The sequence below is a fragment of the Elephas maximus genome, chromosome 4 (assembly GCF_024166365.1).
Source record: "Elephas maximus indicus isolate mEleMax1 chromosome 4, mEleMax1 primary haplotype, whole genome shotgun sequence".
In the NCBI taxonomy this organism is placed as follows: domain Eukaryota; kingdom Metazoa; phylum Chordata; class Mammalia; order Proboscidea; family Elephantidae; genus Elephas; species Elephas maximus.
Genome location: NC_064822.1, coordinates 53,864,538 through 54,008,716, shown reverse-complemented (window position 1 = coordinate 54,008,716; position 144,179 = coordinate 53,864,538). Strand labels below are relative to the sequence as shown.

Sequence of the window (144,179 nt, the reverse complement as noted above, 5' to 3'; positions counted from 1 at the left end):
GATTCTTTTGTTGCTCACTTTGTATTTGTTCAAGTTGTAGGGACAGTTCTCTGATTTTGGCTCTTTCTTCTTTTTGTATGTGTGCATTTATCGATATAAATTGGCCTCTGAGCACTGCTTTTGCTGTGTCCCAGAGGTTTTGATAGGGAGTATTTTCATTCTCGTTGCTTTCTAAGAATTTCCTTTTTCCCTCCTTGATGTCTTCTATAACCCAGTCTTTTTTTCAGGAGGGTATTGTTCATTTTCCAAGTATTTGATTTCTTTTCCCTAGTTTTTCTGTTATTGATTTCTAGTTTTATTGCCTTGTGGTCTGAGAAGATGCTTTGTAATATTTCGATGTTTTGGACTCTGCAAAGGTTTGTTTTATGACCTAATATGTGGTCTATTCTAGAGAATGTTCCATGTGTGCTAGAAAAAAAAGTATACTTTGCAGCAGTGGGGTGGAGAGTTCTGTATAAGTCAATGAGGTCAAGTTGGTTGATTGTTGTAATTAGATCTTCCGTGTCTCTATTGAGCTTCTTACTGGATGTCCTGTCCTTCTCCGAAAGTGGTGTGTTGAAGTCTCCTATTATAATTGTGGAGGTATCTATCTCACTTTTCAATTCTGTTAAAATTTGATTTATGTATCTTGCAGCCCTGTCATTGGGTGCATAAATATTTAATATGGTTATGTCTTCCTGATCAATTGTCCCTTTTATCATTATGTAGTGTCCTTCTTTATCCTTTGTGGTGGATTTAAGTCTAAAGTCTATTTTGTCAGAAATTAATATTGCTACTCCTCTTCTTTTTTGCTTATTGTTTGCCTGATATATTTTTTTCCATCCTTTGAGTTTTAGTTTGTTTGTGTCTCTAAGTCTAAGGTGTGTCTCTTGTAGGCAGCATATAGATGGATCGTGTTTCTTTATCCAGTCTGTGACTCTCTGTCTCTTTATTGGTGCATTTAGTCCATTTACATTCAGCGTAATTATAGATAAATAAGTTTTTAGTGCTGTCATTTTGATGTCTTTTTATGTGTGTTGTTGACAGTTTCATTTTTCCACATACTTTTTTGTGCTGAGGCATTTTTCTTAGTAAATTGTGAGATCCTCATTTTCATAGTGTTTGACTTTATGTTAGTTGAGTCGTTACGTTTTTCTTGGTTTTTATCTTGAGTTATAGAGTTGTTATACCTTTTTGTGGTTACCTTATTATTTACCCCTATTTTTCTAAGTAAAAACCTTGTATTGTTCTATATCGCCTTGTATCACTCTCCATCTGGCAGTTCAATGCTTCCTGTATTTAGTCCCTCTTTTTGATTATTGTGATCTTTTACCTATTGACTTCCGTGATTCCCTGTTACGTGTATTTTTTTTTAATTAATCTTAATTTGTTTGTTTTTGTGATTTCCCTATTTGAGTTGATATCAGGACATTCTGTTTTGTGACCTTGTGTTGTGCTGATATCTGATATTATTGGTTCTCTGACCAAACAATATCCTTTAGTATTTCTTGTAGCTTTGGTTTGGTTTTTGCAAATTCTCTAAACTTGTGTTTATCTGTAAATATCTTAATTTCGCCTTTATATTTCAGAGAGAGTTTTGCTGGATATATGATCCTTGGCTGGCAGTTTTTCTCCTTCAGTGTTCTGTATATGTCGTCCCATTCCCTTCTTGCCTGCATGGTTTCTGCTGAGTAGTCTGAACTTATTCTTATTGATTCTCCCTTGAAGGAAACCTTTCTTTTCTCCCTGGCTGCTTTTAAAATTTTCTGTTTATCTTTGGTTTTGGCGAGTTTGATGATAATATGTCTTGGTGTTTTTCTTTTTGGATCAATCTTAAATGGGGTTCGATGAGCATCTTGGATAGATATCCTTTCGTCTTTCATGATGTCAGGGAAGTTTTCTGTCAGGAGTTCTTCAACTATTTTCTCTGTGTTTTCTGTCCCCTCTCCCTGTTCTGGGACTCCAATCACCCGCAGGTTATCCTTCTTGATAGAGTCCCACATGATTCTTAGGGTTTCTTCATTTTTTTTAATTCTTTTATCTGATTTTTTTTCAGCTATGTTCGTGTTGATTCCCTGGTCCTCCAGATGTCCCAGTCTGCATTCTAATTGCTCGAGTCTGCTCCTCTGACTTCCTATTGCGTTGTCTAATTCTGTAGTTTTATTGTTAATCTTTTGGATTTCTACATGCTGTCTCTCTATGGATTCTTGCAACTTATTAATTTTTCCACTATGTTCTTGAATAATCTTTTTGAGTTCTTCAACAGTTTTATCAGTGTGTTCCTTGGCTTTTTCTGCAGTTTGCCTTATTTCATTTGTGATGTCTTGAAGCATTCTGTAAACTAGTTTTTTATATTCTGTATCTGATAATTCCAGGACTGTATCTTCATTTGGGAAAGATTTTGATTCTTTTGTTTGGGGGGTTGGAGAAGCTGTCATGGTCTGCTTCTTTAAGTGGTTTGATATGGATTGTTGTCTCCGAGCCATCACTGGGAAACTAGTTTTTCCAGAAAATCTGCTAAAAAAAAATGCAGTCAGATCCCTATCAGAGTTCTCCCTCTGGCTCAGGCTATTCGGATGTTAATGAAGCCGCCTGGGGAGGGTGGGGGAGGGATCAGAGAGATAGGAGAGTAGCACCTCAGAATATAGCCAGAGTTGCTTGTCTTGCTTGGAATGACTATTATATCTGAGATTTCCGCCGGGCGCATCGCCTATATGTGCTGGCTGTGTGGAGATTGTCCCTGGGGGTCTGGCCCACTGGAGTCAAGGTTAGATCCTCCGCTTCCAGCCCCACGACCAGTGTCAAGGCTCCCCTACTGGGACGGTGCACTCTCGACTCCAAAATCAGTCACTGCCTCCCGGGGACTTCTCGTCCCTCCAGCCGCGTTGCCGTGCCGCCCTCGCGAACCAGTTGGGCCACCTCCTGGGGTTAGTTCAGGTGGGTGAAGCAGCTCCCCGTGCTTGTGCCGTGACCAAGTGTCCCGGCTGGGACGCTGTGCTCCCCGCTCCAATACCAGTCGCTGCCTCCCGGGGACTTCTCCTACCAGCTGAGTCCCACGCCGCCCGCACGACCCAACTGGGCCCCCTCCTGGGGTTAGTTCAGGGGGGTGGAGCAGCTCTCCGTGTTTATGCCGTACCTGCGTCCAGTCCAAATCCCAGCGGGATGGTTCCCTGGCTGGGATGCTGCTCTCCCCGTTCCAAGACCAGTCACTGCCTCCCGGGGACTTCTCCTACCGGCTGCGTCCCACGCCGCCTGCGGATCCGGCTGGTCCCCCTCCCGGGGTTAGTTCAGGGGGGTGGAGCAGCTCTCTGTGCTTGTGCCGTACCTGACTGGTACGCTAGCTCCAGGCTCTGAAAACAATCGCTGCTCCCCCGTATTAGTTTGTTCTCCGTCTCTAAATCTGTGTTTGTTGTTCAGGGTTTGTAGATTGTTATGTATGTGATCGATTCACTTGTTTTTCCGTGTCTTTGTTGTAAGAGGGATCCGAGGTAGCGTCTGCCTAGTCCGCCATCTTGGCTCCGCCTCCCCGCACATGACATTTTAATGAATCTGATAAACCAGCTGAAATGGCTTGGACCTCTGGGACTCTCTTTGCTCCTCTTGGACTATATTAACCTTGATGCTGCCCAATTTTTTTTTTAAACACACAGTACACGCTGTATAAGCTGCGTGTTCCTGTATTTGTGAATCATTGTTGGAAGAATACATCTGTAATATCATTTTTAACTTTGTTTGCATTCTCAGAAATCCTTTTACATTGATTAGCTATAATGAGACATACAATGTAAAAGCATTGGGCTGGGTAATGGGATTATAAAGAAGTATTTCTGCAGTATTTCTCCCCCATTTATCCAAGCAATTGGAGTTAACACCAGGAAATAGGATACAGCATGAATAAAAATGTTTCTTCAATAATGGTGTTTTGAATAAATTCCCCATTGTCCTCATTATCGGTTTTTATCTCGGGAAGATCTCAGAGCACTGTAGGCAACCAGAACGATCTCTTTGGACTTGCAGAAATCTAGCAGTTTGCTCTGGTTGAGATAAGCATGACATTCCAAGGCAGAAATGGGTCAGATCACATGAAAATGTGATACTAAAATATAAAGGACATGATAAAATTCAAAGAAGCTAGATAAAAACTGTAAAGTGGTATTTGAACTAGAAATACCAATACGAACTAATGATTGAAAACATATTTTTTCTCTGTCACTGACAGGGTCAAAAACAATGATCTTGCATAGAAGAAGTAACTCTATTGCCCAGTTCTTGGCTATTAAATACCATTACCTGACACAAGGAGAGAAGGGTAACTCTTCACCTGGAGGAGAGAAACAACTTTTCAGCTCTGGACATCAATTGTGCCAGAAAGCATGAAAGTACTCAAAGACTTATAAGTATATGTTCAAAGGGTAAACAGTTTGTTGGGTAGATTTGAGCATAAAAAAGGAATAAGGACTAATATAATTTCTAACACATTGAATAAATAAAAATCTTTAAATCCATATGAATGAGAGGCAGAGAGATAGAACAATTTGTCCCTATTGAAGATGATTATTGTAGTAATTGCTTTCTCTGAATATTGGTAGGAAACCCTGGTGGCATAGTGGTTAAGAGCTATAGCTGCCAACAAAAAGTCAGCAGTGCAAATCCACCATGTACTCCTTGGAAAATCTATGGGGCAGTTCTACTCTGTCCTATAGGGTTGCTATAAGTTGGAATCAACTTGATGGCAACGAGTTTTTTTTTTTTTTGGAATATTGATAATTAAAGGGTAAGAATTATGTATTTATTCTGTCTTATGAGAAATAATTGTAGTTTATCCTGGGTTGATAGTTAATATTCTAGTTTTATAGAAAAAAGTCAGGTAAGAAAAGTATAAAGAATGAGAAAAATAGAAAAGAATAATTTACAAATCCCATCAAAATAACTGATTTAGGCCAAAATCACCCATGGATACTAAACCATTAAGCATAAATTGTTGAAGAACATGATTTTCTTTGATACGAATAAATCAACCAGCCTATTATGAGCTAATTGCAAAAGAGAAAATATATGATTACACAGAACAGATCTGGCTACTACCTGCTTAGCCAAGTGCTGAAATCAAACATCACTGGTGGTGGGACCATCTGTCAATACGTGTTTCCTAAACCCATGTCCACGGAGCCAATTTCTACACATAGTGACCCTATAGGGCAGAGTAGAAATGCCCTTAGGGTTTCCAAAGAGTGACTGGTTAATTTGAACTGCTGACTTTTTTGGTTAGCAGCAGAGCTTTTAACCACTGTGCCACCAGGGCTCCATGTGCTTCCTAAAAACAAACAAAATCCATTGCTGTAGAGTTGATTTGGCTCATAGCTACCCTATAGGACAGAGTAGAACTGCTCCATTGGGTTTCCAAGGAGCGGCTGGTGGATTTCAACTGCTGACCTTTTGGTTAACGATCAAATGCTTAAATCACAGCTCCACCAGTGCTCCAACAACTTTATAAAATTTTCTTGACAAATGTGTTTAGCCTGAATCTAATAAAGCCTTCCCTCATGTGTCTGTCAGTTTGTCCTGCCATGGTGGTTTGAGTGTTGCTATGATGCTGCAACCTATGCCACTGGTATTTCAAAAACCAGCAGCGTCACCCATGGTGGGCAGGTTTTGATGGAGCTTCTAGACTAAGACAGACTAGGAAGAATGACCTGGAGGTCTACTTCTGAAAAAATTAGCCAGTGAAAGCCTTATGAATGCCAGTGAAACATTGTCTGGTATAATGCAGAAAGAAGAGCCCATCAGGTTTGAAGGCACTCAGACTACAAATGCGGAAGACTTGCCTACTCAAGGTAGAGCTGGCCTTTGGACAGAGTAGAGTTTTCAGGACCTCCATTTGCTAAGTGGGAAGCACATTTCAAATTGAGAACAAATAGCTGCAAAGATCCATTAATAATTGAAACATGGAATATATGAAATATGAATCTAGGAAAATTGTAAGTCATAAAAATGAAATGGACCACATAAAGATCAATACCCTAGGCATTAGTGAGCTGAAATGGACTGGTATTGGCCACTTTGAATTGGACAATCATATGGTCAACTATGCCAAGAATGACAAATTGAAGAGATATGGAGAAAATCCAAGAGTATGAACCCCGAACACCCTTCTAACTCAGCACTGAAGTCACTCCTGAGGTTCACCCTTCAGCCAAAGATTATACAGGTTTATAAAACAAACAACAATAAATGTGGCTTAACCACGTATATGGGACTAAATGGGCATACCAGCCCAGGGGCAAGGACAAGAAGGCAGGAGGAGTCAGAAAAGCTGGACAAATGGAAACAGAGACCCCAAGGTCAAGACAGGGAGAGTGTGGACACAATCATGGCATTGGCAACCAATGTCACAAAGCAATATGTGTATTAACTAATTGTTTCATGAGAAACTAATTTGTTCTGTAAACCTTTATCTAAAGCACTATATAAAAAAAAGGAAGTAAAATGTCATTAAAGAGACAGGAAAGAAAGAAAAGGCTCTGAAATCTGCTCTTCAACATAGAGTAGCTAAAGCAAACAGAAGAAATGATGAAGTAAAAGAGCTGAACAGAAGATTTCAAAGTGCAGCTTGAAAAGACAAAGTGAAGTATTACAATGAAATGTACAAAGAGTTAGAGTTAGAAAACCAAATCAGAAGGACACGCTTGGCATTTCTCAAGCTGAAAGAACTGAAGACAAAGTTTAAGAATTGAATTGCAATATTGAAGGTTTCTATGGAGAAAATATTGAATGAAGCTAGAAGAATCAAAAGAAGATGGAGGAGGAGGGGCCAAGATGGTGGACTAGGTGGACGCTACCGCGGATCCCTCTTGCAACAAAGACTCGGAAAAACAAGTGAATCGATCACATACATAACAATCTACTAACCCTGAACAATAAACACAGATTTAGAGATGGAGAACGAACAAATATGGGGAGGCAGGGATTGTTTTCAGAGCCTGGAGCCAGCGTACCAGTCAGGTGACCTTCGGCGTCCGATGTGGGGCAGAGCCCAGGGGGGCAGACGGCACAAACAAGGGGCCCAGCCCTGGCCCCCGAACTCATTCCGGGAGGAGGCCCAGCCGGTTCGCGTCGGCGGCGTGGCGGCGCAGCCAGTGGGAGAAGTCCCCAGGAGGCAGTGACTGGTCTTGGAGTGGGGAGAGCAGCGTCCCAGCCGGGGAACCATCCCGCCGGGATTTTGGCGGGTCGCAGGTATGGCATAAGCACGGGAAGCAGCTCCACCCCCCTGAACTAACCCCGGGAGGGGGACCAGCTGGTTCGCGCGGGCGGCGTAGAGACGCAGCCGGTGGGAGAAGTCCCCGGGAGGCAGTGACTTGTCTTGGAGCGGGGAGAGCAGCGTCCCAGCCGGGGAACTGTCCTGCCTGGATTTTGGCGGGGTGCGGGTATGGCATAAGCGGGAAGCAGTTCCATCCCCCTGAACTAGCCCCGGGGGGGGCCCATCCAGTTCGCGTGGGCGGCGTGGTGACGTGGCCGGTGGGGGAGGTCCCCAGGGGGCAGCGACTGGTCTTGGAGCGGGGAGCACAGCATCCCAGCCGGGACGCGCGGTCACGGCGCAGGCACAGGGAGCTGCTCCGCTCGCCTGAGCTGACCCCAGGGGGGAGCCCAGCCAGTTCGCGGAGGCGGTGCAGCGACGCGGTAGGCGGGACGGGGAGTCCCCGGGAGGCAGCAACTGATTTTGGAGTCAGGAGTGCCCCGTCCCAGTAGGGGAACCTTGACGCTGGACTTGGGGCTGGCAGCGGAGGATCTGACCGTGACTCCAGCAGGCCAGACCCCCCGGGTGCAATCTCCACACAGCCAGCATACATAGGCGACGCGCCCCGCGGAAATCTCAGATATAATAGTCATTCCAAGCAAGACAAGCAACTCTGGCTATATTCTGAGGTGCTACTCTCCTATCTCTCTGATCCCTCCCCCACCCTCCCCAGGCGGCTTCATTAACATCCGAATAGCCTGAGCCAGAGGGAGAACTCTGATAGGGATCTGACTGCATTTTTTTTTAGCGGATTTTCTGGAAAAACTAGTTTCCCAGTGATGGCTCGGAGACAGCAATCCATATCAAACCACATAAAGAAGCAGACCATGACAGCTTCTCCAACCCCCCAAACAAAAGAATCAAAATCTTTCCCAAATGAAGATACAATCCTGGAATTATCAGATACAGAATATAAAAAACTAGTTTACAGAATGCTTCAAGACATCACAAATGAAATAAGGCAAACTGCAGAAAAAGCCAAGGAACACACTGATAAAACTGTTGAAGAACTCAAAAAGATTATTCAAGAACATAGTGGAAAAATTAATAAGTTGCAAGAATCCATAGAGAGACAGCATGTAGAAATCCAAAAGATTAACAATAAAACTACAGAATTAGACAACGCAATAGGAAGTCAGAGGAGCAGACTCGAGCAATTAGAATGCAGACTGGGACATCTGGAGGACCAGGGAATCAACACGAACATAGCTGAAAAAAAATCAGATAAAAGAATTAAAAAAAATGAAGAAACCCTAAGAATCATGTGGGACTCTATCAAGAAGGATAACATGCGGGTGACTGGAGTCCCAGAACAGGGAGGGGGGACAGAAAACACAGAGAAAATAGTTGAAGAACTCCTGACACAAAACTTTCCTGACATCATGAAAGACGAAAGGATATCTATCCAAGATGCTCATCGAACCCCATTTAAGATTGATCCAAAAAGAAAAACACCAAGACATATTATCATCAAACTCGCCAAAACCAAAGATAAACAGAAAATTTTAAAAGCAGCCAGGGAGAAAAGAAAGGTTTCCTTCAAGGGAGAATCAATAAGAATAAGTTCAGACTACTCAGCAGAAACCATGCAGGCAAGATGGGAATGGGACTACATATACAGAGCACTGAAGGAGAAAAACTGCCAGCCAAGGATCATATATCCAGCAAAACTCTCTCTGAAATATAAAGGCGAAATTAAGATATTTACAGATAAACACAAGTTTAGAGAATTTGCAAAAACCAAACCAAAGCTACAAGAAATACTAAAGGATATTGTTTGGTCAGAAAACCAATAATATCAGATACCAGCACAATACAAGGTCACAAAACAGAATGTCCTGATATCAACACAAATAGGGAAATCACAAAAACAAACAAATTAAGATTAATTAAAAAAAAATACACATAACAGGGAATCATGGAAGTCAATAGGTATAAGATCACAATAGTCAAAAAGAGGGACTAAATACAGGAGGCATTGAACTGCCAGATGGAGAGTGATACAAGGCGATATAGAACGATACAAGTTAGGTTTTTACTTAGAAAAATAGGGGTAAATAATAAGGTAACCACAAAAAGGTATAACAACTCTATAACTCAAGATAAAAGCCAAGAAAAACGTAACGACTCAACTAGCATAAAGTCAAACACTATGAAAATGAGGATCTCACAATTTACTAAGAAAAACGTCTCAGCACAAAAAAGTATGTGGAAAAATGAAATTGTCAACAACACACATGAAAAGGCATCAAAATGACAACACTAAACACTTATTTATCTATAATTACGCTGAATGTAAATGGACTAAATACACCAATAAAGAGACAGAGAGTCACGGACTGGGTAAAGAAACACGATCCATCTATATGCTGTCTACAAGAGACACACCTTAGACTTAGAGACACAAACAAACTAAAACTCAAAGGATGGAAAAAAATATATCAGGCAAACAATAAGCAAAAAAGAAGAGGAGTAGCAATATTAATTTCTGACAAAATAGACTTTAGACTTAAATCCACCACAAAGGATAAAGAAGGATACTATATAATGATAAAAGGGACAATTGATCAGGAAGACATAACCATATTTAATATTTATGCACCCAATGACAGGGCTGCAAGATACATAAATCAAATTTTAACAGAATTGAAAAGTGAGATAGACACCTCCACAATTATAATAGGAGACTTCAACACACCACTTTCGGAGAAGGACAGGACATCCAGTAAGAAGCTCAATACAGACACGAAGACCTACTTACAACAATCAACCAACTTGACCTCATTGACTTATACAGAACTCTCCACCCCACTGTTGCAAAGTATACTTTTTTTTCTAGCACACATGGAACATTCTCTAGAATAGACCACATATTAGGTCATAAAACAAACCTTTGCAGAGTCCAAAACACCGAAATATTACAAAGCATCTTCTCAGACCACAAGGCAATAAAACTAGAGATCAATAACAGAAAAACTAGGGAAAAGAAATCAAATACTTGGAAAATGAACAATACCCTCCTGAAAAAAAGACTGGGTTATAGAAGACATCAAGGAGGGAAAAAGGAAATTCTTAGAAAGCAACGAGAATGAAAATACTCCCTATCAAAACCTCTGGGACACAGCAAAAGCAGTGCTCAGAGGCCAATTTATATCGATAAATGCACACATACAAAAAGAAGAAAGAGCCAAAATCAGAGAACTGTCCCTACAACTTGAACAAGTACAAAGTGAGCAACAAAAGAACCCATCAGGCACCAGAAGAAAACAAATAATAAAAATTAGAGCTGAACTAAATGAATTAGAGAACAGAAAAACAATTGAAAGAATTAACAAAGCCAAAAGCTGGTTCTTTGAAAAACTTAACAAAATTGATAAATCATTGGCTAGACTGACTAAAGAAATACAGGAAAGGAAACAAATAACCCGAATAAGAAACGAGAAGGACCACATCACAATAGAACCAAATGAAATTAAAAGAATCATTTCAGATTACCACGAAAAATTGTACTCTAACAAATTTGAAACCTTAGAAGAAATGGATGAATTCCTGGAAAAACACTACCTACCTAAACTAACACATTCAGAAGTAGAACAACAAAATAGACCCATAACAAAAAAAGAGATTGAAACGGTAATCAAAAAACTTCCAACAAAAAAATGCCCTGGCCCGGACGGCTTCACTGCAGAGTTCTACCAAACTTTCAGAGAAGAGTTAACACCACTACTACTGAAGGTATTTCAAAGCATAGAAAATGACGGAATACTACCCAACTCATTCTATGAAGCCACCATCTCCCTGATACCAAAACCAGGTAAAGACATTACAAAAAAAGAAAATTATAGACCTATATCCCTCATGAACATAGATGCAAAAATCCTCAACAAAATTCTAGCCAATAGAATCCAACAACACATCAAAAAAATAATTCACCATGATCAAGTAGGATTTATACCAGGTATGCAAGGCTGGTTTAATATCAGAAAAACCATTAATGTAATCCATCACATAAATAAAACAAAAGATAAAAACCACATGATCTTATCAATTGATGCAGAAAAGGCATTTGACAAAGTCCAACACCCATTTATGATAAAAACTCTTACCAAAATAGGAATTGAAGGAAAATTCCTCAACATAATAAAGGGCATCTATGCAAAGCCAACAGCCAATATCACTCTAAATGGAGAGAACCTGAAAGCATTTCCCTTGAGAACGGGAACCAGCCAAGGATGCCCTTTATCACCACTCTTATTCAACATCGTACTTGAAGTCCTAGCCAGGGCAATTAGGCTAGACAAAGAAGTAAAGGGTATCCGGATTGGCAAGAAGGAAGTAAAGCTATCACTATTTGCAGATGACATGATTATATACACAGAAAACCCTAAGGAATCCTCCAGAAAACTACTGAAACTAATAGAAGAGTTTGGCAGAGTCTCAGGTTATAAAATAAACATACAAAAATCACTTGGATTCCTCTACATCAACAAAAAGAACACCGAAGAGGAAATAACCAAATCAATACCATTCACAGTAGCCCCCAAGAAGATAAGATACTTAGGAATAAATCTTACCAAGGATGTAAAAGACCTATACAAGGAAAACTACAAAGCTCTACTACAAGAAATTCAAAAGGACATGCTTAAGTGGAAAAACATACCTTGCTCATGGATAGGAAGACTTAACATAGTAAAAATGTCTATTCTACCAAAAGCCATCTATACATCTAACGCACTTCCGATCCAAATTCCAATGTCATATTTTAAGGGGATAGAGAAACAAATCACCAATTTCATATGGAACGGAAAGAAGCCCCGGATAAGCAAAGCATTACTGAAAAAGAAGAAGAAAGTGGGAGGCCTCACTCCACCTGATTTCAGAACCTATTATACAGCCACAGTAGTCAAAACAGCCTGGTACTGGTACAACAACAGGCACATAGACCAATGGAACAGAATTGAGAACCCAGATATAAATCCATCCACGTATGAGCAGCTGATATTTGACAAAGGACCAGTGTCAGTTAATTGGGGAAATAATAGTCTTTTTAACAAATGGTGCTGGCATAACTGGATATCCATTTGCAAAAGAATGAAACAGGACCCATACCTCACACCATGCACAAAAACTAACTCCAAGTGGATGAAAGACCTAAGCATAAAGACTAAAATGATAAAGATCATGGAAGAAAAAATAGGGACAACCCTAGGAGCCCTAATACAAGGCATAAACAGAATACAAAACATTACCAAAAATGATGAAGAAAAACCCGATAACTGGGAGCTCCTAAAAATCAAACACCTATGCTCATCTAAAGACTTCACCAAAAGAGTAAAAAGACCACCTACAGACTGGGAAAGAATTTTCAGCTATGACATCTCCGACCAGCGCCTGATCTCTAAAATCTACATGATTCTGTCAAAACTCAACCACAAAAAGACAAACAACCCAATCAAGAAGTGGGCAAAGAATATGAACACACATTTCACTAAAGAAGATATTCAGGCAGCTAACCGATACATGAGAAAATGCTCTCGATCATTAGCCATTAGAGAAATGCAAATTAAAACTACGATGAGATTCCATCTCACACCAACAAGGCTGGCATTAATCCAAAAAACACAAAATAATAAATGTTAGAGAGGCTGTGGAGAGATTGGAACTCTTATACACTGCTGGTGGGATTGTAAAATGGTACAACCACTTTGGAAATCTATCTGGCGTTATCTTAAACAGTTAGAAATAGAACTACCATACAACCCAGAAATCCCACTCCTCGGAATATACCCTAGAGATACAAGAGTCTTCATACAAACAGATATATGCACACCCATGTTTATTGCAGTTCTGTTTACAATAGCAAAAAGCTAGAAGCAACCAAGGTGTCCATCAACGGATGAATGGGTAAATAAATTGTGGTATATTCACACAATGGAATACTACGCATCGATAAAGAACAGTGACGAATCTGTGAAACATTTCATAACATGGAGGATCCTGGAAGGCATTATCCTGAGCGAAATTAGTCAGAGGCAAAAGGACAAATATTGTATAAGACCACTATTATAAGATCTTGAGAAATAGTAAAAACTGAGAAGAACACATACTTTTGTGGTTACGAAGAGGGGAGGGAGGGAGGGAGGGAGGGAGAGGGTTTTTTATTGATTAATCAGTAGATAAGAACTGCTTTAGGTGAAGGGAAAGACAACACTCAATACATGGAAGGTCAGCTCAATTGGACTGGACCAAAAGCAAAGAAGTTTCCGGGATAAAATGAAGGCTTCAAAGGTCAGCGGAGCAGGGGTGGGGGTCTGGGGAACATGGTTTGCGGGGACTTCTAAGTTAATTGGCAAAATAATTCTATTATTAAAACATTCTGCATCCCACTTTGAAATGTGGCGTCTGGGGTCTTAAATGCTAACAAGTGGCCATCTAAGATGCATCAATTGGTCTCAACCCACCTGGAACAAAGGAAAATGAAGAACACCAAGGTCACACGACAACTAAGAGCCCAAGAGACAGAAAGGACCACATGAACCAGAGACCTACATCATCCTGAGACCAGAAGAACTAGTTGGTGCCCGGCCACAATTGATGACTGCCCTGATAGGGAGCACAACAGACAACTCCTGAGGGAGCAGGAGATCAGTGGGATGCAGACCCCAAATTCTCATAAAAAGACCATACTTAATGGTCTGACTGAGACTAGAGGAATCCCGGCGGCCATGCTCCCCAGACCTTCTGTCGGCACAGGACAGGAACCATCCCCAAAGACAACTCATCAGACATGAAAGGGACTGGTCAGCAGGTGGGAGAGAGATGCTGATGAAGAGTGAGCTAATTATATCAGGTGGACACTTGAGAGTGTGTTGGCAACTCTTGTCTGGAGGGGGCATGGGAGGATAGAGAGAGAGGGAAGCTGGCAAAATTGTCACGAAAGGAGAGACTGAAAGGGCTGACTCAATAGGGGAAGAGCAAGTGGGAGTATGGAGTAAGATGTATGTAAACTTATATGTGACAGACTGGATTTGTAAACGTTCACTTGAAGCTTAATAAAAGTTAATAAAAAAAAAAAAAAGAAGAAGATGGAATGAATACACAGAGTCACTACACCAAAAGGAATTGGAGGAAGTTCAACCAATTTCTGGAGGTAGCATATGATCAAGAGCTGATGGTACTGAAGGAAGAAGTCCAAACTGTGCTGAAGGTATTGGTGAAAAACAAAGCTCCAGAAATTGACGGTGTACCAGTTGAGAAGTTTCAACAAATGGCTGCAGCACTGACAGTCTATGTCAAGTAATTTGGAAGACAGCTTAAGGCCAACTGATCAGAAGAGATCGATATTTGTGCTCATTCCAAAGAACGGTGATCCAAAAGAATGCAGAAATCATGGAACAATATCATTGCTATCACATAAGTAAAATTTTGCTGAAGATCATTCAAAAAAGTTGCAGCAGTACTTCAACAAGGAACTGCCAGAAGTTCAAGCCAGGGTCAGAATAGGACATGGAATGTAGGATAACATTGCTGATTTTGGGTGGATCTTGGCTGAAGGTGGAGAATACCAGAAAGATGTTTACCTACCTGTGTTTTGGTGGCTCTGCAAAGGCATTCGACTGTGTGAATCATTACAAATTATAGATAAAATTACAAAGAATGGGAATTCCAGAACACTTAATTGAGCTCATGAAGAACCTGTACATAGAAAAAGGGACAGCCATTCAAATAGAACAAGGGATTACTGCACGAGTCAGCGTGAAAGTCAACAAAGGTGTGAGTCAGGGTTGTATTCTTTCACCATACTTATTTAATCTGTATGCTAAGCAAATGATCCAAGAAGCTAGCCTATATGAAGAAGAATGTGGCATCAGGTTTGGAGGAAGACTCATTAACAACCTGCATTATGCAGATGAAACAACCCTGCTTGCCGAAAGTGAAGAGGACTTGAAGCACTTACTGATGAAGATCAAAGACTACAGCCTTCAGCATGGATTGCACCTCAACATAAAGAAAACAAAAATCTTCACAACTGGACCAATAAGCAACATCACAATAAATGGAGAAAATTTTGAAGCTGTCAAGGATTTCATTTTATTTGGATCCACAATCAACACCGACAGAAGCATCAGTCAAGGACTCAAATGATGTATTGCATTGCGCAAATCTACTGCAAAAGACCTCTTTAAAGTGCTAAAAAGCAAAGATGTCGCTTTGAGGAGTAAGATGCACCTGAACCAATCATGGTATATTCACTTGCCTCATATGCATCGAAAATCTGAACAATGAATATGGAAGACAGAAGAAGAATTGACGCCTTGGAATTATGATGTTGATGAAGAATAATGAATATACCATGGACTGCCGGAAGAATCTGACTTGGAAGAAGTACAGCTAGAAGGCTCCTTAGGAGCAAGGATGGGGAGACTTTGTCTCATGTACTTTGGATATGTTATCAGGAGGGACCAGTCCCTGGAGAAGTACATCATGCTTAGTAGAGTAAGGGGTCAGTGAAAACGAGGAAGACCCTCAATGAGATGGATTGACTGAGTGGCTGCAACAATGAGATCAAAAATATTAATGATCATGGAGGTGGTGCAGGACTGAGCAATGTTTCATTCTGTTGTACACACAGTCTCTATGAGTTGGAACTGACTCACTGACACCTAACAACAAAAGCAATAAAGTTTTCAAATCTAACTTCTAGTTTACAGAAACTGGAACTAGAGAAACAAATTATCTAATTCACAAGACAATAATCTGATAAATCCAGAATATTTGATAATAACCTGTTTGGATATTATGGGATACAAAACAGCTGAGAGATCATTGCAGATTAAAAGAGCTTAAAAATATAACAAAAAGTAATACAAGCCACAATTGGATCCCAGTTAAAACAAAAGATGTATAAATTTTATGGGGATAAAATGTGGAAATTTGAATATGGACTGGATATTAGATGTTAGAAAATTATCATTAACTTGCTTAGATATAGTAATTTTTCTTTGAGAATATCTTCATCCTTATAAGATACATGCTGAGGTACTGTTATGGATTGAATTGTCTCCCCCTAAAATAAATGTTGGGATGCTAAAGGTTGTACTTGCAAATATGACCTTGTTTAGAAATAAGGGTTACCTTTTGTTATGTTAATGAGGCAGTAACAGTATAGGGAGGATCCTAAACCTAATCATTCCTGAGCTATAAAAAGTTAAAATAGACATAGACACACAAAGGGGGAAGAGGAAGGCAGATATCAGAGACAGATGTATCTACAGGACGAGGAACTTCAAGATTTACAGCATGGTGGCTTAGTGGTTAAGTGCTATGGCTGCTAACCATAAAGGTTGGCAGTTTGAATCCACCAGGTGCTCCTTGGAAACTCTGTGGGGCAGTTCTACTCTGTCCTGCAGGGTCACTATGAGTCAGAATCGACTCGACGGCAACAGGTACTAGAAGCTGAAATAGACAAGGAAGTACCTCCCCCTAGAGGCATGACCTGAATTTCCACCTCCAGCCTCCTGAACCGTGAGAAAATAAGTGGTCTTTATGGTTACTCACTTGTGATATTTCTGTTATAGCAGCACTAGGCAGCAAAGACAAGTATGTAAGTGACAAGTATAATACCTACAACTCATTTTGAAAATGTTTGGCAAAAAAGAAATATTTAAGCAAAAAATTTCAGGGTAGACGTCAAGGAGAACAAAACCAAGATTTAGTCAGTCTCTAACTCTACCCCCACAGATTGCTAAATGTCCCTTAGGGTTGACTTCCTCTACCTTTATCATCATTATAAACTAGTAACTTCATCCCTTTAACCTGGAGGACTTCAATAGTCTCTGGTTATTGTTTGTGCATGTGTGCTTAATAGGTCAAGAACACCTGAACAGAGATATCAAAAAAAAAAAGAATTCAGGCATGCAAACCACACACAAACCTTAACACCCATCTTCTCCTTTCAATGCCTTTCTAGACAGAGGCTCTATTGTTGTTAGGTGCCGTCGAGTTGGTTCCAATTCGATGAGGCTCTATGTACAAAGAACGAAATACTGCCCAGTCCTGCTCCATCCTCATGATAATTACAATGCTAGAGCCCATTGTTGCAGCCACTGTGTCAATCTATCTCACTGAGGGTCTTCTTCTCTTCCCATAATGTCCTGCTCCAATGACTGACTCTAGAGAGATTCTACACTCTAGAAACTTCTAGTTCAAAAATGTAAGCTGAATAGGAGGGGAAGATATCAGACATAATCACACACAAAAAAAAAAAAGAATGTGAAGAACAGAAAGCAGAAGCAGACCTGGTGGAATGAGGGCCTCACCTGGTTGCAGACAGGCTTGTGCTTGAGCCCTGGCTTGTTTAGGATCATCTCTAGCTGCCTGCAGTTAAAGTTGAACACTCCAATGGACTTGGCCAACCCTGCATCCTTACACTTCTCGAGGGCCTGGGGAGAAAGGGGTTGTGAGGAAGAATTTGGGTGATTTGGCCATAGAACAAATGGGAGATAGAGCCTTGCTAACAGAAACAAGTTTCTAGAAATGACCATGAAACTGATTGGCACTGATCGTCATGAAAAGCAAAAGTAATATAGAGAAGATTGGAAGAAGATGGTGATAACAAAAATAGAATTAGTGTATCATACTTAGGAAAACAGATGACAGTATGGCACACTGTCCTCAATTTTCTCTTCTCTTTCTCTGTGTCGTATTCCACTAAGGCTGTCCTCCAGGCTAATCTATCAAAAGACCCCAAGTCCAGGTCATGAACTTCTAAAGCCAATTGGGCATATTCCCTTTGGCGCAGCAGCAACCTTAGACGCAGTGGATTGATTTTCCCATGAGACACTTTTTTCACAGGGCTTTTAAACACTGATCTTTCTTGAGTCTCCTCTTAATTCCCAGGTTGCTTCTTTTGCTAGAGTCCCAACTTCCGGCCTTTAATATTAAAGAGTTCCAGTGTTGAGGCCTCAGACCTCACTGCTTTTTTATCTCATCTCATTCTCAAGTGATCTATTTATGTTCATGATTTTAAATACTCTCTACATGACTAAGTCTCACAAATTGATATCTCTACCCTAGACTACCCCATATATAAATAGACTTCCAGATTCAACTGCTTACTCATCATCTTTATAGATGTCCGGTTAGGCATCGCAAACTAAACATGCCAAAAACTGAGCTTCTGGTCCCCCTCTCAACCTGCTTCTCCTGCAGTCTCTGTCTCGGTCGAAGCAAACAACACCAGCAAGTTGTTCAGGACAAGGAACTCGGACTCTAACTAGTGTTCTCTTAGTTTCACATACCTCATCCAGTCTATCAAAGCATCATGTCACCTCTCCTCTCAGAACAGATCCAGAATCCACCCATTTCTTATAACCTTCACACTTTTATCCCATAATTTCTCATATGGATTATTTCATGAACCTCCTCTCGAGCCTTTCTAACTAACCACTCTAGTTTATCATCCACACAGCATTTGGATACATGTAGTCCAGTAGAGCTTCCTGTGATGACAGAAATAGTGCATAGCTACACTGTACCATAGGGTGACCACTAGCCACGTGTAGCTATCAAAATATGTGACTGAGGAACTGAATTTTAAATTTTACTGATTTTTCATTAATTTAAAATTAAACACTCATACTTGGCTACTACTCAGCCTATTAGTGCAAATATAGAGTGGTCTTTCTATAAAGTAAATCAGATAAAACTCCTCTAATGGCTTTCAAGCTCATGCTGAGTCAAAGCCAAGGTCATTCTTATAAGGCCTGCCATAATCTAATCTCCTTTGTCCTCTGAGCTCACCTCTTCCCACTCTTTTCTCTTCCAGCTTTAGGAGAGACCTTGGTGTTCCTTGGACACAAAAGCACTCTACCTCATGAATGGCTTTTCACTTGCTGTCCTCTCTGCCCAGATACTCTTCCCCTGGAAATCCTATGGCTCACACCTTACTATAGACTGCAGTTCATTTTTTCTCTTATCAATGAAGCTTTCCCTTAGAAGCCTTTATTACCTAAATACTCACACCCAACCACTTCCCCCAGAACACTGCTGTATTTTTTTCCATGGACTTAGCACCATCGGACAATTATACAGTTACGTTTTTACTTTTTTATCTTTTGGTGGTTACCTACTTTTGTCTCCACTTACTTAGGTATAACATCTATGAGGGCAGGTACTTTTGCTTCCCTAGGACACACCCCCCCACCACAATAGTTTATTCATACACTCTTTATTAATAGATGAATATCGTAACCCTAAGTCTATATAAAAAAATATAGCAAGTTAGTCACAATGTCTCCAGCTGGATTCCAGAAGGAAGTAGGGTGAGAAATGGTAAACCATAAATTAATTTATCATACAACTCACGAAACTGAAGTTGGGCACCAGGCAGGGAGTCAGAGCAATGAGGAAACCTGTGGGGAAGAGCTCTGATTTCCTGTCATGACAGATGTGGAAAGTCATTTGTCAGATGCAGAGCATGGGGCACTAGAGGGAGAGTAAGGTATTGGGAGTTACTGAGTTAACACCACACGCTGTTCTGGTTGAGGAAGCTTATTAATGAAAGTCATGCCAGAGGTGATGCTGCTGCCTAGTTTATGGTAATAGATATCGCACGATTCACATGTGTTAAGCAAAACAAGATATTTTAGAAAAATTTATTTTCAGGCCCTCAAAGCCTGTAAGAAAGGTCATGAAATTTACACATATCTTACTCTCCTTTCCTGGGGAGCTTTAGGGTGGAGATGGAACTGTACTTGATGTTTCAAATATCTACACTCTTCTAAAAATTTTTCCCATCAGTCTTGGGAACACATGGTTAGAAAAAACTGTTTGTATCAATATAACTTCAAATTTATCATTCAATTTCCTATACCCTTCTAGACCAGATAGAAAAATTTTCCCCTTTCATTCTCCAAGAGTAGCTTTATTGACTTACCAAGGCAATAGCCTTGGTATTGTGTCAACTTCCTTTCAGAAGGAAGGTCACACTCTGGTATGACCAGGAAAACGCTAATTAAGGAATAAAGTTCCAAGAGAACTTTGAGATCATTTGCCCAATTCCTGATGTTAAAGAGGAGAAAAGTGAGGTCAAGGACTACACATGTACTTTCTTAACACAGGTGCAAGATGTGAACCAGGTTCCCCCTCTCCTGGCTTCCTCACTGTCAGGGGTGGAATTGTGTCCCCCCAAAATATCTGTCAACTTAGCTGGACCATAATACTGAGTATTGTGTGATTGTCCACGATTTCACCTGATTTTCCTATGTGCTGTAAATCCTATCACTATGATGTAATAAAATGGGTTAGCTGAAATTATATTGATGAGGTCTACAAGATTAGGTAGTGTCTTAAGCCAATCTCTTTTGAGATATAAAAGAGAAAGGCTAGTGCCCAGGCACAACCGATGACTGCCCTGACAGGGAGCACAACAGAGAACCCCTGAGGGAGCAGGAGATCAGTGGGATGCAGACCCCAAATTCTCATAAAAAGAGCAGACTTAATGGTCTGACTGAGACTAGAAGAATCTCGGCAGTCATGGTCCCCAAACCTTCTGTTGGCCCAGGACAGGAACCATTCCCAAAGACAACTCATCAGACATAGAAGGGACTGGGCAATGGGTTGGAGAGAGAAGCTGATGAAGAGTGAGCTACTTGTATCAGGTGGACACTTGAGACTGTGTTGGCATCTCCTGTCTGGAGGGGAGATACAAGGGTAGAGAGGGTTAGAAACTGGCAAAATTGTCACGAAAGGAGAGACTGGAAGGGCTGACTCATTAGGGGGAGAGTAAGTGGGAGTGTGGAGTAAGGTGTATATAAGCTTATATGTGACAGACTGACTTGATTTGTAAACGTTCACTTAAAGCTCAATAAAAATTATTTAAAAAAAAAGGAAAGGGAAGCTGGCAGAGAGTGGGGACCTCATACCACCAAGAAAGAAGCACAGGGAGCAGAGTGCATCCCTTGGACCTGAGGTTCCTGTGCTGAGCTGCTCCCAGACCAAGGGAAGACTGATATATCACAAGGACCTTCCTCCAGAATCGACAGAGAGAGAAAGCCTTCCTCTGGAGCCGGTGCCCTGAATTTGGACTTCTAGCCTACTGAACTGTGAGAGAATAAACTTCTCATTGTTAAAAAAGAGAAAAGGCGAGCAGAGAGACTTGGGGACCTCATACCAGCAAGGAAGCAGTGTTAGGACAGAGTGCATCCTTTGGACCTGAGATCCCTGTGCTGAGATGCTCCCAGTCCAAGGGAAGACTGATGCATCAAAAAGACCTTCCAGCAGAGCAGATAGAAAGAGAAAGACTTCCCCTGGAGGTGGTGCCCTGAATTCAGACTTTTAGCCTACTGGACTGTGAGAGAATAAACTTCTTTTTTTTAAAGCCATCCACTTGTGGTACTTCTGTTATAGCAGCATTAGATGACTAAGACACTCATATTTGCTTTCTCCTCTAAGCACTCATCTTCCATGTGACACAGAGATCCACTGTGTTGAACATTACTTTTCCATGTTCATTTGTTGGTGGTACCTCCTCCCCAGGCTGGAATAAAAGTAGTCATTAGAGTGATATCACAAAATGCTGCCTGCATGTTAGCCATGCTGTGTGGTACATCTAGGACTGGGACACTAAGTCTCCATGAGGTAGGTACAGCATATCTCCAGATGCTAATATTTGCAAAATGTTTTGTGCATAGAGTTGTAAGGAATGCCTTTTAAAAGCCAAGCTTCCCATAATCTATTATCTACTATACATCTATTATATGTCACTTTCTTATGTATTAATGGGGACTCATATTTGAATTATGTTACTTTTGTCTGCCCAGCGTATTTTGTTTTTGATCAAATTATTCTCTTTCACCTGGAAAGGCAATAAATAACATGTCCTTCATTTTCATAACAATGGATTACAACATAAATCCAGACTGAGCTGTAACCGTACAATCAGAGTTCCTTATCCTTCTAAACACACAATGGCCCAAAGGTAGGCACATGAACCAAACAGGGTGAATAAGGAATCATGAACTATTATTTTGGATCCTTCCCCAGTATAATAATCCATTTGCTCTCCTAAGAAAAACTGAATTCAACCATCCATGCAAGATGATGTTCATACTGACAGTGAAGGTGACATAGGTTTAATTACGCAAATTTATTAACTTTAGAGCTACTGGGAAATGGATAATGTAGAGATCAGCATAGTCCAGCTGAAGCTTTTTCAGTGACTTTTCCAAGGCTGGCCGAACCAACTCTGGTCGAAGGAAAGTGGCCCAAAGCTGCAGTAATCAAGAAAGAAGGCGTGTTTGATTAATACTTTAGGCAATTTAATGAAGAGATGTAGAAACAGGTGACACATGGATTGTGTTCGGCATATCCAAAGCTGAAATTTGTTTGTCAACATCATTGATATTAAACTAAACCTGGGTCACTAATGTAGACAGAACAAATGTGAACCTGGACTGTAATCAGTAAGAGTAGATGTAATCTTTAGGTTTTATTCAGGCTCTTATTTATTGTGATACTTTAAAACGTGTGGGTTTCATTATGAAATGTAATAGAGAAAGATGATCAATATATCTAAAAGAAATAGAAACCCTGCCCTATGAAAGCAGCTTTAAAGGAATGGGATTTCCTGCATGTATTGTATACAGAGGAGGACACTGAAAAACAGCTGTGCTGGGAGAGTCCCATTACAGGTAATAGACAAAGAGAGGATCTCTACCAGTTTTTGCAACATTTTGTTTAATGTTTATCTCCTGGGAAGTTACTGTCTTGCTTCTCCTAATATTTACTTTTCTACTGGTTGAAAACTAGATGATCACATGTGTGAAAACTCTTTGTTTTTGGGTTTCCCTTTTTTCTGATCTACTCACATAAACACTATTATTAGTTTGAATATATTGTCAGTACATCTACTGAGCAGTAGAAGGAAATGCCTCAAGAGATAATAATCATTATCAAGAAACAATTATGCCAATCAATTCAATTATGTTTAGTAGAGAACACAAAACAATTTCACACTTTGTCTAATTCTATCCTCAATTCAACCCTATGATGGAAGAATTAATATCCCTTTCATGTAGATAACTGAAGGAAAAAATGTGTTGCACATGCTAATATGTGCTGGGCACAATTCAAGAAATGTTAGCTATCAGGCAGTCCCCAGGTTACAAAAGTCTGACTTGGGGACAACTCATACTTGCCCTTTAATGTTAGGTAAATTTGTCTTCACTTTGAAACAACAGAACCAACCCCTACTAGCAACATATTCTTCAACACAATCACTTCACTTGTTGCATGTGCAGTTTTTAAATCATTGTAAAGGCTTTGAACCTTTTCTTGCACTAACGTAAGTCTACATAAGTACCGTATGTACATGTCCTGACTGCCTACAAATTCTTAATACCACCTTCAGGAATGCACCTCATTAGCAGCCTAGGGATTGCCTATATCTTGTTTAATACTGCAATAGCCTTCTTATAGTGTTCTCTGTGTGGACACAGGTGAGGCCTGAAATTCAAAATATTAAGAAATTTTACAGGTCGCACTGATAATAAGAAAAGCTGTAATTTGATTATAGATCTGTGTGACTCTATCATTTCTGCAAAGTCACAGTGCTTTAGGCTGAGGCTCAGAAAATAAAATACTTTAAAGTCATAAAATTAATCATAGCAATGATTAGAAAGCTACCACTTCTCTCTTCTTTTGATACTAGTTTTATTAGGTAAATATGTGTGAATAAAAGATGTAGAAATAAGCATAACTCACTAAACCACTCAACCAATTTCCATACACAATCACTTCATAAATATGCACACACACACACACCATATACATAGCACCTTTGAAGTGTAGAATATGTCTTCTCTCCTCACAACGCCATCAGCACTCTTGCTTCGGATGGCTTATGCAACTTCTCCCTCATTTTGGTACACATAAGCTGAGTCAATATGACAAAGCCAGCATCAATAGCTAATTTGGTTGCCTCCTCAGCTGCACTCTTAGGTACCTAAGGAGAAAGCAAAAGATTCAGGTATCTACTAGATTGAGAGGTAGTTGGTGCCACAGCGCTGACCTTCACCAGAATGAACCATTCCTTCATGTCTTGTGTTAGTTCTGGATGTAAGGTACCCACTGGTCTGCTTGGAACTTTTCCAATTTTAGAAATGAAGTTGGGCATCCCAGGAAACCCTTCATTTCAAGGAAACTGGGGTAGTTTTTCACAGGCATTGAAAGTCTCTAGGTCACGGTTTCACTAAATAACTAGAGTAAATGGCTGTTTTCATAGGTATGATTTATTGGAGTGAAGTAACACAAAGCAAAATCAGCAAAGAGAAAGGGTACATGGCAGGAATTACAGAGGAAACCATACACGAGCTTCAGGTGTTTCTAGTGGAGTCACACGGCATGCAGTTGGTTCCTCAGGGGTTGAATTTTGACAACACGTAGGGAATGTTCTCTGGTGGGAAGCTCATTAGAGATGCAATGCCCAAGCTTTTTACTGGGGGCTGGTCACATAGGCACTGTCTCTCTAGCACATACCAAAAAGCCAGACACCCACAAGTAAAGCAGTTATTCATGCTAAACCTCATTGTTTATGCAAGCAGTTTAGACATAAACACTCTTACCAAGCATAGAATGATGGGATCCCTCCTGAAACCCTATTTCTGAATGTCACTCAGGGCCAACCTTGAAAACAAAACTTTCTATGGATGGTAGTCTACTGTTAATACTTTTGTAAGAGTCACTTACAAAAGGATTGTATACCCAAACCCCAAAAAACCCATTACCTTTGAGGCTATTCTGACTCATATCTATTTGTATACAAGAGCTAACTAGTAGGTGTAAAATCGGTAGCCTAGAGACGGGGTCAAAATGATGGAATAGTCAGATGTTTACTGTCATCCTTCTTACAACAAAGACCATAAGAATCAATTATATATGACAACCTAGGAGCCCTGATCATCAAACACAAAGCTGAAGAGTCGGACTGAGCAGCAGAGGGTAGGAGAGACAATTCAAAGCAGCAAAAAAGTGCGAATCCCTAAGGCTGCTAGCACCCTGCTGGCTGGGTCAGCTGGCACATGTGGGCTGAGGTGAGCAATAACATTTAGGAGGCATCTCACCACACTGGGTGAGGCTGGGCAGCCGCAAGTGTGCTTGAGCCTCCAGACAGAGCTCGGTGGAAGCAGTGGTGGAGGAGCAAAAGTTAAGTGCAATCCTATAACCTACTGTGGGGGGTCAAAGTAACCCCTATTCCTATGGGAGTTTCATAGAGGAGAAGTTCCTTTTTCCCCTCACCATCTCCCACCCCACTCTGCTGACACCCCTTAAGCCAGAAGCCGGGCTACCTATGCTGAAACCAGTCTCACGGCTTAAAAAAAAAAAACACCATGCTCTACCTGTGAGCAGGTAATATTTGACAAAGGCCCAAAGTTCATTAAATGGGGAAAAGCTAACATCTTTAACAAATGGTGCTGGCGTAACTGGATATCCATTTGCAAAAAAAAAAGAACAAGACTCATACCTTGCACCATGCACAAAAACTAACTCAAAATGGATGAAAGATCTAAATATAAAATCTAAAATGATAAGGATCATGGAAGAAAAAAATAGGGACAATGTTAGAAGCCCTAATACATGGCATAAAAAGAATACAAAACATAACTAACAATGCCCAAACACCAGAAGAGAATCTAGATAACTGGGAATTCCTAAAAATCAAACACTTATGCTCATCCAAAAACTTCACCAAGAGAGTAAAAAGACAACCTACAAACTGAGAAAAAAAAATTGGCTGCAACATATCTGATCAGGGTCTGATCTCTAAAATCTACAAGATACAGCAAAACTACAACCACAAAAAAACAAATACCCAATTAAAAATGGGCAAAGGATATGAACAGACACTTTACCAAAGAAGACATTAAAGGGGCTAACAGGTACATGGGGAGATGCTTATGATCATTAGCCATTAGAGAAGGGCAAATCAAAACTACAATGACATACCATCTCACCCCAACAAAAAAGACTAGCATTAATCCAAAAAACACAAAATAATGTTAGAGAGGTTGCGGAGAGACTGGAAAACTCATGCCCTCTGCTGGTGGGAACGTAAAATGGTACAACCACTGTGGAAAACAATTTGGTGCTTCCTTAAGATGCTGGAAATAGAAGTACCAGAGGATCCAGCAATCCCACTCCTAGGAATATGTCCTAGAGAAATAAGAGCCATCACACAGACGTATGCACACCCATGTTCATTGCAGCATTGTTCACGATACCAAAAAGATGGAAACAACCTAGGTGCCCATCAACAGATAAGAGGATAAAGAAATTATGGTGCATACACATAATGGAATACTATGCAATGATAAAGAACAATGATGAATCCTCAAAACATCTCACAACATGGATGAATCTGGAGGGCATTATGCTGACTGAAATTAGTCTGTCACAAAAGGACAAATATTGTACCTGACCACTGTTATAAGAACTCAAGAAAAGGTTTAAACAGAGAAAAATGTATTCTTTGTTGGTTATGAGGATGGGGAGGAAAGAAGGAAGTTCTCTAAGTAGATAGTAGACAAGGATCAACTTCGGTGAAGGGAAGGACAACACACAATGCAGGGGAAGTCAGCACAAATGAACCAAAGCAAAAGCTAAGAAGTTTCCTGAACACATCCAAACACTTTGAGAGACTGAGTAGCTGGGGCTGGGGCCTGGAGGCCATAGTTTTGAGGGACATCTAGGTCAATTGGCATTAGAAAGTTTATTAAGAAAATGTTCTGCATCCCCTTTGGGGAGTGGCATCTGGGGTCTTAAAAGCTTGCAAGTGGCCATCTAAAATGCATCAATTGTTTCCATCCCACTTGGAGCAAAGGAGAATGAAGAAAACCAAAGACACAAGAAAAATGTCAGCCTAAGAGACTAAAGGACCACATAAACCAGAGACTCCACCAGCCTGAGAGCAGAAGAATTGGATGGTGCCTGGGTACTACCACTGACTGCCCTGACAGGGAACACAATAGAGAGCCCTGAATGGAGTGAGAGAAAAGTGTGGAGCAGAACTCCAATTCACATAAGAAGGCCAGACTTTATGGTCTGACAGCGGTTGGAGAAACTCCCCAAACTATGGCCTCTAGATGCTCTGTAAACTCAGAACTGAAACCTTTGTCCCTCAGACAAAGATTAGACAGGACTATAAAACAAAAAATAATACACATGATGAGTGTGCTTCTTAGTTCAATCAGATACATGAGACCAAAAGGGTGGCTCTTGTCCAGAGGCAGGTTGAGAGGGAAGGAAGGGACAGGAACTGGTTGAATGGACACAGGGAACCCACGTTGGAAAGGGGGAGTAGGCTGTCATATTGTGGGGACTGTCACAAAACAATATATGTATAAATTTTTGTATGAGAAATTAACTTGAGCTGTAAACTTTCACCTAAAGCACAATTAAAAAAAAAAAGTGTGTAGTCTCGAATATAGATCCATTCATAAGACGGAAGCTGTAGACTTAAGGGATTAGTAAAGTGGGTGTCTGGCCTGAAAACCAAGGCCAATTAAATTAGGGAAGATGTGATAATAGTGAAATGTAAAATCATTGGTTTGTCTACTGAAAATTGAACACCAATATTAGAGTGCCTGTGATAAAGGACAAAAAGAAAAATGAAACAAAGTGTTTTTGATGTCTTTTTAAGTATTTCAGAAGCTTTGTTTTTCAACCTAATCACTGGGAAGTTGATAGTCCTAGCTGCCCTCTGAAGACCCCCAGCCATGTTCCTTCCTTAGGTGTACCAGCAGGAGAAAGTTACCATGCCTGAAACCTCAGGGCTATCCTTGAACCTTCTCTGTCCCTCATCCTCCTTTGCAGTACTAAGTAGACAATACCTGTCACTTGTCCTTCTCAATGTCTCTTGAATATATCCTTTAATATTACAGAGGAGAAAAATGAAACCCAAAAGTTCAGTCACTAGTCTCTTGTCACACAGCTAAGTGACCTGAAAGACAAATTTGGAATGCAAACTATCTGGCTTCTAGTCTAGTGACTAGTCCCCTTTTCTCCCTCTTCTATGAGGGGACAAACTCTACCTATTTGCTTCAAATCTAATGCACTTTAACAAGAACCAGGAATTGAAGACTTGGTCTTTTAAGATTGTAGCATTTCCCCCCAAAAGGTGTCATCTTTCCTTCCAGGATGAGTTTCCCATCAGTGAGAGACATATAAGGGAAACTGGGCTCCGTCCAGGTGCACCATTTATTGCCTGGTGCTCAGTACAAAACTCAAATTATCTACCACAATTCCTCATGCACCTTCATTTCCAGGACGTTTTACCTCAAAGATTGCTATGCATCATGTCTCCTTGGTAGAAAGAAACAATTCTTGCATTATAGAATTATACATAAAAACCCCTCCCCTTGCGATCAGTCTCAATACATGGCAGCTGGCAGGCAGCGTTCTTGACTGCTAGGTTCATCTCTTCTGACAAGCTGTGACATCTATGGAAACAGGAGGAACAACTAATGCCCAGAATAACCTGTAGGTGACCATATATCAGACCCAGAAGCACTGAGTGAATCCTGTCTACCTTCTCACTTTATCCATGGAAAAGCTATAGCCTGGTGAAACTAAGACCCCAGTGAGTCCCCCAGAGTCACACAAGAACTGGGGATGTAGAAACCCAGGTCAACTCCCACTCATTCCGGAGCAGTTTTCATTTGAGTCTTTAATTCTAATGCCCCTATCCTTACATCTTTTGGGGCAAATGTGCCAAATCCCAGGACAGGAATGAAGTGACCATCCTTTAGGTTCATACACTGACATTTGAGATCCATCTTCTATCACTGTCCTGACTGAGCAGAGCCTGTTTTCTTTTCTCTGCTTTCCCCCAGATATATGAGCAACAGGAAGGCAAGACTCCAAATTTCTTGGTCAACTGTTATTTAAAGGCATGTAGGAGGAGCCAAGATTAAAGCAGTATTCCAACCAGTGAGTCAGAATTGACTCCATGGCAACCCTTTAAACTTTTGTCTCACACTACCTTTTTCACCTGACACAGACCTCACTTGCTGCTCCTCAGCCATAGTTAAACTTCTGATTATTGCCTCTGATTTAATACAAAATTTGAATTTCTCCTGGCATTAACCTGGGCTGGGCTTTCTGGACACTGCCACCATCTTTTTTCTCTCTTGAATTGAGAATTTTTTTTTTGACCACCTTTGGATTGAAGGTTTAAACAGATCCAGATCTTGGTGGCTCCCAACTGGCCTAGCTGGATATACCAGAGTTGGTCAAAGTCTCTGTTGAAATGGTCTGGTCTTAGGACCAGAATTACCTGCTCCCCTACACCACACCTAGAAACTCTGGGGTGTCTCTCAACAGCCTTCAGTAGTGGCCTCTGCTTCTCTACTGATTTCTCTGTGACTCAAATTTACTACAGACTAAGTGTAATGACTCTGTATGTAGGGTGATCCTTAGTTCTATGAGCAGCTGTCATGAAGTGTTGTGGCTATTTCCCCACATTCTGTGTTTCTTCTCTGCCCCCTATTTCAGAGATACAATTCCCTCCTCCATCACTGCCATGATTCCAGGAGAAATGAAATCTTGGAGCAGGAATTATAAACTCTCAGGGCTTAGAGGCCAATTTAGAGCACAGAATAAGTGAAAACATCAGACAACACACAGTGTTATGACAATGACTAAAACCTTTACTGGAAATAGATTTATATTAATCTTTATGGAAAATTTTCAGATTCTCAAAAGAAAAATGCTTAAGGACTCATCTGTGACTAAAATGCATAGCAAACGTCAGTTAGGTATTCATCTAACCTGGGTTTCAGTGAGAGCAATTTCACTATATGATTGTCGTAATCATCCCATTGTGCTACCTCTGATAGCTAGAGATGTTTTCCCTAGATAAATCAAACTAAAAAAAAATCGAACCGCAAATTCAAATGGATAAGAAGTAAGGTAGCATGCCATCAGGAACTGATGGTACTAAAGGAAGAAGCCCTAGCTACACTGAATACATTGATGGAAAACAATTCTCAGGGAACTGACTGAATACCAATTAAGATATTTCACCAAATGGATGCAGAATTGGAGGTGGTCACTCATCAACGCCATGAAATTTGGAAGACAGCTAACTGGCCAATCGACTGAAAGAGATCCATATTTGTGCCCATTCTAAAGAAAAGTGATCCAAAAGAATGCAGAAATTATGGAACAATATCATTAATATCATATTCAATTAAAAATTTGGCTAAAGATGATTCAAAAATGGTTGTAGCAGTACATCTACAGGAAAAGACCAGAATTTAAGCCAGATTCAGAAGAGGAAGTCAGACATGGAATATTATTGCTCATGTCAGATGGTTCTTGGCTGAATGCAGAGAAAACCAGAAAGATGTTTATCTGTGTTGTGTTGCCTATGCAAAGGCATTCGACTGTGTGGATCATAACAAATTATGGATAGCATTGTGAAGAATGGGAATTCCAGAACACTTGATTTTGCTCATGAGACCTTGTACTTAGACCAAGAGGCAGTCATTTGAACAGAACAGAGAATACTGCATGGTTTAAAGTTAAGAAAGATGTGTGTCAGGTCTGCATCCTTTCCCCACACTTAATCTGTATCCTGAGCAAGTAATCCGAGAAGTTGGAGTATGAGAAGAAGACTGGGGCATAAGGAATGGAGGAACACTCATTAACAACCTGAGATATGCAGATGACACAACCTTACTTGCTAAAAGTGAAGAGGACTTGATGCATTTACTGATGAAGATCAAAGAACACAGCCTTTAATATGGATTACACCTCAACATAAAGAAAACAAAAATCCTCACAACTGGACCAGTAAGCAGCATCATGATAAAAGGAGAAAATATTGAAGTTGTAAAGGATTTTTACTCTCATTTATTTTCCTTGGATCCACAATCAACATCCATGGAAGCAGCAGTCAAGAAATCAAACAAAATATTGCATTGTGCAAATGTGCTGCAAGAGACATCTTTATAGTGTTTGGAAAGCAAAGATGTCACTTTACGGACTGAGGTGCACCTGACCATGGTGTTTTCATCGCCTCATGTGCATGTGACAGCCAGATAGTGAATAAGGAAGACTGAAGAACTGATGTTTTTGAATTATTATGTTGGTGAAGAATACTAAATATACTACACATTGCCAGAAGAATGAACAAATCTGTCTTGGAAGAAGTACAGCCAGAACACTCATTAGAAGCAAAGATGGCGAGACTGTGTCTTACATTCTTTCGACATGTTATCAGGAGAGACCGCTCCCTGGATAAGGGCATCCTTGCATCCTGCTTGGTAAATTAGAGGGTGGCAAAAAAGAGAGGAAGACCTTCAACGAATTGGATTGACACAATGGCTGCAACGATGGGCTCAAGCATAACAGTGATTGTGATGATGGCCTACCACTGGGCAGTGTTTCCTTCTGTTGTACATAGGGTCACTCTGGGTCAGAACCAACTGGATGGCACCTAACAAAAACAGTGCTGTTGGAACAAAAAAATTAACACAAGAGGGTGGATTCGAAGAAAAACAAAAAAAATTTGTTGCTATTATGGAGGTTAAATATTCAAATCAGGTTTTCTGTTACATCAGTTCTTTTTCTACGCCTGTTTGCTAGTTTCTTGTGTCTGCATGGGATCTTTGGTGTTCCTTTCCTTGTGCAGTTTTCCTCACATCTTCTCCCTGTGTGTGTCTCTATGTCTATTCGGTTTTTTTGTTTGTTCGTTTTTCTTTGGGGAAAAAACAAGGGTAATGGATTTACTTGTCTATTATTCTTAGATTTTTTCCTCCATTTATATCTTTTTTTATTTTTGTATAATTCATTTTATTGTTATTATTTTGTATATACAGCAAAATATATACCTACCCAACAATTTCTATGTGTAAAATTCAGTGACATTGATTACATTCTTGGAGTTGTGCAACAATTCTCTCCCTCCTTTCCTGAGTTGTTCCTGCCCATTAACACAAACTCATTTCCCCTTTATGGTTCTTATCTAATCTTTCAATTTTCTGTTGTCAGTTTGATCCCACATGCATAGATCTTGGAAGATCATAATGCTTAAGGCAGATATTCTTCACTAGTTAAGCTAAATAGTTGTTTAGTTTTAAGAAGACTTCAAGGGATATTTTTGTTTAAGGTTTAATATACTCAGGGCAATAATTTCAGGGTTTCATCCAGCCTCCATGGCTCCATAAAGACTGGATTTCCATGAGAATTTGAAAATCTATTCTGCTTTCCCTGCCCCCCACTTCTGATCAGGATTCTTCCGTAGAATTTTTTGTCAAAGTGTTCAGTAATGATAGCCAAGAGCCATCCAATTCTTCTGGTCTCATGGCAAAGGAGGCAGTTGTTCATGGAGGCAGTTAGCAACACATTTTATTTCTTCCTCCTGTTTCTGAAATCTTTCCAGACAAATAGAGACCAATTGTTATGCCTTGGATAGCCTCCTACGAGGTTTTAAGACCTCAAGCACTATGAAATGAACTAGGAGGTAGAACAGAATCCCTAAACATGCTATTAGGACAATTGACTCTGATGTCCCTTGATACCATGACCTGAAACCTCCAAACCAAGGAACCAAATTCCCTAAGGTGTATGGTTGTACATAGCAGCCTCAGTAGCTACTCTGTTTTTATTTTTTTGTCCTTGTAAATATATCTATCACACAACTTTTTGCAGGTGTACAACTTATTGATGCCAATTAATCAGCTGTGCAAACCTACCCTTAAGCAACGTGATTTTACCATCACCGTAATCTGAAACTCACTGCTACATATGCAATAACCGCATTTTTCCCTCCCACCGACCCCTAGAAACACCCAATAAACTTGGGCCTCTATACATTTGCCTGTTCTTGTCTTTTGATACGTGAAGGCTATTAATCAGTTTTTTGAGGAACTGTGGCCCTGTTTCCCAAAATGGCTGTACCATTTTGCATTCCCACCAGCACTGGTTAAGGATTCCAATTTCCTCACATCCTCGCTAACATTTTTTTATATTCTCTCTTGTTAATTTTAGCAATCCAGTGCTAGTTCAATGGTATCTTATTGTGGTTTTGATTTGCATCTAACTGATGTTTAATGAAATCGAGCATCTTTTTGTGAGTTTGGTGGCCGTTTGAATGTTCTCTTTGGTGAAGTGTCTATTCCAGCCTTTTGCCTATTTCAGGATTGGGTTATTTGTCTTTTTTGTTGTTAAGTTGTTGAAGTTTTATATATGTTTTGGTTATTAGGTTCTTATTGGGTATATGGTTTCCAAGATATACTCTCTTTTCATACCTTGTCTTTTCACTTTTTTTGTAAAGTCTTTTCATGAACAAAAAGTTTTAAATTTTATGAGGTTCCACTTATGTTTTTTTCTTCTCATCTTTTGTTCTTTGTGTGTGTGTGTGTGTGTGTGTGTGTGCGTTTTTAATTATATTAGATAACTCATTGTTAAAAGCTAGGCCTAATCATCTTGCCTCTGCATTTTCTTCTAATAATTTTACGGTTTAAGTTCATACATTTAGGTCCTTAATCCATTTTGAATTTATTTTTGTATGTGGCATGAGGCATGGGCGCTGTTTTATTTTACTGTACCTGAAAATCCAATTTTCCCAACACCCGTTTTGAAAAGACTCTACTTTCTCATTGAATGGACTCAGCACCCTCCTCAAAATCATTTGACTATGGTTTTGTAGGTTCATATTTGGACTCTGAATTCTATTCCATTGGTCTATGTGCCTATTGTTAACCAGTACCAGGCTGTTTGATTACTGTAGCTGTATAATATGTTTTCAAATCAGGAACAGTGAGTCCTTCTACCTTGTATTTCTTTTTCAATATTGCTTTAACTATTTGGAGTCTTAAAATTCCATATACAGTTGAAGATTGGATTTTCCCATTTCTGTAAAAAAGGCTGATGGAATTTTGATTGACATTGCATTGAATCTATAGATTACATTGAATAGTATTAACATCTTAACAATAGTAAATCTTCCAATCCTTGAGCATGGAACATCTTTCCATTTATTTAAGTCTTCTTTAATCTCTTTCAGCAGTGTTTTATAATTTTCCTTGTATACGTCCATCATATCTCTGGCTATATTTATTCCTAAGTATTTTATTCTCTTAGATGTTATTGTAAGTGGACTCATTTCCTTAATTTCCTTTTCAGATATGTCATTGCTAGTGTATAGAAACCCAACTAATTTTTGTTTGTTGACCTTGTACCCTGCAACTTTATAAAATTCCTCTATTGTTGTTGTGGTCGTTAGGTTCCATCAAGTCAGTTCCAACTTCTAGCAAAACTATGCACAACAGAATGAAACACTGCCTGGTCCTGCCATCCTCACAATTGTTGCTATGCTTGAGCCCATTGTTGTAGTCACTGTGTCAGTCTATTTTATTGAGGGTCTTCCTTTTTTGCTGACCATCTACTAAGCATGGTGTCCTCCTCCATGGACTGATACCTTCTGATAATATGTCCAAAGTATGTGAGACAAAGTCTCACCATCCTTGGTTCTAAGGATCATCCTGTTGTACTTATTTCAAGACAAATTTGTTTGTTCTTTTGCCAGTCCATGGTGTATTTTCAATATTCTTTGCCAACACCAAAATTCAAGGGCATCAATTCTTCTTTGGTCTTCCTTATTCATTGTTCAGTTTTCGCATGCATATGAGGTGATTGAAAATACCATGGATTGGGTCAGGCGAATCTTAGTCTTCAAGGTGACATCTTTGATTTTCAACATTTTAAAGAAGTCTTTTGCAGCCAACTTGCCCAATGTAATGTATCCTTTGATTTCTTTCTTTTTTTATTTATAATGCTTTAAGTGAAAGTTTATAAATTGTCAGCCTCTCCTATGAAAACTTATACACACCTTGCTATGTACCCCTAGCTGCTCTCCCCCTAATGTTATACTCCTCTTCTCCATCCAGTATTTTTCTGTGCTGTTCAACCAGCTCATATTCCCCTCTGCCTTCTCATCTGGCCTCCACAAAGGAACTGCCCACATAGTCTCATGTGTCTACTTGAACCAAGAAGCTCGCTCCTCACAGGCATAATTTTCTCTCTTATAGTCCAGTCCAATCCCTGTCTGAATAGTTGGCTTTGGGAGTGGTTCCAGTCTTGGGCTAACAGAGGGTCTGGGGCCCATGACTTCTGGAGTCCATGACTTCTGGGGTCCCTCCAGTCTCAGTCAGACTATTAAGTCTGGTCTTCATATGAGAATATGAGGTCTGCATCCCACTGTTTTCCAGCTCCATCAGGGATTCTCTGTTGTGTTTCCTGTCAGGGCAATCATTGGTGGTAGGCGGGCACCATCTGGTTCTTCCAGTTTGAGGCTGATGGAGTCTCTGGTTTATGTGGCCTTTTCTGTCTCTTGGGCTCATATTAATCTTGTTCCTTTGGTGTTCTTCATTCTCCTTCGCTCCAGGTGGGGTGAGAACAATTGATGCATCTTAGATGGCCACTCACAAGCATTTAAGACCTCATATGTCCCTCATCAAAGTGGGATGCAGAACATTTTCCTAATACATCTTGTTATGCCAATTGACCTAGATATCCCCTGAAACCATGGTCCCCAGACCCCCTTCGAAGTGCTTGGTTGTATTCAGGAAACATCTTTGCTTCTGATTTAGTCCAGTTGTGCTGAACTCCCCTGTATTGTGTGTTGTCTTTCCCTTCACCTTAAATAGTTCTTGTCTACTATACAATTAATGAATACCTCTTACCCTCCCTTCTTACCCTCATAACCATCAAAGAATATTTTCTTCTGTGTTTAAATTTTTTCTTGAGTTCTTATAATAGTGGTGTCATACAATATTTGTCCTTTTACAACTGACTAATTTCACTCAGCATAATGCCTTCCAGATTACTCCATGGTGAGATGTTTCACAGATTGATCGTTGTTCTTTATCCTTGTGTAGTATTCCATTAAGTCAATATACCATAATTTATTTATCCATTCATCTGTTGATGGGCACTTTGGTGGCTTCCATCTTTATGCTATTGTAAACAATGCTGCAATGACCATGGGTGTGCATATATCTGTTCGCGTGAGGGCTCTTATTTCTCTAGGTTATATTCCAAGGAGTGGGATTGCGGGATCCTATGGCAGTTCTACTTCTAGCTTTTTAAGGAAGCACAAATCTATTTCCAAAGTGCTTTTGCCATTTTATATTCCCACCATCAGTGTATAAGTGTTCCAGTCTCTCCACATCTTCTCCAACATTTATTATTTTGTGTTTTTGGATTAATGCCACCTTTGCTGGGATGATATGCTATCTCACTGCAGTTTTGATATGCATTTCTCTAATGGCTAATGATCGTGAGCATTTTCACATGTATCTGTTAACCACCTGAATGTCTTCTTTGGTGAAGTGCCTATTCATAACTTTTGCCCATTTTTTAACCGGGGTATGTCTCAGTTATCTAGTACTGCTATAACAGAAATACCACAAGTGGGTGCATTAACAAAGAGAACTTTATTTGCTAACAGTAAAGTAGGCTAAAAGTCCAAATTCAGGGAGTCAGCTTCAGGGGAAGGCTTTCTCTCTGTGTGGCCTCTGGGGAAAGGTCCTTGTCCTCAATCTTCCCCTGGTCAAGGAGCTTCTCAGGTGCAATGACCCTGCCCGAGTCCAGAGGATACACTCTGCTTCTGGTGCTGCTTTCTTGGGGCTATGTGGTCCCCCATCTCTCTGCTCAATTCTTTCTTTTATATCTAAAGAGATTGTCTCGAGACACAATCCAGTCTTGTAGGTTGAGTCCTGCCTCACCAATACAACTGCCATCCACCCTCCCTCATTAACATCATAGAGGCAGTATTTGCAACATATACAAGAATCACAAAATACCGGGAATCATGGCCAAGCCCAAATGATACACACATTTTGTGGGGGACATAATTCAATCCATGACGGTTATTTGTCTTTTTGTTGTTGAGTTTTTGCAGTATTATGTAGATTTTAGAGCTCAACGCTGATCTGACTTTTTGTAGCCAAAATTCTTTCCCCATCTGTATGTAGGTAGTCTTTTTACTCTTTTGGTGAAATCTTTGGATGAGCATAAGTGTTCGATTTTTAGCAGGTCCCGGTTATCTAGTTTCTCTTCTGGTGTTTGTGTATCGTTGGTAATGTTTTCTATACTGTTTATGCCATGTATTAGGGCTCCTAGCATTGTCCTTTTTCTTTCTTTCATGGTCTTTATCATTTTAGATTTTGTATTTAGATCTTTGATCCACTTTGAGTTAGTTTTTGTGCATGGTATGAAGTATGGGTCTTGTTTCATTTTTTTACAGATGGACATCAAGTTATGCCAGCACCACTTGTTAAAGGGACTGTCTTTTCCCCATTTAACTGACTTTGGACCTTTGTCAAATAGCTGCTCATATGTGGATGGATTTGTCTGGATTCTCAATTCTGTTTCTTTGGTCTCTCTCTCTGTTGTACCATTACCAGGTTGTTTTGACTACTGTGGCGGTATACTAGTTTCCAAAATCAGATTGTGTGAGGCCTCCCACTTTGTTCTTTTTCAGCACTGCTTTACTTATCCGGTGCCCCTTCCCCTTCCTTATGAAGTTGGTGATTTGTTTCTCCATCTCATTAAAAAATGTTGTTGAAATTTGGATCGGGTTGTGTTGTATTTACACATCACTTTGGATATAATAGACATTTTTACAACGTTGAGGCTTCCTATCTATTAGCAAGGTGTGTTTTTCCACTTATGTAGGTCTCTTGTTTTCTCACAGTAGTGTTTTGTAGTTTTCTTTGTATATGTCTTTTACATCTCTGGTTTTTTATCTTCTTGGGGGCTATTGTAAATGGTATTGATTTGGTGATTTCTTCTTAGATGTTTTCTTTGTTGCTGTAGAGGAATCCAACTGATTTTTGTGTGTTTATTTTGTTTCCTGATACTCTGCTGAACTATTAGTTTCTATATTTTCTTGTGGGTTTTCTTTGGGATTTTCTGTGTATAAGATCATGTCGTCTGCAAATAGAGTTACTTTTACTTCTTCCTTACCAATTTGAAAGCTCTTTATTTCTTTATCTAGCCTCATTGCTCTGGCTAGGACCTCAAACACAATGTTGAATAAGAGTAGTGATAAAGGGCATCCTTGTCTGGTTCCCATTCTCCAGGGGAATGCTTTCTGACTCTCTCCATTTGGGATGATGTTGGCTGTTGACTTTGTATAAATGCCATTTATCATGTTGAGGATTTTCCCTTCTATTCTTATTTTGCTGAGAGTTTTTGTCATGAATTGGTGTTGGACTTTGTCAAATCCCTTTTTTGCATCAACTGATAAGATCATGTGGTTCTTGTTTTTTGTTTTATTTATATGATGGATTACATTAACTGTTTTTCTAATGTTAAACCATCTCAACATACCCGGTGTAAATTCCACTTGGTCACGGTGAATTATTTTTTTGATATGTTGTTCAATTCTGTTGGTTAGGATTTTGTTGAGGATTTTTGCATCTAAGTTCATGAGGGATATAGCTCTGCAATTTTCTTTTTTTGTGGTCTCTTTACCTGGTTTTGGTATCAGGGATATGCTGGCTTCATAGAATGAGTTTGGGAGTATTCCATCCTTTTCTATGCTCTGAAATACCTTTAGTAGTAGTGGTGTTAAGTCTTCTCTAAAAGTTTGGTTGAATTCTCCACTGAAGTCATCAGGGGCAGGGCTTTTTCTTGTTGAAAGTTTCTTAATTACCTTTTCAATCTCTTCTTTTGTTATGGGTTTATTTAGCTGTTCTACCTCTGTTTTTGTTAGTTTAGGTAGGTAGTGTGTTTCTAGAAATTTGTCCATTTCCTCTAGGTTTTCCAATTTGTTAGAGTACAATTTTTCATAGTAATCTGATATGATTCTTTTAATTTCAGTTGGGTCTGTTGTGGTACCACCAATCTCATTTCTTATTTGGGTTATCTGCTATCTATACTTTTTTTCTTTTGTCAGTTTGGCCAGTGGTTTATTGATTTCGTTGATCTTTTCAAAGAATCATCTTTTGGTTTTGTTAAGTCTTTCAATTGTTTTTCTGCATTCTATTTCCTTTAATTCTGCTCTAATTTTTGTTGTTTTCTTTTTTCTTGTGCCCAAGGATTTCTCTTGTTGCTCTCTTTCTACGAGTTCAAGTTAAGGGATAATTCTTTGATTTTGGCCCTCTCTTCTTTTTGGGTGTGTGCATTTATTGCTATAAATTGACCTCTGAGCACTGCTTTAGCTATGTCCCAAAGGTTCTGATAGGAAGTGTTTTCATTCTCATTGGATTCTATGAATTTCTTTATTCTCTCCTTATTTTCTTCTGTAACTGAGTAGCTTTTGAGCAAGGTGTTGTTCAGTTACCAAGTGTTTGATATCTTTTCCACGCTTTGTCTGTTATTGCTTTCTACTTTTATGGCTTTATGGTCAGAGAAGATGCTTTGTAATATTTTGATGTTTTGGATTCTGTTAAGGCTTGCTTTATGACCTAATATGTGTTAGATTCTGGAGAATGTTTCATGTGCATTGGTAAGGAAAGTATACTTGTTTGCTATTGGGTGGAATATTCTATATGTCTATGAAGTCAAGTTGGTTGATTGTGGCATTTAGATTTTCCATGTTTTTATTGAGCTTCTTTCTGATGTTCTGCCCTTCACCAAAAATGGCATGTTGAGGTCTCCTGCTGTTATTGTGGAGCTGTGTGTCTTGCTTTTCAATGCTCTTAGAGTTTGTTTTATATGTTTTGAAGCCCTGTCATTTTTTCCTAAAAAATTTATTATGGTTATGTCCTCCTGTTATATTGACCCTGTAATCATTAATAGTGTCCTTCCTTATCCTTTGTGGTGGATTTAAATTTAAAGTCTATTTTGTCAGAAATTAATATTGCGACTCCTGGTCTTTTTTGATTTTTGTTTGCTTGATATATTTTTCCATCCTTTAAATTTTAGTTTGTGTCTTAAGTCTAAGGTATGTCTCTCGTAGACAGCATATAGACGGATCATTTTTTTTATCCATTGTGCCACTCTGTCTCTCAATTGGTGCATTTAGTCCATTTACATTCAGCATAATTATGGATAGGTATGAAAAAAAAATTTTTTTTTATGAGTTTAGTGCTATCATTTTGATGTCTTTTTGTGTGTGTTGTTGACAGTTTCTTTTTTCCACTTAATTTTTTGTGCTTTCTTTCTACATATATTGTCTTTTCCTCTTTTTATTGTCTTTGATTTTGTTTTTGCTGAGTCTTTGTATTTTTCTTGTATTTTATTTTGATATCTAGGATTGTTAGTCCTTTGCGGTAACCTTAATATTCACCCTAGTTTTCTAAGTTAAAATGAAACTTTTATCTCTTTACATCACCTTCACTTCCTCTCCATATGAAAAATCTATGCCTACATTTTTTAGTCCCTCTTTATTGATTTAATGTTGTCATCTTTTACATAATGACATCTCTGTTTCCCTGTTCTGAGTTTTTTTTTTTTTTTTTATCTCTATTTTCCCTATCTGGGTTGATGTCTTTTTTTTTTTTTTTAATAATTTTTATTGTGCTTTAAGTGAAAGTTTACAAATCAAGTCAGTCTGTCACATATAAGCTTATATGCACCTTACTACATACTCCCATTTACTCTCCCCCTAATGAGTCAGCCCGCTGCCTCCTTCCAATCTCTCCTTTCGTGACCACTTTGCCAGTTTCTAAGCCTCTCTACCCTCCCATCTCCCCTCCAGACAGGAGATGCCAACACAGTCTCAAGTGTCCACCTGATACAAGTAGCTCATTCTTCATCAGCATCTCTCTCCAACCCATTGCCCAGTCCCTTCTATGTCTGATGAGTTGTCTTCGGGAATGGTTCCTGTCCTGGGCCAACAGAAGGTTTGGGGACCATGACCGCTAGGATTCTTCTAGTCTCAGTCATACCGTTAAGTCTGCTCTTTTTATGAGAATTTGGGGTCTGCATCCCACTGTTCTCCTGCTCCCTCAGGGGTTCTCTGTTGTGCTCCCTGTCAGGGCAGTCATCATTTGTGGCTGGGCACTGGGTTAATATCTTGTTGCTCTGTCCTTTGTTCTAGTCTTGGGTTGTTATCTGATGTTATTGATTTTCTAACTGGAGGACTCCCTTTAGTATTTCTTGTAGTTTTGGTTTGGTTTTTGCAAATTCCCTAAACTTCTGTGTATCTCTAAATGTCCAACTTTTGCCATCATACTTGAGAGAAAGTTTTGCGGGATATGTAATTCTTGGCTGGCAATTATTTTCTTCAAGGCTTTATATATGTCATCCCATTGCCTTCTTTCCTGTGTGGTTGCTGCTGAATAGCTCAAGCTTAGTCTTACTGACTCTCCTTTGTCAGTGATTTTTCATTTATCCCTAGCCACTCTTTAAATTCTCTCTTCATCTTTAGTTTTGACAAGTTTAATTATAGTATGTCTTGGTGACTTTCTTTTGAGATATACCTTATATGGGGTTTGATGAGTGACTTGGATAAATATTTACTCATCTTTCATGATATTAGGGAAGTTTTCTGCCAAAAATCTTTAACATTTCTCTCTGTAATTTCTGTTCTCCTTCCCTGCTCTGATATTCCTATCACTCATAGGCTATTTCTCTTGATAGAATCCCACATGATTCTTGGGTTTCTTCATTTTTAAAAATTATTTTATCTGATTTTTTCTTTGAATATATTGGTGCCAAGTGTTTTATCTTCAATATCTTTATGTGATTCGATATTGACTGTTGTCTCCAAGCCATCAATAAGTTATTGTATTAATTTATTTTATGTTTGCTTACAGTGTCCTAGCTTCTTGCTTTCTTTTGTTTTGATGTGCCCAAATAGGCTGCTAGGGTGAGCTAGTTTGATTATTGTGGCTTTTGAAGCTCTATTGTCCTATCTTCAGATGGCTTGAGCTGTTACCAGGTGTATGATCCCAGAAGCCCATTAACATTTCTTGTATGGATTCAGCTCAGGTGTCCATGTAGTCTGTCATCAAGTGTGTAGTGCGAGCTCTCACCTACAGTTTTAGAGGAGAAGGGGTGATTGGTGTAGGCATAGATATCTGGCTGCAGCAGGGGATCATGCTCTGAGCAAGGCAGGGGGCTGACAACTGTCCCCCAAGAGTCTGTGAGGAAAGTGTGTCCCTGTTTCCTAGAGTGTACAGGAGGGTGGGTCCGTAGCCAGACGATGAGTACCCAGTGCTTTTAATTGTAAGGACTGAGAGGCACCACTTATCCTTGTCGCAGATGGCTAGGTGGTGTGCATAGAGCCACCAGTCCTCAGGCCCCTGATGTGGGTAGGTGAAGACCCTGCTTAAAAGGCGAGTGGTGTCAAACATCAAAAACCCACTTCTTCACCACACAGCTGAAACAGTTGAACTCAGACCATGGCACTGGGCCAATGAGGCCCTAAGCTCCTTAAATGGGCCCAGACAGGTCCATGTAGGGGTGAAAGGCATTCATACTTGGTGGACTGCTTTTCCCTGTGCCCATGCAAAGAAGCTGATTCTGCCCTGAGTTTCCAGCTTAGGGGAACTAGCAGATTATTTTTCCTCATTTGTTAATTTTTCCTTCTCCAAGGCAGGGAGAATGGCTCAGAGTGAAAAGGACCTACCTCAGACCCAGGGAAAATGACCACCACTGAAGCCGGCTGTGCTGGAGCAGAGGGAGGAGGGAACAGATAAATGGGAGAGAGTTCTTTTGGAAGGGGTACTTTTTGGTAACTGCAGCAGATTAGATGCAAGTACTTATCTTTTGCCGAGAATGTTGTTCTTCGCTGATTCCAGAGGTGTAGATAGACTCAATGTATCTCACTCTCTGACGTGAAAAACGAGTCTGGAATGCTACCTATAGCCCCACCGCAGTGGCATCAGAGGATCAGTTCTGAGGGGCGCTGGTTACTGCCGAGTCAGTTCCAGCAAATCCTTGCTGCTTCTTAACCTTCTCTCCACATTCTGAACACTATCACCAGCCCTGCCTCCCTGCTGCTGGTCCAGTTGTTTGTGCCTGAGGGGTGCCGGTTCCCTCCAAGTCAGGTCAGGCAACTCCTTTCTGCTTCTGAATCATCTCTCCCTCCACCTGTTGCTCAATCTGATTTCTTAACTTTGCCTTTGATGTTAGGGATCCTAGCTTGTCATATATATAATTGACTTACTAGTATTTTCAAATCTTTGTTTTAAGAAGGACTACCGGAAGCACCTGACTACACTCCCAACTTGACCTCCCTCCCCCAAACCATGCTTTCTTGACTGCTACTTCCATGGGTGTGTACTGGGGATACAACTAAAAGGAAATCCTTGACAACCTCAATATTTTCTCCGTTTATCATAGTGTTGCTATGAGGATGTTTGTTTTCTTTATGCTGAGGCATAATTCATAATGAAGGCTGTGATCTTTGATCTTCATCAGTAAGTGCTTCAAGTGCACTTCACTTTCAGCAAGCAAGGTTGTGTCGTCTGCATATCTCAGGTTGTTAAAGAATCTTCTTCCAATCCTCGATGCCACTTTCTTCTTCATGTAGTCCAACTTCTCAGATTATTTGCTCAGCACACAGATTGAATAGGTATGGTGAAAGGATACAACCCTGATGCACATCCTTCCTGACTGTAAACCACGCAGTATTCCCTTGTTCTGTTCAAACAACTGCATCTTGATCCATGTACAGATTCCTCAGAAGCACAATTAAGTGTTCTGAAATTTCCATTCTCCCCAATGTTACCCATAATTTGTTCTGATCCACACAGTTGAATGTCTCAGCATAGTCAATAAAACACAGTGAAACTTCTTCCTGATATTCTCTGTTTCCATTCAGGATCCATCTGACATCAGCAATGATATCCTCTTCTAAACCAGCTTGAATTTCTGGCAGTTTCCTTTCGATATACCACTATAGCCACTTTTGAATGATCTTCACAAAATGTTGCTTGCATGTGATATTAATGACTTTGTTCAATAACTTTCTCATTCAGTTTGATCGCCTTTCTTGGGAATAGGCATAAATATGGATCTCTTCCAGTCAATTGGCCAGGTAGCTGCCTTCCAAATTTCTTAACATAGACAAGTGAGCAATTCCAGCACTGCATTCATTTGTTGTAACATCTCGATTGGTATTTGGTATTGGTATTCCATCAATTCCCGGAGCCTTGTTTTTCACAAATGCCTTCGGTGAACCTTGGACTTCTTCCTTCAGGACCATCACTTCCTGATCATATGTTACCTCCTGAAATGGTTGAACATTGACCAATTCTTTTTGGTATAGTGACTCTATATATTCTTTCCATCTTCTGTTGATGTTTCCTGTGTTATATTTTACCCATAGAATCCTTCAATATTGCAACTCAATGCTTGAAGTTTTTCTTCAGTTCTTTCAGCTTAAGAAATGCTGAGTGTGTTCTTCCCTTTAGTTTTCTACCTCCAGGTATTTGCACATGTCATCATAATACTTTGTCTTCTAGAGCCACCCGTTGAAATCTGTTCAGCTCTTTTACTTCATCATTTTCTTCTTTTGCTTTAGCTACTTGATGTTCAAGAGCAAGTTTCAAAGTCTCTTCTGACACCCATTTAGGTCTTTTCGTTTTCTTTTTTTTTAATTTTTGTTGTGCTTTAAGTGAAAGTTTTCAAATCAAGTCAGTCTCTCACACAAAAACTTATACACACCTTGCTACGTACTCGCAATTGCTCTGTCTAAATGACACAACCCGCTCCCTCCCTCCACTCTCTAATTTCATGTCCATTTCACCACCTTCTAACCTCTCATCTCCCCTCCAGGCAGGAGATGCCAACATAGACTCAAGTGTCCACCTGATCCAAGAAGCTCACTCCACACCAGCATCCCTCCATCCCATTGTCCAGTTTAATCCCTGTCTGGAGAGTTGGCTTTGGGAATCATTCACATCCTGGGCCAACAGAAGGTCTGCAGACTGTGACCACTAGAGTCCTTCTAGTCTCAATCAGACCATTAAGTCTGGTTATTTTTTTTTTTTTTACAAGAATTTGGGGTCTGCATCCCACTGCTCTCCTGCTCCCTCAGGGGTTCTCTGTTGTGTTCCCTGTCAGGGCAGTCATCGGTTGTAGCCAGGCACCATCTAGTTCTTCTGGTCTCAGGCTGATGTAGTCTCTGGTTTATGTGGCCCTTTCTGTCTCTTGGGCTCATAATTACCTTGTGTCCTTGGTGTTCTTCATTATCCTTTGGTCCAGGTGGGATGAGACCAATTCATGCATCTTAGATGGCCACTTGCTAACGTTTAAGACTCCAGACACCACTCTCCAAATGGGATGCAGAATGTATTCTTAATAGATTTTATTATGCCAATTGACTTAGATGTCCCCTGAAACCATGGTCCCCAAAACCCCACCCCTGCTACACTGGCTTTCGGTTTATTCAAGAAACCTCTTTGCTGTTGGTTTACTCCAGTCGTGCTGACCTCGCATGTATTGTGTGTTGTCTTTCCCATCACCTAAAGTAGTTCTTATCTACTATCTAATTAGTGAATGCCCCTCTCCCACCCTAACTCCCTCCCCTCCATAACCATCAAAGAATATTTTTTTCTCTGTTTAAACTATTTCTCCAGTTCTTGTAATAGTGGTCTTATACAATATTTGTCCTTTTGCAACTGACTAATTTCACTCAGCATAATGCCTTCCAGATTTCTCCACATTATGAAATGTTCCACACATTCACCACTGTTCTTTATCAATGCGTAGTATTCCATTGTGTGAATATACTATAATTTATCCATTCTTCCGTTGACGACACCTTGGTTGCTTCCATCTTTTTCCTATTGTAAACAGTGCTGCAATGAAAATGGATGTGCATATATCTGTTCATGTAAAGGCTCTTATTTCTCTAGGATATATTCCAAGGAGTGGGATTGGTGGATCATATGGTAGTTCTATTTCTAGATTTTTAAGAAAGCACCAAATCTATTTCCAAAATGGTCGTATCATTTTACATTCCCACCAGCAGTGTATAAGTGTTCCAATCTCTCCACAGCCTCTCCAACATTTATGGTTTTGTGTTTTTTAGATTAACGCCATCCTTGTTGGAGTTAGATGAAATCTCCTGTAGTTTTGATTTGCATTTCTCTAATGGCTAATGATAGTGAGCATTTCCTCATGTATCTGTTAGCTACCCAAATGTCTTCTTTAGTGAAGTTTCTGTTTATATCTTTGTCCCTTTTTTTAATTGGGTTATTTATCTTTTTGTAGTTGAGTTTTTGCAGTATCATGTAGATTTTAGAGATCAGGCACTGATCGGAAATGTCATAGCTAAAAACTTCTTCCCAGTCTGTAGGTAATCTTTTTACTTTTTTGGTGAAGTCTTTGGATGAGCATAGGTGTTTGATTTTTAAGAGCTCCCAGTTATCTAGTTTTTCTTCTGCATTGTTATTAGTATTTTGTATACTGTTTATGCCAGGTATTAGGGCTCCTAGTGTTGTCCTTATTCTTTCTTCCATGATCTTTACCATTTTAGATTTTATATTTAGGTCTTTGATCCATTTTGAGCTCGTTTTTGTGCATGGTGTGAGGTATGGGTCTTGTTTCTTCTTTGTTGCAGATGGATATCCAGTTATGCCAGCATCATTTGTTAAAAAAACTGTCTTTTCCCCATTTAACTGTTTTGGGGCCTTTGTCAAATATCAACTGCTCATATGTGGCTGGATTTATGTCTGGATTCTCAATTCTGTTCTATTGGTCTATGTATCTGTTGTTGTACCAGTACCAAGTTGTTTTGACTACTATGGCAGTATAATAGGTTCTAAAATCAGGTAGAGTGGGGCCTCCCACTTTGTTCTTTTCGAGTAATGATTTACTTATCCGGTGTCTCTTGCCCTTCCACATGAAGTCGATGATTTGTTTCTCCATCTCATTAAAAAATGTCATTGGAATTTGGATCAGATAGCTTTTGGTAGGATAGACATTTTTATAATGTTAAGTCTTCCTATCCACAAGCAAGGTATGTTTTTCCACTTAGGTAAGTCTCTTTTGGTTTCTTGCAGAAGCGTTTTGTAGTTTCCTTTGTATAAGTCTTTTATATCTCTGGTAAGATTTATTCCTAAGTATTTTATCTTCTTGGGGGATACTGTAAATCATATTGATTTGGTGGTTTCCTCTTCAATGTACTTTTTGTTGGTGTAGAGGAATCCAATTGATTTTTGTATGTTTATCTTCTACCCTGATACACTGCTGAACTCTTCTATTAGTTTCAGTAGTTTTCTTGAGGATTCCTTAGGGTTTTCTGTGTATAAGACCATGTCATCTGCAAATAGAGTTACTTTTACTTCTTCCTTACCATCTGGATGCCCTTTATTTCTTTCTCTACCCTAATTGCTCTGGCTAGGACTTCCAGCACAATGTTGAATAACAGTGGTAATAAAGAGCATCCTTGTCTGGTTCCCCATCTCAAGGGGAATGCTTTCAGGCTCTCTCCATTTGGGATGATGTTGGCTCTTGGCATTGTATAAATGCCCTTTATTATGCTGAGGAATTTTCCTTCTATTCCTATTTTGCTGAGAGTTTTTATCATGAATGGGTGTTGAACTTTGTCTCATGTCTTTTCTGCATCAATTGATAAAATCATGTGATTCTTGTCTTTTGTTTCATTTATATGATGGATTACATTAATTGTTTTTCTAATGTTGAACCATCCCTGCATACCTGGTATGAATCCCACTTGGTCATGGTGATTATTTTTTTGATAAGTTGTTGAATTCTACTGGCTAGAATTTTGTTGAGGATTTTTGCATCTAAGTTCATGAGGGACATAGGCATGTAATTTTCTTTTTTTGTGGTGTCTTTACCTGATTTTGGTATCAGGGATATGCTGGCTTCATAGAATGAGTTTGGGAGTATTCCATCCTTTTCTACGCTCTGAAATACCTTTCTTGTAGTGGTGTTAACTCTTCTCTGAAAGTTTGGTTGAACTCTGCAGTGATGCCGCCTGGGCCAGGGCTTTTTTTTTGGGGGGGGGGGAGATTTTTGATTACCTTTTCAATCTCTTCTTTTGTTATGGGTCTATTTAGTTGTTCTACCTCTGTTTGTGTTAGTTTAGGTAGGTAGTCTGTTTCTAGGAATTCATCCATTTCTTCTAGGTTTTCAAATTTGTTAGAGTACAATTTTTCATAGTAATCTGATATGAATCTTTTAGTTTCAGTTGAGTCTGTTGTAGTATCACCCATCTCATTTCTTATTTGGGTTATTTGCTTCCCCTCTTTTTCTCTTTTGTCAGTTTGGCCAATGGTTTATCAATTTTGTTGATTTTTTCAAAGAAGCAGCTTTGGGTCTTATTAATTCCCTCAATTGTTTTTCTGTTTTCTATTTCATTTAGTCCTGCTCTAATTTTTATTATTTGCTTTCTTCTGGTACCTGGGGATTTCTTTTGTTGTTCTCTTTCTATTTGTTCAAGTTGTAGGGGTAATTCTTTGATTTTGGCCTTTTCTTCTTTTTTGCTTGTGTGCATTTTTTTATATAAACCTCTGAGCACAGGTTTCAATGTGTCCCAAAGATTACGATAGGAAGTGTTTTCATTCTCATTAGATTCTATGAATTTCTTTATTCTATCCTTAATTTCTTTTATAACCCAGCCATTTTTTAGCAGGGTGTTGTTCATTTTCCAAGTGTTTGATTTCTTTTCCCTGCTTTTCCTGTTATTGATTTTCATTTTTACGGCCTTATGGGAAGAGAAGATGCTTTGTAATATTTCAGTGTTTTGGATCCTGCTAAGACTTGCTTTATGACCTAATATGTGGTCTTTCTAGATAATGTTCTATGTGCACTAGAAAAGAAAGTATACTTGGTTGCTGTTGGGTGGAGTGTTCTGTATATGTCTATGAGGTCAAGTTGGTTGATCGTGATGTTTAGATATTTCATGTCTTTATTGAACTTATTTCTGGATGTCCTGTCCTTCACCAAAAGTGGTGTTTTGAAGTCTCCTACTATTATTATTATTTTTTTTTACTATTATACTGGAGCTGTCTATCTCACTTTTCATTGCTGATAGAGTTTGTTTTATGTATCTTGCAGCCCTGTCATTGGGTGCTTAAATATTTAATATGGTTATATTTTCTTGGTATACTGTCCCCTTAACCATTATATAGTGTTCTTCCTTATCCTTTATGATAGATTTAACTTTAAAGTCTATTTTGTTAGAAGTTAATATTTCCGCTCCTGCTCTGTTTTAATTGTTGTTTGCTTGATATACTTTTTTCTGTCTTTTGAGTTTCAGCTTGTTTGTGTCTCTAAGTCTAAGGTGTGTCTCTTGTAGGCAGCATATAGATGGATCGTGTTTTTTAATCCATTCTGCCACTCTGTCTCTTTATTGGTGCATTTAGCCCATTTTCAGCGTAATTATGTATAGGTATGAATTTAGTGCTATCATTTTGATGTCTTTTTTTGTGTTTTGTTGACAGGTTGTTTTCCCACTTAATTTTATGTGCTGAGTAGATTATATATTGTCCTTTCCTCATATTTGTTGTTTATTTTGTTTCTGCCGAGTCTCTGTTTTTTTCTTGTATCTTATTTGGATGTGTTGGATAGTTTGTCATCTTTGTGGTTAACTTATTACTTACCCCATTTTTCTAAGTTTAAATGCAAATTTTCTTTATATTGCCGTGTCTTCCTCTCCATATGGAAGGCCTATGACTACATTTCTTAGTCCCTTTTTATTGTATTAATGTTGTCTTCTTTTACATAATAACATTGCTGTTTCCCTGTTTTGAGCATTTTTTTAATCTTGAATTACTTTGTGATTTCCCTGTCTGGGTTGACTTCTGATTACTCTGCCCAGTGTCCTAGTCTTGGGTTGATACCTGATATTATTGATTTTCTAAGCAAAGAACTCCCTTTAGCGTTTCTTGTAGTTTTGGTTTGGTTTTTACAAAATCCCTAAACTTCTCTTTATCTGGAAATGTCCTAATTCCACCTTCATATTTGAGAGACAGTTTTGCTGGGTATAAGATTCTCGACCGCCAATTTTTTTCTTCAATATTTTATGTAAGTCATCCCTTTGCCTTCTTGCCTGCATTGGTTTCTGCCGAATAGTCCAAGCTTATTTTCATTACCTCCTTTTTAGGTGACTTTTCATTTATCCCTAGCTGCTCTTAAAATTCTCTCTTTATCTTTGGTTTTGGCAAGTTTGATTATAATATGTCTTGTTGACTTTCTTTTAAATATCTACCTCATGTGGAGTTTGATGAGCATCTTGGATAGATATCTTCTCATCTTTCATTACATCAGGGAAGTTTTCTGCCAATAAATCTTTAAAAATTCTCTCTGTATTTTCTGTTATCTCTCCCTGTTCTGGTACTCCAGTCACTTGTAGGTTATTTCTTTTGATAGAGTCCCACACGATTCTTAAGATTTCTTCATTTTTTTAATTCTTTTATCTGATTTTTCTTCAAATATGTTAGTGCCAAGTGCTTTATCTTCAACTCAGAAATTCTGTCTTCCACGTTCTTGATTCTGCTCCTCTGACTTTGTATTGCGTCTTCTGCCTCTGTAATTTTATTGTTAATCTTCTGAATTTCTGATTGCTGTCTGTGGATTTTTCCAGCTTGTTTAATTTTTCTTTATGTTCCTGAATAATCTTTTCGATTTTCAATTGCTTTATCTGTGTGTTCCTTGGCTTGTTCTTTTTGTTGCCTCAGTTCCTTCTTAATGTCTTGACGGGTTCTGTATATTAATCATTCGTATTCTGCCTCTGGTAGTTCCAAGAAGGCACTTTCATCTAGAGGATCCCTTGATTCTTTGTTTTGAGAGCTTGTTGAGGTGATCATGGTCTGTTTCCTTATGTGACTTGTTATTGACTGTTGTATCTGATCCATCTATAAGTTATTGTATTAGTTTATTTTATGTTTGCTTACTGTGTTGTAGCTTCCTGCTTTGTTTTGTTTTGATATGTCCAAATGGGTTGCTTGAGTGAGCTAGCTTGATTATTTTAGCCTTTGGAGTTCTGATGTCCTGTCCCCAGATGGCTAGAGCTGTTATCAGGTATATCATACTAGGAGTCCATTCATTTTTCTTGTATGAATTCAGCTCAGGCATCCAGGTAGCTGATCATCAAGTGTGTGGTACAGGCTATGTCCTACAGTTTTAGAGAGGCAGGGATGATTTGTGTAGCTACTGATACCTTGTTGCAGCAGAGGGTCACACTGTGAACAAGGCAGGGGGCTAAGAATCATCCCCCACTTGTCTCTGAGGAAAGTGTGCCCCTGTTCCCTACATTGTACAGGTGGGTGGGTTCCGTAGGCAGACCATGGGCACCCAATGTTTTTTGTTGTAAGGACTGGAGGTACTAGTTATCCTTGGACCCCTGTAGTAGGTGGCTGGGTGACCTGAGTGGAGCTACCAGACTTTAGGCCCCTGATGTGGGTAGGTGAGGACCCTGTCTAATATGCAAGGCAATGTCAAACATCAAACACCCACCTCTCTGCCACACAGCTGAAATGGCTGGAGTCTGCCATCAAGGGTCTATTCTCCTGAAATAGGCCCGCACAAGTCCATGGCGAAGGGATAGGCACTCAAAGTCATGGACTGTTTATGCCTGGATATGAGCTGTTTCTGATCTGAGCTCCCCTGGTTAGTGGAGCTAGCAAATTATCTTTTCTCCCAATTGCAAGTTTATTCCTTCTCCAAGGCCAGGAGGATGGCTCTAGGCTCTCAACAGGGCATATCTCAGGCCCACAGAAATCAGCCACTGAAGCCAGCTTGGGAGTGGGGTGGGGCAGAGTAAAATATACGCAAGTACTGAGCTTTTGCCAAGAATGCCATTCTTCTCTGATTCCAGAAGTGTGAGTAGGCTGTGTGGCTGGCTTTTTCTCCCTGAGGAAACTGCAGCCAAATGCTAGTACCAGTTCACCACCACTCCCATAAATGGTGCCTGAGCGCTCCTGCAATTCAGGTCCAGTAACTTCTCTCTGCTTCTGAACCATCTCTTATCCCTGCCCCTCAGTTCATTTTTTAAGCTTGCCTTTGATGTTCAGGGCTCCAAGCTTATCATAAATATACTTATTTCACTTTTTTTTTTTAGGTCTTTGTTGTAAGAGGGCTTGCCGGAAGCATTTGTCTATTCCACCACCTTGGCTCCATCTCTCTTTTCTTTTTCTTGTGTCTTTTCAATGACATCTTGCTTACTTCATGTATGATGTTCTTGATGTCATTCCACAAGTTGTCTGGTTTTGGTCATTAATGTTCAATGTGTCAAATCTGTCTTTAAGATGGTCTCTAAATCCAGGTGGGATATATTCAAGGACATACATTGGCTCTCGTAGACTTGCTCTAATTTTCTTCAATTTCAACTTAACTTGCATATGAGTAATTGATGGCCTGTAGTTTCTTTGCATCCTGTGTATTCCATCTAGCATGGTCCATGTATATGGTACTGTTTATGTTGGTGAAAAGGGGTATTTTCTATGAAGAAGTCGTTGATCTTGCAAAATTCAGTCATGAGATCACCAAGATCAAATCTATCACCAAGGCCATATTTTCCATCTATCAAGCCTTCTTCTTTGTTTCCAACTTTCACATTCAAATCACAAGTAATTATCTGTACATCCTGATTTCAACTTCAATCAATTTCAGGATGCAGAATGTGGTAAAAATCTTCAATTTCTTTATCTTTGGCCTTAGTGGCCGGTGCATAAATTTGAATAATGGTCTTAATAACTGGTCTTCCTTGTAGGCATATAGATATTATCTTCTCACTGACCTCAAAGACTGTTGTGCATAATGTCTCCTTGATGGGAGGAAAGATTTCTTGCTTTATAGAACTATACAGAGAAACCTCTCCCATTGCAATCACTCTCAACACAAGGCAGCTGGAACATAGTGTACCTGATTGCTGAGGTTCATCTCTTCTGTCACGGTGTGACATTGATGGAAACAGGAAGAAAATCTAATGCCCAAAATAATCTGTAGCTGACAATGCATCAGACCCAGAAACACTGAGTGAAGACTGTCCACCTTCTCACTTTATCCATGAATAGCTCTAGCCTGGTGGAACTGAGACACCAGTGAGTCCCCCAGAGTCACACAGGAAAAGGGGATGTGATGACCCAGGTAGGCTCCTACTCACCCTGGGGCTATTCTCCTTTGAATCTTCAACTCCAAGACCATTATCCTTACCTCTGGTGATGCATAGGTGCCAAATCCCAGGATAGGAATGAAGTGGCCATCATTTAGTTTCACACAATGACATTTGATATCCATCTTCTGTCAATGTTCTGACTAAGCAGAGCTTGTTTTCCTTCCTCTGCTTTCCCTGAGATATGAGCAACAGAAAAGCAACTCTCCAACTGTCCCGGTCAACTCCTATCTAATGGCATGTAAGAGTAGCCAAGGTTAAAGCAGTATTCCATGGAGTACAAACAGAATTGTCCCTGCTTAACTAATTTTATTTTCAAAGATAATTCGTAATTGTTCTATAATGATAAATTATTATTTGTTCTAAACCAGAAAAAACAAACCCACTGCCATCGAGTTAATTCTGACTCCTAGTGAACGTATAGGACAGAGTAGAACTGCCCCACAGGGTTTCCAAAGAGTGCCTGGCAGATTCGAACTGCTGACCTTTTGGTTAGCAGCTGGAGCACTTAACCAGTATGCCACCAGGGTTTCCTTAATTGTTCTACAATGATTAATGTCTTGGGGTAGTACATTTTCTCTTCAGATCTACCACATATTACCCTAAATTATTAGAAGATATTAGTGGAATACGTACTGAACATTTTGTTAGATTACAAGCCTCTTTACAGTAACTCTCTTTTTTTTTTGTCTGATGATGAATCACCTTCTTGATCATGTACCATTTGAAACATTTCAATGTCTTAGACCACAGACACACACCAGTACAAGCTCATGCAAACAGTTTAAACAAATGGTCCATGAGCTATTTTCAAGACATTGACTCTCAATAAAGTATCAAAAGCAGAAATTAAAAGAAAAATTATCATTTTAATTTTCCCATCTACAAAGTTATACTTCTATCTCCTTTCTTTATTCAGCAATAAGAATATCCAGTGTTAACAAGGCTTCAACAACAACAAAAAAAGGAAGTCTAGTATGGTGCTTTCTGAATTATAAATGATTAACATCATTTTGCAATATGCAACCAGAGCCCTAGAGTTTTTTTTATCTTTCACCCAGTTACATAGCTTCTAGAAAAGTATTATAAAGTAGCCAAAAATGAAGGCTAATATTGTATAGAACTTATGGTCTTGCTCTGCAGTATTCACAAAAGAAAAAACTAGAATCAACTGAAATTGCTATGAATTTGGGGGAATGCTAGGATGCACTGATATAAGGGAATATCATGAAGCCATTAAAAAATGAAAAATGTAAATATTACATTTAGGAAAAATTTGGATGTATAGAACAATAGGATATTAATGTGTTGATTAGAAAAGCAAAGCATGGGCTGGAGGTGGGGCCAAGATGGTGGTGTAGCCAGATGCTTCCAGTGATCCGTCTTACAACAAAGACACGAAAAAAAAGTGAAATGAGTATATATATGACAAGCAACATCAAAGGCAAAGTTAGGAAATCAGACAGAGGGGCAGGGGAGGGAGAGATAATTCAGAAGCAGCGAGGAGTTGCCTGACCTGACTTCGCGGGAACTGGCACCCCTCTGGCACAAACCACGGGAGCAACAGTGGGAGAGGGCTGGTGGTAGTGTTCAGGATGCAGCTTCCTGAGGGAGAGACAGTGAGTGGCATGGTCTATTCACACCTCTGAATCCAGAGAATAACAGTGTTCTGAGCAAAAGCTAAGTACTTGTGTCTATTTTACTGTGCCCCCAGGCCTCATGCTGGCTTCAGTGGCTGTTGATTTTCCTGGGCATGAGATAGGTACTGCTCTGCACTCTGAGTCATTCTCCTGGCCTTGGAGAAGGAATAAATTAACATTGGGGGAAACGATAATCTGTCAGCTCCACTAAGCTGGGGAGCTCAAGACAGAAGTGACTTCCATCCAGGCAAATATGGTCAGTGGACTTTGAATACCTTTCACTCCTGCATGGACCTGTAAGAGACCATTTCAGGAGATTAGGCCCTTATTGGCAGACTGCAACTGTGTTTGTGTTTAAGATCTGACTTCAACTATTTCAACTATGTGGTGGAGAGGTGGGTTTTTGAAGTTTGACACTGTTTTGCCTAGTAAACAGGGTCCTCACCTACCCACATAAGTGGTCTGAGGACTAGTGGTTCTCCAACATCATCTAGCCACCCGGGACAGGAGTTCAAGGATAAATGGTGCCTCCCAGTCATTACGCCCAAAGGCATTGGGTGCCCATGGTCCAGCTGCAGAACACACCCATCTGTGTGCTGTAAGAAACAGGGATGCACTTTCCTCACAGACACTTGGGAGACAGTTGTCAGACCCCTGCCTTGTTCAGAGTGTGACCCCTTGCTGCAACCAGATACCTATGCCTATACCAATCACCCACACCCCTCTAAGACTGTAAGACACATCCTGTACCACACATTTGATGACCAACTACATGGACACCTCAGCTGAATCCACACAAGAAAAGTGAATGAATTCCTAGACTCATATCTGGTAACAGCTCTAGCCATCTGGTGACAGGACATTAGAGCTTCAAAGGTGAAAATAATCAAGCTAGCTCACTCAAGCAGCCTATGTGGACATATCAAAACAAAACAAAGCAAAAAGCTAGGATACAGTAAACAAACATAAAATAAAATAATACGGTAACTTATAGATGGCTTGGAGAAAACAGTCAACAACAAATCATATAAAGAAGCAGACCACAATTGCTTCAACAAGCTCTCAAAAAAAGAATCAAGAAATCTTTTGGGTAAAGGTGTCTTCCTGGAATTACCAGATGTATATTACAAAAGATTAATACGCAGAACTCTTCAAGAGATCAGGAAGGAGATGCAAAATGCACAAAAAGCCAAGGAACACATGGATAAAGTAGATGAAGAAATTAAAATGGTTACTAAAGAATATAATGAAAAATTTAATAAGCTGCAAGAATCCGTAGAGGGGCAGCAATCAGAAATTCATAAAATTAAAAATAAAATTATAGAATTAGACAACTCAACAGAAAGTCAGAGGAGTATCATTTAGGAAATGGAAGGCAGAATTAATGAGGTTGAAAATAAAACACTTGGCACCAATATATTCAAAGAAAAATCAGATAAAAGAATTTTTAAAAATGAAGAAACCCTAAGAATTATGTGGGACTCTATCAAGAGAAATAATCTATGAATGATTGAATTACCAGAACAGGGAGGGTTAACAGAAAATACAGAGTGAATTGTTGAAGATCTGTTGGCAAAAACCTTCCCTGATACCATGAAAGGTGAGAAGATATCTCCCCAAGATGCTCACTGAACCCCACATAAGGTAGATTTCAAAAGGAAGTCACCAAGACATCTTATAATCAAACTTGCCAAAACCAAAGATAAAGACAGAATTTTAAGAGAGGCTAGGGATAAATGAAAAGTCAACTACGAAGGATAGTACATAAGAATAAGCTTGGACTACCTGGAAGAAACCACGCAGGCAAGAAGAAAATGGGACTTATATAAATCATCGAAGGAAAAAAAAATGCCAGACAAGAATCATATACCCAGCAAAACTGTCTCACAAATATGAAGGTGAAACTAGGACATTTCCAGATAAATAGAAGTTAAGGGAATTTGTAAAAACCAAACCAAAACTACAAGAAAAACTAAAGGGAGTTCTTTGGTTAGAAAATCAATAATATCAGATATCAACCCAAGAATAGAACACTGAACAGAGCAATCAGATATCAAACAGGTAAGGAAATCACAAAAATAAATCAAGATAAAAAATGCTCAAAACGGGGAAACAGAAATGTCATTATATAAAAAATGACAACATTAAAACAATAAAGAGGTACTAAGAAATGTAGTCATAGATCTTTCATACGGAGAAGTCAAGGCGATATAAAGAAATAATAGAATTGTTTAAACAAAGAAAAATAAAGGCAAATATTAAGGTAACCACAAAGGAGCATAAAAATCCTACACATCAAAATAAAATACAAAAAAAACATAAAGACTCAGCAAAAACAAAATAAACAACAATGAATAAGAGGAAAAGAATATGTAAAGAAAAAACTCAGCACAAAAAATTAAATGGAAAAAAGAAACCGTCAACAGCACACACAAAAAAAAGACATCAAAATGACAGCACTAAACTCATACCTATCCATAATTATGCTGAATGTAAATGGACTAAATACACCAATAAAGAGACTGAAAGTGGCAGAATGGATAAAAATACATGATCCGTACATATGCTGCCTACAAGAGACACACCTTAGACTTAAAGACAATAACAAAATAAGTCTAAGGATGGAAAAAAAATATACCAAGGAAACAACAATCAAAAAAGAGCAGGAGTGGAAATATTAATTTCTGACAAATTAGACTTTAAATTAAAAACATGCAAATGATAAGGAAGGACACTATATAATGATAAAAGGGACAATACAACTAGATGATATAACCATATTAAATATTTACGCACTCAATGACAGAGCTTCAAGATACATTAAAAAATTCTAACAGCATTGAAAAGTGAGATAAACAGCTCCATGATAATAGTAGGAAACTTCAACACACAATTTTTGGTGGACAGAACATCCAGAAGAAGCTCAATAAAGATGTGGAAGATCTAAATGCCACAATCAATCAACTTGACCTCATAGACATATAAAGAACACCTACCCAACAGCAGCCAAGTAAAGTTTCTTTTCCAATGTACGTGGAATATTCTCTAGAATAGACCACGTATTAGGTCATAAAGCAAGCCTTAACAGAATCCAAAACATAGAAATATTACAAAGCATCTTCTCTGACCATAAAGCCATAAAACTAGAAATCAATAACAGAAAAAGCAGGGAAAAGAAATCAAACACTTGGAAACTGAACAACACCCTGCTAAAAAATGGCTGGGTTATAAAAGAAATTAAGGACAGAATAAAGAAATTCATAGAATCTAATGAGAATGAAAACACTTCCTATCGTAATCTTTGGGAAACACTGAAAGCAGTGCTCAGAGGCCAATTTATATCAATAAATGCACACAAACAAAAAAGAAGAAAGGGCCAAAATTGAAGAATTATCCCTACAACTTGAACAAATAGAAAGAGAGCAACAAAAGAAACCCTTAGGCACAGGAAGAAAGCAAATAATATAAATTAGAGCAGAATTAAATGGAGAACAGAAAAAACAATTGAAAGAGTTAACAAGACCAAAAACTGCTTCTTTGAAAAAATTAACAAAATTGATAAACCATTCGCCAAACCAACACAAGAAAAACAGGATAGGAAGCAAATAACCCAAATAAGAAATGGGATGGGCAATATTACAACAAACCCAAATGAAATAAAAGAATCATATCAGATTACTATAAAAAATTGTACTCTAACAAATTTGAAAACCTAGGAAAAATGCGTAAATTTCTTGAAACACACTACCTACCTGAACTTACACAAACAGAGGTAGAACAACTAAATAAACCCATAACAAAAGAAGAGATTGAAAAGGTAATTTAAAAAATCCCAACAACAACAACAAAACCCTGGCCTTGATGGCTTTGCTGGAGAATTCTATGAAACTTTCAGAGAAGACTTAACACCACTACTAGGAAAGGTATTTCAGAGCATAGAGAAGGATGGAATACTCCCAAACTCATTCTATGAAACCAGCATATCCGTGATACCAAAATCAGGTAAAGACACCAAAAAAAAAAAAAAAAATTTGCAGACCTATATCCCTCATAAACTTAGATGCAAAATTCACAACAAAATTCTAGTCAATCGAAATCAACAACATATCAAAAAAAAAAAAATTCACCATGACCAAGTGTGATTTATACCTGATATGTATGCATGGTTCACATTAGAAAAACAATCAATGTAATCCATCATATAAATAAAACAAAAGACAAAAACTACATGATCTTATCAATTGATGCAGAAAAGGCATTTGACAAAGTTCAACACCCATTTGTGATAAAAACTCTCAGCAAAATAGGAGTAGAAGGAAAATTCCTCAACATAATAAAGGGCATTTATACAAAAGCCAAGAAACCCTGGTGGTATAGTGGTTAAGTGCTACGGCTGCTAACCAAAAGGTCAGCAGTTTGAATCCGCCAGGTGCTCCGTGGAAATTTTATGGGGCAGTTCTACTCTATCCTATAGGGTCGCTATGAGTTAAAATCAATTTGACGGCAGTGGGTTTGGTTTTTGGCTTTATAAAAAAGCCAAGAGCCAACATCATCCTCAATGGAGAGAGTCTGAAAGCATTCCCCTTGAGAACAGGAACCAGACAAGTATGCCCTTTATCACCACTCTTATTCAACATTGTGCTGGAGGTCCTAGCAAGATAGAGTAGGCTAGATAAAGAGATAAAGGGCACCCAGATCGGTAAGGAAGACTTACAAGTATCTCCAATTGCAGATGACATGATTTTATACAGAGAAAAACCTCAAGAATCCTCAAGAAAACTCCTGAAACTAATAGAAGAGTTCAGCAGTGTATCAGGATACCAGATAAACATGCAAAAATCAGTTGGATTCCTCTACACCAACAAAGAGAACATCGAAGATGAAATCACCAAATCAATACTTTTAAAGTAGCCCTCAGGAAGATAAAATGCTTTGGAATAAATCTAACCAGAGAGGTAAAAAAACCTATACAAAGAAACCTACAAAACACAGTTGCAAGAAACAAAAAGAGACCTACATAAGTGGAAAAACATACCTTGCTCATGGATAGGAAGACTCAACATTAAAAAAATGCCTATTCTACCGAAAGCGATCTATAGATACAACGCAATTCCAATCCAAATTCCAATGACATTTTTTAATGAGATGGAGAAACAAATCACCAACTTCATATAGATGCAAAGAGGCCCCAGATAAGTAAAGCATTACTGAGAAAGGAGAACAAAGTGAGAGGCTTCACACTATCTGATTTTGGTATCTATTATACAGCCACAATAGTCAAAATAGCCTGGTACTGGTACAACAACAGGTACATAGACCAATGGAGCAGAATTGAGAATCCAGACATAAATCCATCCATATAAGAGCAGCTGATATTTGTGGAAAATGACAAAGGCCCAAAGTCATTTAAATGCAGAAAAGACAGTCTTTTTAACAAATGGTGCTGGCATAACTGGATATCCACCTCCAAAACTATGAAACAAGACTCATACCTCACACCATGCACAAAAACTAACTCAAAATGGACCAAAGACCTAAATATAAAACCTAAAATGATAAAGATCATGGAAATAAAAATATGGACAACTCGAGGAACCACAGTACATAGCATAAATGGTATATAAAACATTACTAAGAATGCACAAACATCAGAAGAGAAACTAGATAACTGGGAGCCTCTAAAAATCAAACTCCTATGCTCATCCAAAGACTTCACCAAAAGAGTAAAAAGACTACCTACAGGCTGGGAAAAAGTTTTTAGCTATGACATTTCCAATCAGCGTCTGATCTCTGAATCTATATGATACCATAAAAACAACAACAAAAAGACAAATAACCCAATTTAAAAAATGGGCAAAGGATATGAACAGGCACTTCACAAAAGAAGACATTCAGGCAGCTGACAGATACATGAGGAAATGCTCATGATCATTAGCCGTTAGAGAAATGCAAATCAAGACAGCAATTAGATACAGTCTCACTCCAACAAGACTGGCATTAATTCAAAAAACACAAAATAATAAATGCTGGAGAGGTTGTGGAAAGACTGGAACACTTATACAGTGCTGACTGGAATGTAAAATGGCACAACCACTTTGGAAATTGATTTGGCACTTCCTTAAAAAGCTAGAAATAGAACTACCATACTATCCAGCAATCCCACTCCTCGGAATATATCCTAGAGAAATAAGTGCCTTTACACTAACAGGTATAGGCACACCCATGTTCACTGCAGCACTGTTTACAATAGCAAAAAGATGGAAGCAACCAAGGTGCCCATCAACAGATGAATGGATAAATTATGTTATATTCACACAATGGAATACTACTCATCAATAAAGAACAATGATGAATCCGTGAAACATTTCATAACATGGAGAATTCTGGAAGGCATTATGGTGAGTGAAATTAGTCAGTTTCAAAAGGACAAATATTGTTTGAGATCACTATTATAAGAAATCAATAAATAGTTTAAACAGAGAAGAAAATATTTTTTGATGGTTACAAGAGTGGGGAGGGAGGGAGAGGTGTATTCACTAATTAGATAGTAGACAAGAACTATTTTAGGTGAAGGGAAAGACCATACACAATTCAGGAGAGGTCAGCACAACTGGACTAAACCAAAATTGAAGAAGTTTTGTGAATAAAGTGAATGCTTTGAAGGCTACAGTAGCAGAGGTGGGGGTCTGGGGACCATGGTTTCAAGGGACATATAGGTCAATTGGCATAATAAAATCTATTAAGAAAATATTCTGCATCCCACTTTAGTGAGTGCGTCTGGGATCTTAAACACTAGCAAGTGGCCATCTAAGATGCATCAGTTGGTCTCAACCCACTTGGAGCAAAGAAGAATGAAGAGCACCAATGTCAAAAGGTAATTATAAGCCCAAGTGACAGAAAGAGCCACATAAATCAGAGACTACATTATCCTGAGATCAGAAGAACTAGGGGTGCCTGGCTACAACTGATTACTGCCCTGACAGGGAACACAACAGAGAATCCCTGATGGGGCAGGAGAGCAGTGGGATGCACACTTCAAATTCTCCTAAAAGGATCAGACTTAATGGTCTGACTGAGACTAAAAGGATCCTGGAGGTCACGGTCCCCAGACCTTCTGTGAGCCCAAGACTGGAACCATTCCCAAAGCCAACTCTTCAGATGGGAATTGGACTGGACTAGATAGAAAATGACACTGGTGAGGAGTGAGCTTCTTGGATCAAGTAGATACATGAAACTATATGGGCAGCTCCTGTCTGGAGAGGAGATGAAAAGGCAGGGGGGAACAGAAGCTGGCTGAATGGACCCAGGGAATACAGGGAGGAGAAAAGGAGTGTGCTATCTCATTAGCGGGAGAGAACTAGGAGTACATAGCAAGGTGTATATGAATTTTTGTATGACAGACTGACTTGATTTGTAAACTAACACTTAACGCACAATAAAAATAAAAACATTTTAAAAAAAGTAGAGTATGTATTGTACATACAGAGTAATGTCATATGGTAACATCTGTGCCTTAATGGGAGGGCAAGGCCTCAAACTGTTAACAGCAATTTATTTGAATGTAGGACCATGAGGGATTTTTTAGACTCTTATGGGTACTGTCAAAGTTTCCTATAATTATTATGCATCACATTTTTAGTTACAAAAATGTGTTTGCTTGTAAAGAGAGAAATTATCTATCCCAGAACAACTGAATACAAGGGGTTTCCTGGCAGATGTCCAATGCTCTAAGCCTTTATCTCACACAATCTTTGTTCACCTGACACAGACCTCACTTGCTGCTCTTCAGCCATAATTAAACATCTGATTATCACCTCTGATTTAACACAAAATTTGAATTTCAGAATTCTAGAATTGACCAAGGTTGGACTTCCTGGACACTGTCACCATCTCTTTTCTCTGTTGAACTGAGAATTTTTTTTGAAAGCCTATTAATTTAAGGTCTGAACAGACTCCAGATCCTGGTGTCTTCCAACTGGACTAGTTGGATATTCCAGAGTTGGTCAAAATCCCTGCTGAAATGGTTGAGCCTTAGGACAAGAATTACCTGCTCCCCACACCACACCTAGCAATTCTGCGACGTCTCTCGACAACCTTCAGTAGTGGCCTCTGCTTCTCTATTGATTTCTATAAGACTCGAATTTCCTATAGAGTACATCACAAGTAAGTGTAGTGATTCTGTGTGTGCGGGGTGATCCTTAGCTCTATAAGCAGCCGTCAGGAAGTGTCTTGGCTATTTCCCCACTTTCTATGTTTCTCCTCTGCCACCTATTTCAGAGATACAATCCCCTCCTCCATCACTGCCATATTTCCAGGAGAAATGAAATCTGGGAACAGGAATTATAAACTCTCAGGGCTTAGAGGCCAATTTAAAGCAAAGAATAAGTGAAAATATCAGATGACACACATTTTATGACAACGACTAAAACTTTTCCTGGAAATGGATTTATATTAATCTTTTAAGAAAATTCTTAGATTCTCAAAAGATAAATGCTTAAGGATTCACCTGTGACTAAAATGCATAGCAATCAGTTGGATATTCATCTAGCCTGGGTTTCAGTGAGAGCAATTATGCCGTATGATTCTCCTGATCATCCCATTGTGCTACCTCTGATAGCTAGAAATATTTTCCCTAGATAAATCAAAAAAATTCTAACCACAAATTCGGGTGGGTAAGAAGTAAGGTAGCGTATCATCAAGAGCCAAAGGTATTGAAGGAAGAAGCCCTAGTTGCACTGAATACATTGATTAAAAACAATTCTCAGGGAATTGACTGAATACCAAATAAGATATCTCACCAAAGGGATAAAGCACTGGAGGCAGACACTCATCTATGCCATGAAATCTGGAAGACAGCTAACTGGCCAATCAACTGAAAGAGATCCATATTTGTGCCCATTCCAAATAAAAGTGATGCAAAAGAACGCAGAAATTATGGAACAATACCATTAATATCATACTGAATTGAAAATTTGGCTGAAGATGATACAAAAATGGTTGTAGCAGTACACCGACAGGGAAATACCAGAATTCCAGCCAGATTCAGAAGAGAACATCAAACATGGAATATTACTGCTGATGTCAGATGGCTCTGAGTTGAATGCAGAGAAAACGAGAAGGATGTTTACCTGTGTTGTATTGACTATGCAAAGGCATTTGAATGTGTGGATCACAACAAATTATGGATAGCGTTGCGAAGAATGGAAATTCCAGAACACTTGATTGTGCTCATGAGGAATTTGTACTTAGACCAAGAGGCAGTCATTTAAACAGAACAAGGGACTACCTCATGGTTTAAAGTTAAGAAAGGCACATGTCAGGCCTGCATCAGTTCACTACACTTGTTCAATCTGTATCCTGAGCAAGTATTCCATGAAGCTGGAGTATATGAAGACCAGGGCATCAGGATTGGAGGAAGACTCATTAGCAACCTGACATATGTAGATGACACAACCCTGCTTGCTGAAAGTGAAGAGGACTTGAAGTATTTCCCGATGAAGATCAAAGACCACAGCCTTCATTATGGATTACACCTCAACGTAAAGAAAACAAAAATCCTCACAAGTACACCAGTAAGCAACATCACGATAAAAAGAGAAAAGTTTGAGGTTGTAAAGAGTTTTATTTTCCTTGGATCCACAATCAACATCCATGGAAGGAGCAGTCAAGAAATCAAATGACATTTTACATTGGGCAAATGTGCTGCAAGAGATCTCTTTGTGTTGAAAAGCCAAGATGTCACTTTAAGGACTAAGGTGCACCTGACCTAAGCCATGGTGTTTTCACCACCTTATATGCATGTGAAACCTGGACAATGAATAAGGAAGACTGAAGAATGAAGCCTTTGAATTACTATGTTGGTGAAGAATATTGAATATACTATGGACTGCCAGAAGAACGCACAAATCTGTCTTGGAACAAGTACAGCCAGAATGCTCATTAGAAGCAAGGATGGTGAAACTATGTCTTACATAATTTGGACATGTTATCAGAAGGGATCACTCCCTGGATAAGGACATCATGCTTGGTAAAGCAGAGGGTAGTGAAAAAGAGAGGAAGACCCTCAACAAGATAGATTGACACAGTGGCTGGAACAATGGGCTCAAGTATAACAACGATTGTCAGGATGGCCTACCACTGCGCAGTGTTTCCTTCTACTGTGCATAGGGTGGCTCTGGGTCGGAACCAACTGGATGGCATCTAACAACAACAACAGTACTGTTGGAACAAAAAAAAACCCACAAGTGGGTGTCTTCAAAGAACAACAGAAAATTTTTTTTTACTACTTGGAGGTTAAATGTTCAAATCACGGTTTCAGCCATGTTAATTCTTTCCTAGGCCTCTCTGCTAGTTTCCTTGTCTGCAGGGAATGCTCAGGGTTCCTTCACTTGTACGGTCTTCCTCACATGTCTTCTCCCTGTATGCGTCTCTGTGTCTGTTTGGTTTTTTGTTTGTTGTTTGTTTGTTGTATTTCTTTCGGGAGAAAACATGTATAATGGGTTTACCTATCTATTATTCTTAGGATTTTTTTTCTCCATTTGTATCTTTTAAATTTTTTTACCATTTATCTTGCTGCTATTATTTTGTATATACAACCAAATATACACCAGTCCAACAATTCGTACATGTAAAATTCAGTGATATCGATTACATTCTTGGAGTTGTGCAACCTACCCTTAAGCTTTGTGATTTTACCATCACCGTAAACAGAAACTCTGTGCCACATTCTCTCTCTCCTTTCCTGAGTTGTTTCTGCCCCATTAACATAAACTCTTTCCCCCTCATCATTATTATCTAATCTTTCAATCTTCTGTTGTCAGTTTGATCCCACATAGATAGATCTTGGAAGACCATAATGCTCAAGGCAGACATTCTTCACTAGTTAAACTAAACAGTTGTTTAGTTTTAAGAAGAGTTCAAGGGATATTTTTGTTTTAAGGTTTAATACTCTCAGGGTATTAGTTTCAGGGTTTCATCTAGCCTCTATGGCTCCATAAAGACTGAATTCCATGAGAATTTGAAATTCTATTCTTCAATCCGGCCTCCCTTTTGATCAGGATTCTTCCATAGAATTTTTGATTAAAACTTTCAGTACTGATAGCCAAGTACCATCCATTTCTTCTGGTCTCATGGCAAAGAAGGCAGTTGTTCATGGAGGCAGTTAGCAACACATTTTATTTCTTCCTCCTATTTCTGAATCCTTCCTCTGTTGCTCCAGACAAATAGAGACCAATTGTTGGGCCTTGGATGGCCACCTGCAAGCTTTTAAGACCTCAAGCACTATGAAATGAACTTGGAGGTAGAACAGAATCCTTAAATATGTTATTAGGCCAATTAACTCTGATGTCCCAGGAAACCATGACCTGAAACCTCCAAACCCAGAAGCTAAATTCTGTAAGGTGTATGGTTGTACATAGCAGCCTCAGCAGCTACTCTTTTTTTTTTTTTTATCCTTGTAAATATATCAATGTCACAACTTTTTGCAGGTGTACAACTTATTGATGCCAATTAATCAGCTGTGGAAACCTACCCTTAAGCCTTGTGACTTTACCATCACCGTAAACCGAAACAGTGCTACATATGCAATACCTGCATTTTTCCCTCCCTCCGACCCCTAGTAGCCCCTAATAAACTTGGGTCTCTATAAGTTTTCTGTTCTTGTCTTTTTATGTATGAGGTCTATTATTAGTTTTTTGAGGAACTGCCACAATGACTGTACCACTTTGCATTCCCACCAGCAATGGTTAAATTTCCTCACATCCTCGCTAATATTTTTTATTTTCTGTCTTGTTAATTTTAGCGATCCACTGGGAGTGGGATGGTATCTCATTTTGGTTTTGATTTCATCTAACTGATCGCTAATGAAATTGAGCATCTTTTTGTGTGTTTGATGGGCATTTGAATGTTCTCTTTGGTGAAGTGTCTATTCCAGCCCTTTGCCTATTTTATGATAGGGGTTTTTGTCCTTTTCTTGTTAACTTGTTGAAGTTTTATATATATTTTTGTTTTGAGGTTCTTATTGGATATATGGTTACTATTATTGTGGACATGTGTAATCTAGCTTTTCAATGCTGTTAGAGTTTGCTTTATGTGTTTTGACGCCCTGTCACCGAGTGCATAAAAATTTATTATGGTTATGTCCTCCTAGTATATTAACCCTTTAATCACCATACAGTGTCCTTCCTTATTCTTTGCAGTAGATTTAAATTTAAAGTCTAATTTGTCAGAAATTAATATTGCCACTCCTGCTGTTTTTTTATTGTCGTTTGCTTGATATTTTCTCTTTCCATCCTTTGAGTTTTAGTTTGTTTGTGTCTTTAAGTCTAAGGTGTGTCTCTCGTAAGCAGCATAAATATGGATAGTGTTTTTTTATCCGTTCTTTTTTCTCTTTATATCGCCTTGACTTCCTCTCCATATGAAAGGTCTATGACTACATTTTTTAGTCCCTCTTTATTGTTTTAGTGTTGTCATCTTTTACATAGTGATATTGCTGTTTTCCTGTTCTGGGCATTTTCTTATCTTGATTTATTTTTGTGATTTCCCTATCTGGGTTGATATCCGGTTGCTCTGTCCTGGGTTCTAGTCTTGAGTTGGTATCTGATGTTATTGATTTTCTAACGGGAGAGCTCCCTTTAGTATTTCTTGTAGTTTTTGATTTTTTTTTTTTTTCCAAAATCCCTAAACTTCTGTGTAACTGGAAATGCCCTAATTTTGCTATCATATTTGAGAGACACAGTTTTGCTGGATATAATATAATTCTTGGCTGGCAATCTTTTTCTTCAAAGCTTTATATATATCATCCCTTTGCCTTCTTGCCTGCATGGTTGCTGCTGAATAGTCCGAGCTTAGTCTTATTGATTCTCCTTTGTAGGTGATTTTTTTTTAACCCTACCTGATCTTAAAATTCTTTTTTTATTTTGGAAAGTTTGATTAACATCATTTTATATATAACCTTGTAGATGGGAAAATTAAAATGATAATCTTTCTTTTAATTTCTGCTTTTGATTCTTTATTGAGAGTCAGAGTCTTGAAAATAACTCATGAACCATTTGTTTAAATTGTGTGCATGCCTGTGTACTGGTGTGTGTGTGTGTGGTATAAGATATTGAAAAGTTTCGAATGGTGCACCATTAAGATGGTACATCACCATTAGCAAAAAAAAAAAAAAAAGTTAGTATATGGAGGTTTCTAATCTAACAAATGGTCGGTACATATTCAGTGAATATCTTCTAATAATTTAGGATAATGCGTGGTAGATCTGAAGAGAAAACTTACTAACCCAATATATTATGCATTACAGAACAATTAAGAATTTATTATTACAGAACAATTAAGAACTATTTTTAAAAAGAAAATTAGTCAAGCAGGGGCAATTCTCTTTGTACTCCATGGAATACTGTTTAACCTTGGCTACTCCTACATGCCATTAGATAAGAGCTGACTGGGGCAGTTGGAGAGTTGTCTTCCTGTCGCTCATATCTCAGGGAAAGCAGAAGAAAGAAAACAGGCTCTGCTTAGTCAGGACATTAACAGAAGATGGATGTCAACTGTCATTGCATGAAACTAAATGATAGCCACTTCATTCCTATCCTGGGATTTGGCACCTATGCATCAGAGAGGTAAGGAGAGGGGTCTTCGAGTTGAAGATTCAAATGAGAACAGCCCCAGGGTGAGTGGGAGCTGACCTGGTTGTCACATCCCCAGTTCCTGTGTGATTCTGGGGGACTCACTGGGGTCTCAGTTTCACCAGGCTACAGCTATTCCATGGATAAAGTGAGGTGAACAGGCTTCACTCAGTGCTTCTGGGCCTGATGTGTGGTCAGCTACAGATCATTCTGGGGAAATACCCTAAACTTCTGCGCATCTCTAAATGTCCAATTTTTGCCATCATCACTTTCAGTGAAGGACAAAACATCCAGAAAGGAGCTCAATAAAGACATGGAAGATCTAAATGCCACAATCAACCAACTTGACCTCATAGACATATATAAAACACTCCACCCAACAGCAGACAAGTGTACTTTCTTTTACAATGCTCTTGGAACATTCTCCAGAATAGACCACATATCAGGTTATAAAGCAAGGCTTAAGAGAATCTAAAACATTGAAATATTACAAAGTATCTTATCTGACCATAAAGCCATAAAAGTAGAAATCAATAACAGAAAAAGCAGGAAAAAGAAATCAAACACTTGGAAACTGAACAACACTTTGCTCAAAAACTACTGGGTTATAGAAGAAATTAAGGACAGAATTAAGAAATTCAAAGTACCCAGTGAGAATGAAAACACTTCCTATCAGAAACTTTGGGACATAGCTAAGGAAGTCCTCGATTTATAGCAATAAATGCACACATCCAAAAAGAAAGGGCCACAATCAAAGAATTATCCATAAATTTGAACAAGTAGAAAGAGAGCAGCAAAAGAAATCCTCAGGCACCAGAAAAAGGCAAATATAAAAATTAGAGCAGAATTAAATGAGATCCCAGTACCCAGTGCCATCAATTAAATGAGATAGAGTACAGAAAAACAAATCAAAGAGTTAACAATACCAAAAGCTGGTTCTTTGAAAAGATCAACAATATCGATAAACCACTGGCCAAGCTGACAAAAGAAAAAAAGTATAGGAAGTGAATAATCTGAATAAGAGATGAGATGGGTGATATCACGGTATCAATTGTTCTACCAGTGCCATGCTGTTTTGACAACTGCAGCAGTATACACTGGTAGTGTGAGGGCTCCCACTTTGCTCTGTTTTAGTAATGCTTTACTTATTCCTTTCCATATGAAGGTGGCAATTTGTTTCTCCATCTCATTAAAAAATGCCTTTGGAATTAGTATCAGGATTGCATTGTATCTATAGATTACTTTGGGTAAAATAGGCATTTTCACAATGTTGAGTCTTCCTATCCATGACGAATCCAACTGATTTTTGAATGTTTATCTTGTATCCTAATACTCTGCTGAACTCTTCTATTAGTTCCAGTAGTTTTCTCGTGGATTCTTTAGGGTTTTCTGTGATTAAGACCGTATCACCTGCAAATAGAGATACTTTTACTTCATCCTTACCAATTTGGATGCCCTTTATTTCTTTTTGTAGCCTAATTGCTCTGGCTAGGTTATCCAACCCAACGTTGAATAAGAGTGGTGATAAAGAGCATCCTTGTTTGGTTCCCATTGTCAAGGGGAATGCTTTCAGACTCTCTCCATTTGGGATGAAGTTGGCCATTGGCTTTGCATAAATGCCCTTTATTATTTTGAGGAATTTCCCTTCTATTCCTATTTAGCTGAGAGTTTTTATCATGAATAGGTATTGAACTTTGTCAAATGTCTTTTCTTTATCAATTGATAAGATCATGTAGTTCTTGTCCTTCGTTTTATTTATATGATGGATGATATTGATTGTTTTTCTAGTGTTGAACCATCCCTGCATGCCTGGTATGAATCCCACTTGGTCATGGTGAATTATACTTTTTGATATGTTTTTGAATTCCATTGGCTATAATTTTGTTGAGGAGTTTTGTCTCTAAGTTCATGAGGGATATTGGTGTGTGTGTGTGTGTGTGTGTGTGTGTGTGTTTTGTGGTGTCTTTACCTGGTATTGGTTTCAGGGTTACAGTGGCTTCATAGAATGAGTCTGGGAGTATTTCATCCTTTTCTATGTTCTGAAATATCTTTAGTGGTAGTGGTGTTAACTCATCTCTGAAAAGTTTGGTAGAATTCTCCAGTAAAGCTGTCAGGGCCCAGGTTCTTTTCTTGGGTGTTTTTTAATTATCTTTTTCATCTCCTCTTTTGTTATAGCTTAATTTAGTTGTCCTGTCTCTGTTTGTGTTGCTTAGGTAAGTAGTTTGTTTCTAGAAACTTGTCCATTTCCTTTAGGTTTTCAAATTTGTTACATTACAATTCTTTATAGTAATCTGATATTATTCTATTAATTTCATTTGGGTCTGTTGTGATATCTCCCATTTCTTATTTGGGTTGTTTGCTTCCTCTCCTTCTCTTCTGTCTTTTTAATAACCTCTTGGTTTCGTCATGTATGATGTTCTTGACATCATTCCACAAATCATCTGGTCTTTGGTCATTAATGTTCAATGTGTCAACTCTATTCTAAAGATGCTCTCTAAACCCAGGTGGGACATACTCAAGGTCATACACTGGCTCTCGTGGACTTGTTCTAATTTTCTTCAGTTTAAACTTGACTTGCATATGAGTAATTGATGATCTGTAGTTCATTTGATTCCTGTGTATTCCACTTGCTGTGATCCATGAGTATAATCACTGTTTATATTGGTGAAAAAAGGTATTTGCAATGAAGAAGTCCTTGGTCTTGCAAAATTCAGTCATGAGATCTCCAATATTGTTTCTATCACCAAGGCCATATTTTCCAACTACCAATCCTTCTTCTTTGTTTCCAACTTTTGCATTCAAATCACCAGTAGTTATCAGTACATCCTGCCTGCCTATTCTATCAATTACAGAATGCATAATTTGGGAAAAATCTTCAATTTCTTCATTTTTGGCCTTAGTGGTTGGTGCATAAATTTGAATAATGTAATGGTTGTATTAACTGATCTTCCTTCTACACATATGGATATTATCTTCTCACTGGCCTCAAAGATTGCTGTGCATCATGTCTCCTTGATGGGAGGAAAGATTTCTTGCCTTATAGAGCTATACAGAGTAATCCCTCCCATTGCAATCAGTCTCAACACAAGGCACCTGCCAGGTAGTGCGCTTGGCTGCTGAGGTTCATCTCTTCTGACAAGCTATGACATTGATGGAAACAGGAAGAAAATCTAATGCCCAGAGTAATCTGTAACTGACCACACATCAGACCCAGAAGCACTGAGTAAAGCCTGTCTACCTTCTCACTTAATCCATCGAATAGCTGTAGCTGTAGCTGTGAAACTGAGACTCCAGTGAGTCCCCCAGAGTCACACAGGAAATGGAGATGTGACAATCCAGGTTGGCTTCCACTCACCCTGGGGCTATTCTCATTTGACTGTTCGACCCCAAGACCCCTATCCTTACCTCTTTTGGTGCATAGGTGCCAATCCCAGGACAGAAATTTAGTTTCACATAATGACATTGGTCATCCATCTTCTGTCAGTTTCCTGACTAAGCAGAGCCTGTTTTCTTTCCTCTGCTTTCCTTGAGACATGAGCAACATGAAGGCACCTCTCCACCTGCCCCAGTCAGCTGTAATCTGCTGGCTTGTAGGAGTGACCAAGGTTAAAGCAGTATTCCATAGAGTACAAACAGAATTGTCCCATTGCTTGACTAATATTATTTTCAAAAGTAATTCTTAATTGATCTATAATGATATATTCTTAATTGTTCTATAATGATTAATATCTTGGGTTAGTAAGGTTTCTCTTCAGAGCTATCACACAGTATCTTAAATTATTAGAAGACATTTGCTGAATAAGTGTTGACCATTTGTTAGATTAGAGATCTGCTTATAGTAACACTTTTTTTTTTGCTGATGGTGAATCCCTTTATTGATCGTGCATCATTCAAAACGTTTCAATATCTTAGACCACACACACACCAGTACGCACATGCACACCATTTAAACAAATGGTCCAGGAGCTATTTTCAAGACATCAAACCTGTATAAAGAATCAAAAGCAGAAGTTAAAAGAAAATTATCATTTTAATTTTCCCATCTACAAAGTTATATTTCTTTCTGCTTTCTTTATTCTGCAATAAGAATATCCAGTCTTGGTAAACCTTCAACAACAAAAAAAAGGAAGTCTAGCATGGTGCTTTCTGAATTATAAATGATTAATATCATTTTGCATTCTGGAGTATAAGTGATTAACAACATTTGCAATATGCAACCAGAGCCCTAGAGTTTTTTAATCTTTCACCCAGTTACATAGCTTCTAGAAAAGTATCATAAAGTAGCCAAAATGAAGACAAATATTGTGTGTAACTTATGATCTTGCTTTGCAGTATTCACAAAAGAAAAAAACTGGAATCAACTGAAATTACTATGAATTTGGGGGAATGCTCTGATGCACTGATATAAGGGAATATCAAGAAGACAATAAAAATGAAAAACATAAATATTGTATCCAGGAAGAATTTAAAAATATAGAATGAAAAGATATTATTGTGTTGATGAGAAAAACAGAGCATGGGCTGGAGGCAAAGCAAGATGACGCAGTAGTCAGACACTTCCGGTCTTGTAAGGTATCTCAATGGGCCTATACGCTGGTATTTAATAGAATGCATTATGGTTTCATGGGGGAAGCTAAGGCTAAGGACTCTGTCCTTTTGTAGCAGACTATAAGCAAGTCTGTTCCCCTCTCCCGAGTGTGAGCAGTCTCATAGTTGTCACACTATAGTCATTTTGACCCATGTAATCCTTTGTAACTAGCTACAAATATGTCTCAGGGTCAAAGGTTAGGTGTTGAAGTCTAGCACACTCAGCAAAGACATGCTAGGAGCTCTGGGCCGAGGGAAGACTGCCTCTCCCAACATCTCCCCTAGAGCCTACTTTTTGCTTTCAACCAATATCAATTTTTATATCACAATAAGAAAAAATTGATGCCACACTTAATCTGCCACAGAAGATGAGAAGAAAGGGAATTTTGAAATTCCTTCTCTCAAGAAATAATATAGGAAACATTATCTCTTTCAAAAGCTTGAATATATTTCATTTATATCTATCTCAGTTTTGTTAACTTCATGAGAGTTTTGTACTTTTCCTTATATAGACCCTGTACAGTCTGTTTCTAATTCATTCATTTTTTGAATGCTAATTTAGAAGGCATTGTGGTTTTAATTTCAAATTTCAATTGTTCATTGCTAGTAAACAGAAAAACAAGCGACTTCTGTATATTAATCTTTTATCCTGCAACCTTGTTATCATTATTTTGAAGTTCTAGGGATATGTTTGTGAAGTCTTTGGTGTTTTACACGCAGGTAATATATATATTTTTTTAAATCAAGTCATCTGTGAAAAGTTTCATTTCTTGTTTTCCAATTGTATACCTTTCTTAAAAATTATTTAGTTTTAAAAAATTTTATTGTGTAACAAATTTTATTTGTTATATAATAATATAACAAATTTTATTTGTTATATAAAATTTTATTTTATATAACAAATCACTTGCCATCTGAATTTTTTTTCAGTGTACAATTCAGTGACATTAATTCCACTCACCATCTTGTGCAACCGTTACCAGTATCCATTTTTAAATGTTTGTCATCACCCTAAATAGAAACTCAGTACCTTTTAAGTAGTAACTCCCCATTTTCAACTTTCTCCAGGCCATGGTAACCGCTACCGAACTTTAGTCTCTATTTTTTTTTTTTTGCCTCTCTCTTTCTCTCTCTCTCTCTATTTTATGTCGGAAACCCTGGTGGTGTAGTGGTTAAGTGCTACAGCTGTTAACTAAAAGGTCAGCAGTTCGAATCTGTCAGGCGCTCCTTGGAAACTCTACGGGGCAGTTCTACTCTGCCCTATAGGGTTACTATGAGTCAGAATCGACTCGACGGCAGTGGGTCTATATATTTTATACAAGTGGTATCATATAATATTAATCCTTTGGTATCTCACTTATTTCACACAACATAATATTTTCAAGGTTCGTCCATGTCTTAGCCTATATCAGAACTCAATTTCTCTTTGTGGCTGAATAATATTCCATTGTATGTTTATGCTGCCTTTTGTTTATCCATTCATTTGTTGTGGGCATCTAGGTTGTTTCCATCTTTTTGCTATTGTGAACTATGCTGCAATGAACACGGGTGTGCATATGTCTATTCATGTGATGACTCTTATTTCTCTAGGATATATTCCCAGAGGTGGGATTGCTGGATCATATGGTATTTCTATTTCTAGCTTTCAAAGGAAGAGCAATATCGTCTTCCAAAATGGTTGTATCATTTTGCACTCCCACCAGCAGTGCGTAAGAGTTCCGTTCTCCTCACAGCCTCTCTAACATTAGTTATTTCCTGTTTTATTGACTCATGCCAGTAATGCTGGGGTGAGATTGTATCTCACTGTGGTTTTGATTTGCATTTCTCTAAAGCCTTTTTTTAAAGGCTAGTGATCCCAAGCATTTCCTCATGTATCTGTTGGCCACTTGAATGTCTTTTTTGGTGAAGTGTCTGTTCATTTCCTTTGCCCATTCTTTAATTGGATTATTTGTCTTTTTGTTGTAGAGGTGTTGGATTTTCTTATAGATTTTAGAGATTAGACCTCTGTCTGATTTATAACAGCCAATTTTTTTTTTTTTTTCCCAGCCTGTAGGCTCTCTTTTTGGTGAAGTCTTTTGATGAGCATAAGTGTTTAATTTTTAGAAGATTCCAGTTATCTAGCTTATCCTCTGGAGCTTGTGTGTTGTTAGTTGTGGTTTGTATCCTGTTAATGCTGTGTGTTAGGGCCTCTAGTGTTGATCTTATTTTTTCTTCTATGAAATTCATAGTTTTTGGCTTTATATTTGGGTCTTTGATCCATCTTGAATTAGTTTTTGTGTATGGTGTGAGGTATGCATCCTGTTTCATTTTTTTGCAGATGGACATCCAATTTTGCCAGCACCATTTGTTAAAAAGACTGCCTTTTTCCATTTGATGGACTTTGGACTCTTGTCAAAGATCAGGTGACCATAGGTGGATGGATTTACATCTGGGTTCTGTTGCATTGGTCAATGTATCTGTCGTTGCACCAGTACAAGTCTGTTTAGACTATTGTAGCTGTATAATAGATTCTGAGATCAGGTAGTGTGAATCCTCCTACTTACTTCTTCTTCTTAAATAGTTCTTTATTTGGGGCTTCTTCCCTTCCCATATAAATTAATGATAATTTTTTCCATCTCTTTAAAGAATGTTGTTGGTACTTGGAACAGAATTGCATTGTATTTGTACATGACTTTGGATAGATTGTCATTTTCACAATGTTGAGTCTACCTATCCATTAGCATGGTATGTTTTTCCATTTATGTAGATCTCTTTGGGTTTCCTGCAGTAGTGTTCTGTAGTTTTCTTTGTATGGGTCTTTTACATCCCTAGTTAGATTTATTCCAAAGTATTTAATTTTGGGGGGGCTGTTATAAATTGTATTGTTTTCCTGATTTTCTTTTTATCGTTCTCTCTATTTGTGTACAGGAATCCAACTGATTTTTGACTGTTTATATTGTATCCTGTTACTCTGCCAAATACTTCTATTAGTTCCAGTAGTTTTCTCGTGGAGTCTTTTGGGCTTTCTATGTATAGTGTCATATCATTTGCAAATAGGGAGAGTTTAACTTCTTCATTACCAATTTGGATGCCCTTTATTTCTTTTACCTGCATTATTGCTCTAGCTAGGACTTTCTGCACAATGTTAAATAAGAGGGGTGATAAAGGGCATCATTGTCTTGTTCCTGTTCTCAGGAGGAATGTTTTCGGCCCCTCTCCATTAAGAATGATGTTGGCCATTGGTTTTGCATAGATGCCATTTATTATGTTGAGAAATTTTCCTTATATAGCTATTTTATTGAGAGTTTTTATCAGGAATGCATGTTGGACTTTCTCGAATGCCTTTTCTGCATCAATTGAGATGATCATGCAAATCTTTCATTTTATTTATGTGTTGGATTATGTTGAGTGATTTTCTAATGTTCAACCATCCTTGCATACTAGCATGAATCCTACTTGGTTGTGGTTTATTATTTTTTTAATATGATGCTGAATTCTATTGGCTAGGATTTTGTTGAGAATTTTTGCATCTATATTCATGAGAGATGCTGGTCTGTAATTTTCTTTTTTTGTGGTGTCTTTGCATGGTTTTGATATCAGGGTTATGCTGGCTTCATAGAAGGAATTTGGAAGTATCACTTCCTTTTCTGTGTTCTGAAATAGTTTGAGTAGTACTTGCATAAGCTCTTCTCTGAATATTTGGTAGAATTCTCCAGGGGAGCCATCTGGGTCAGGGCTTTTTTTGTTGTTGTTGGAAGTTTTTTTTAATTACTTTTTCAACCTCTTTTCTTGTTATGGATCTGTTCAGATTTTCAACATCATTTTGTGTTAGTTTGGGTAGGTAGTGTGTTTCTAGAAATTTGTCCATTTTCTTTAGCTTTTCAAATTTTTTGGAGTATAGTTTTTCATAATACTGTTATGATCCTTTTTATTTCAGCTGGGTCTGTTGTAATATCCCCCATTTTATTTCTTATTTGCATTATTTGCATCCTCTCCTGTTTTTCTTTTGTCAATTTGGCCAGTGGTTTGTCGATTTTATTGATGCTTTCAAAGAACCAACTTTTGGTTTTGTTGATTCTTTCTATTGTTTTTCTATTCTCTATTTCATTTATTTCTGCTCTGATCTTTATTATTTCCTTTCTTGTGGTGGCTGTCGGCTTCTTTTGCTGTTCCCTATTAGTTCAAGTTGTGTAGTTAATATTTTGATTTTATCCCTTTCTTTGTTGATGTGGGCATCTATTGTTGTAAACTGACCTCTGAGCACTGCCTTTGCTGTATACCAAAGGTTTGGTATGATGTGTTTTCATTCCCATTTGATTCTAGGAATTTATTTTAACTTCTCTGATTTTTTCTATTACCCAGTGGTTTTTAAGCAGGGTGTTGATCAGTTTCCATGTAATTTTTTTTTCTTGCTCTCTTGTTGTTAATTTCTACTTTGATGGCATTGTGGTCAGAGAAGATACTTTGAATTATTTCAGTGTTTTGGATTTTGTTGAGAGTCACCTGTTGTCAAAGATGTGGTCTATTCTGGAGAAAGTCCATGCAGGTTGGAAAGAATGTGTGCTTTCCACCTGTTGGGGGGAGTGTTCTATATATGTCTATGAGGTCAAGTTTGCCAGTTGTGCCCTTTAGCTCTTCTGTATCTTTGTTGACTTTCTTTCTAGATGTTCTGTCCTTCACTGAGTGTGGTGTGTTGACATCTCTTACTACTATTTTGGCACTGTCAATTTCTCTTTTCAGTGCTGTTAGAGTTTATTTTATGTATTTTGGAACCCTGTCATTGGGTGCATAGATGTTTATCATGATTAAGTTTTCATGGTGGATCGTCCCTTTAATCATTATATAGTGCCCTTATTTGTCCTTTGTGGTGGGTTTTGTTTTAAAGTCTATTTTATGTGAGATTAGTGTTGCCACTCCTGCTCTTTTTTGGCAGCTCTTTACTTGATATATTTTTTCCATCCTCTGATTTTTAATAAATTTATCTTTGTTTCTAAGGTGTGTCTCTTGTAGACAGCATATCCATGAATCCTATTTTTTTTTTTTTAATCCATCTGTCACTCTTTGTCTCTTTATGGGTGTGTTTAGGACACTTACATTTAGTGTACAGGAAAAAAATGCCAAAATAAATTCACAACTAAAAATCATAGAAAAACAACAATTAGAAGTTCAAAAGGGAAAGATCCTTCATGTCCTTCCAGTTTCTGTTAGTTCCAAGTGTTCCTTGGCTTGTGCTAGCAAACTCCAATCTCTACCTCCTTCTTCACATGGCCAGTGCCTTTTTTGTGTGTTGTTTCTTTTCTTAAAGGAACACTTGTCATATTGGATTAGGGTCCACTCTACTCCAGTATGAGCTAAGTTAAGTAATTACATCTGCAAAGACCCTATTTCTAAATATGGTGCCCTTCACAGGAACTGAGGGTTAGGATTTCGACAGCATTTGGGGGACACAATTCAGCCCATAATATGAATCAAGGGCATGAAGGGGGAGAAAAGTAAGTTATTTCATTGGTTAATTTTTCATCCCAAGCCTCGAAGAGGAGCAAATCCTCTGAAGAGCCTTCCCATCATGCCCTCATTTTCTCTTTCTTCCCTCCATAAATGTGAAAATGGACTGTGGTAAGTTGGGGTGGGAGGCTTTTTTGGTCCCCCAGGTATTTCAAGACTCTGGCAAAATAAGTAGGGGAATCAGCCTATATAATATATGCCCTTTAAACATTTTAGAAAGGAGATGGCCAGAGCGGTAATTTTCAGTTTTTCCCAACAATATGTCATGCTCATATTTGGCATGGTCAGATTTTGAAGTTCAAGCTGAAGTGCAGACCACATGGTCTACAGGTGCCATGAAAACACTGCTGTGGTGTCATGGATTGAATTATGTTCCCCAAGAAATGTGTGTATCAATTTGGCTGGGGTATGATTCCCAGTATTGTGTGATTGTCCACCATTTTGTCATATGGTGTGATTTTCCTGTGTGTTTTGAATCCTACCTCTATGATGTTAATGATGGGGGATGGGAAGTAGTTGTGTTAGTGAGGCAGGACTCAATCTCCAAGATTTGATTGTATCTTAAGGCAATCTCTTTTGAGATATAAAAGAGAGAAACAAGCAGAGAGACAGGGGGATCTCATAACACCAAGAAAGCAGTGCCAGGATCAGAGCACATCCTTTGGACCCAGAGTCCCTGTGCAAAGAAGTTCCCAGTCCAGGGGAAGATTGATGAGAAGGCCAACAGAGAGAGAGAAGACATTCCCTTGGAGCTGACAGCCTGAATTTGGATTTCTACCCTACTTTACTGTGAGAAAATAAACTTCTCCTTGTTAAAGCCATTTACTTTTGGTATTTCTGTTATACCAGCACTAGATGACTCAGACAGAGGGTAAATATTTTAATTTCAGGAGTCATACCTGAGTCTGAGTGCATTCCTGAATCAGGGGCGTTTAGGATTGTACTCTTAGATATGGTTCTTTTATCCACAAAGGCCATATGAGCTTGAGAAATTAATTGTCTATGACTTAGAACCCTCGCCACATGGATTCCCTAATAATATTTTGAAGAAATGTGGACATCACCAGCTCCCTATTCCCCATTAAAGTATTTAGCCACCTCACTATCCACCTCACCTTTCTTCTGCTTCAAAAGAGGTTTAAAGTCACTTAAGTTTTCAAGTCATTTAGGTCTGTGCCAGGTAGGTGAATGCATGTCTTCCAGATTAAGATGGCATTGTTATTGGTTTTGTTATTATGTGTTGTTGAGTCGATTTCAATTCACAAGGACACCACGAGAGAGGAGTAGAACTACCCTATTGGGTTTTCTAGGTTGTAATTTTTATGGGAGCTGATCACCAAGTCTTTCTCCTGTGGAGCCTCTGGTTGGATTTAGATCATCTGCCTTTCGGTTACCTGCCGAATGCTTAACCATTGCACCGCCAGGCATCCTTAAGATGGCATTAGGCTACTCTATTTGTTTTGGAGCAATTTCCTAACAAATTACTAGAAACTGAGCACTTAAAACAAGAAATTCATTCTCTGACAGTTCTGGAGGCTGGAAATCTGAATTCAGGCTGTTGGCAGGACCATGCTGTCTCTGAAGGCTCTAAGGGCAGTGACTTCCTTGTGTATTGCAGTTTTTGGTAGCCTCAAGTGTTGCTAGGCTTGTGACAGCACCCCACCAAAGTCTGCCTTGCTGTCACATAGCTGTCTTCTCTCTGTGCCTCTGTGTCTGTTTCTCTTCTCTTCCTTTTCTAAGGACACCACTCATAAAGAGATAAGTGCACACCACAGTGACATCACCTGAACTAATTACATCTACAATGACCATATTTCCAAATAATGTCACATCCACTGGTCGTGGAGTTAGGATGTTAACGTATCATTTTTGGGGGAAAAACAATTAACCCAAAACAGTAGCAAACTTTGATAAATACTCCCCGACTCTTCATTTGCACTGTGGTGTTGGCAAAAAGTATTGAATATACCATGGACTTCCAAAGAGTGAAGAGAGGATTTTTAGAATAAATACAATCAGAATGCTTCTTAGAAGCAAGGATGGTGAAACTTTGGCTTACTTACTTTAAACGTATCATCAGAATAGGCCAATCACTAGAAAAGGACATCATGGTTGGCAGAGTGTCAGCAAAAAGGAGAGAATCATCAGTGAGATGGAATGACACAATACTCAAATCAATGGACTCAAATATAGCAACAATCATGAATATGGTACAGGGCTGTGCTACACTGCATTCTGATACTCATAAGGTCACCGTGAATCAGAGCCAGCTTGATGGCACTGTTATAGACGGAATTGTGTCTCCCCAAAATGTGTGTCAATTTGGCTAGGCCATGATTCCCAGTATTGTGTGATTGTCCACCATTTTGCCATCTGCTGTGATTATCCTATGTGTTGTAAAACCTGCCTCTATGATGTTAATGAGGCAGGATTAGAGGCAGTTATATTAATGAGGCAGGACTTAATTTACAGGATTAGGTTGTATTTTTGGTCAACCTCTTCTAAGATACAATAGAAAGAAGCTAGCAGAGAGACAAGGGGACCTCATACCACCAAGAATGAAGAACCAGGAGGGGAACATAACCTTTGGACTGGGATCTCTGTTCTGAGAAGCTCCTAGACTAAGGGAAGATTGATGACAAGGACCTTTGCCCAGAGCCAACAGAGAATGAAAGTCTTCCACTGGAGCTGGCACCCTGAATTTGGACTTCTAGCCTCCTAAACTGTGAGAGAATAAATTTCTGTTTGTTAAAGCCATCCACTTGTGGTATTCCTGTTATAGCAGCACTAAAAACCCAGTGCCGTCAAGTTGATTCTGACTCATAGTGACCCTATAGGACAGAGTAGAACTGCCCCATAGAGTTTCCAAGGAGCAGATTCAAACTGCTGACCCTTTGGTTAGCAGCCATAGCTCTAGCCGCACTAGATAACTAAAAACAGGCACCTAACAACAAGTTTTCATTAGGGAGAATAACGAGTCATGGATAATGGTGATGTTTTATCCTCATGCAACAAACGAAGGTTCATAGCTAATTGTTTAAAAGAATATCAGTGAAATTTTCTCTGGAACAAATATAATTTTACTTGATTAAGAAACAGTCATCTATACATACAGCAACCTTGAAGAGCACAGACATCAGGTTGAGGAGGTGGATGTTCTGTGAAGTTTCCTATAATTCCCAGTGCAATTATATTGGTTGTCTGAGTGGTATCTTTCCTGTTAATGCTCTCTTTATTAGTTTCCTTCTTATTTCTGTCTTACTTCCTTATCCCTTTTCTGGTGTTTTCTGTTATTATCTCTTGAATAAACTACTTCACTTAAATTTTCATCTCTGGGTGTGCTTCTGGGAGAACCCAAACTAAGACAAACATTTTTACAGCAACTGGAGACACTGACAAGAGGACTATAGCCTAGGTGATACTATTGTATTCTTCAGTGTCATAATGGTATTGTGGTTATGTCTTTGCTCTAGGGAGATTCTGAAGCATATAGAGGCAAAGTGTGATTTTGTAACTCATTTTCTGGTGGCTTATCAGGAAAATGGAGAGAAAAAATATAGCAACATATTTACAAGGGTAAATCAAAGCGAAGAGTATATGGCCATTCATATCAGTCTGCTTTCAACGTTCTGAAAAATTTGAAATATTTCAAAATAAAAAGTTGGGAAAAGATGCAAAAGTTTCTGTGGGTATTGAGGTGAACACAAAATTTACTTGTAAGGGGGGAAAAAAAAGAAAAATAGAGCTGGCATCCTGTCCACAGTCACATGGCCAAAAAAAGAGAAAAGCATGGGAAGCAGTGAAGGAGCATGCAGGTACCTCTGCATCTATATATATATTTGGGGGGGAGGGATGGAAATTTCTTGAACATAGCCAATTTTAAGCCTGAAGTGACTCAATTAACTAACTGGGCTGGCTAAGCCTGAATTGGCCTGATTGAGCTTTACACTGTGGAGCAGAAATAGGTGCTCATGAAGAAGGGTAATAGAGGCAGAAGAGCTAAGAGTGACAGCCCTGCACAAAGAAAAGAGACTGAATAGTGAAAACAGTTATATAAGAGTGAATCCTAAATATTTGGGCCTATTTTGTGATCAGTTCTGAATTTGTCTGACAGGATAGCCTCTTGAATCTTACATCTTCTCCTTATCTCTTTTCTGCTTTAATTAGACCTCAACTCATGCATCTGGATCTTTCCCAGGGGAGCAACTAAAGATGGGTTTTAATTGACTAAAACAACGTCCAATGGCCTTAGAAAGCCCAGGTGATGTGACAGACAATTGTGATCATGAGAAGAAGTAACAGTTACAACCTTAAGTATTGAGAAGTATATCCCGGTCCTGAACAAGTGAGTGTCTCTAAGGACATTGTCCCAAGTTTTCAACAAAGTGTCTGACATAAAAATTCAGTTCTTAATGATTAGATGATTAAATTTGCACCCTAAAGTTATGGAAGATAAATGTACATTTTTGTGAAATGTGTTCCTCTTAATAAATTTTGTTAGCATTATGCTATTTTGCATACACTGCTCTTAAAGGATGCTTGAAAATATAAGAGAATTGGATTTACTAACTGTATTAGCTATTTTATTATTCATTTTATGTACAATATTGAAATGCTTAGGACCATTTTGTGTTTTGTATCAGACAGTCAAATATATCAAATTAATAGTATTTCTCACAGCCTAAGATAATTTAAGAAATAACAGTGTTAAATGTTCAGGGAATTCAATCTGTCAGTGGTTTCTTTGTTATCCTGCACTCGTGAGTTCTAACCATCCAAGCTGGCTGGTTCCTTTCTCGCCTCCCTAGCCAACTCTGCGACAGTAATCTCTTGTTCTCAGTTTCCTGGAGCTCTGATCCTCTGCACCACTCAGTGGGAGCCCCTGTGTTGTTGATCGTTATTTTGATATGTGCCTCACCTTTCCAGCTATATGCAGTGAGTTTTCCTGGACCTCAAAGTGTTAACAAAGGAATCACTGACTGACACATACCTGCCCATTATTACTTTTCTAGAAGCTGAAAATTCCTCCCTCAGGACCATCTCAGGAATGTCTATAAAATAGTTTTCAACTTTCTCTCACTGCCTCCAAACCTCTAGGCCAATCAGAGTTTTTGGCCTCAAAGAGACAAGGAAATAAAGTATGTAAGCAATGGAGACCAGAATTGATAAGAATCTTTAGGGGGGAATTTTTTTTTATTCTTTTTTCACAAAAAGACAAGAATTTAGTGCCTTTCCTTGATGAACTACGAACACAACTCTACCTGAGTGTGTATTGCTAAGCAGCGTGGATTCAACCAGAGGTGTGCCTCTCATCCCCAGCAACTGAGACATTTCTTGCATCCTATCCACATGCAGGAGCTTCTGAAAGGAGTCTCTACAAAAGCCTTCTCTTTAATATTCTTCAGAAAATGGATAATTAGGATGGCCAATACCACTAGAATGAAAAAGAAAATATATAACATAGACTGAAAGACTCTTTCAATAACATCAGAGGTTTCTAAGAAGCTGGCATTAGTATGAAAGTTAAACACTTTATTTCCTGGCTGCTTGTAAAGTCTGCCTTTCACACCTTCATAAGCATGACTTTATTGTAAGTGTTTTTAGAAAATAATAAATAATTAAACAATTAAAATTATATTCCCATGCTTGGAACTTAACACACAGATAGAAATCTACAAATATATTGCCCTCCCTTAGCTACACGGGACACTGGTGGTATAGTGGTTAAGAGTTAGGCTGCTAACCAAAAAGTTGGCAGTTCGAATTCACTAGGCACTCTTTGGAAACTCTACGGGGCAGTTATACTCTGTCCTGGAGGGTTGCTATGAGTCAGAATTGACTGGCGGGCAATGGCTTTGGTTTTTGTTTTTTGCTACATAGGGTCACTATGAGTCGGAACTGACTCCGCGGCAGTGGGTTTTTTTTTTAATCAACAAAGAGATGTCCCGTGTGTTTTCGTTTGAATTCTCAGGAAACGCAGAAACTGATTCTCCCTTGTTTGGAACAGGGGTAAGTCCAGGTTTATGCTTAACACTAATAAAAATTTTAGAGCGATACAGATTGTTGATAGCAATTTTACTCTACTTCACTAATTCATTCATTTCCTACCACATGTCACCTATTGCATTATTCAGAAATGGGTACAATGACATATAGAACGTATGGTACCATCTCCAAGGAGCTTCCTACATAGTGAGACCTCTCTGTATAATAACAACAGAAAGTATAAAGTGATAGAAAATGATTAATTATAATTAAAATATTTAATTAATGATTAGAATTACTGATTGCTTCCCACTTTCTTTGGCATTTTTTTCCCCTAATTTTCAGTACCTTAATACAAATAAATATTACGAGTCAAATAAATATTACCAGTCCTAATAATATACCTACTCATTTTTGAGTACTAATGTTGTGTCATTGTGCTAGTCCCTTTTCACACATGATCACATTATTCCTATTATGACTGAAAATCCCTACAACAGAGGGAAACACTCCCTGGCTTTCTCTCATTTGGAGTTAATGCCCTTTCTCAGAGTCCTATAATTTATGGCATGTAGGAACAGTAAAGAATTTTGTTGGCTAAAAATGATCTCCAACATTGAGGTTTTGCTTCCACACTCTTTCTTTGGTTTTAATCTCCGTTCTCTTAACCTTCTTCATCCTTTTCATTGACAGTTCCATATTTCAGAAATCAAAGTCATGGGTTCTTATCCAAAGGCCATTCTTTGAGGACATATGTTTAGGATTTGGGTCCTGAACAAACACTGGGTGAAATGGTGGGCACAAATTTGAAAACTATTAAGACCTAAAATTTACATGGTCTAATGGAGGTGATGGAAACCTCTGGATTGGAACAGAGGGTTTCTGGAGATGCCTTTGATTGAGCAGGCTTGAGGAACTGAGCAGGTTTGGGGAAACAAAACGACAAAAACCGTTTTGGACACATTTCATTAAGTGATATCTCTAATATCTGAAGTTTATGTAAAGTAGTTTGTTGTAGAGGTGAGAGGCATACGAAAAACAAAACAAAAACGAAAACCAGTGCCATAGAGTAGATTCCGACTCATAGCAACCCTATACAACAGAGTAGAACTGCTCCACAGGGTTTCCAAGGAGCACCTGAGATTCAAAGAGCCAAGCTTTTGGTTAGCAGCCATAGCTCATAATCACTACACCACCATGAGCCTACATGGAAGAGGTAAAATCATCAATGATGTTGGGTTTCTGTGGAAAGTATACAGAGTGAAGAGAGCAGAGTGTGGGTGAATGTTCAAGATGTCCTCAAAGCATTTTGCTGATTCAATGAAAGAAACTTTAGAGTAAGCCCAGCCTGAGAGTTTTGGGTAAGCTCATGTCTCCTGAAACTGGCCACTATCTTTCTGGTATTGACGTAAATTTTAACAGCTCTCCTACTTTCCTCAGCTGAAAATTAATTGAAGCAAATATCTTTACCAACAATATTGACTATTCAGGGAACAATACTTACAATTCAGCAGTAACATAGCGAACATTGCGGTTTAGGCCATCGAGGAGTCTCATGTCTTCTGAAGTCAACTGGAATTCAAAAACCTATCAAGAGAGAAAAAAATTTTTAAATTACTTTTAGATTATATAATTCCCAGTCTTGGAAAGTCCAGGTAAATCATCAGTATAACCAACCATATGGCTGGGTACAAAAATCAATGAACTAAAGCCACTGCATTTTCCTAATACTAACAAACACCAGTTAAAAACTAAAAGAGAAGAAAAGATTTCATTTATACTAGCCTAGTGAGAAGAAGTGTCAATGACTCTAGACTTATTGGTAAGATATTTGCATGCTAGATGGTGGGAAATTAATCTGAAAAAATATCAGGTGCCTTCCAACTCAGTGAAATTTCTAGGGGTCCAGTGCTGTGGGGCAAGTCAAGGTACTCCTTCTCAAGTGAAGAATAAGTTGTTACATACAACAGAAAAGGAGGCACAATGCCTGGTGAGTCTCTGCATTTTGGAGACAATTTATCCCTTATTTGGGTGTGCTACTCCAGCCTATTTATCAAGTGATTCAAAAAGCTGCTAATTTTGAGTGGGGCCCTGAAGAACAGAAGGATCTGCCACATGGTCAGGCTGCTATGCAAGGTGCTCTGCCAAGCGGGCCATAGGATCTGGCTGATCCAATAGTTCCTGATGTGTCGGGGCAGTCCCCTATTAGTGAATCACTAATTTTAGAGCAGAGCTCTGCCATCTTCTGCAGATAACTACTCTCCTTTTGAGAAATAGCTTTTGTCTTATTATCATGAATTGTGTCCCCCCAAAAATTGTATGGTTGTCCTTCATTCTGTGATTATAATTTTATGTTAAGAGGATTAGGGTGGGATTGTGACACCACCCTTACTCAGGTCACCTCCCTGATCCAATATAAAGGGAGTTTCTCTGGGGTGTGGCCTGCACCACTTTTATCTCTCAAGAAGTAAAAGGAAAGGGAAGCAAGTAGAGAGTTGGGGACCTCATACCACCAAGAAAGCAGCACCAGGAGCAGAGTGCGGCCTTTGAACCCAGGGTCCCTGCACCTGAGAAGCTCCTCAACCAGGAGAAGATGGAGGACAAGGACCTTCCTCTAGAGCCAAAAGAGAGAGAAAGCCTTCCCCTGGGGCTGACCCCCTGAATTTGGACTCCTGACCGACTAGACTGTGAGAAAATAAATTTCTTTTTGTTAAAGGCATCCACTTGTGGTATTTCTTTTATGGCAGCACTAGATGACTAAGACATCTTGTTCTGAGCCACAGTAGAGACTGAATGCTTAACCATGGACCATCAAGTCACCATGTGGCCTGTCTTAGGCTCGATTCTGTGGAGGAGAAAAAACGGTGAACTGTATATATATGTAACAGAGAGATTTATTTCAAGGAAATGGCTCACACAGTTGTGGAGGCTAGCGAGTCCCAAATATGTGGGTCAGTGGCAGGTTGGAGGCTTCTCATAACTCACAATGCTATAATGGCTGGTAAACCCAAAATCTGCAGATCAGATGGCAGGCTGCTGCCTCAGGTCCCAAGAAATGGAGGCCAGAGAATGATGAGTTGGATGTAGGATCCAGAGAGGGTGAACTTTGCTGGAACATTTATATATATATTGGATGCAGGCACCCCTCTCAAAACTCCCCTTCCAACTCGTTACTTGCTCACAACAGATAACATTACAGATGATGATTACATCATATGGGCAGAATCACTGAGAATCACAGACCAGCCAAGCTGACACATAATCTTAACCATCTACATGACCTGAACTATCCGTCATGAACTAAATGTTGTTTGACCCACAGAGTCATAAAATCTTATGTCCACCTCAGCATTCCATCACTAAATGAGGTAGTATATAGGAGATCAGGCTCAAGCAAGACCTGAAAGCACAAATACGTGGCATGAGGAAGTGGATGAAAGCTTCATCATCTCCAGCCCTGTCATATTACCTTCCTTCTCCCTCTCTGCACCTAAGGCCTCATGAGGAGTTCCTTATGATTAGTTGACTGAGGAAGAGAATTCTTATGCCTGGTTTATAAATGGTTCTGCAAGATACGCAGGCACCACTCAAAAGTGGACAGTGCCAGCTCTGTAGACCCTTCCTTGGGCGTTCCTGAAGGACAGTGGTGAAGGGGAATCCCCCCAGTAGGCAGAACTGCCAGCAGTGTACTTGGTTGTCATTTTGCTTGGAAGGACAGGTAGCCAGATGTGCAATTGTATACTGATTCCTGCGCTGTGGTTTGGCTGGATGGTCATGGACTTGGAAGAAGCATGATTGGGAAATTGTTGACAAGGAGGTGTGGGGAAGAGCCATGTGGATATACCTCTCTGAATGGGGCAAAGAAGTGAAAATGTTTGCGTCTCATGTGAATGTTCACTGTCCTAGTTATCTAGTGCTGCTATAACAGTAACATCGCAAGTGGATGGCTTTAAGGAACAGAAATTTATTTTCTCACAGTCTAGGAGAATAGAAAGTCTAAATTCAGGGTGCTAGCTCCAGGGGAAGACTTTCTCTGTTGGCTCTGGGGGAAGGTCATTGTCATCAATCTCCCCCTGGTCTAGGAGCTCCTCAGCCCAGAGACCCTGAGCCAAAGGACACCCCATTCTCCTGGCTTCCCTCAGGGTTCTTCATTTTTGGCGATAGGAGGTCCACCTGTCTCTCTGCTGGATTCTGTCTTTTATATCTCAAAAGAGATTGACTCAAGATACAACTTAATCTTGTGGTTGAGTTCTGCCTCATTAACATAACTGCCTCTAATCCCACCTCATTAACAGGATAAAGGTAGGATTTACAACATATAAGAAAATCACATCAGATGATGAAATGGTGGACATTCACACAATACTGGGAATCATGGACTAACCAAGGTGACACTCATTTTTGGAGGACACAATTCAATCCATTACACTCACCAAAGAGTAGCCTCAGCAGAGGGGGATTTTATTAATCAAGTGTATAATATGATATATTCTGGGGGTACCAGTCAGCCTCTTCTTCCAGCCAATCTTCTCATTGCCCAATGAGATCATGAAAGAAGTGGTCATGATGGAAGGGATGGAGGTTATGCATGGGGCTCAGTAACATGGACTTCACTCACCAAGGCCAACTGGCTGCAGTCACTACTGAGTGCCCAATCTACCAGCAGCACAGGCCAACACTGAGTCCCTGATATGACACTACTGCTAAAGGCAATCATCCAGCAACCTGGTGGCAGGTTGATTACACTAGATGGCTTCCATCACAGAAAGGGCAGCATTTTGTTCTTACTGGAATAGACATTTACTCTGGATATGGAAACGCCTTTCCTGCATGCAGTGCTTCTGCCAAAATTACCAACTGTGGACTTACAGAATGCCTTATGCCCCACCATCATTCCCACACAGCATTGCTTTGAATCAAGGAACTCACTTCACAGCAAATGAAGTTCAGCAATTGGCCCTTGTTCATGGAATTCACCAGTCTCACTACATTCTCCATTATCCTGAATCAGCTGGTTGGTAGAACAATGTAGTGGTCTTCTAAAGACACAATTACAGGGAGGAGCACACAGAGTGGCCTGGATGGGCATGAAGGCCCCGCTGGTGTGTGGCCACAGCCCAAGTAGCCTGAGGCCTCAGTGGTAGGGTCTCCTCCAGGCTGTCCACTGTGCACTTGATGCCAGTTGGAGCAGTGTGAAGTGGAGTGGAGGCTGGGCCCAGGCTGCCAGTGGGGTGGGAGACCAACAGGCTAGCTAGTCCAAGGCAGTAGCTGCAGCAGTGATGATGAATGTCTTAGAGGAAGAGAGCTCCCTGTTGCCCATTTCTTCTGCCTCTGGTGCAGAATTTGATGCTGTGGTTGGATATTTAGAGGACATTATCATGGATGACGAGTTCTACTTACTACAGAGAAATTTCATGGACAAATACTACCAGGAGTTAGAAGACACAGAAGAGAATAAACTCACCTACATGCCTATTTTTAATGAATATAGTTCTTTGGTAGAAAAGTATATCGAAGAAGAACTGCTGGGGCAGATCCCTGGATTTAACATGTCAGCTTTCACAACAACATTACAGCACCATAAAGAGGAAGTGGCTGGTGACATATTCGACATACTGCTCACATTTATGGATTTTCTGGCTTTTAAAGAAATGTTTCTGGACTAAGAAAGCTGGGGACTAGATTTAAGCAGTGGTTTAGTGGTGACTTTGTTGTTCAAATCATCTTCTAGGCCAGCTTCCCAGAACAACCTGCAGCACTAGTTTGTACTTCCAGGCTATGGGATCCTGGTGGACAACACCAGCCCAAAAGACTGGGAGAGGGTAATGATGACAGGAGAATTTATCTTGGAAAGACTGACTCTGTTGCTGTCTTCTGCTGCTCTTCATTAATGTTAAGTATTGATGGGTCAACAAGAACATTATTTGACCCTCCTGGGACCTTTCTCCTGAAACACCTTTTTATATTCAGTAACCGTACTGCTCCTTCCAGAGTAGACACCTCTCAGGTATTCTGAGTCAGACCCCTCTGGATCAAGACCATGTCCAGTATCCCACCTGGATGCTCCTTTCCTTACAACAGTTGGTGTGTCAACAATGTAAAGCAAACCCATCATCATAAACCCGCTTTGTTCCAGCTAGCTTTGCAGGAATTTGTATACACACAGCTCTCTGACTTGGGTCCATTTTCAGTCCTGCAGCCTCAGTGGACCAGCTCTATGGGTTTTTGACTGTTTGGAAGCTTGTATGTAGGCTGTTATTCAAACCAATTAACTGTCTTGAAATTTCTGAAGCTGGTATTACCACAGCTAGTCTTGGCCTGGGATTGAACTGAGAAACTGTCCTTTACCTAAAGCTACATGTGAAAATCACCTCCCAGTCTTGTATTTGTACTCCTTTTGTCATTCTCTTCTGCTAGTCCTGGTGTAGTCCCACTATCATTTCTAAGCTCCTTTTAAGCATTATTTTGGAAAAATATTTTTGTAGATGAATAATCAGGCTCAATTAGTGGATCTACTCTCGGAGAGTCCATGATTATCCACTTAAGATCAAAGTATTATATGCTATGCTTATTAGCTGTTAGTGCTATGAAGGCAAAAATGGATTCTGCATTGCTGTTCCTATTTTCCTGGGCACCAATGAATGTATGCTATGCAAGAAGTAGACTACATGTATCCTTTTAATATAGCATGTTAAGTCCTGGCCTAGCTCAGCATGAGTGGGAGGTAGCAAATGGCTTTAATGGTCATGTTTGGCTCTGGGTTAGTCCAATGCTTGCTGTAACATTTCCAACCAGAAAACATGTACATCCCATCTCTAGAAAGAAAAAACAGTAGTTTAATATCCAATGTCTACATTTGATTTTTTTTAATAAAAATAAGAATCTGTTTAAAAAAAAAAAAACACCATTTCAGCACCAGATAGGTGGCAATGTCTTGCAGGGTTGGGGCAATGTTCTCCAGGTGGCTGTATATGCTCTAAATCAGTGTCCAATATGTGGTGTTGTTTCTCCTGTAGCCAGGAGTCATGAGTCCAGGGACTAGGGGTTGGAAATGGGAGTGGTACCACGCACTATTATTACCCCTAGTGACCCACTCACAAAATTTTTGCTTTCTGTCTCTGTGACTCTATGCTTCATGGGTCTAGGAGTCTTGCTTCCAAAGGGAGAAATGCTCCCACCTGGAAACACAACACTGATTCCATTGAACTGGAAGTTAAGCATGCCATCTGGCCACTTTAGGCTCCTCATGTTTCTGCATCAACAGGCAAAGAAGGGAGTTAATGTATTGCCTGGTGTGATTGATCCTGATGACCATGGGAAAATCGGATTGATATTACCTAATGGAGGTAATGAAGGATATGTTTGGAATACAGGATATCCCTTAGGACACCTCTTAGTACCGTGCTCTGCGATTAATATCAATGGAAAAATACATTCTGACATGACTACTAAGTGCATAGACTCTTCTGGAATGAATGTTTAGGTCATCCTGCCAGGCAAAGAACCACAACCAACTGAGGTACTTGCTGAGGGCAAAAGAAATATGGAATGGTGGCAAAAGAAATATGGAATGGTGGCAAAAGAAAAAAAAAATTGTTTTAAGAAGGTACTTCTAAATACCAGCTACAACCACATGAGCAGTTAAAGAAACAAGGACTATAATAATTTTTAGTATTTCTTCCTTTTTTTCTTATACTTGTGTGTGTGTGTGTGTGTGTATACACGGAGCCCTGGTGACACAGTGGTTAAGAACTTGGCTGATAACCAAAAGGTTGGCAGTTCGAATCCACCAGCCACTCCTTGAAAACCCTATAGCACAGTTCTACCCTGTCCTATAGGGCCACTCTGTGTCGGAATCGACTCGATGGCAATGGGTAATATACACACACACATATGTCTGTGTGTGTGCATACATACCTATCTATCTCTACCTCTATTTCTATCTTTATCTCTATCTGTATCTTTATCGCTATCTCAGGCTATCTCAGGCTATCATCTAAATCTATCTAAATCTACCTAAAAAATCTGCCTAAAAAATCTACCTATCTATCTGTCTACCTATCTGTCTGTCTATCTATCTATCTATCTATCTATCTATCTATCTATCTATCTATCTATCTATCTATCTATCTATCTATCTATCTATCTATCTATCTATCTATCTATCTATCTATCTATCTATCTATCTATCTATCTATCACTTGGTAATGTAGAGGGTGAGTGAAAAAAAGGAAGACCCTCAAGATGATGGATTGACACAGTGGCTATAACAATGGGCTCAAGCATAGAACAATTGTGAGGATGCCCAGGAATGGGAGGTGTTTTGTTCTATTGCACATAGGGTTCCTATGAGTAGGAACCAATACGACGGCAGCTACCAACAACAACATATCTATGTATATATATTCGTTTAGTTCCCTTCCTTATTCCATTATTTATTATAAGATATAAACAGGGCTAGTGAGTTTCTGGACATATGCATGTTGGTGGTAACATATTAGGCACAAGTATGACTTTATAACTGTCTTGCTTTAGAGATTTTTTAAGGTTTAAGGTGATGTGTACAGGTGCCAAGTTGACAGGTGGGGGGTGTTCACTGTTAATGGTTAAGTTTACTTGTCAACTTGGCTAGGCCATGATTCTCAGTAGTTTGGCAGATTATATAATCACCCTCTATTTTGTGATCTTATTTGAGCAGCCAATCAGTTGAAAGAGGAGTTTCCTTGAGGGTGTGGCCTGCAACCAATATATATAGATTTTCTGGCAAAGCACACTGGATCCTACATCTGACTTACCATCCTCTGACCTCTGGTTCTTGGGACATGAGCCAGAGCCAGCCACCTGATTTTGGATTTACCAGCTCCTGCAGCCCTGTGAGCCAGCAGCCTACCTCCTGACCTGTAGATTTTGGTTCGACAGCCCCTGCGACCACAAGAGTCAGGAGAAGCCTCCAGCCTGCTGTTTATGCAGGATTTGGGACTTGCCAGCCTCCACAACTGCATGAGCTATTTCCTTGAAATGAATTTCTCTCTATGTATTGACATGTATATGCTTCACTGGGTTCCTCTAGAGAACACAGCCTAAGACAGGTGGTGTCTGTAGGAGCCTGACGTAACTCTCTCTGGGTCCTGGAGAATCATACATTCATCTATGGCATCAAAGGGCACCACAAACAAAATTAAGAAGAAAATGAGGAGCTCACAGGTAAAACTAGCTAAACATGTATGGAAATAAGTCATCATAAATGAGAATCTATAAGCAACAGCAAAATAAACCCACTAGGATTATTAATACTGGCATTTGTAGACTGTAAAATAACTGTGATGCTATATTTAAGAAATAGTCACACACAAAACTATATAATGATTAAGAAAATTATTTTTAAAATTATACAAAATTTTTATACATAAAATTTGATATTAAAAACACTAAAGACAGCTTTATTACTATATTAGAAGTGACCTGCAAACTCATAAAAAGAAATTCATAATCATTAACCCTTAGAGAGATTCAAATCAAAACTACAATGAGAAATCATCTCAACCCTGCAAAAATGCCACCATTAAAACAGATAAATAGAACAACAAATGCTGGCAGAGATTTGGGGGACTGAAACCCTTAACCACTGCTGGTTCAATTGTAAAATGACACAATCACTATGGAAAATGGTATGGCTCTTTCTCAAAAAGGTAGAAATAGAAATGCTTTATGATGCAGCAATCCCACTCCTAGGTATATTCTCCAAAGATCTAATAAAAGAGACAAGGACAAACATATGCACACATATGTTCAACACAGCAGTATTCACAATAGCAAAAAGGTGGAAATAACCTAACTGCCCAACAATGGATAAACAAAATGTGGTACATACATACAATGGAATACTACACAGCCATAAAGAATAATGATGCGTCCTCTTATATCTTATATCATAGATGAATATGGAGGACATTATGCTGATTGATATAAGCCAATCACAAAGGCAAATGTGGTATAATTACTTTTTAGAAGAAGTCAAGGATAGATATATATAGAGAGAGAGAAAGAGACCAATGCTCATTGGTGGTTACCAGGGATGAGTGGAGAAGGGGATAACAGGAAGCACTCTCAAGACAGTAGACACTTGTTATTTTTGGTGATGGTAAAGATAGCATCAAATGTGGGTGATGTGCACACAGCTTGACAAAGATAAATGATGTCACTGAAGTGCACAAGAGAAAAGGATGTTTTTGGTAAAGGATATGACAAATATGTTTTTGCAACAACACCAACAACAACCAAAATATATGAGTGTGGTTACACAAATATGTATATAGGCATATACATGTATGAGCGTGAATATGTGAGTGCATATGTATGTGTGCACAGATAGACATATCTATGGGCATATGTAGATACAGGTGTGTGTGCATGAATGTATATTCATGTATATGATAAACTACATAGAGGGCACAGTTATGGATACTCCTTAGATATAACCAAACACTTCATAAAATTAGTTTTCTCAGTTTGAAGCCTTAGGACCATAGTCTCGTGGGTTAGCTTAGTTAATTGGCATAATACAAGTTAGAGAGTGTTTGTTCTACACCCCAACATGGTGAGTATTGTCTTGGGTCTGAAAAGCTAGTAAGCAACCACCTAAGTTACATCTATTGGTCTCTACTTATATGGAACAAAAGAGAAGGAAACTAAAGACTCATAGAAATAACTAGTCTATAGGCCTAATAGCCTGTATAAACCATGGCCTCATCTAAGCTGTGACCAGAAATCGATGTTTGCTGGCTACCACTACCGACAGTTATGATCAGGGCCAGAATAGCAGGATCCTGATAGAAGGGGAGAGAATATGGAAAAGAACTCAAGTTCTTCAAAAGTCCAGACTTACCGGACCAATTGAGACTAAAAGACTCCCCAAGACTATAACCCTGAGATACTCTTTAAATTTTAAACTGAAATTATCCCTTGAGGTCACCTTTTAGCTAAATAACTGGGTTATAAAATAAAGAATACCACCCATAAGTAATGAGCTGTTTTTGAAAATATCTATAGGAGATCACATGGTCAAAAGTTACTTTAAAGCAAAGATGAGAACCATAAGGGGACAGGGAAACTAGAGTACTGGAAATGGTACACCAGAGCAGAATGAATGACAATGACACATTGTGAAAATCTCTCCAATATAAGTGAGTAATCTGTGTAAAAATTGTTAAATGGGAATCTAATTTGCTGTGTATACTTCCACCTTATATACAATAAAATATTATTTAAAAAATAATATATTAGACACAGAGGAAGAGAAGTTAGTCAACTGGAATATAGAGCTGAAGAATTTATCCAAAATATCATAAAAATAAACCAACGGATGGAAAATAAAAGAGGCTCAGAGACATAGAGGGTAGAGTGTAAGGTTCTAGCTCATGTCTATTCAGAATTACAGAAAGTGGAGAGAGATTGAATGGTAGAGAGGAAACATTCCAAAATAACTTTAGACGGTCTATAAGGTATTAAAAACACCCATCAAAATATTCAAGAGCTTAATGAATATAAGGCCAAACAAAATGACAAAAACATTATTAACCATTTCTAGAAACTGCAGAACTATAAAGACAATTAGAAGATCTTAAAAGAAATTGGAGTAGAAACAAAGGAGCTATTATTCAAAGATGATTGGGATATTTATGTAGAGGATGCAGAGGAATCTAGAGGTAATTTTCTTTAAATATACGATATTTTTGTAAATTTAATTGATATGTTTGGATTCCTAATTCCATCAATTAACACTTAGAATATGAAAAAACAGGAAGCAGGGCCAAGACAGGGGAGTAGTCAGATGCTTCTGGTGGTCCTTCTTACAACAAAGACCAGAAAACACAAGTGAAACAATTACATATGACAATTTAGGAGCCCTGAACACCAAAGGCAAAGTTGAGGAACTAGACCGAGCGGCAGGGGGAGGGAGAGATGGTTCAGCAGCAGCAAGGAGTTGCCAGACCTGACCCGGAGTGAACCAGCACCCTGCAGGCCAATTCCACTGGCACAAGCACGGTGAGAAAAGTGGTGGCATTCAGGATGGGTTTTCCACTTCAGGAGAGACTGAGCTGCAGAGAGTTCACTCATGTCTCCAGAATCAGCGAAAAATGGTGCTCTCCACAAAAGGTAAGTACTTGCATCTAATCTACCGCACGGACTAAAAACACCCCTTTGGAAAAAACTCTCTCCCATTTAACTGACCCTGCCCACTCGGACCTGGTCCAGAGCCAGCCTAAGTGATAGCTATTTTCCCTGGGCTGGAAGTAGGACCTCTCAAGTTCTCTGTGCCATTCCCTTAGCCTTGGACAGGGAACAAATTAACAAATGTGGAGAAAATAATCTACTGGCTCCCCTAAGATGGGAACTCAGGAAGAAACAGCTCCTTTGCCTAGGCATAGGAATAAGCGGTACACAGGCTTTGAATGCCTTTCACCTTTGCATAGACCTGTGTGGGCCCATTTTAACAGCTTATGCCCTCATTAGCACAGTACAACAGGGTATATACCTGAAGTCTAACTTCAACTGTTTTAGCTGTATGGTGGAGAGGTAGGTTTGTAACATTTGACACCACTCTGCCTAATTAAGCAGGGTCCTCACCTACCCACATCAGATGCCTGAGGACTGGTGGCTTCACCCACGCCACCTAGCCACCCTCGACAGGGGTCCAAGGATAAGTGGTGCCTCCCAGCCCTTACAGCCAACAGCACTGGGTGCCCATAGTCCGGCTGTAAAACCCAGCCACCAAGGCACTCCAGAGAACATGGATATGGTTTTCTCATGGACACTCACGGGTGATTGTCAGTCCCCTGTCTTGCTCAGTGTATGACCCTCTACTGCAGCCAGATACCTGTGCCTACATCAATCACCACTGTTCATCTAGGTGAGAGCCTGCACCACACACTTGGTGACCAAATGCCTAGACACTTTAGCTGAATCCATACAAGAAAAGTAAACAGACTCATGAGCTCATATACTTAGTAACAGCTCTAACCACCTGGTGACAAGATGTCAAAACTTCAAAGGTATCAATGATCTAACTAGCTCACTTGAGCAGCCTATTTGGGCATATCAAAATAAAACAAAACCAAAGGCTAGGACACAGTAAGCAAACATAAAATAAATAAATACAGCAACTTATTGATGGCTCAGAGACCAAAGTCAATATCAAATCACATAAAGAAGTAGACCATGATGACTTCAGCAAGCGTCCGAAACAAAAAATCAAGAAATATTCCAGATGAAAAGAACTTCCTGGAACTACCAAAGGTAGAATACAAAACATTAATATACAGAACTGTTCAAGGGATCAGGAAGCAGATCGGGCAAAACATAGGAGAAGCCAAGAAATACATAGACATAGCATTACAAGAACTTAAGAAGATTAGAGAAGGGCATAATGACAAATTTAATATGCTGCAAGAATCCATAGAGAGACAGCAAACAGAAATTCAGAAAATTCAATAAATTTTCAGATTAGACAACACAATAGAAAGTTAGAGGAGTAGAACTGAGGCAATGGAAATTAGAATTAGTGAGATTGAAGATAAAGCATTTGACACCAAAATATTTGAGAAAAAGTTAGATAAAAGAATTTTAAAAAATGAAGAAACCCTAAGAATTATGTGGGAGTATATCAATTATATCAAGAGAAATAACCTATGAATGATTGGAGTACCAGAACAGTGGAGGATAACAAAAAACACAGAGAAAATTGTTGGAGGTCGGTTGGCAGAAAACTTCCCTGATATCGTGAAAGATGAGAAGATATCTATCTAATACGCTCATTGAACCCCACACAAGGTAGATTTCAAAAGAAATTCACAAAGATATAATCAAACTTGCCAAAACCAAAGACAGAGAATTTTATCAGCAGCTAGGGATAAACAAAAACTCACCTACAAAGGAGAGTCAATAAGACTAAACTCACACTACTCAGCATTAAACGTGCAGGTAAGAAGACTATGGGATGACATACATACAGCCTTGAAGGAAAAAAATTGCCAGCCAAGAATTATATATCCAGGAAAACTGTCTCTCAAATATGATGGCAAAATTAGGATATTTCCAGAAAAACAGAAGTTTAGGACTTTGCAAAAATCAAACGAAAATTACAAGAAATACTAAAGGAGTCCTCCGGTTAGAAAATCAGTAACATCAGATAACAACCTAAGACTAGAACACAGGACAGACCAACAAGATATCAATCCAGATAAGGAAATCACAAAAATAAACTGAAGCAAAAACACTCAAAACAGGGAAACAGAGACATCATTATATAAAAGATGATAATATTGAATCAAAAAAGAGGGACTAAAACATGTAGCCATAGATCTTTCATATGGAAAGGAAGTAAAGGCGAAATAAAGAAATACAGGTTTGGTTTAAACTTAGAAAAATAGAGGTAAATTTTTAGGTGATCACAAAGGAAACTAACAATCCTACACATAAAAATTAAAAAAACATAAAAACATAATGACTTTGCAAATACAAAAGCAACAACAATGAAAAAGAAGAAAGACAATATAATAAAGAAACACTACTCAGCACTGAAAATTAAGTGGAAAATAGAAACAGTCAACAACACAAAAAAGACATCAAAATGACAGCACTAAACTCATACCTATCAATAATTACACTCAATGTAAATGGACTAAATGCACCAATAAAGAGACAGAGAGTGGTAGAACGGATTAAAAAACATGACTTGTCTATATACTGCCTACAATAGAAACATCTTAGACTTAAAGACACAAACAAACTAAAGCTCAAAGGATGGAAAAAAATACATCAAGCAAACAACAATAAAAAAAGAGCAGGAGTGGCAATATTAATTTCTGACAAAACAGACTTTAAAGAAAAATCCACCACAAAGGATAAAAAAGGACACTATATAATGATTAAAGGATCAATATACCAAGAGAATATAACCATAATAAATATTTACACACCCAATGACAGGGCTCCAAAATACATAAAACAAACTCTAACAGCACTGAAAAGCAAGATAGACAGCTCCACAATAACAGTAGGTGACTTTTGGTAAAGGACAGGACATCCGGAAAAATCTCAACAAAGACACAGAAGATCTGAATGCCACAATCAACCAACTTAAAGTTACAGATATATAGAGAACACACCACCCAACAAAAGCCAAATCTGCTTTCTTTTGCAATGCACATGGAACATTCACTAGAATAGACCACATATTAGATCATAAAGCAAGACTTAACAGAATCCAAAGCATTGAAATATTACAAAGCATCTTTTCAGACCATAAACCCATAAAAGTAGAAATCAATTTCAGAAAAAGCAAGGAAAAAAAATCAATCATATGGAAACTGAACAACACCTTGCTCAAATACTACTTGGTTATAGAAGAAATTAAGGACAGAATAAAGAAATTCATACAATCTAATAAGAATGAAAATGCTTTCTACTAGAACCTTTGAGACACAACAAAAGCAGTGCTCAGAGGTCAATTTATAACAATAACTGCACACCTCCAAAAAGAAGAAAAGGCCAAAATCAAAGAATTATCCCTAAGACTTGAACAAATAGGAAGTGAGCAGCAAAAGAAGCCCTTGGGCACCAGAAAAAAGTAAATAATAAAAATTAGAGAAGAATTAAATGAAGTAGAGAACAGACAAACAATTGAAAGTGTTAAGACCAAAAGCTGATTCTTTGAAAAGATCAATCATTGGCCAAAATGACAAAAAGAAAAACAGGAGAGGAAGCAAATAACCTGAATAAGAAATGAGATGGGCGATATCACAACAGACCCAACTGAAATTAAAAAGCCCTGGCCCTGATGGCTTCACTGAAGAATTCTACCAAATTTCCAGGGAAGAGTTAACACCACTACTACTAAAGCTATCTCAGAGCATAGAAAAGGATGAAATACTCCCGAACTCATTCTATGAAGCCACCATATCCCTGGTACCAAAACCAGGTAAAGGCACAAGAAGAAAAGAAAATTACAGACCTATATCCCTCATGAATTTAGACACAAAAATCATCAACAAGATTCTAGCCAACAGAATTCAACAACATACAAAAAAATACCTCTAACCAAGTGGGATTCATGCCAGGTATGCAGGGGTGGTCTAACATTATAAAAATAATTAATGTAATTTTCATATACATAAAACAAAAGATAAGAACCACGTGATCTTATCAATTCATGCAGAATTCTTGCACCCTTATCAATTCATGCACCCATTCTTGATAAAAACTGTCAGCAAAATAGGAATAGAAAGGAAATTCCTAAACATAAAAAAGGGCATTTATACAAAGTCAACAGCCAATCCTAACCCTAAGACTAATGGAGAGAGTCTGAAAGCATTTCCTTTGAGAACGGGAACCTGACAGGGATGCGCTTTATCACCACTCTTATTCGACATTGTGCTGGAGGTCCTAGCCAGAGCAGTTAGGCTAGAAAAGTAAATCTAGGGAATCCCAATTGGAAAGGAAAAAGTGAAAGTATCTCTATTTACAGATGATATGATCTCACACGCAGAACCGTAAAGAACCCACAAAAAAACACCTCGAACAAATAGAAAAGTTCAGCAAAGTATCAGCAAGATAAACACACAAAAGTCAGTTGGATTCCTCTACACAAACAAAGAGAACTTTGAAGAGGAAATCCCCAAATCAATACCATATACTAAAGCCTCCAAGAAAATAAAATACTTAGGAATAAATCTAGCCAGAGACATAAAAGACCTATAAAAAGAGAACAAAAAGACACTACTGCAAGAAACTGCAAGAGACCTACCTAAGTGGAAAAACACACCTTGCTCGTGAATAGGAAGACTGAACATTGTGAAAATGTCTATTCTATCCAAAGCAATCTATAGATACAATGCAATGCCAATCCAAATTCCAAAGGCATTTTTTGATGAGATGGAGAAAAAAATCATGAACTCAATATGGAAAGGGAAGAGGCCCAGATAATTAAAGCATTACAGAAAAAGAACAAAATAGGAGTTCTCACACTACCTGAGTTTAAAACCTATGAAAACCCCACAGAAGTTAAAACATCAGTTACTGGTACAAGTGATACATAGAACAAAGGAATAGAATTGAGAATCCAGACATAAATTCAACCACCTATGAACAGCTGATATTTGGCAAAGGCCCATAGTCAGTTAAATATGGAAAAGACAGTCTCTTTAGCAAATTGTGTTGGCATAATTGGATATCTAACTGCAAAAAAATTAAACAAGACCCATATCTCACACCATGAACAAAAACTAATTCAAAATGGATCAAAGACCTAAATATAAAATCTAAATCGATAAAGATCATGGAAGAAAAAATAGGGACAACATTAGGAGCCCTAATACATGGCATAAACAGTATATAAAACATTACTAACAATGCAGAAGAAAAACTAGATAACTGGGAGCTCCTAAAAGTCAAACACCTATGCTCATCCAAAGACTTCACCAAAAGAATAAAAAGATTACCTACAGACTGGGAAAAAGTTTTTAGCTATGACATTTCTGATCAGAGACTGATCTCTAAAATCTACATGACACTACTACATGATACATGATTGCCAAAATGGGCAAAGGATACAAACAGGCACTTCAGTAAACAAGACATTCAGGTAGCTAACAAATACATAAGGAAATGTTCGTGATCATTAGCCATTAGAGAAATGCAAATCAAAACTACGAGATGCCATCTCAGTCCAACAAGGCTGGCATTAATCCAAAACACAAAATAATAAATGTTGGAGAGGTTGTGGAGAGACTGGGACACTTATACACTGCTGGTGGAGATGTAAAATGGTACAACCACTTTGGAAATCAATTTGGTGCTTTCTTAAAAAACTGGAAATAGAACTACCATACGTTCCAGCAACTCCACTCCTTGGAATATATCCCAGAGAAATAAGAGCCTATACATGAACGGATATACGCACACCCATGTTCATTGCAGCACTGTTTACAATAGCAAAAAGATGGAAGCAACCAAGGTGCACATCAACGGATGAATGGATAAATAAATTATGGCTTATTCACACAATGGAATACTACCCATCGTTAAAAAACAATGATGAATCTGTGAAACATTTCATAACATGGAGGAACCTGGAAGGCATCATGCTGAGTGAAATTTGTCAGTTGCAACGGGATGAATATCGTATAAGACCACTGTTATAAGAACTAGAGAAATAGTTTAAACAGAGAAGAAAATATTCTTTGGTGGTTACAAGAGGGGAGAGGTAGGGAGGGAGGGAGAGGAGCTTTCACTAATTAGACAGTAGATAAGAACTGTTTTAGGTGAAGGGAAAGACAACACATAATACAGGAGAGGTCAGCACAACTGGACTAAACCAAAAGCAAGGAAGTTTCCTAAATAAACTGAATGCTTCAAAAGCCAGTGTAGCAAGGGTGTGGGTTTGGGGACTATGGTTTCAGGGGACATCTAAATCAATTGGCATAACAAAATCTATTAAGAAAACATTCTGCAGCCCACTTTGGAGAGTGGCATCCGGGGTCTTAAACGCGGGCAAGTGGCCATCTAAGATGCATCAATTGGGCTCAACCTACCTGGAGCAAAGGAGAATGAAGAACACCAAAGACACAAGGTAGTTATGAGCCAAAGAGACAGAAAGGGCCACATAAACCAGAGACTACATCGACCTGAGACCAGAAGAACTAGATGGTTCCCAGCTACAACCTATGACTGCCCTGACAGGGAACACAACAGAGAACCCCTGAGGGAGCAGGGAAGCAGTGGGATGCAGGCCTCAAATTCTCATAAAAAGACCAGAATTAATGGTCTGACTGAGACTAAAAGGACCCCAGAGGTCATGGTCCCCAGACCTGTTAGGCCAAGACAGGAACCATTCCCAAAGCCAACTCTTCAGACAGGGATTGGACTGGACTATGGGATAGAAAATGATTTTCGTGAAGAGTGAGCTTCTTGGATCAAGTAGACACATAAGACTATGTAGGCATCTTCTGTCTGGAGGGGAATGAGAGGGCAGAGGGGTCAGAAGCTGGCCAAATGGACATGAAAATAGAGGGTGGAGGAAGGAGTGTGCTGTCTCACTAGGGGGAGAGCAACTAGGAGTATATAGCCAGGTGTATGTAAGTTTTTGAATGAGAGGGTGACTTGATTTGTAAACTTTCTCTGAAAGCACAATAAAAATTAAAAAATAAAACACCATGGTTTGGGTCAGGCACACTTTAGTCTTCAAGGTGACATCTTTGCTTTTCAACACTTTAAAGAGATCTTTTGCAGCAGATTTGTCCAATGCAATAAATCGTTTTACTTCCTGACTGCTGCTTCCATGGGTGTTGACCGTGGATTCAAGTAAAATGAAGTCCTTGTCAACTTCAATCTTTTCCTTGTTTTTCATGATGTTGCTTATTGGTCCATTTGTGAGGATTTCTGTTTTCTTTATGTTGAGTTATAATCCATTTTCTTTATGTTGAGTTATAATCCATACTGAAGGCTGTGGCCTTTGATCTTCATCAGTAAGTGCTTCAAGTTCTCTTCACAGTCAGCAAGCAAGGTTGTGTAATCTATATAACAGAGGTTGGTAATGAGTCTTCCTCCAATCTTGATGCCCCGGCTTTCTTCTTCATATAGTCCAGCTTCTCACATTATTTGCTCAACATACAGATTAAACAGGTATGGTAAAGGGTACAACCCTGACACACACCTTTCCTGACTTTAAACCACCCAGTATCCCCTTGGACTGTTCGAACGAATGACTTTTGAATCCATGTACAGGTTCCTCATAAGCAGAATTAAGTGTTCTGGAATTCCCATTCTTCTCAATGTTAGCTATAATTTATTATGACCTACTCAGTCGAGTGCCTTTGCATAGTCAATAAAACACAGGTAAACATCTTTCTGGTATTCTCTGCCTTTAGTCAAGATCCGTCTGACATCAGGAATGATATCCCTGGTTCCACATCCTCTTCTGAATCCGGCTTGAAGTGTAAGTAGGTAAAATAAGGTTAGAAAAAGTTTGATATTACTTTAATGTGAACCTGCTCCTGCCCTGTTTCCATTCAGTTTCATTCCTATTTCAAGGAATATATCCTATGGATGCTCTGCTCTGTGTGCACCAGCATATACATACAAGAACGTTCCTCTCAGGATTATTCAAATGCCAAAAACAAATAGACAAACTATTAAGTAACAAAAATTGCCCCAACAGTATTTGAATAAATTTTTACGTATTCATGAAATGGGAGACTATGAAGAAGTAAAAATGAGCAAACTGGGCCAACATGGCACCATAGAAACACCACGTTGTCCCCAAATAGGAAAGACCCGAAAAACTAAGTAAAACAGAGACAATCATCACTCTTGCAACCCTAAATGTCAATTGAAGAGATAAAGAACTCAGCCAAGCACTGAATGGAATAAGAAACTTACAGAGACAGAGAGTGAGGAGAGATACATGCAGAGCTTCCTTATCAGCTAAAGCAGTACAGATTCACCATCTTGGACTCCTGTCGGAGATCAATGGACATGGATCATGGGAAAGCAACTTCACAGAGCTCCCAGCAGGAGACAGGGCACCTGGTAACCAGCAAAACACACTTTTTAGCCCCTTATCCTCTCCCTGCTGCTCTACCTCCACACTTCCTGGCTAATAGCAGTGGCTCCACCAGCTGAGAAGCTCATTGTTCATGCTGCTTGGATTCACCCCACCCACATCAGAGATCAGCGGACAGGGAGTTCAGGAAAGCAGCTTCACAAAGTTCCCAGCAGGAGACAGAGCACACAGTAACCAGTGATATATGCTTTCATAGCCCCCACTCTTCTTCCCCCCTCCCAGCCTCCCCTGCTTCCTGCCAGCCACAGTCTCTTAACCTGGAGGCAACTGTTTCTGACTCAGGCTGCTTGAATTCACCCTGCCCACACTGCTCAGCTACCTGAATGCCATTTGTCTGTTGCTATTTCTTTTGGTTTCTTCTGTGCCTCCTACTACCTCCCTGCCCACTTTCTCTTGAACACATGGCTCCACATGCCATCTTTGTTTGAAAGGCTGTGAAGTGCTGCTAAACTGAGGAACCACTCCCCCAGCCCAAGACACCATGCCGGTGGGATCACTGGGACTTTTCCTTTTTTTTTTTTTTTTTTTTTTGCTTTGTTTTGTTTTGTTTTGCTTTGTTGTGTTCTGTTTTGTTTGTTTTCTTTTCACAGCTTGGGAGCCCCTTCTGGCTGGGCTGCACTGCATGGCTTAGGAGCCACTTCCACAGTTGGTGAGATCTCTGGCGGGGGCATCCCTTTTTTTCTTTCTTCTTTCTTTCTTTTTTTTTTTCTCTTTCTCTTTTTTCCTTTCTGTCTTTCTTCAGTTCTCATCTCTCTATACTTACCTTCTCTTCCTGTCTCTTGAATACCTAGCACTGCATGACACCTATACCCCCTTTAGTCAGGCTATACTATACTGTGCAGACTGGAAGCCACTCTCTGGCCTTAGTTGCCAAAATGGTAGGACACCTGGAGGCTTTTTTCTTTTCTTTCTTTTTTCTTCTTTTCAAATATTAATCTAGTTACTTTTTTTCTTTTTCCATTTCTTGGTTTCTCATCTCTCCACTCCAACATCAAGCTTCCTTAGCACTCTTTTTTTGTTTGTCTTTGGTTCCTGGTTCTGTCTCCACTCTCTCATCTTTCCCATACCCATATTAGCTCCACATATCACAACCTACCCCCCCTTCCTGCCTACCTGCACCATGTGCTGAACATCACACCCCCGGGCAGCATTAACATGGACTCCTGGAACACCCTGTTGGCCCTAGTGTGTGCCACAAACAACCCAACCCAGAGCCCCTCCCCTCCAGCTGGACCTGCCGTGCTACAATGTAGCCGAGCTGCTGAACCTGCCCATTGGACAAGGAGGTGAAAAGTATGACCACAGACAAGCAAAGAATGCACAGCCCATCTGCTCAGACATAACTAAATAAAACAAAAAGGCAGGATGAAACAGATCTGCAAGCAATAAATGAAGAAAATAACCACTAAATGTCCCAGAGACAGCAGACAATATAAAAAAAAAAAACCGACAGAATGGTTCCAGTAGGCATCCAAAATAAAACACCAGATGATTTCCCAGTAGAACAAAAGACACCAGAACTACCTGACAGGGAATTCAAATCCCTAATATTCACAGCTAACCAAGAGCTGAGGCCAAAAGCAGACAAAAGTGAGGAAAAAGTAGACAAATACATGGAATAGGCAGAAAAATTCATGGCAAATGCAGACCAAAATATGGAAGAATTCAGGAAAATAATACAGAAGCAAAATGCCAAAACAAATTCACAGCTAGAAATCATACAAAAAAAAAACTAGAAATCCAAAATATAAACAACAAGATTTCAGAAATGGACACACTCATAGAAGGGCTGAGGAGCATGTTTGAAATGATGGAAGACAGGATCAGCAAAATAGAAGACAAACACTTGGATACAATTCTGTTTGAGGAAAAATCAGAAAAAAGAATGAAGAAAGATGTGGAAACCCTGAGAATTATGTGGGGTACAATCAAAAGCAATAATTTGCAAGTGGTCGGAGTTCCAGAACAGGGGAGAAAACGGAAAACACAGAGAGGACCATTGAAGAGTTGCAGACAGAAAACTTCCCTAATATCATGAAAGAAGAAAAGCTGAGCATCCAAGAACCTCAACAAACGCCATATAGATAGATCGCAAAAGAAAATAACCAAGGCATATCATAATCACATTTGCTAAAACCAAAGACAAAGAAAAAGTCCTGAGAGCAGCTCAAGAAAAACAAAAAGTGACATACAAAGGAGAAACAATATGACTAAGTCCTGATTACTTGGCAGAAACCATGCAGCCAAGAAGGCAATTGGATGACATATATAAAACCTTGAAAGAAAGAAAAGAACTGCCAACCAAGAATAATATATCTTGCAAAACTCTTGTTCAAGTATGGTGGTGAAATTAGGACATTTACAGATAAACAGAAATTAAAGAAATATGTAAAAGCCAAACCAAACTTACAAGAATTATCAAAGGGAGTCCTTTGGTCTGAGAACAAACAACATCAAACCATAGCCTGAATCTAGGATGCAAGATTGTACCAGCAAGATATCAACCTAGGAAATGAACTCTCAAAGACTATTCGAAACCAAAAAAAATACAACAGGGAATCAGAGAGGTTAATCTGTAAATGACAACAATGTCAGAACAATAAAAGAGGGAATAAATGGTATAAGCATAGAACTTTCCAATGGAGAGGAAGGCAAGGTGATACCCAGTAATAATAGACTAGTTCAAACCTAGGAAGATAGGGGAAAATTTCAAGGTAACCACAAAGAAAGTTAACAAACCTACTCATCAAAATAAAGAAGAAAAACATAAAGTCTCAATAAAAACAAAATCTACAAGCACAAAAGAAATGAAAAGGAAATCCACAAACAAAAGGAACTCAGCACAGGAGAGTAGAAGGAACAAAGAAAATGTCAGAAAAAAAAAAAAGAAGAAGTACAGAATGATAGCAATAAACTCATACCTATCAATAATTACACTAAATGTAAATGGCCTAAATGCACACATAAGGTGACAGAGTGACAGAATGGAAGAAAAAACAGGATCCATCAATATGCTATCTACAAGAGACACACCTTGGAAACAAAGATGTAAATTTCTTAAAAATCAAACGATTAAAAAAATATATCAAGCAAACAACTTCCAAAAAAGAGTAGCAGTGGTAATACTAATCTCAGATAAAATAGACTTTAAAACAAAATCCACCATAAAAGACAAAGAAGGGCACTGTACAATGATTAAAGGAGTGATCCACCATGAAGACTTAACCATAATAAACATCTACGCATCCAATGACAGGGCTCCAAAATATATAAAACAAATTCTAATAGCACTGAAAAGAGAAATTGACAATTCCACAGTGATACTAGGAGACTTCAACATACCACTCTCAGTAAAGGACAGCACATCTAGAAAGAAACTCAGCAAGGTTACAGAACAGCTAAAGGGCACAATCAACCAACTTGACCTCATAGACCTTTACAGAACACTCCACCTAACAGCTGCAAAGTACATTCTTTTCCAAGGCACATGGAAGGTTGTCCAGAACAGATCACATCTTAGGCCACAGAGCAACCCTCAACAAAATCCAAAACACTGAAATAATACAAAGTACCTTCCCTGACCACAGTGCCATCAGAGTAGAAATTAACAACAGGAAGAGTAAGAAAAAAAATAACCAATTACATGGAAACTGAATAACGCCCTGCTTAAAAACCACTGGGTAATAGAAGAAATCAGAGATGGGATCAAAATATTCCCAGAATCAAATGAGAATGAAAACACATTATACCCAAACCTTTGGGACACAGCAAAGGCAGCCCTCAGAGGTCAATTTATAGCAATAGATGCACACATCAACAAAGAATAGAGGGACAAAATCAAAACTTTAGCTACACAACTTGAACACACAGAGAACAGCAAAAGAAACCCATAGCCACAAGTAGAAAGGAAATAGTAAAGATCAGAGCAGAAATAAATGAAATAGCAAATAGAAAAACAATAGAAAGAATCAACAAAAACCAAAAGGTGGTTCTTTGAAAGGATCAACGAAATCAAAAACCACTGGCCATATTGACAAAAGAAAAACAGGAGAGAACGCAAATAAGAAATGAAATGTGGGATATTACAATAGACCCAGATGAAATAAAAAAGATCATAACACTATTATGAAAATCTATACTCCAACAAATTTGAAAAACTAGAGGAAACGGACGAGTTCTAGAAACACACTACCTACCCAAACTAGCACAAAATGATGTTGAAAATCTGAACAGACTCGTAACAAGAGAAGACACTGAAAAGGTTAAAAAAAAAAAAAACTCACAACAAAAAAAAGTCCTGGCCCAGATGGCTTCCCTGGAGAATTATACCAAACATTCAGAGAAGAGCTTACACCAGTACTACTCAAACCATCTCAGAAGGTAGAACAGGTAACAATACTTCTAAATTCATTCTATGAAGCCAGCATAACCCTGATGCCAAAACCAGGCAAAGATACCGCAGAAAAACAAAATTACAGACCAATATCTCTCATGAATACAGATGCAAAAAATCTCAACAAAATTCTAGCCAATAAAATTCAGGATCATATCAAAAAAATAATATACTATGACCAAGCAGGATTCACACCAGCTATGCGAGGATGGTTGAATGTTAGAAAACCAATCAACATAATCCACCACATAAATAAAAGGAGAGAAAAGAATCACATGATTATCTCAATTAACGCAGGAAAGGCATTTGACAAAGTCCAGCTCCCATTCCTGATAAAAACCCTCAATAAAATACGTATAGAAGGGAAGTTTCTCAACATAATAAAGGACATCTATGCGAAACCAACGGCCAACTTTTTTTTTTTAATGCAAAACCAATGGCCAATGTCGTTCTTAATGGAGAGCGGCTGAAAATATTCCGCTGAAGAACAGGAACAAGACAACTATGCCCTTTATCACCACTCCTATTTAACATTGTGTTGGAAGTCCTAGCTACAGCAATAAGGCAAGGAAAAGAAATGAGGGTATCCAAATTGGTAATGAAGAAGTTAAACTGTCCCTATTTGCAGATGATTTGATACTACACATAGAAAACCCAAAAGACTCCTCGAAAAAACTACTGGAACTAATAGATTCAGCAGAATAGCAAGATACAAGATCAACACAGAAAAATCAGTTGGTTTCCTATACAGCAATAGAGAGAATGATGAAAAGGAAATCAGGAAAACAATACCATTCATAATAGCCCTAAAAAAATAAAATAGGAAAATCTAACCAGTGATGTAAAAGACCTATACAAAGAAAACTACAAAACACTACTGCAAGACACCAAAAGAGATATACATAAATGGAAAAACAAACCATGCTCATGGATAGGTAAACTCAACATGGTGAAAATGACAATTTGACCCAAAGCGATTTACGAATACAATGCAATACCAATCCAAATACCAGCAACATTCTTTAAAGAGATGGAAAAAATTATCATTAACTTCATACGGAAAGGGATGTTTACTGATAGGAAGTTTACTGATAAGTAAAGCACTATTGAAGAAGAAGAATAAAGTAGGAGGACTCTCACTACTTGATCTCAGAATGTACTATATGCTATGGTAGTCAAAACAGCCTGTTATAGGTACAATGACAGATACATTGACCAATGGTAAAGAATTGAGAACCCCAGATGTAAAAATCCATCCACCTATGGTCACCTGATGTTTGACAAGGGCCAAAATTCCATCAAATGGGGAAAAGACAGTCTTTTTAACAAGTGGTACTAGCAACACTGGATGTCCATCTCCAAAAAAAAAAAAAAAATGAAATACGACCAAACCTCACACCATTTACAAAAACTAAATCAAACTGGATCAAAGACCTAAATATAAAGCCAAAAACTATGAAGTTTGTAGAAGAAAAAATAGGATCAACGCTAGAGGTCCTAATACACGGCATTAACAGGATACAAACCACAACTAACAACACACAAACTTCAGAAGATAAGCTAGACAAATGGGATCTTCTAAAAATTAAACACTTATGCTCATCAAAAGACTTCACCAAAAAAAGGAAAAAGAGAACCTACTGAATAGGAAAGATTTTTTTATTATTACAAATCAGACAAAGGTCTAATCTCTAAAATCTACAAGAAAATGCAATACCACAACAAAAAGACAAATAATCCAATTAAAGAATGGACAAAGGAAATAAAGAGACACTTTACCAAAGAAGACATTTAAGTGGCCAACAGACAAATAAAAAATGCTCATGATCACTAGCCATTAGAGAAATGCAAATCAAAACCACAACAATATACCATCGCACCCAGGCATTACTGGCATGAATTAAAAAAAAAAAAAAAAAGAACAAGAAATAACAAATGTTGGGGAGGCTACAGGGAGATCAGAACTCTTAAGCACCGCTTGTGGGAATGCAAAATGATACAACCATTTTGAAAAATGACATGTTGCTTCCTTAGAAAGCCAGAAATAGAAACACCATATGGTCCAGCAATCCCACTCCTAAGACTATATCTTACAGAAATGAGAGCCATCATAGGTATAGACATATGCACACCCTTGTTAATTGCAGCACTGTCTACAATAGCAAAAAGATGGAAACAACCTAGATGCCCATTAACAGATGAATGGATAATCAAACTGTGGTACATACACACAATTAAGTATTACTCGATGATAAGAACAACGATGAAACTGTGAAGCATCTCATAACGTGGATGAATCTGGAGGGCATTATGCTTAGTGAAATAAGTTAATCACAAAAGGACAAATATTATATGAGACCACTACTGTAAAAACTCATGAGAAGATTTACATACAAAAAGAAATAATCTTTGATGGTTACAACGGAGGGAATGGGTGGGGATGGAAAAACACTAAATAGACAATAGATAAGTGGTAACTTTGGTGAAGGCTAAGACAGTACACAATACTGGGGAAGCCAGCACAGCTTGTACAAGGCAAGGTCATAGAAGTTCCACAGACACATCCAAACTCCCTGAGGGACAGAATTGCTGGGCCGAGGGTTGTGGGGACCATGGTCTCGAGGAATATCTAGCTCAGTTGGCATAACATAGTTTATAAAGAAAATGTTCTACATTATACTTTGGTGAGTAGTGTATGGGGTCTTAAAAGCCTGTGAGTGGATACTCTACTGGTCTCACCCCTGCGGAAGAAAGAAGAAAACTAAAGATATAAGGGAAAGATTAGTCCAAAAGACTAATGGACCACATCTACCATGGCCTCTACCAGACTGAGCCCAGTACAACTAGATGGTGCCCAGCTACCACCACTGACTGCTCTGACAAGGATCACAATAGGGGGTCTTGGGCAGAGCTGGAGAAAAAGGTAGAACAAAATTCGAACTCAAAAAGAAAGACCAGATTTGCTGGCCTGACAGAGACTGGAGAAACCCTGAGAGTATGGCCCTGGGACACCCTTTCAGCTCACTAATGAAGTCAATCCTGAGGTTCACCCTCTAGCCAAAGATTGGACAGGTCCATAAAACAAAATGAGACTGAAGAGGCACACCATCCCAGGGACAGGGACTAGGAGGCAGGAGGGGACAGGAAAGCTGGTAATAGGGAACCCAAGGTTGGAAAGGGCGAGTGTTGACATTGTTAACCAATGTCATAGAACAATGTGTGTACCAACTGTTTAATGAGAAACTAGTTTGTTCTGTAAGCCTTCACTTAAAGTACAACAAAAAAATTTTTAAAAAAGGAATAAAAAGCCCAGATGTAGACCCAAATACATAAGATGCATTTGGGATATAATCGGTAGCATTTCAATTCAGCATGGAAAAGTGGATTATTTAAAATGGTGGTATTGCAACTGAGGAACCATTTTGGGATTTCAAAAAAAAAAAAAAGTCAGTTTACATCTCATACCTTACACCAGAAAAAATTCCAAACAAACCAGGCTTAAATATTTAAAATGAAACTCAAAAAGTAACCAAAATAAAAATTACATGCACATTCAAGAATATGCACGTGGGTGTAAAAAAAAAAAAAATAGAACTACAGCTGCACGCATCACCGGAATGATTCTCACAAACTTAATGTCAGTTAAATGAAGCAAGTTACGGAGAAATGCAGTGAGAACCCACTTGCATAACGTTTTAAAACAGGCAGATTGATATTAAGTGATGTACTCTTCAGTGGCAAAACTACGAAAACAGTGAAAGGAACAACTGATTATTATAGAGTTAGAAGAATGGATACCCCCATGGAGAGAGAAATGATCAGTGAGCTTCAGACTGTGTGCAATTTCATAACCTGAATGGTCCTCAAATATTCAGCTTATAGTTTTAACTATGGATAACATTTTATATACTCTTGTGTTTGTGATTCAGTTCACATCTTAGAAAACAGTGCCAAGAAAGCTGACTCAATGACACCATTCCCACACTGACAGCAAGCACCTGCTTAACTTTGAAAGTGTGTATGTTCTCATATTAAAGTTAAAACTTGTGTCTTTGAAATCAACATTTAAAAGTAATATTATGCCAGTCTCTGTGGTTTGCAGTAGTTTTTTAAGAGCATATATACCTTTATATGTAGGGTGTGAAGAAATTTTAAAAATTGAGGGGCCGATAGGTCTAATTGAGGAGATATCAGAACTAAAATTAAGCGCTCCATTCAGAAAATTGAGGATTTTACTTCTTCACTACTGATAACCATTAGTCTTCCGTTAACGTTGTCATTTGAAAAACAAAGCTCATTCGTGTTTCTTATGTTAGGACTGTCCCTACAACACTCAGTGAGTGCTAAAATAAATTAGAGCCTGTAGGTAAACATGTTGCCTTAACCACCTTGAAGAATTTCCCCAGTAAGTGCCTACACGTTACCTCTTTTCTCTCAGCTAAATAAGCAGTTTCTTTACAGTTTCGTAACTAATCATCGGGGCCTTGGTAGTACAGTGGTTAAAGCTTAGACTGCTAACCAAAAGGTCTGCAGTTTGAATCCACCAGCTGCTCCTTGGAAACTCTATGGGGCAGTTCTACTCTGTACTACAGGGTCGCAGGATTTGGAATTGACTTGTCAGCAATGGGTTTGGTTTTGGTTTTTTAACTAATGGTCAGTTCTATATCCAAGGATTCCACTTAAGCTGGCCCAGCTGCAATTATACCACTAACTTCTATATCACTAAACATTCATGTCAGAATTGTTTATACTTTTCATTTAAGAAATATTGCCTTAGTTAAAATGTATCAAGTATTAAAGATGTGTGTTAGACTAGAAACTGATATAAAGCAAAGCGTCACAGTTAATTGCCACCCTTGTAAATCTCACCTCCTTTCCTGCCATTGCTTTGAATGTGAAGTTGTTATCTGTACTTACTCTACTTGTTAAATAATTTCTGTTTTGCCTGTAAACCAAAAACAAACAAACAAAACCAGTTGCCTTCGAGTTGATTCCAACTCATAGTGACCCTATGGGAAAGAGTAGAACTGCCTCATAGAGTTTCCAAGGAGCACCTGTTGGATTTGAACTGCTAACCTTTTTGGTTAGCAGCCTTAGCACTTAACCACTACACCACAAGGGTTTCCATTTTGCCTGTAAGGCAAAGCATTCCATTATCAGCAAATTGAAGTCATGCTCTCTCATGGTTCATTCCTTCAATAAATTATATTTGTCTAAATATCAAATTACAGTGTTGGTCCAGTGACTTCATGTGGACAGTAGGGAATATCTGGAAAGCCACACATGAAAAGACCAAGAGAGATCGGTATGGAGAGGCAGACTGGGTGACTGGGGGACTGAGGAACAGATTGGAACTGAGGAACATATCGTTAATGTGATATAAATTAAAAAAAAAAATTTTTTTATAAACCAGACAATAACATTGCCCCAGGAATAGGGTCTCTTTTTGTAGGCACTCAGGGAGGAAGAGATTGTCATCAGGTCCTTGGTCCTCACAATTCAGAGACCCACCAGGTTAGATAAGGATCATCCATTGCATCTGGTTAGGTGGACACATGAGGACAGAGAGACTCAGAGCCTTTAACTGGTTCCTGGCAAAAGAACCCCAGAGTATTGGAGACTGATAAAATCACCTAATCCAATTACCTCTTTTTAGACATAAAGAAAATGAGATGCTTCATGCACAGGGTTGCAGGGTAAATTGCAGGGAAGGCTAGAGTCCAACTCTCTTAATTTTTGCCCAATCTTTTCCCAGCCAGCCTCTCTTGTTGTTGAACAAGGAGAAAAACTCTAACTAATGCACATAAAGCATATGTGCATGGGTAATATCAGAGACATTGAAAGGGCCCTAAGATGTCTTGAACCTTATATTAAAGGTTAGGACTTAGCTCCCCAGGTGCCCACAGCCCTGCCCATCACCTGCATGTTCTCTTTGATTCTTTTCTCATTGTAACTCTTGGCCAGGGCCACAACCCCGCGCTGTAGCTGGTAGCGAAGAGCAATCAGAGCCGGGGTTCGCTTGTGTTTTTTTGCCAGGGCACCTAGAACTGGATCATCCAAGAGAACAGGGGAGCTCTGGTCCACCCTGGAAGGAAATGCAGAAATGCTGAACACATGAGCCTGTATTTTCAATTTGTCAAGAGGCTTCCAAAACAGACTAAGGTGGTCCCCTCTTGCCTAGTGGTTCTACATATATGGTCTCTGGACCAGCATCATCTGCATCACCCGGGAACTTGATAGAAATGCATTCCCTCTCAGGCGGCACCCCCCGCTCCCCCCGCCCAGCCCGCACTGCAACATTTGTCTTCTTAAGCAAACTGACATTTCAGAGGAGAAAAGATTTCAAAGACCTTTTAACGAATCTCTGATAAACTGGCTGAAATGGCATGGACTTCTGGGGCTCACTTTGCTCTTCTTGGACTGTACTAACCCTGATACTTCCCCCCCCTTTTTTTTGAACATGCCCAGTACACACTGTGTAAGCTGTGTATTCCCTTATCTGTGAATAATTGATCAAATGTGGTATCGTTTTTAACTTTGTTTCTCCATTCTCTGAAATTCTTTTATGTTGATTATCTATAACCACAAATACAATGTAAAAGCATTGGGCTGGGTAATGGGATTATAAAGAAGCATTTCTGCAGTTTCTCTCCCCCAGAAAATAGGATCTAGTATAAATAAAAATGTTTCCTCCATACTGGTGTTTTTGATAAATCCCCCATTATCCTCATTACCATTTCTTATTTCGGGAAGATCCCAGAGCACTGTAGGCAACCAGAACAATGTCTTTTGACTTGCAGAAATCCAGAAGTTTGCTCTGGTTGAGATAAGGATGACATTCCACCTGTAGAATATCAAGGCAGAAATGGGTCAGATTACAGGAAAAAATGATATTAAAATATAAAGGACATGATAAAAGTCAAAGCAGCTGGATAAAAACTCTGTAAAGTTGTATTTGAACTAGACATACCAACATGAACTAATGGTTAAAAAAATTTTTTTTTCTCTCTTTGTCACTGAAAGAGTCAAAAACAATGATCTTCCATAGAAGAAGTACCTCTATTGCCAGTTATTGGCTACTAAATGCCATTACCTGCCACAAGGAGAGAAGAGTAATTTTGGATCTGAGTGAGGAAAACAACTTTTTAGCTCTGGACATCAAATTGTGCCAGAAATCATGAAAGTACTCAGAGATTTACGAGTGTATGTTCAAAGGATAAAGGAAACAGTTTGAAGGGGAGATTTGAACATAAAAAGGAATAAGAACTAACACTGCTTCTAACACACTGAATAAATAATCTCTAAATCCATATGAATGAGAGACAGAGAGGTAGAGAGAGATAGAAAAAAAACTTGTCACTACTGAAGATGATTATTGCAGTAATTGCTTTCTTTGAATGTTGATAGGAAACCCTCGTGGCGTGGTGGTTAAGAGCTACAGCTGCTAACAAAAAGGTCAGCAGTTTGAATCTACCAGGTGGTCCTTGGAAACTCTATGGGGCAGTTCTACTTTGTCACATAGGGTCACTATAAGTCAGAATCAACTTGATGAGAAAGAGTTTTTTTTTTTTTTAATATTGATAATAAAGGGTAAGAATTACATATTTAGTCTCTCTTATGAGAAATAATTGTAGTTTATCATGAGTTAGTAGGTAATATTCCAGTTTTATAGAAAAAAGGCTGATAAGAAAAGTATAAAGAATGAGAAATATAGAAAATAATAATTTACAAATCCCATCAAAATAACTGATTTAGGCAAAAATCATCCCTGGTTACTAAACCCTTAAGCATAAATTTCTTGAAGAAATTTTTTTGACATGATTTTCTTTGACATGAATAAATCAACCAACATATTACTAGCTAATTGCAAAAGAGAAAATATGTGATTACAAAGAAGAGATCTGGCTACCACCTGCTTAACCAAGTGCTGAAATGAAACATCACTAATGATGGGACTATTTGTCAACACATGCCTCCTCAACCCATTTCCACTGAGTCAGTTCTGACTCATAGTGACCCTACAGGACAGAGTAGAACTGCCCCATTGGGTTTCCAAGGAATGACTGGTGGATTTGAACAGCTGTCCTTTTTGGTTAGCAACAGAGCTCTTAACCATTGTGCCACCACGGCTCCGTGTGCTTCCTGGAAAAAAAAAAAAAAACTACTGCTGTAGAGTTTATTTGGCTCATAGCTACCCTATAGGACAGAGTAGAACTGCCCAATAGGCTACCAAGTAGTGGCTGGTGGATTCAAATTGCTGATCTTTTGTTAGCAAACAAATGCTTAAGTCACTGCACCACCAGTGTTCCAGCAACTTAATGAAATTTTCTTGACAAAAATGTTTAACCTGAATCTAATAAAGTCTTCCACCACATGTCTGTCAGTTTGCCGTACCATGGTGGCTTAAGTGTTGCTGTGATGCTGGAAGCTATGCCACTGGTATTTCAAATACTAGCAGCATCACCCATGGTGGGCATGTTTCAGTAAAGCTACTAGACTAAGACTAGGAAGAAAGATCTGGAAGTCTACTTTTGAAAAAATTGGCCAGTGAAACCTTATGAATACCAGTGAAATACTGTCCAGTATGGTGCAGAAAGAAGAGACCATCAGGTTCGAAGGCACTCAAAATACAAATGGGGGAGGCATGCCTTCTTAAACTAGAGTTGACCTTTGGATAGAGTAGAGCTTTCGGGACTTCCATTTGCTATGGTAGCAAGTCCACCTCAAAATGAGAACAAATTCCTGCAAATATCCATTAATAATCAAACATGGAACAAATGAAGTATGAATCTAAGAAATCTGGAAGTCATAAAAATGAAATGGACCACATAAAGATCAATACCTTAGGCATTAGTGAGCTGAAATGGACTGGTATTGGCCATTTTGAATCAGACAATCATATGGTCAACTACGCCAGAATGACAAATTGAAGAGAAATGGTGTGGCAGTTATCACCAAAAAGAACATTTTAAGATCTATCCTGAAGTGCAAAACAGTCAGTGATAGGATAATATCCATATACTGACAAGGAAGACCATTTAATGAGACTATTATTCAAATTTACATACCAACCACTAAGGCCAAAGATGAGGAAATTGAAGATTTTTACTAACTTTGGTAGTTTGAAATTGAACAAACATGCAATCAAGATGCATTGATAATTACTGGTGATCAGAATTCAAAAGTTGGAAACAAGGAAGAAGGATTGATAGTTGGAAAATAGGGCCTTGGCGATACAAATGAAGTCAGAGATCTTATCATAGAATTTTTCAAGACCAAGGATGTCTTCATTGCAAAAATCTTTTTTCACCGACATAAACGGTGACTGTACCTGTGGACTTCATTGAATGGAAAACACAGGAATCAAATTGACTATATCTATGGAAAGAAAAGATGGAGAAGCTCAATGTCATCAGTCAGAAAAAAGCAAGGGGTTGACTGTGGAACAGACCATCAATTGCTCATGTGCAAGTTCAAGTTGAAGATGAAGAAAATTAGAGCTAATCCACTAGAGCCAAAACACGCCCTGGAGTAAATCCCACCTCGATTTAGAGACCACCTCGAGAGCAGATATGACGCATTAAAAGCTAATGATCGAAGACCAGATGAGTTGTGGAATGACTTCAAGAACATCATAGAAAAAAAAAGTAAAAGGTCATTAAAAAGACAGGAAAGAAAGAAAAGACTGGAATGGATGTCAGAAATTTACTCTTGAAAGTTGAGTAGCTAAAGTGAACAGAAGAAATGATGACCACTATTATAAAAACTCATGAAAAGGTTTACACACAGAAAGAAACAATCTGATGGTTACAAGGGAGGGGAAGGGTGGAGAGGAAAAAACACTAGAGAGATGACAGATAAGGGTAACTTTGGGGAAGGGTAAGACAGAACACAATACTGGGGTAGTCAGCACAACGTGACCAAGGCAAATACATAGTAGCTTAATAGACACATCCAAACTTCCTTAGGGATCAGCTCCTGGACTGAGGGCTGAAGACCATTGTCTTGGGGGATATCTAGCTCAACTGGCATAACACAGTTTATAAAGAAAATGGTCTACGTCGTACTTTGGTGAGTAGAGTCTGGGGTCTTAAAAGCTTGTGAATGGCCATCTAAGATACGTCCACTGGTCCCACCCCTTTTGAAGCAAGGGAAAATGAAGAAAACCAAAGACACACGGGAAAGATTACTCCAAAGGTCTAATGAACCACAGTTACCACAACCTCCACCAGACTGAGCCTAGCACAACTAGAAGGTGTGTGGCTTCCAGTACTGACTGCTCTAACGAGGATCACAATGAAAGGCCTGGACAGAGCTGGTGATAAATGTAGAACAAAATTCTAAATTACAAAAAAAGACAAGACTTTCTGGTTTGACAGAGACCGGAAAAACCCCAAGAGTATGGAACCCAGACACCCTGTTAACTCAGTACTGAAGTCAGTTCTGAGGTTCACAGTTTAGCCAAAGACTAGACAGGTTCACAAAACAAACAATTATAAATGTAGCTCAACTGTGTATATGGGACTAAATGGGCACACCAGCCCAGCGGCAAGGACAAGGAGGCAGGAGGAGTCAGAAAAGCTGGACAAATGGAAATGGGGAACCCAAGGTCAAGAAAGGGAGAGTGTGGACGCGTTCATGGGGTTGGCAACCAATGTCACAAAGCAAAATGTGTATTAAATTGTTTAATGAGAAACTAATTTGCTCTGTAAACCTTCATCTAAAGCACTATTAAAAAAAAAAAAAGGAAGGCAAAAGGTCATTAAAGAGACGGGAAAGAAAGAAAAGACTAAAATGGTTGTCAGAAGAGGCTCTGAAACTTGCCTTCAACATAGAGTTGCAAAAGCAAACCGAAGAAATGATGGAGTAAAAGAGCTGAACAGAAGATTTCAGAGTGCAGCTTGAGAAGACAAAGTGGAGTATTATAATGAAATGTGCAATGATCTGGAGTTAGAAAACTAAAGCGGAAGAACACATTTGGCATTTCTCAAGCTGAAAGAACTGAAGACAAAGTTTAAGTCTTGAACTGCAATATTGAAGGTGTCTATGGAGAAAAATATTGAATGAAGCTGGAAGAATCAAAAGAAGATGGAAAGAATACACAGAGTCACTGTACCAAAAGGAACTGGAGGAAGTTGAACCAATTCCTGGAGGCAGCATGTGATCAAGAGCTGATGGTGCTGAAGGAAGAAGTCCAATCTGCACTGAAGGCATTGGCTAAAACAAGGCTCCAGGAATTGACAGAGTACCAGTTGAGATGTTTCAACAAATGTATGCAACACTGGAGGTCTATGTTGCATAACCTGGAAGACAGCTTAAGGCCACCTGACTGGAAGAGATCCATATTTGTGCTCATTCCAAAGAAAGGAGATCCAACAGAAGCAGAAATTATTGAACAATATCACTGATAACACACATAAGTAAAATGTTGCTGAAGATCATCCAAAAACAGTTGCAGCAGTACATTGACAGGGAACTGCCCGAAGTTCAAGCTGCGGTCAGAAGAGGCCATGGAATGTGGGATAACATTGCTGATCTCAGATGGATTGTGGCTGGAAGCAGAAGATACCAGAAAGATGTTTACCTGTGTTTTATTGCCTATGCAAAGGCATTTGACTGTGTGGATCATAACAAATTATGGGTAAAATTACAAGCAATGAGAATTCCAGAACACTTAATTGAGCTCATGAAGAACCTGGACATAGACCAAGGCACAGTCAGCCATTCAAAGAGAACAAGGGGATATTGCATAGGTTAAAGTCAACAAAGGTGTGCATCAGGATTGCAACATTTCACCACACCTATTCAACAATCTGTACGCTAAGCAAATAATCCAAAAAGCTGAACTATATGAAGAAGACTGTGGCATCAGGATTGGAGGAAGACTCATTAATAACCTCCATTATGCAAGTGACACAACCTTTCTTGCTGAAAGTGAAGAGGACTTGAAGTACTTACTGATGAAGATCAAAGACTACAGCTTTCAGTATGGATTGCACCTCAACATAAAGAAAACAAAAATCCTCACAACTGAACCGATAAACAACATCATGATAAATGCAGAAAACATTGAATTTCTCAAGGATGTCATTTCACTTGGATCTACAATCAACACAGGTGGAAGCATCAGTCAAGGAATCAAATGATGTATTGCATTGTGCAAATCTACTGCAAAAGACCTCTTTAAATTGTTAAAAAGCAAAGATGTCACTTTGAGGAGTAAGATGCACCTGACCCCATCATGGTATATTCAATTACCTCATATGCATGCAAAAGTTGGACAATGAAAAAGGAAGCCCAAAAAAGAATTGACACCTTGGAATTATGGTGTTGGTGAAGAAGAATGAATATAACATGGACTGCCCAAAGAATGAACAAATTTGTCCTGGAAGAAGTACAGCTAGAATGCTCTTTAGAAGCAAGGATGGGGAGACTTTGTCACATGTACTTTGGGCATGTTGTCAGGAGGGCCAAGTCCCTGAAGAAGGACATCATGCTTTCTAGAGTAGAGGGTCAGTGAAAATGAAGAAGACCCTCAGCGAGATGGATTGACTGAGTGGCTGCAATAATGAGATCAAACATATCAATGATCACGAGGATGGCACAGGAATGGGCAGTGTTTCCTTCTGTTGTACACAGGGTCACTAGGAGTCGGAAATGACTTGCCAACACCTAACAACAATAATAATAAAGTCTTCACCCTAACTTCCAGTTTACAGAAACTGGGACTAGAGAAACAAGTTATCTAATGTCACAAGACAATAATCTGATAAATCCAGAATATTTGATAATAACCCATTTGGATACTATGGGATGCAAAAGAGCTGAGTGACTGTTGCAGATTAAAAGAGCTTGAGAAATATAACAAAAAGTAATATGAGTCACAATTGAATCCCAGTTAAAACAAAAGATGTATAAAAGTTTCATGGGGATAAAATGAGGAAGTTTGAATATGGACTGGATATTAGATGATATTAGAAAATTATCATTAAATTGCTTAGATGTAGTAATGAAATGTGAGCTTCTCTGAGAATATCTTCATCCTTATAAGATACATGCTGAGGTATTGTTATGGACTGAATTGTCTCCCCCCAAAATAAGTTGTTTTTTTTTTTAAATAAGTGTTGAGATCCTAAAGGCTGCACTTGCAGATATGACCTTGTTTAGAAATAGGGGTTACCTTTTGTTGTGTTAATGAGGCAGCAACAGTGTAGGGAGGGTCCTAAACCTAATCATTTCTGAGATACAAAAAGTGAAAATAGACACAGACACACAAAGAGGGAAGAGGAAGGCAGATAACAGAGACAGATGTATCTACAGGACCAGGAACTTCAAGATTTACAGCAACTACTAGAAGCTGAAATAGATAAGGAAGGACCTCCCCCTAGAGGCATGACCTGAATTTCAACCTCCAGCCTCCTGAATGGTGAGAAAATAAATGTTCTTTATGGTTATGCACTTGTGATATTTCTGTTATAGCAGCACTAGGCAACAAAGACAAGTATGTAGGCAACCAGTATAATACCTACAACTCCTTTTGAAAATGTTTGGCAAAACAGAAATATGCATGCAAAAAAAACGGTAGAAGTCAAAGAGAACAAGACAAAGATTGAGTCAGTCCCTAACTCTACCCCAACAGATTGCTAAATGTTCCTTAGAGTTGATTTCCTCTACCTTTATCATAACTATAAACTAGTAACTTCATCCCTTTAACTTGAAGGACTTCAATAGTCTGTGGTTATTGTTTGTGCATGTGTGCTTCATAGGTCAAGAACACCTGAATTAAAAAAAAAAATTATTTTTTGAGATATCAAAAAAAAAGAATTCAGGCATGCAAACCACACACAAACCTTAACACCTATCTGCTCCTTTCAACACTTTCCAGACAGAGGTTCTACTATTGTTAGGTGCCATCAAGTCAGTTCCAATTCATGGTGACTCTATGTACAAAGAATGAAACACTGCCCAGTCCTGCTCCATTCTCACAATAATTGCTATGCTAGAGCCCACTGTTGCAACCACTGTGTCAGTCCATCTTATTGAGGGTCTTCTTCTCTTTCCCTGCCCTTCTACTTTACCAGCATGATGTCCTTCTCCAGTGACTGATTCTAGGGAGATGTTACTCTCCAGAAACTTCTAATTCAAAAATGTAGATGAATAGGAGGGGAGGATATCAGACATAATTACAAAAAAAAAAAAAAAATGTGAAGAACGGAAAGCAGAAGCAGACCTGGTGGAATGAGGGCCTCACCTGGTTGCAGACAGGCTTGTACTTGAGCCCTGGCTTGTTCAGGATCATCTCCAGCTGCCTGCGGTTAAAGTTGGACACTCCAATGGATTTGACCAATCCTGCATCCTTGCACTTCTCCAGGGCCTGAGGGGGAATGGATTGTGAGGAAGAATTTGTGTGATCTGGCCATAGAACAAATGGAAGATAGAGCCCTGTTACCAGAAACAACTGTCTAGAAATGACCATGAAAGTGACTGGCTTTGATTGTCTAAAAGAGCAAACATAATACAGAGAAAATTGGAAGAAGATGGTGATAACAAAAATAGAATTATTGTTTTATACTTAGGAAAATACGTAACAGTATGGCACACTGTCCTCAATTTTCTCTTCCCTTTCTCTGTGTCATATTCCAGTAAGGCTCTCCATGCTAATCTATCACAAGACCCCAAATCAGGGTCATGAATTTCTAAAGCCAACTGGACATATTCCCTTTCACCCAGCGGCAGCCTTAGACACAGTTGATTGATTTTTCCCATGAGGCATTTTTTTCAAATGGCTTTTAAACACTGATCTCTCTTGAGTCTCTTCTTACTTCCCAGGTTACCCCCTTGCTAGAGTCTCAATTTCCTGGCCTCTAACCTTGAAGATTCCAGGGCTCAGTCCTCAGACCTCATTGCTTTTTTACCTCATCTCACTCCCAAGTGATCTGTTTATATTCATGGTTTTAAATTCTCTCTACATAACTAAGTCTCACAAATTGATATCTCTATCCTAGACTTAGACTTACCCCAATACCTATATATTAATAGACTTCCAGATCCAACTACTAACTTATCATCTCTATAGATGTCTGATCAGGCATTGCAAACTGAACATGCCAAAAGCTGAACTTCTAGTCTCCCTCCCGACCTGTTTCTCCTGCAGTCTTCATCTCACTCAAAGCAAACACCACCAGCAATTTGTTCAGGACAAGGACCTCAAACTCAAACTAGTGTTCTCTTAGTTTCACACACCTCATCCAATCCATCAAAGCATCATGCCACCTCTTCTCTCAGAACAGATCCAGAAACCACCCATTTGTTATAACCTTCACACATTTATCCCATCATTTCTCATTTGGATTATTTCATGAACCTCCTCTCGAGCCTGTCTAAGTAACCCCTCTTGTTTATCATCCACACAGCATTTGGATGCATGTAGTCCAGTCCAGTAGAGCTTCCTGTGATGACAGAAATAGTGCATATCTACACTGTACCATAGGGTGACCACTAGCCACGGGTAGCTATCAAAACTTTGCTCTGTGAAAACAGCTTAAAGGAATGGGATTTCCTGCATGTATTGTATACAGAGGAGGACACTGAAAAACAGCTGTGCTGGGAGAGTCCCATTACGGGTAATAGACAAAGAGAGAATCTCTACCAGTTTTGCAACATTTTGTTTAATGTTTACTTCCTGGACCTTTCTAACTAACCCCTCTAGTTTATCATCCACACAGCATTTGGATACATGGTATCCAGTAGAGCTTCCTGTGATGACAGAAATAGTACATATCTACACTGTACAATAGGATGACCACTATAGCTATTGAGCTATTGAATCATGTGACTGAGGAGCTGAATTTTAAATTTTACAATTTTTAATTAATTTAAAGACTCACACTTGGCTAGTGTTCAACCTATCAGTGCAAATATAGAGTGGTCCTTCTATAAAGTAAACTCCTTTAATGGCTTTCAAGCTCATGCTGAATCAAAGCCAAAGTCATTCTTATAAGGCCTGCCATATTCTGACCTCCTTTGTCCTCTGAGCTCACCTCTTCCCACTCTTTTCTCTTCCAGCTTTAGGAAAGACCTTGGTGTTCCTTGGACACAAAAGCACTCTACCTCATGAATGGCTTTTCACTTGCTGTCCTCTCTGCCCAGATACTCTTCCCCTGGAAATCCTATGGCTCACACCTTACTACAGACCGCAGTTCAATAGTCCTTATATCAATAAAGCTTTCCCTTAGAAGTCTTTATTACCTAAATACTCACACCATCCACTCCCCCTAGAACACTCCTTTATTTTTTTCCATGGACTTAGTACCATCTGACAAATCATACAGTTACTTTTTCACTTTTTTATCTCTCTACGGTTATCTATTTTAGTCTCCTCTCACTTAGATATAAGATCTATGAGGGCAGGTACTTTTGCTTCACTAGGCCACACCACCTCTGATGACAATAGTTTCTTCATACATTTTTTTATTAATAGATGAATAGCATAATCCTAAATCCATATAAGGTAGGAAAAGATAGCAAGGTTGTCAAAATGCCTCCAGCTAGATTCCCGAAGGAAGTAGGGTGAGAAATGTAAAATATAAATTAATGTTAATTTATCAAACAACACACCAGATTGTAAGTTGAGCACCAGGCAGGGAGTCAGAGCCATGAGGAAATCTATGGGGAAGATCTTATTTCCTGCCATGACAGGTGAAGAGAGTCATTTGCCAGATCTGAGCATGGGGCACTAGAGGGAGAGTGAGGTATTGGAAGTTACCGAGTCAACATCACATGTTGTTCTGATTGATTAGGCCTATTAATAAAAGTCTGCGCCAGAGGTGATGCTGCTACCTAGTTTACAGTAATAGATACTCCAAGATCCACATTTGTTAAGCAAAACAAGATATTTTAGAAAAATTTATTTTCAGACCCTCAAAGCCTGTGAGAAACCCTGGTGGGATAGTGGTTAAGTGCTACGGCTGCTAACCAAAAGGTCGGGAGTTTGAATCCTACGGGTGCTCTTTGGAAACTCTATGGGGGAGTTCCACTCTGCCCTATAGGGTCACTATAAGTTGGAATCAACTCGACAGTGGGTTTTGGGTTATTCAAAGCCTGTGAGAAAGGCCATGAAAGTTACATATATCTTACTCTCCTTTCCTGGGGAGCTTTAGGGTGGAGATAGGACTATACTTGATGTTCCAAATATCTACACTCTTCTAAATTTTTTTCCCATCAGTCTTGAGAGCACATGAATAGAAAAAAAAAAATGGTTATACCAGTATAGCTTCAAATTTATCATTCAATTTCCTGTACCCTTCTAGACCAGATAGAAAAATTTTCCCCTTTCATTCTCCAAGAGTAGCTTTATTGACTTTCTGTGCCAATAGCCTTGGAATTGTGTCAACTTCCTTTCAGAAGGAAGGTCACACTCTGGTATAATCAGGAAAGTGCTATTTAAGGAATAAAGCACCAAGAGAACTTTGAGATCATTTGTCCAATTCCTGATGCTAAAGAGGAGAAAAGTGAGGTCAAGGATACATATGTACGTTCTTAAGTTAACACAGGTGCAGAATGTGTATGAAGCTCCCCCTCTCCTGGAATTCTTATTATCAAGAATTGAATTGTGTCCCCCCAAAATATCTGTCAACTTAGCTGGGCCATAATTCTGGGCATTGTGTGATTGTCCACCATTTTATATGAATTTCATATATGCTGTAAATCCCATCACTATGATGTAATAAAATGGATTAGCAGAAATTATACTGATGAGGTCTATAAGATTAGGTAGTGTCTTAAGCCAATCTCCTTTGAGATATAAAAAAGAGAAGTGAGCCGAGAGACATGGGGACCTCATACCACAAAGGAAGCAGTGCCAGGATCAGAGCGCCTCCTTTGGACCTGAGGTGCCTCTGCTGAGATGCTCCCAGTCCAAGGGAAGACTGATGTATCACAAGGACCTTCCTCCAGAGGCGACAGACAGAGGAAGCCTTCCCCTGGAGCTGGTGCCCTGAATTCGGACTACCAGCCTATTGGACTGTGAGAGAACACACTTCTCTTTGTTAAAGCCATCCAGTTGTGATATTTCTATTATAGCAGCACTAGGTGACTAAGACACTCATATTTGCTTTGTCTCCAAGCACTTACCTCCCATGTGGCACAGAGATCCACTGTGTCGAACATTGATTTTCCATGTTCATCTGTTGGTAGTATCTCCTCCCCTGGCTGGAATAAAAGTCATTAGTGTGATGTCACAAAATACTGTCTGCCACCCTAGCCATGCTGTGTGGTACATCTAGGGCTGGAACACTAAGCCTGCATGAGGAAGATACAGGAAATGTCCAGATACTAATATTTCCAAAATGTTTTGTGCATAGAGTTGTAAAGAACGCCTTTTAAAAGACAAGCTTCCCATAATCTATTATCTACTGTACATCTATTATACATCACTTTCTTATGTATTAATGTGGACTCCTATTTGATTTATGTTACTCCTGTCTGCCCAGGATATTTTGTTTTTTAATCAAATGACTCTCTTTCACCTGAAAAGGCAATAAGTAACATGTTCTTCATTTTCATAACAATGAATTGCAATATAAACCCAGAGTGAACTCTAACTGTACAATCAGAGTTCCTTATCCTTCTAAACACACAATGGTCCAAGAGTAGGCACATGAACCAAACAGGGTGAATAAGGAATCATGAATTATTATTTTGGATCCTTCCCCAGTATAATAACCCATTTGCCCTCCTAAGAAAAACTGAATTCAACCATCCATGCAAGATGATGTTCATACTGACAGTGAAAGTGGCATAGGTTTCACTATGCAGATTTCTTACCTTTAGAGCTACTGGGAAGTGAATAATGTAGAGATCAACATAGTCCAGCTGAAGTTTTTTCAGCGACTTTTCCAAGGCTGGCCGAACCAACTCTGGTCGAAGGAAAGTGGCCCAAAGCTGCAGTGATCAAGAAGGAAATTGTGTTAGATTAATACTCTAAGCAGTTCAATGAAGAGGTATAGAAACAGGAGACATATGGATTGTGTTCGGCAAATTCAAAGCTGAATTTTGTTTGCCAACATCATTGATGTTAAACTAAACTTGGGTCACTAATGTAGTCAGAACAAATATGAACCTGGACTGTAATCAGTAGGAGTAGATGTAATCTTTAGGTTTTATTCAGACTCTTAGTCATTTATTATGCTACTTTAAAATATGTGGGTTTCATTTTGAAACAAAATAGAAAAAAATGATCAATATAGCTAAATGAGATGGAAATTTTGCCCTATGAAAACAGCTTAAAGGAATGGGATTTCTTGCATGTGTTGAATACAGTGGAGGACACTGAAAAACAGCTGAGCTGGAAGGGTTCCACTACAGGTATTAGACAAAGAGGGGATCTCTACCCATTTTGCAACAGTTCGTTTAATGTTCACCTCCTGGAAAGTTATTGTCTTGCTTCTCCTAATGTTTACTTTTCTACTGGTTGAAAACTAGATGTCACAGGGGTAAAAACTGCCTTTCTTTTGGGGTTCCCTTTTACCTACTCTACTCACATAAACCCTGGTGGCGTAGTGGTTAAGTGCTACAGCTGCTAACCAAAGCTTTGGCAGTTCGAATCCACCAGGTGCTCCTTGGAAACTCTATAGGGCAGTTCTACTCCGTCCTATAGGGTCGCTATGAGTCGGAATCGACTCGAGGGCACTGGGTTGGGTGGACTCACATAAACACCATTATGAGTTTGAATGTATTGTCAGTACATCTACTGAACAGTAGAAGGAAGTGACTCAAGAGATAATTATCATTATCAAGTAACAATTATGCCCATCAACTGAATTATGTTTAATAGAGAATACAAAACAGTTTCACAAACTTTGTATGATTCTATCCTCAATTCAACCCTATGATGAAAGAATTAGTATCTCTTTCGTGTTTTTTTTTTTTTTCGTGTAGATAACTGAAGGAAAAAAAATATTTTTAATATGTTAATACGTGCTGGGCACAATTCAGGCAGTGCCCAGGTTACAAAAGTCTGACTTAGGTACAATTTGCACTTGCCCTTTAATGCTAGGTAAATTTGTCTTCACTTTGAAACAACTGAACCAACCCCTACTTGCAACAAGTTCTTCTTCACAGTCACCTTCACTTGTTGCATGTGCAGCTTTCAAATCATTGTAAAAGCGTCGAGCCTTTTCTTGCACTAACGTAAGTCTACATAAGAACCGTAAGTATCTGTCCCAGCTGCCTACAAGTTCTTAATGCCACCTACAGGAATGCACCTCATTAGCAACCTAAGGATTGCCTATATCTTGTTTAATACTGCCATAGCTTTCTTATATTGTTCTGGGTATGGACAAAGGTGAGGCCTGAGATTCAAAATGTTAAGAAATTTTACATGTCACACTGATAATAAGAAAAGCTGTAATTTGATCATAGATCTGTGTGACTCTATCATTCATGCAAAATCACAGTTGCTTTAGGCTGAGGCTCAGAAAATAAAATACTTCAAAGACATAAAAGTTAAGCACAGCAATGATTAGAAAGCCATCACCTCTCTCTTCTTTTGATACTAGTTTTATCAAGTAAATATGTGTGAATGAAAGTGTAGAAATAAGCATAAGTCACCAAACCACTCAACCAATCATTTAACCAATTTCCAGACACAATCACTTCATAAATATGCACACACGCACACCATGTACACAGCACCTTTGAAGTGAAGAATATGTCTTCTCTCTTTACAATGCCACCAGCTATCTTGCTTCGGATGGCTCGTCCAACTTCCTCTTCATTTTGGTACACGTAAGCCGAGTCAATATGACGAAAGCCAGCATCAATAGCTAATTTGGTTGCCTCCTCAGCTTCACTCTTAGGCACCTAACGAAAAACAAAAAACCATATTCAGGGACCTACTCAAATGAGAGGTAGTTGGTGCCACAAGCACTGCCCTTCACCAGAATGAACCATTCCCTCATGTCTTGTGTTAGTTCTGCATGTAAGGTACCCATTGGTTTGCTTGGAACTTTTCGATTTTTAGAAATGAAGTTGGGCATCCCAGGAAACCCTTCAGAAGCTTTTCACTGGCATTGGAACTCTCAAGGCCACACCTAGTCAGGGTTTCACTAAAGAACTTACAGTAAATGGTTGTTTTCATGGGCATGATTTATTACAGTGAAGTAACACAAAGCAAAACCAGCAAAGGGACACGGTGTATGGTGGGAAGTACAGAGGATACCATGGAGGACTTCCAAGTGTTTCTAGTGGAGTCACACAGAATACACTCGATTCCTCCAGGGTGGAATTTTGACAACACATGGGGAATGTTGTCTGATGGGAAGCCCATTAGAGGCTCAATGCCCAAGCTTTTTACTGGGGGCTAGTCACATAGGTACTGTCTCTCTACACATACCAAAAAGCCAGACACCCAGAAGGAAAGCAGCTATCCATGCATAACTTCATTGTTTGTGCAAATAGTTTACACACAAACACCCTTATTAAGCAAAGAATGATGAGATCCCTCCTGAAATCCTATTTCTGGATGCCAGTCAGGGCCAACCTAGAAAGCAAAACATTCTATGGATAGTCCAAACCAAAACCAAAACCACTGCCGTCGAGTTGATTCTGATTCAGAGTGACCCTATGGATAGTACTCTACTGTTAATCCTTTTTGTAAGGTCCACTTACAAAAGGATTGTATACCCAAACCCAAAAAACCCATTACCTTCAAGGCGATTCCAACTCATATCTATTTGTATACAAGAGCTAAATAGTGGGTGTAAAATGTGTAGTCTAGAGGCGAGGCCAAGATGGCGGAATAGTCAGAGGCTTCCTGGTGTCCGTCTTACAACCATGAACAGAAAAAATAAGTGAATCAATTATATATGACAATCTAGGAGCCCTGTTCATCAAAAACAAAGCTGAAGAGTCAGACTGAGTGGCGGGGGGAAGGAGAGATAATTGAAAAGCAGTGAAGTGCCAGTCACAAGCTTGCTGGCACACGTAGACTGAGGCCAGCAATAGCATTTAGGGCACACCTCACCACAGTGGGTGAGGCTGGGCGGCTGCGAGTCTGCTCAAGCCTCTGGAGCTGGGTGGAAGCGGTGGCGGATGAACAAAAGTTAAATGCAAGTGTCTAACCTACTGTTTGAGGTCAAAATAATGCCTCCACCTACAGGAGTTTCACAGAGAAGTGATTTTTTTTCCCCTCACCCATCCCCCACCCTGCTCTGCTCTGACACCAGTTCAGCAGTATTCAACAGCTGTCACCCCCCTTAAGCCAGAACTCAGGGCTACCCACTCCTGAACAAGTCTCCTGGCTTTAACAACAACAACAACAAAACATGCTCCACCTATTAGCAGCTGGTATTTGACAAAGGCCCAAAGTTCACTAAATGGGGAAAAGATAACAAATGGTGCTGGCATAACTGGAAATCTATATGTTAAAAAAAAAAAAAAAAAGACTCCTATCTTGTACCATGCACAAAAACTAACTCAAAATGGATCAAAGATGTAAATATAAAATGTAAAATGATAAAGATTATGGAAGAAAAAATAAAGACAATGTTAGGAGCACTAAAACTTGGCATAAACAGAATATAAAACATAACTAACAATGCACGAACACCAGAAGAGAATTTAGGTAACTGAGAGTTCCTAAAAATCACACACTTACGCTCATCAAAAGATTTCACCAGAAGAGTAAAAAGGCAATCTAAAGGCTGAGAAAAAAATTTTGGCTACGATGTGTCAGATCAGGGTCTAATCCTAAAGTCTACAAGATACTGCAAAACCTCAATAACAAAAAGACAAATAATCCAATTAAAAATGCTCAAAGGATATGAACAAGCACTTCACCTAAGGAGGCGTTTGGGTGGCTAAAAAATACATAAAGAAATCTTCATGATCATTAGCCATTAGAGAAATGCAAATCAAAGCTAAAATGAGATACCATCTCACCCCAACAAGGGTAGCATTAATCCAAAAAACACAAAATAATAAATGTTGGAGAGGTTGTGGAGAGACTGGAACACTTATGCACTCTGCTTGTGAGGGAATATAAAATGGTACAAACACTTTGGAAAACAATTTGGCACTTCCTTAAAATGCTAGAAATAGAAGTACCATATGATCCAGCAATCCCACTCCTAGGAATATATCCTAGAGAAATAAGAACCATAACACAGATGTATGTACATCCATGTTCATTGCAGCGTTGCTCACAATACCAAAAAGATGGAAACAACCTAGGAGCCCATCAACAGATAAATGGATAAACAAATTATGGTACATACACACAAAAGAATACTATGCAATGATAAAGAACACTGATGAATCCACAAAACATCTCACAACATGTATCAATCTGGAGGGCATTATGCTGAGTGAAATTATTCAGTGACAAAATGACAAAAGCTATATGAGACCACTATTATAAAAACTTAAGAAAAAGTTTAAACTCAGAAAAAATTATTCTTTGATAGTTACGAGGGCGGGGAGGGAGGAGAGGAATTCACTAACTAGACAGTAGGCAAGAAACATGTTCGGTGAAGGGAAGGACAAAACACAATACAAGGTAAGTCAGCACAATTGGACCAAAGTAAATGCTAAAAAGTTTCCTGAACACAACCGAACACTTTCAGGGCCTGAGTAGCTAGGCTGGAGCCTGGGGGCCATAGTTTTGGGGGACATCTAGGTCAATTGGCATAACAAAGTTTATTAAGAAAATGTTCTGCATCCCACTTTGGGGAGTGGCATCTGAGGTCTTAAATGCTTGCACACACCCATCTAAGATACATCCATTGGTCCCATCCCACTTGGAACAAAGGAGAATGAAGAAAACCAATGACAGAAGAAAAATATTAGCCTAAGAGACTAAAGGACCACATAAACCAGAGACTCCATCATCCTGAGACAAGAAGAACTAGATGGTGCCTGTGGACCACCGGGGACTGCCCTGAGAGGAAACACAACAGAAAGCCCCTGATGGAGCAGGAGAAAAGTGTGGAGCTGAACTCAAACTCACTAAAAAGACCAGACTTAATGGTCTGACAGAGACTGGAGGAATCCCCAAAACTATGGCACCCAGACTCTCTGTTAACCCAGAACTGAAACCATTTCTGAAGCCCAATCCTCAGATAAAGATTAGACAGGACTCTAAAACAAATAATACATATGAGGAATGTGCTTCTTAGTTCAATCAGATACAGGAGAACAAATGGGCAGCTCCTGTCCAGAGGCAGGTTGAGAAGGCAAGAAGGAATGGGAACTAGTTGAATGGACACAGGGAACCAGGGTTGGAAAGGGGGAATATGCTGTCCTGTTGTGGGGATTGTAACTAATGTCATAAAACAATATGTGTATAAATCTTTGTAGGAGCAATTAATTTGAGCTGTAAACTTTTGCCTAAAACACAATAAAAAAAAAAGTGTGTAGTCTAGAATATTGATCCATACATAAGAAAGAAACTGTAGTTTTAAGAGATTAGTAAAGTAGGTGTCTTCCCTGAAAGCCAAGGCCAATTAAATTAGGAAAGATGTGATAATAGTGAAATGTGAAATTATTGGTTTGTTTACTAAAAATTGGACACCGATTTTAGAGTGCCCTTGATAAAGGAAAAAAAGAAAAATGAAACAAAATGTTTTTGATGTCTTTTTAAGTATTTAAGAAGCATTGTTTCTCAACCTAATCATCGGGAACTAGATATCCAGTCCTTACTGCCTTCTGAGGGACCCCAGCCATGCTCCTTCCTTGGGTGTACCAACAGGAGGAAGTTACCATGTCTGAAGCCTCAGAACTGTCCTTGAACCTTATCTCCCTCACCTTCCTTGCACTACAAAGCAGACAATACCTGTCACTTGTCCTTCATAAAATTTCTTGAATATTTCCTTCTGTATTACATATGAGAAAAATGAGACCCAAAAGTTCAGTCACTAGTCCATTGTCACAAAGCTAAGTGGCCTGAAAGACAAATTTAGAATGCAAATTATCTGGCTTCTAGTCTAGTGACTTGTTCCCTTTGCTCCCTCTTCTACGAGGGGACACACTCTACTTATTTGCTTCAAATCTAATGTACCTTAACAAGGACCAGGAATTGAAGATTTGGTCTTTTAAGATTGTAGCATTTCCCATAAAAAGTTGTTATCTTTCCTTCTAGGATGAGTTTCTCAGCAGTGAGAGACATATGAGGGAAACGAGGTTCAGTCCAGTGCACCATTTGTTGCCTGGTGCTCAGCACCAAAATGCAAATTATCTCCCACAATTCCTATGCAGCTTCATTTCTAGGACCTTTACCTCAAAGATTGGTGTGTATCATGTCTCCTTGGTAGGAGGAAAGATTTCTTGGATTATAGAACTATGCACAGAAACCCCTCCCATTGCAATCAGTCTCAGTGCAAGGTAGATGGCAGGCGGTGTTCTTGACTGCTAGGTTCACCTCTTCTGACAAGCTGTGACATCTAAGGAAACAGGAGGAAAAACTAATGTCCAGAATAAACTGTAGATTACCACACATCAGACCTAGAAGCACTGAGTGAAGCCTGTCTACCTTCTTACTTTATCCAAGGAATATCTATAGCCTGGTGAAACGGAGACCCCAGTGAGTCCCCCAGAGTCACCCAGGAACTGGGAATCTGACAACCCAGGTTGGCTCCCACTCATCCTGGGGCTGTTTTCTGTTGAATCTTCAATTCCAATGCCCCTATCCTTACCTCTTCTGGTGCATAGGTGCCCAATCCCAGGACAGGGATGAAGTGACCATCATTTAGTTTCACACATTGATGTTTGAGATCCATCTTCTGTCACTGTACTGACTAAGCAGAGCCTGTTTTCTTTCCTCTGCTTTTCCCCAGAGATATGAGCTACAGGAAGGCAACAGTCCAACTTCCAAGGTCCACTGTTATTTAAAGGCATGTAGGAGTGGCCAAAGTTAAAGCATTATTCCATTGAGTGAGGCAGAATCAACGCCATGGCAATGGGTTTGGTTTTTTTGGTTTTTATGGAGTAGAAACAGAATTGCCCCTGCATGACTAATTGCTTTTTTTCAAAGAGAATTCTTAATTGTTCTATGATGATAAATTCTTAATTATTCTATAATAATTAATATCTCTGAGGTCTTAAATGCTTGCACACACCCATCTAAGATACATCCATTGGTCCCATCCCACTTGGAACAAACGAGAATGAAGAAAACCAATGAAAGTCACTGTACTGACTAAGCAAAGCCTGTTTTCTTTCCTCTGCTTTTCCCCAGAGATATGAGCTACAGGAAGGCAACAGTCCAACTTCCAAGGTCCACTGTTATTTAAAGGCATGTAGGAGGGGCCAACGTTAAAGCATTATTCTCTTCAGATATACCACAGATTATACTAAATTATTGCAAGATATTCACTGAATAAGTATTGACAATTTGTTAGACTAGAAACCTCATATGCTAACTCTTTTGTGTGTTGCTGATGGTGTTGCCCCTTCTTAATGACGCACCATTAGAAACATTTGAATACCTTAGACTACACACACACACCACATGCACACACACACACGCACACAATTTAAACAAAGGATTTGTGAGCTGTTTTCAAAACACTGACTCTTTAAAAGGAATCAAAAGCAGAAATTAAAGGAAAAATTATCATCTTATTTTTCCATCTACAAAGTTATATTTGTTTCTGCTTTCTTTATTCAGCAATAAAAATATCCAGAATTCGCAATGCTTCAACTGAAAAAGGCAGTCTGGAATGGTTCTTTCTGAATTATAATAATTAATGTCATTTTGCCTCTTGGAGTATAAATGATTAACATCATTTTGCAATATGCAACCAGAGCCCTACCCAAAAACCGAAAAAATAAAGACTTGGTTCATATCTCTAACCCAGTTACACAGCTTCTAGAAAAGTACCATAAAGTAGCCAAAAATGAAGACAAATATTGTATAGAACTTATGATCTTCCTCTTCAGTATTCACTAAAGAAAAACACTGGGATCAATTGAAATTGCTATGAATATTGGGGAATGCTAGGATGCACTGATATAAGGGAATATCATGAAGCCATTAAAAATTAAAGATATATAGTATTTAAGAAGAAGGGAAAGACAACACATAAGACAGGGGAGTTCAGCAAAACTGGACTATGTGAAAAAGCAAAGAGGTTTCCTGAATACAACCAGACACTTTGAAGGCCAGAGTAGCAGGGCTGGGGGTCTGGGGACCATGGTTTCAGGGGACATTTAGGTCATTTGGCATAACAAGATGTATTAAGAATGTTCTGCATCCCACCTTGATCACTGGCATATGAGGTCTTAAATGTTAGCAAGTGGCCATCTAAGATGCACCAATTGGTCTCAAACCACCTGGAGCAAAGGAGAATGAAGAACACCAAAGGAACAAGATTAATATGAGCCCAAGAGACAGAAAGGGCCACATAAACCAGAGACTCCAGCCTCAAACTGGAAGAACCAGATGGTACCCAGCTACCACCAATGACTGCTCTGACAGGAAACACAACAGAGAATCCCTGATGGAGCAGAACAGTGGGATGCAGACCTCAAATTCTCATAAGAAGCCCAGACTTAATGGTCTGACTGAGACTGGAGGGACCCCAGAGGTCATGGCCCCTAGACCCTCCGTTAGCCCAAGACTGGAAACATATCTGAAGCCAACTATTCACACACGGACTGGACTGAACTATAAAATAGAAAATGATACCAGTGAGGAGTGAGCTTCTTGGTTCAAGTAGACACAGGAGATTTTGTGGGCGGCTTCTGTGTGGAGGCCAGATGAGAAGGCAGAGCAGGACAGGAGCTGGTTGAATGACACGGGGAATACTGGGTGGAGAGGAAGAATGTGCTGTCACATTAGGGGAAGAGCAGCTAGGGGTACATAGCAAGGTGTGTATAAATTTTCATAGGAGAGACTGAGGATTTGTAAACTTTCACTTAAAGCATTATAAAATAAAAAAAAGAAAAAGAAATCAAAGGATGTATTACATTGGGCAAATTGGCTGCAAAAGACTTCTTTAAAATGTTGAAAATCAAAGATGTCACCTTGAAAACTAAGGTTCACCAGACCCAAGCCATGGTATTTTCAATCTCCTCATATGCATGGGAAAGCTGGACAACAAACAAGGAAGACTGAAGAATTGATACCCTTGAATTGTGGTATTGACAAAGAATATTGAATATACTATGGACATCCAAAAGAACAAACAAATTTCTCTTGAAAGAAGTAAAACAGGATGATCCTTAGAAGCAAGAATGGTGAGGCTTTGTCTCACATCCTTCGGACATGTTATCAGAAGGTATCAGTCCATGGAGAAGGACATGATGCTTTGTAAAGCAGACAGCGAAAAAAAGGAAGACCTTCAACAAAGTGGATTGGCACAGTGGCGACAACAATGGGCTCGAGCATAGCAACAACTGTGGGGGTGGTGCAGGGCCAGGCAGTGTTTCGTTCTGTTGTGCACAGTATCACCAGAAGTCAGAACCAACTCGACAGCACCTAACAACAACAACAACAATAGAGGAATTTGGTACTCTTGCAGGGTACAATGTCAACAAATAAAATTGCTTGGGTTTTTATACACTTGCAATGAGAAATCTGAAAAGGAAATTAAGGAAATGAGTCCACTCACAGTAGCATTCAAGAGAATAAAATACTTAGGAATAAATGTAGCCAGAGATATGATGGACGTATACAATGAAAATTATAAAACACTGCTGGAAGAGATTAAAGAAGATGTAAATAAATGGAAAGATGCTCCATGTTTAAGGACTGGATGATTTACTATTGTTAAGATGTCAATACTATTCAATGTAATCTATAGATTCAACGCAATCCGAATCAAAATTTCATCAGCCTTTTTTACAGAAATGGAAAAACCAATCTTCAACTTTATGTGGAATTTTAAGACTCCATATAGTTAAAGCAAAGTTGAAAAAGAAATACAAGATAGGAGGACTCACTCTTCCCAATCTGAAAACATATTATACAGCTACAGTAATCAAACAGCCTGGTACTGGTTAAAAATGGGCATATAGACCAATGGAATAGAATTCAGAGTCCAAATATAAACCTACAAAACCATGGTCAAATAATTTGATAAGGCTGCTGAGTCCATTCAATGGGAAAGTAGAGTCTCTTCAAAAATGGTGGTGTGAAAATTGGATTTTCAGGTACAGTGAAATAAAACAGGATCCATGCCTCACACCATGTACAAAAGTAAATTCAAAATCAATTAAGGACATAAATGTGTGAACTTAAACCCTAAAATTATTAGAAAAAACGCAGAGGAAAGATGATTAGGCCTAGCTTTTAGCAATGAGTTATCTAATACAGTTAAAAAAAAAAAAAACACAAAGAACAAAATAGAAAAAGGAAAAGAAAAAAAAAAGTGGAACCTTATAAAAATTAAAACTCTTTGTTCATGAAAAGACTTTACAAAAGAAGTGAAAAGACAAGCTATCAAGGGAGAGTATATCTTGGAAACCATATAGCCAATAAGAAGCTAATAACCAAAATATATATAAAACTTTAACAGCTTAAAAACAAAAAACAACAATTATAAAATAGGCAAAGGGCTGGAATAGACCATTCAACAAAGAGGACATTCAAATGGCCACCAAACACACAAAAAGATGCTCAATTTTCATTAGACATCAGTTAGATGCAAATCAAAACCACAGTAAGATGCCATTGAACTCCCACTGGATTGCAAAAAATTAACAAGAGAGAAAAAAAAAATGTTAGCAAGGATGTGAGGAAATTGGAATCCTTAACCAATGCTGGTGGGAATGCAAAATGGTACAGCCATTTTGGGAAACAGGGTGGCAGATCATCAAAAAACGAATAAAAGACCTCACATATAAAAAGACAAGAACAGGCAACTGTATAGAGACCAAAGTTTATTTGATGTTCTTAGGGGTGGATGGGAGGGGAAAAGGCAGGTATTGCATATGTAGCACTGAGTTTTGGTTTACTGTAATGGTAAAATCACATTGCTTAAAGGTATGTTTACACAGCTGATTAATTGCTATTGATAAGTTGTATACCTGCAAAAAAGTTATGTGACAGATATATTTACAAGGACAAAAAAAACAGTAACTATTGAGGCTATTGTGTAAGACCATACACCTTATGAAATTTGTTTCCTCAGTTTGGAGGTTTCAGGTCATGGTATCAAGGGCCATCAGAGTTAATTGGCCTAATAACATGTTTAAGGATTCTGTTCTACCTCCTAGTTCATCTCATAGTGCTTGAGGTCTTAAAAGCTTGCAGGTGGCCATCCAAGGCCCAACAATTGGTCTCTATTTGTCTGGAGCAACAGAGGAAGGGTTCAGAAATAGGAGGAAGAAATAAAATCTGTTAACTGTCTCCATGAACAACTGCCTCCTTTGCCATGAGACCAGAAGAACTGGACGGTGCTTGGCTATCATCACTGAATATTTTGATCAAAAGTTCCATGGAAGAATCTTGATCAAAAATGAGGGGCAGGGGATGCAGAACAGATTTTCAAATGCTCATGGAAATCCAGTCTTTATGGAGCCATGGAGGCTGGATGAAACCCTGAAACTATTGCCCTGAGAATATTAAACCTTAAACAAAAATATCCCATGAAGTCTTTTTAAAACTAAATAACTGTTTCACTTAACTAGTGAAGAATATCTGCCTTGAAGATTATGCTCTTCCAAGATCTATCCCTATGGGATCAAACTGACAACAGATAATTGAAAGATCAGACAAGAATTGTAAAGGAGAGATGAGTTTATTTTAATGGGGCAGGAAAAACTCAGGAAAGGAGGGAGAGAATGGTTGCACAACTCCAAGAATGTAATCAATGTCACTGAATTTTATGTAGAAATTGTTGGGTAGGTATATATTTTGCTGTATACACAAAATAATAATAAAATAAATTATACAAAAATTAAAAATACATAAATGGAGAAAAAAGTCCTAAGAGGTGTAAGTAGACTCTGTGCAGCTCGCTCTCTCCCACCATGAAAAACAATTCTGGAATACTACCATTAACCCCGACACTGTCACGCCAGAGAATCGGTTCTGCAGGGTGCTGGTTCCTGTCTAGTCAGGTCCAGCAAATCCTCACTGCTTCAGAACCTTCTCTCCCTCCACCTGCTGCTCAATCCAATTTCTTAACTTTGCCTTTGATATTAGGGATCCTAGCTTGTCGTATATATAATCGGCTCACTTGTATTTTCAAGTCTTTGTTGTAAGAAGGACTACTGGAAGCACCTGACTGCTCTCCCAACTTGGACTCACCTCCCCAGACTTTGGTTTCATGACTGCTGCTTCCTTGGGTGTGGAATGGGGATCCAAGTAAAATGAAATCCTTATCAACCTCAATATTTTCTCCATTTATCATGGTGTTGCTTAATGGTCCAGTTGTGAGGATGTTTGTTTCTTTATGTTGAGGTGTAATCCATAGTGAAGGCTGTGGTCTTTGATCTTCATAAGTAAGTGCTTCAAGTCCTCTTCACTTTCGGCAAGCAAGATTGTGTCATCTGCATATCTCAGGTTGTTAAAAAGTCTTCCTCCAATCCTGATGCCACGTTCTTCATATAGTCCAACCTCTCAGATTATTTGCTCAGCACACAGATTGAATAGGTATGGTGAAAGGATACAACCCTGATGCACATCTTTCCTGACAGTAAATCATGCAGTATTCCCTTGTTCTGTTCAAATGACTGCCTCTGGATCTGTGTACAGATTCCTCAAGAGCAGAATTAAGTGTTCCAGAATTCCCATTCTCCCCAGTGTTATCCATAATTTGTTCTGAACCACACAGTCCAATGTCTTAGCATAGTCAATAAAACATAGTTAAACTTCTTTCTGATATTCTCTGTTTTCAGACACGATCCATCTGACATCAGCAATGATATCCCAGGTTCAATGTCCTCTCCCAAATCCAGCTTGAATTTCTGGCAGTTCCCTGTTGATATACTACTGTAGCCACTTTTGAATGATCTTCACAAAATTTTGCTTGCATGTGATATTAATGCTATTTTTCGATAATTTTCTCATTCAGTTTGATCACCTTTCTTGGGAATAGGCATAAATATGGATCTCTTCCAGTCAGTTGGCCAGGTAGCTATCTTCCAAATTTTGTGGCATAGATGAGTAACCACTTCCAGTGCTGCATTCGTTTGTTGAAACATCTTGATTGGTATCCCATAAATTCCTGGAGCCTTGTTTTTCACCAATGCCTTCAGTGCAGCTTGGACTTCTTCCTTCAGGACCTTCACTTCCTGATCATATGTTACCTCCTGAAATGGTAGAATGTTGACCAATTCTTTTTGATATAGTGACTCTGTATTCCTTCCATCTTCTTATGATGCTTCCTGCGTCGTATAATATTTTACCTATAGAATCCTTCAGTATTGCAGTTCAAGGCTTAAATTTTTTCTTCGGTTCTTTCAGCTTGAGAAATGCTGAGGGCATTCTTCTCTTTTGGTTTTCTACCTCCAGGTCTTTGCACATATCATAATAATACTTTGTCTTCTGAAGCTGCCCTTTGAAATCTTCTGTTCAGCTCTATTACTTCATCATTTATTTCTTTTGCTTTAGCTGCTTGATGTTCAAGAGCAAGTTTCAGAGTCTCTTCTGACATCCATTTAGGTCTTTTCCTTTTCTTCTGTCTTTTTAATGACCTCTTGCTTACTTCATGTCTGATGTTCTTGATGTCATTCTACAAGTCATCTGGTGTTTGGTCATTAATGTTCAATGTGTCAAATCTATTTTTAAGATGGTCTCTAAATCCGGGTGGGATATACTCAAGGTCATACATTGGCTCTCATACACTTGCTCTAGTTTTCTTCAATTTAAACTTAACTTGCATTTGAGTAATTGATGGTCTGTAGTTCCTTTGCATCCTGTGTATTCCACCTGGCATGGTCCATGTATGTAGTTGCTGTTTATGTTGGTGGAAAAAAGGTATTTGCAATGAAGAAGTCGTTGGTCTTGCAAAATTCAGTTATGAGATCTCCAGCATCATTTCTATCACCAAGGCCATATTTTCCAACTATCAATCCTTCCTCTTTGTTTCCAACATTCACATTCAAATCACCAGTAATTATCAGTACATCCTGATCGCAAGTTCAATCAATTTCGGAATGCAGAATTTGGTAAAAATCTTCAATTTCTTCATCTTTGGCCTTAGTGGTTGGTGCATAAATTTGAATAATGGCTGTAATAACTGGTCTTCCTTGTAGGCATATGGATATTATCTTCTCATTGACCTCAAAGATTGCTGTTCATCATGTCTCCTTGATTGGAGGAAAGATTTCTTGGTTTATAGAAGTATACAGAGAAACCTCTTATAGCAATCATTCTCAACACAAGGCAGCTGCCAGGTAGTGTGCCTGACTGCTGAGGTTCATCTCTTCTGACAAGCTATGACTTTGATGGAAACAGGAAGAAAATCTAAAGCTCAGGATAATCTGTAGCTGATGACACATTGGACCCAGAAGCACTGAGTGAAGACTGTCCACCTTCTCACTTTATCCATGGAATAGTTGTAGCCTGGTGAAACTGAGACCCCAGTGAGTCCCCCAGAGTCACACAGGAACTGGGGATGTGACAACCCAGGTAGGCTCCTACTCACCCTGGGGCTGTTCTCATTTGAATCTTCATCTCTAAGACCCCTATCATTACTACTGCTGATGCATAGGTGCCAAATCCTAGGATAGGAATGAGTTTCACACAATGACATTTGACATCCACCTTCTGTCAGTTTCCTGACTAAGCAGAGCCTGTTTTCCTTCCTCTGCTTTCCCTGAGATATGAGCAACAGGAGAGAAACTCTCCATCTGCCCATGTCAACTCTTATCTAATGCCATGTAGGACTACCCAAGATTAAAGCAGTATTCCATGGAGTACAAACAGAATTGTCCCTGTTTGACTAATTTTATTTTCAAAGGTAATTTTTAATTTTTCTGAAATGATAAATTCTTAATTGTTCTATAATGATTAATATCTTGGGTTAGTAAATTTTCTCTTCAGATCTACCACACATTATCCTAAGTTATTAGAAAACATTCACTTAGTAAGTACTGACCATTTGTTAGATTAGGAAACTCCTTACAGTAACTCTCTTTTTTTTTTGCTGATGGTGAATCCGCTTCTTGATCGTGCACTATTCGAAACATTTCAGTATCTTAGACCACACACACACACCCCAGTACATGTACATGCAAACAATTTAAACAAATGGTCCATGAGCTATTTTCAAGACGTCAACTCTCAATAAAGTATCAAAAGCGGAAATTAAAAGAAAAATTATCGTTTTAATTTTCCTATCTACAAAGTTATATTTCTTTCTGCTTTCTTTGTGCTGCAATAAGAATATCCAGTCTTAGCAAGGCTTCAACAAGCAAAAAAGAAGCCTAGCATGGTGCTTTCTGAATTATAAATGATTAACATCATTTACTTCCTAGAGTGTAAATGATTAACATCATTTTGCAATATGCAACCAGAGCCCTAGAGTTTTTTTATCTTTTACCCAGTTACATAGCTTCTAGAAAAATATC

The 144,179-nt window shown here is 38.9% G+C and overlaps 1 protein-coding gene and 1 pseudogene across 2 annotated transcripts; one reads left to right on the top strand and one right to left on the bottom strand.

Moving 5' to 3' along the window:
• Window positions 1-84,054: 84,054 nt before the first annotated feature.
• LOC126074663 (prostaglandin-E(2) 9-reductase-like) lies at window positions 84,055-135,436 on the bottom strand. Of its 2 annotated transcripts, XM_049881480.1 has the most exons (9): window positions 135,353-135,436; window positions 130,356-130,523; window positions 128,487-128,603; window positions 127,794-127,871; window positions 123,913-124,035; window positions 116,396-116,505; window positions 115,581-115,746; window positions 86,153-86,235; window positions 84,055-84,097 (listed from the first exon to the last, which is right to left on the bottom strand). In XM_049881480.1, exons 1-9 carry the CDS (start codon window positions 135,434-135,436, stop codon window positions 84,055-84,057), a joined length of 972 nt encoding a protein of 323 aa, XP_049737437.1. The 2 variants fall into 2 exon arrangements, with proteins under 2 accessions (XP_049737437.1, XP_049737438.1); XM_049881481.1 differs by lacking the exon at window positions 127,794-127,871.
• On the top strand, window positions 89,931-90,410 carry LOC126074665 (ADP-ribosylation factor-like protein 2-binding protein; annotated as a pseudogene).
• Window positions 135,437-144,179: the final 8,743 nt, after the last annotated feature.

Bases quoted from the DNA above. Each gene is read 5' to 3' on its own strand.
- LOC126074663 (XM_049881480.1), bottom strand. From the start codon at position 135,436: ATGGATCTCAAACATCAATGTGTGAAACTAAATGATGGTCACTTCATC. The intron at 130,524-135,352 runs GTAAGGATAGGG...GTTTTTCGTTAG, and splicing joins GCACCTATGCACCAGAAGAG to GTGCCTAAGAGTGAAGCTGA. The intron at 116,506-123,912 runs GTGAGGCCCTCA...GATATTCTACAG, and splicing joins ACAAGCCTGTCTGCAACCAG to GTGGAATGTCATCCTTATCT.